Source organism: Cervus canadensis, chromosome 16 (genome assembly GCF_019320065.1).
Source record: "Cervus canadensis isolate Bull #8, Minnesota chromosome 16, ASM1932006v1, whole genome shotgun sequence".
NCBI lineage: Eukaryota > Metazoa > Chordata > Mammalia > Artiodactyla > Cervidae > Cervus > Cervus canadensis.
The window spans coordinates 31,675,055-31,819,233 of record NC_057401.1 but is presented as its reverse complement, the minus strand read 5'-3'; the positions used below and the strand labels follow the sequence as shown (position 1 = coordinate 31,819,233).

At 39.0% G+C, this 144,179-nt stretch overlaps 2 protein-coding genes across 4 annotated transcripts in view; both read right to left on the bottom strand.

Moving 5' to 3' along the window:
- MROH2B (maestro heat like repeat family member 2B) overlaps window positions 1-3,518 on the bottom strand; it is a 61,115-nt gene extending 57,597 nt beyond the window's left edge. The window contains exon 1 of the mRNA XM_043488843.1: window positions 3,363-3,518. The gene's annotated coding sequence lies outside the window, so the exon portion shown is untranslated. The remainder of the gene's footprint in view (window positions 1-3,362) is intronic.
- A 57,092-nt stretch (window positions 3,519-60,610) lies between these two features.
- C6 (complement C6) lies at window positions 60,611-143,733 on the bottom strand. 3 transcript variants are annotated; one of them, XM_043489169.1, is made up of 19 exons: window positions 143,655-143,733; window positions 134,662-134,719; window positions 128,338-128,500; window positions 126,248-126,404; window positions 124,812-124,956; window positions 117,638-117,779; window positions 113,077-113,215; window positions 107,353-107,553; window positions 98,616-98,856; window positions 93,762-93,884; window positions 88,431-88,597; window positions 86,795-87,020; window positions 85,487-85,658; window positions 84,830-84,941; window positions 80,759-80,891; window positions 79,667-79,855; window positions 73,965-74,055; window positions 67,382-67,623; window positions 60,611-61,160 (listed from the first exon to the last, which is right to left on the bottom strand). In XM_043489169.1, exons 3-19 carry the CDS (start codon window positions 128,478-128,480, stop codon window positions 60,985-60,987), a joined length of 2,799 nt encoding a protein of 932 aa, XP_043345104.1. In that variant the 5' UTR covers window positions 128,481-128,500; window positions 134,662-134,719; window positions 143,655-143,733; the 3' UTR covers window positions 60,611-60,984. The 3 variants fall into 3 exon arrangements, with proteins under 3 accessions (XP_043345104.1, XP_043345105.1, XP_043345106.1); XM_043489170.1 differs by lacking the exon at window positions 143,655-143,733 and having other exon boundaries at window positions 134,662-134,820; XM_043489171.1 differs by lacking the exons at window positions 126,248-126,404; window positions 128,338-128,500; window positions 134,662-134,719; window positions 143,655-143,733 and having other exon boundaries at window positions 117,691-117,779; window positions 124,812-124,948.
- Window positions 143,734-144,179: the final 446 nt, after the last annotated feature.

Genomic DNA, 144,179 nt, shown 5'->3' with positions numbered 1-144,179 from the left:
ATTAATTCTCTTACTTTAATACTGAGGTCACCCATGACGACTTTGACTGCTTTTTCAATTGAAGTGATATGATCCCTCAACTTGGGCTCTGAAAGACAGAGGGAGAAATTGAGAGGCCTGCTTCAGTAGGAGTACAGTATGTTCTGGAATTGTTGAAAACCAATTAGAGTTATGGCACATAATTGCAAAGTCTCTTGTCCTTAACATTTTATGTTATTCACTTCCCTTTTCACTACCTTCTCCTTTTTCAACTCTTTATAGATGTTGACTGCTTTTTTGGTTCTCTGTTACACTTTGTTTAATCTTGTTTAAATTGTTAGATTCTTAAGTGCAGTCAATACATCATACCTAATGGATCAGCCTTAAATTTTGGACACCACCTCAGGTTTCTTCTGCCAATTCTTCAGTAAATCATAGGGCAAACTGAATTTTTTTTAAAAAAACTATTATTTTGTTGTACAAAAATGAATGATCATATTTTATTGAATCTAAGGTATCAATTTTATGAGTTTATATTGCACCAAGAGTGAAAAACTATAGTGGCTAATGATAATTAAAAATGCTATCAATTATAAGATGCAATCTGAAATTGCAAAAATAAAGTTTTTGGAATTAATGAAATATGAAAATTCATTAAATTCTCTTTTCTAAAAGAACAAATTTTTAGAACATTGTGCATTCTTACATCCACCCTCAGTTTATTGGGCCACTTAACCAGTACCTCTTTTCAATTCCAGATTCAATTCTCAAATATTCTATTCCTTTACTGACTGCATCCATAAATATTATGAAAGAACAGAGGTAACTGGAAATGCCTATTTAAAAGTAGTAGATTGATTATAGACAACTAAGAAAACCTAGCTTTACTTGAATATGATGTTCTGTAAACTTCCCAAAGACACAGGATAGAATTAGACAATGCACAGGTTTCAATCTGCTTCTTAATACAAAAGAAACAACTCTGGGGTCATCCCTATTCTTACCCTCAGCACTGATAGCGGATCTTAACAAAGTCAAGACTCCCATTCGAATGGCTTCATTATTATTTCTCATTTGTTCATCAAAAAAATCCAGCAGGTCTGCAGGGCTTGAATGGGCTGCGGGTTCAAGAAATACTGGAGTCAAAAGAACTCATTTTCACCTTAGGTAAAATTCTTTGAATGGTAAGACGATCATTCTATGAGAATTGTCAAAGTCACCCTTTGGTTGGTAATAAGATTTTATTAGGCCCATACTTCTTTAGTATACAGAATTGAACAGTTTGGTTCCTAAGAGAGTTAGGCCCACTTCTGTTCATACCTGTGAATGTAACCTTATTTGTAAATTAGGTTCTTTGTAGATGAAATCAAATTAAGATGAAGTTGCATTAATTCAATATAGCTGGTGTCTTTATAAGAGATGGATTGAAGACACAGACAGAGACACAGAAGGAAGCCTTGTGAACACGGAGGCAGAGATCAAAGTGATGCTTCACTGGCTGTGCAGCTGGTGGGGGTAGGGAGGAAGCAGGGAAAACTGAAGAAAGGTCTGGGTAGAGTGGAGAGGTTTGGGCTGGAAATGATAAAGTGAAGTAGTTAATTAGGCTGGCATATAGAGAACTGGAAAGTATAGAAACAGAGGGACTGATTAGGAGAGAACTAGACCACACTAGAAAGGTATGCAGTGAGGTAGTGGAGATGACATATTTTGGAGAGGGTGCAGGTGTGGGAGGTATAGGATTGTTCTTGTCCCTTGCCCTGAGAAACTATTAGAACACAGTTTTGTATCCTGACCCTGGGACCTTGGTGTTTCCTCTGCAACTTGTGTCAGGTTGTAGATTCTAACATAGTGACAGGCAGGATTGTGATGTGAAAGCAAAAAGAAAAGAGAGAGTGAAGGCTGGAGAAAATGATAAGGGATAAATACCAAGAGTTGACAGGGAAGAAAAAAAGGGTAACATTAGTTTGATAGAGTTTCTGATAATCACAAATACCAAGAAAAAATGTATTCCCTAGCTTTAGGGTTACCAACTCCCACTGGTTTGCTTGGAAATAAACCCAAGTATATATGGTCAATTAATTTTCAACAAAAGACCTGGGAATACATACAATGCAGAAAGGGTAGTCTCTTCAGTGAATGGTGCTGGGAGGACTGAACAGTCATATACAAAAGAAAGAAATCTGATTGTTACCTCAAAAAATACAAATGCACACAAATTAAATCAAAATAAAACTTGAACATAAGACCTGAAACTGTAAAACTTCTAGAAGAAAATATAGAGACTAAGCTTCTTGACACTGGTCTCGGCAATGATTTTTTGCATTTGTCTCTAAAAGCAGAGGTAACATAAGCAAAAATAAACAAGTGGGATTCCATCAAATGAAAAAGCTTCTGCTCAGAAAAGGAAACCATCAACAAAATGAAAAGACAACCTATGAAATGGGGAAAAATATTTGCCAGCCACATATCCAGTAAGGAGTTAACAGCCAAAATATGTCTGGGACTTTTCTGGTTCTAAAACTGAAAGTTCGAATTTCCTGGAATTCCTTCAGTCCTGGGCAGATCAGGATAATCGATCACCCCACCTACTGCACTCCTCGGAACAGGTAGGGTATGAAAAAACACAGAATAGTGTGAGTCAAAGGAACGTTTTGTGTGCATGTGTGAAAGTGATGAATGTGGCATCTTGCTCACACTTCATCCTTGTTGTCATCACCACTCAGAGACATTTTAATTAAAAGCCCACTGGATGCTGAGTCCTACCTAGAATGAGGAAACAGTTTGAAGCTTCGATTTCGTTTTCTTTTTCTGGAGGCTCTGGAACTCTGCACACCTGAACGAGAAGAAAAAAAAATTAAGGGGGTAGACATGAAACCCAGAAAACTGGTGACAAGGAAACAGATTTGACAGCATGGTCTTCTTACCTGGCGGAGTAAACTGATGAAGATGGCCTTCTTCAAGGCCTTCGGAAGGCTGACATCGTAAAGGACTGCTGCGGTCAGTATCTGCTTTAGACTCTGGAATAAAAGCTCTCCAAGGTTAGTTGGAGCCTGCCTGCAGAGGGGCAGCACAGGATGTGGAAGGCAAATGATCCTGTGTCGTGAGGAGAACATACCCCTATCCTTCCAGTGGTTACCCGTTTTCTTTAGTGATTCTGGCTGCTTCACCTTGTTCAGTGCCCCAGCAGCTTGAACAGGAATTCCTTTCTGGGGTTTCTGTCGTCTTAGAGGCCTACTGCTTCTCTACCTCATATTTCCTGGGAGGTATGTAAATTCAGCTGCCCCAAGACATGTTTGAGTTCCTTAACCCCTCCTGAGAATGATCATCCTTCAGGATGATCTTTGGACAGCCGTGGGAATCAGTTTCTCTGATGTGGCTCTCACCTGAGTGACGTGAAAGTCAACCTCTTTGTCTTTGTACTGGTTAAGGAGCCACGGGACCTGGCCCAGGGCGAATTCACAGAGGTCTTCCCGATGGAGCAGAAGGCTCACTGTGGGGCCGTGAGCCTTAATGATGGCCAAAATCTGCAGAGGCAGCAGACAGATACTTAGAAAAAAGATAATACTTGACTATACTTTACATAAGGATAATGTACTTATGTATATTATAAGTACATTATAATATATTTGTGTATATTATGTATGTTATACATATTATGTATAAGTATAGTATATTTATGTAAATTATAATATGTAATAATATAAGATATATAATAACTATTATACTTTACATAAGTACATAATAAAATATTTCATCATGCTTTTTGTACATTTCTCAGTATACCAGGAAGAGCTTTAGATACCTCCAAAAACCTTTCCTCACTGCTTTCAACCAAACAAGGTTTTTTCAAAAAATATTTAGGCTAAGATCACTGTATTCATTGTATGACGAAGAATTATATTTACATTTGTATCTACATCCATATCCATATCTATGCTCATTTCAATGTTTGCCCCCTCTTCTATTTCTTTAATCTCTTTCTAATGGTTAGTTTATTTTACTATATCAACAAATTCATTAACAATTTTTTCTCTTTATTTTTTAAACCATGAAAGTATGATAATAGCACAGTTACAGGAGATTCAGAAAATACAGAACAATGTTACATGTAGCTCCACTATATATTATTTTTTTAAGTAAATAATTTAAGATTTTTAATTGGAGTTTCAATATTAAACTCTCAAAAATTAATAGAACATACAGAAAAGTAGAAGGATATAGTAGATCTGAAAAGCACCATGAGCCAATCAACATAATTAAGGTTTAAATAATTTTCACACAATAGTAGGATACAAATTCTGTTCAAGTTCCTACAGACTAAATTTTTTTTTTTAATTAAAATTTTTTTTTCATGAAAAGCATTTAATTTTCTTCAATATTCCTCTGAATATTATTATGAATAATATTATTAAACATCATGGTGCTTAAAATGTCAATAATCTAGAAAATTTACTTATAAGTTTACTTTACAACAAAGTGGATTTTTTCTTTTTCAATGAATTTTTATTGGGGTATAGTTGCTCTAAAATATTGTGTTAGTTTTTGCTGTATAGCAAGATGAATCAACCATATGTATATCTCCTTTCTTTTGGACTTCCTTCCTGTTCAAGTCACCACAGTGAATTAAGTAGAGCTCTGTGCTATACAACTAATGAGAATATATTAATAAATTAAAAATCTCCCTTACATTAAAAATTCTTTGACTCCATATCACTTCAACCCCACTGTTATCCTCACTCAATTCTCTCTTTTCTTGCTTGCAGATCAAAGTTTATTGAAGGAGTGGTCTGCCTTTGCTGTCTCCATTCCCTACCTTCCATTTATTTCTCAGTCCACAATACTCTGGCTTCCACATGACATGAAAAGTGAACCCGCACAAAATATAAATGCAATATATATTGATGATAAAAATTTAGAAATCACAAAAATTAGGATGAAACAGAGAACATAGTACCCACAGTACTCATGAATAGGCACTATTTGGTATGTTTTGAATAAGTTATTTCTTTACTTGACCTTTTCCTTTCTCTCTTTTTCTTTATGTATTTTAATTTCTTAAAAACTGACATCATTCTTTAAACTATAGTTCTATATTCTGCTTTCTCTACCTAATATTATATAATTTTTATCTGTTAGCTAATTTTTTCTGTAGAGTAAAACATCTCAAAAGTTAGGGGCAGTCACAGAAAGGAACAAAATTGTGCCATTTATAGTGATGTGGATGAACCTAGAGACTGTCATGCAGAGTGAAGTAAGTCAGAAAGAGGAAAATGATTTACATATTGTATGTTGTAATATACAATACAATCATATTGTATATTAACACATATACTTGGAATCTAGAAAAATGGTGCTGATGGACCTATTTGCAGGACAGGAATAGAGATGCAGACGTTAAGAACAGACTTGTGGGCGCAATGGGGGAAGGAGAGAATTGGATGGCTTGAGAGACTAGCATAGATATATAGACACAGCCTTGCATAAAGCAGATAGCTTTTGAGAAGCTGCTGCATAGCCCAGGGAGCTCAGTTCAGTGCCCTGGGATGCCCCAGAGGGGTGGGATGGGGTGGGAGAGAGGCTCCAGAGGGAGGGGATATATGCATACATATATCTGATTCACGTTGTTACACAGCAGAAACTAACACAACATTGTAAAGCAATTATACTCCAATTAAAAAATAAATTTTAAAAAGCTTAGTGGTTAAGAACAATAACCATTTATTTCACTTAAGACTGTGAGTCAGCTGGGAGGTGGTTCTACCACATTTCCATGCAGTGGACATGTTTCAAGATTTTCCGTATTTGAACACCATAACAATGGCCTCTGTAGATCTGTCTTTGCTTTTTGAAAATCACTCCTTAGTTTCTAAGATCTCATTCTTCTTAAGTCCTTCCAAGTCTTCTTATGTCTTAAAAGACATCCTGTGTAGAATTCAAGGCTCTTTATTCTGTTGGCCAAGATCACCATTTGGGTTTCTTTTATTTCTGCCTCTTTATATTCACTTTCCTTACCCTACTTCCCCTCCTCCCACTTAACTCACTCAAGTACCATGTTATCCCATCTCCAACCTATGCTTCAGTGAGTTTATCCCCTCTTTAGCGACTGCATCTCCCAGCAGTAAATGACTTCATAGGCTGCAAGCTCAGTTCCAGTGTCACGGCCTTTCTAGTGCTCATCGGGTGTTAAGTGCTTCTCACCCTGTGTTCTCCTATTACTTTCTGCACCTTCTTATTACTTGCCTAACTCTTGTAGTGAGCAAATTTGAATTGCATTTTGCTTCTCAAGTGGCTTCCAGAAAAGACATCTACAGGGTATTTTAAAAATCTCATGTTTGCTAATGATTTCACCATCCCAGCATGTTGAAAAAAATAATAGCTCAAAATATAAAAAAGAAACTGGAGAAGGTAGCTAAATGTTTAATCTTTTATAATATAGCAATAAAGAGATTGAAATAAAATATAATTTAGTTTACTCAAAAATTATAGCAATTAAACAAGATTAGGATGGGATTATATATATGAATGCCCTTTGTAATCTATTCTTTATAAGGCATTACACTATTATGAAATGGTCAAGCTCATTCTTTAGATGTCATTTTAACTCATTGTGATAGTCATAGACAGCAAATTTCTGTGGACTGGTGTTTTTCCTAATCAGTGACTCAGTCCAAATATGGGTTATGATATAGCTAACATTCCATGTATTTTGCTCATTTTAGTTATTTATTGTTCTCTCCACAACTTGGCATGTCAGTTCCGTGACAGTGGGGATTTGGGTCTGTTTAATCTCTGCTGTATCTCCAGTATGTGGAATGATAACTGATATGTCATGGGGACTCAATAAATATTAGTTGAAATAAATGAGTAAATAGTGATTTGAAACAGGAAAAACAAAAGACTTAATAATCCAGACAAAATACAACCCATCACTTTCCAAAAGAACTAAGATGAATTATCATGTTAAAAAGAGAAGAGGAAGTTCAATTGGGATGGGAGGAGAGCTAACTCAAGTCATACCGAGCCCCACTCACTTGCGCGGGCGAGGTCGTGGAGGCCCATTTGTCCATGATATGCCGGAACAGCATGAAGATCTTGTCAGAGAGGCGGTTGGCATCCAGTCTGGGGTAGGGGAAATCTCTCCAGTGGTTGACATACTTGTAAATGGCTCTGCTGAACTTCTCTAGGGCTGCATTTTAAAAACAACCACAGACTGAGAAAAAAATCAAGGTGGGATGGGCCATAATATAACTGAGAAAAGGGTACTGAAGATTAACAAATGTGTATTAATTTCTATAAAATCTATGACAGTACCAAGTGAATATATAAAAAAGTGCTCCAGCCACTTTAGTGAAATGTAAATTAAAACCATAATGAGACACTGCAACATACCATCCAAAATTGCTAACATTTCAGACAGTCAATGTCAAGTATTGACAAGACTAAGGTACAGCTGGTATTTTGACATTTTGCTAGTGAGAGTATGAACCGCTACAAACACTTTAGAGAATGGTTTGACATGATCAACCAAAGTTGAATATGCTTTATCTAGGGCTCAGAAATTCTGCTCTGAGGTATACAGCCCTTGGATATGTATATATATAGGCACTAAAAACCTTGTACAGGAATGTTTCTATTCACTTTTTGGTAACAGCTTCAAACAAAAAACAATCCAAATTAGTTGTCCACAGGTAGGATGGAAAAACTATCATATAGACATGTAACTGTAAACAGAGATGAAAATTGACTCCATGGTTACAAAACAACATGCATGAATCTCACAAATAGGCAAAGTTAACCTGTGGTGTTAGAATCCACAATTGTGGTTTCTCTTAAAAAGGATGGAGAGGGTGATGATTGGGAAAAAAGATGAAGGGGGCCTCTAGGGAGTTAATAATGTACAAAGTTTTAACCTGAGTGGTGGTCAAATGGATGACTGACTTTGTGACTATTCAGCACTCTGTATACTTATGGTAATTATGTTTTTCTCCATGTATATTTTACTTAAATAAAATTAAAAAATCTTGAGCCTGCAAAATATCATATATATTTGCATCAAGTCATTAAATAATTGTTTTTTCCTTCAGCTCCTCATGCTATCCCTTGTATTAGATAGTAAAAAATGATAGTTTACTCTCTCAAGGATATGTCATACAATACTATGGAAAAGATGCCAAGTATCTTAACTTTAGAACTGGTCATTTATTGGTTTATTCCTCCCCCTCCAGACTCTCTCATATAATCTCGTGTTACATTTCGTCAAATCTATTTTGTGAGTGTGTGTATACATACCTTGTTTGTTGATGTTCTGAAACAACAAATACAACATCTGTTTCTTTGCTGATTGATTGCACAGCTAGATGGATGGCTATTAAATTGTATACCTTTTCTTTATAGTATAGACATGTAACCTTAACTGGCAGTCAGGCAAGGTTGCTTTAGGACCAAAGAGCACTTAGATAACTTTATAATGCACAGATAAGAATTCCCTTATTCATTGCATTGTGATTTCTGATTTTATTTTCTTTTACCTTCTTGGTTATTAATACTGGAGGTAGAAATGCACTTAGAGGCACCAAATGTTGTTTTGTTGGAACACAATGTTAACTGTGATGGTAAGTAGGGAAAATAAAAAAATATTGAAAACTGCTAATCTAGTATAGTAGTTTGACTCCTTGAGTTAGAGTCATACTTCACATCTTGTCTCTGCCAAGTATTGGCTATGTGATTGCAGGCAAGCTGTTTAACCTTTCTACACCTCAATTTCTCATCTGTAAAATGAACTGAAATTGTTATCCACTCAATGCAGTAACTGTGAGGGTTAAATGAAATAATAATCTAAAAATACCCATGGCAGTACCCAGGTAGATGGTAAATTCTCAATATTTATCAGGTACAAATCTTACCTTCATTGAGGACAGACAAGAAGAAATGGGCAAAATAGAACAGAGAAGACTTGGATGATAAGTAAAGAAGACATTTCTGACAGCATGGGACTTAAAATACTATAAAATAATAGTCACAGAGATGTCAGTGGTGCAAGGAAGTCAGTCTCAGCAGTCACTTCATTTGTTGTTTTTAGAGGTGAAATTGAGGTTGAGAGAAGGACAGAATCATCTGATGGCTCAGTGACTGATCAGAGGAGAGAGTCCAGGTCTTCAGACTCATCCAAGAAGCCTCTTGTACAAAGAATGCTTTTTCCAGGAACTGAAGGGTATGTCATTCTCTGCAGACTGTTGGTTACTATAGATGTCTTTCAGTTTTGGGGTAGAAGGGACTTGTGACCATAGTTTGTTTGCCCATTTTCCTTGATTTTATGATTGCTTATGTTTTTATTAGATTGTTTACTTATCATTTTCACAATATAGCATTACAAAGAGATACCAAAATTTAGCCTATGGCTAAGAGCTAGTAAGATCTCATAAACACTAGAGAAAGTGTGGTCCAGTTGAAAAAGGAGACTAGTAGAAACTGACTAGTAGGACAGTGGAAAGAATATGGACTTGAGTGGTCATACAGATCTGAATGCCACCTCTCCGTCACACTGACTGTCATGACTTTAAGAGAAAATCACTGAACTCCTTTGACCCTCAGTTTCTCATCTGTAAAATGGGCTAATAGTACTTGGCAGAATTGCAGTGAGGATTGACAGGGGTAAGGCCTCCCAGCAGAAGGCCTTTCATGTGGAAGGCCCTCAGTAAATGGTAGATACTATTACTAGAAAGGACAAGAGTAAAAGGAAAAAGAAGACATTTGCTCCATTTATAGTTTGGTCTTAACAAAGGGGAACCCACAGGGATACCCACCAACGCAGAAAGCTCCTTTCATCCTCTCCTCCTCGGTCAGCCTGAGCATGGTTTGCATGGTGAGCAGGGTCATCATCATGAAGGGAATGCTCTGGGACACTGCAGGAAGGGTACAAGAGGACGTTCTGTCACGGCTTCCCAAACCATCATCAGTCAACAAGCATTTCAAGGCAGATGAGGTGTGATGGGAAGACTTTCTACCCCATGCCCACTCCCCAGTACCAGGCTGTGCAGCAAGTCTCCTATGTATGAATCTTCAAGTTGCAAACTTTCAAAGATGAGAATGTGCAATTGCATGTCCAGCCTAATACGTTAGTTCACGTGTCTGGTATACAATGTCATGAGCATGAATTCTCTACAAGTAGATATGTTCTTTACCGTCCAGGACTGTAGACAATACAGTAGTACAGTATTTTTATTCCAAGCCCATCATGTCTGGAAGCAAGCACAAAGGCTGTGGTGATGTAGCTTGTGATTACTGTACTTTTCAACATATTGTACAGTAAGATTAAAATATATTCTTCATATCTTGTGTTCATCTTTTATGCATTATTTGAGTGAAAATTATTATAAACCTATTCCAGTACGGTACTATACAGCCAACCATGTTAGGCTAACTTTGTTGGACTGAACAAACAAACTGGACTTACAAACCTGCTCTTGGAATGGAACTCAATCATATCTGGGGGACTTACTGTAGTCAGAGCGCCTTAAAATAAGGTGCTTTCTATCAGTTGTCTGTACCTGTTGGTTCATAGCAATTACTTACTTGGATGATTATTTCATTAATGTTCATCCCTCCCACCAGAACTTGCCCGTATCCCCAGGGCCTAGCACAGGTGATAGGTGCTCAATAAATATCTGTTAAATAAAGTAGTTTAGAAAAAAGCATCCTAGGAAACCCTTACTTCATGTCAGAGTTGAGTGGTTGGCAGAATATGGCTTGTGGAAAATGTGCTTCTGCAAACACAAAGCCAGATGAAAGGAAAAGTGAGGGTGGGAGAAAGAGTCCGGCCAAATTCAGAGCAGCGTGGACCCATGACTGGCGAGCAGGCCCATCTAAGCTCACAAACAGTAGCCCAGACGTCGCTGTCAGCATTTCTTTAGTGCAGAAGGAAGTATAAGAGACCCTCCCCCTCTGCTGTTTGCTCCCATTTGGGTTTAGACAATTAAAATGATGGTTTCCCAGGGAAAATGTGGAGGCTATTCCCTCCATACCATAGCTGGTTGCCAGTTCAGCCAGGGCAAGCACAACAAACTCATTTGGTAGCTCCAGAATCCTGAAGTTACTTTGTACTTCATACATCACAGAGTTGAAGTCATGTGCAGCAAGAGACACCAACACCTCCCCAGCTAGCATTCTGATTTCTCTGAGGATCTGAAGAAGAAAAGGGAAATAACAATAACAACCAGCAAGAACCAGCAGAGGGGAAATAGTTGACATAATATTTATAAGTTCTCTACCTTTTCAATCTAGGGAGAACAGGCTATTACAAACCCTGTGTGGAAGACTCTAGGGTAGATGTCAGCAGCTGGGAAGCAGAGGTAATTCAAAAGCACCTCAAAACCAGGTTTTCATAGAGTTCTTGTAAGCTCGAAGCCATGCATATTTTCTAGCTAATTAATCAGGTACCATGAACTTAAGATTTATGTTTAAGTGATATGAATTACTGAAGGGAATGGAGAAAGAAAAATGGGCTGGGAGTCCAAAGCTTTGAGTTTTAGTATTGTTCTGATCTAATTATCCTTAATGTTGGAGATATATGGAGGAGCCTTTGCTTTTGATAATGGTGAATGAAGTCAATTTGATCCACTTTCCTGCTGAGGAAAAGAAAAAGTGCTGGGCAAGATATTAACAAATATACTCATAGAAACATCAAAGACAATCACAATATAAGGTGGAATGAATTACTGAATTGAAATCTGGACAAGAATGGATATCCAGAGATATAAAACCTGCCTCTGGGGCTGCTTTGCAGTTTTTTGGGACAATAGTCAGAATCCAGGGCCAACCGATGGTGAGACCCTAGTCATCCTATCATTTACGTTTCAGGTTAAGACCCCAAAGGACTGCATTGACATGGAAGTTTAAATTGGCTCTCCATGGACTATAGTCCAACCCTGAGTCATGGAAGTTGCCCAGAAAAATCCCAAGCCCTGAAATTAGATTGCTTGTGCCTTGGCAGGTAAACAAGTAAAAATCCTTTCTGGAACAAAATAATGTAAGACTCAAACTATTTCTACAAATAATTTTTCAGATACAATGCCTAGTATATGTGGCAGTTAGGCATATGAAGAGATAGGAGTTCACATGGTAACCCAGAAATTTGGGTTTTAATTTATTCATTCTCTTGATAGATAGCTGTGTTACTTTGCAAACAATCTCTCTAAGCACCAACTTCCTCATCTAAAAGTGGATGGGATATTACTTCTAAAACTTTTCGAAGCTCTACCTCGGTTTCCTCATCTGTGATGGGGTAAATAATATCCAAGTTACCATGAAAAACAGATAGAAGTGATCTATGGTCTTTGTAGTGATGTAAAAAAAAGTTTATGGATGTCTACCTGGGTGCAGTTGCATCACATAAAGACCTGTTACTGGCCCTGACACTGATGCATCATTAAGGATCAAACTTACATTGTCATCTCTCATGTCCTTAGAAGCATAATAAATCAACCTTTGGACAATTGCATCATCCAAGATGTCAGTATTCTGAATAACGGAAGTGAGATGACCATAAATGTCTTCCTGTGAACATACAAAGTTATACACAGAAATTTGAGTTGCAAAACTAAAAGAGTTAGATAATGTCCAGACGAATAACGCCATTAAACTAAGCAATGTATCCCTATGAGATTTTATATGTCATAATTGAGGCTTCCTTAAAATAATATGGGCTTCCCAGATGGCATAGTGGTAAAGAATCTGCCTGCCAATGTGGGAGACCCAAGAGACGTGGGTTCGGTCTCTGGAGCCAGAAAATTCCCTGGAGTAGGAAATGGCAACCCATTCCAGTATTCTTGCCTGGAACATTCCAAGGACAGAGGAGCCTGGCAGACTACAGTCCATGGTGTAGCAAAGAAGTGGACATGACTGAGCACACATGCACTTAACATAGTATGCATCGTTAGGAATCAAAGGCTTACAGGTAAAGCAAAGTTCATTCTAAAACCTGTTTTAACATGACTATATTTCTAAGGCAATATCTAACTGAAGATAGAAATGGGCTACCCAACAGACTAAAGTCTCTTGAAATTCTCTATTGTAGGGCCCTCAGGGCAATGGAAATGCCCATCACCCTAATTGTTGCTTTTACTACTAAAGAGCACCTATAGCACTAAGGAATATGATGTGATTCCCAAAGAGGCTGCAAAGTTATGCAACTTGTTCCTAAAGGGGATTTGTAAGCCCTTACTTCATCTATGCCTTTGTGGAGAAGAAGTTGTGAACTCCTTTCCACAGAGCTGCAGCCTCTGGGAACTACATGGCTTGAGCAGACGTTGTGTGTGAGGGCTCTTCTCAATCTCTCAGATGGCCACAAGGCCGTTGGAAGATGAGAGACAGGTCTTCTGAAGTCTCCAGGAGCCTCAGGCATGTTACCTTGAAGTACTATGCCTGTGTTTAAGGTGTGAGATAACTCACTTTTCGGACAGGATTCTAATAGGGAGTCAGGGTTGAGAACCACTGGATTGAGAGATAAAGGTGTAGGTACTGCCCTTCACAGGGAGGTTACATTGAATAATGATTAGGAGCTTTATTTTGGAGTCAAATGGGCTTGTCTACTGTTCTCAAACATGTTACTTCTCTGGGCCTCACTTTTCTTAGCTGTCAAATGGAAATAAGAATACCTATATCACAAAGTTGTGAGGAGTGAGCATAATACAATGCATTATTGTTTGGAAAGAATCAAGTGACCTAGATAAGTGTTCTATGAAGGATAGCATTGTGATTTTATGAAAGGTTATTGAAGCCAGAAAAACCTTCAAATCTCAGAGAAATACACCTCTATTTGTGAAACAGCACTACCGATGAGTAGTTGTTGTTTGTTGTTCTGTCCGTAAGGGGTGTCCTACTCTATGTGACCCCATGGACGGCAGCACACCTGTCCTTCACTGTCTCCTGGAGTTTGCTCAAACTCATGTCCATTGAGTCCATGATGGACACACCACGTCATCCTCTGTCACCCCCTTCTCCTGCCTTCAATCTTCCCCAACATCAGGATCTTTTCCATTGAGTCAGTTCTTCCCAGCAGGTGGCCAAAGTGTTGGAGCCTCAGCTTCAGCCTCATTCCTTCCAGTGAATACTCAGGGTTGATTTCCTTTAGGATTGACTGGTTGGATCTTTGGGAATTTTCTCATAGGAGCCCTCAAATTCCTAGCAGGTCATTTGGTCCTGTCCAAAACATTCACAAAACATTTGGTCCACACCAAAACATTCATAAAACATTTGGTCCGCACCAAAAAATGTCTGCTAACTCTCAAAGTGCACAGGAGTAGGCTCTAACCCATGTGGTTGTGTCTGACATACCCCTCTTTCCACATTATCTGCATGAGGTTATGGAAGTGGGTGTTCTTTTGCCAGCTTCTACAACAGGATACTCTGAATCCTCAAATGCCAAGTGTCATGGTGGAAACATTAAAATGACTCCCATGAAAAGTGCATTTTCTGAAAAACTGAATACCACTCAAGAAGCCATAAAGAAAAGAGGAAGTTGAAGCAAAGAAGGATGCAGATGAAATGTTGCAATAACTGGACTAGAAAAAGTGAATGGGGAAGAGATTTTTCTCTGTTTTCCTTACCTTGCTAATATTATCTTCCTTGTTCAGCATGCCAAGAGTGAGGTTAATATCTCCCAAAATCCCTAAAATAGATGGGAAAAGAATTAAATATGGCAGAAACCAATACAACATTGTAAACATTAAAAAAAAAAAAACACATGCTGAAATGCCCTCCTGTTAATTACTTTGCAGTGTTCACTTCTCTCTCCTTCTCTTTCTCTTCTCTGTCTCTCTCCTCTCTCTTCTTCCCTTCTCTCTCTCCTTCTTTTCTCTCTCCCCCTCTCCCTTCCTCCTACTTTTCTCCTCTTCCCTCTTACTGCCAGCTCTTTGATGGCAGGAACAGTGTGATTTATATTTCATATACTTGACACACCTTACAATAGAAGATGCTTAGTATTTTTTCTTCAAAACCTAAATTAAACATGGAGGGGAAGACACAAGATGCTATGTCTCAATTAACCCTTCCAGTCATGTAGGTATCACTCTATATCCTCTATAGCAAGGCTCAGCTCTCAGATTCCATGAACTGAACCTCTTATGCCTGACTTGAGTAGGGGAAGGCAGGAGTGTAATAGAGCTGGCTATTTTCTCCCTCCTTCCTCCATGCTCCCCTCCATCTTATTTATTCACATCCTTTTTCTCTCTGACTTCCCTTCTGGGCCTGCCAGCTCCTCTAGTACCATGCTCGTGCAACCTTGTTCTTTTCATAAAATGATCCAAATATTTTTGACTTGCACATTTCAGGAATTATTTGAATAAAGCACATTGGAAAGCTGAAAAGACATATTTGAGTCAAGGGAACTGAGAAATTTCACACCACACGGCAAGTTGGTAGGAGGGATATTTTTGGATGTAATGATTTTCCACAAGCTTCCAAATCAAACAACATAACCCTTTCATACAGTCATTTTTGGCAAAGCAGAATATTTCCAAAGGACTCTGCCAGCATTGGAGATTAAACAAGAGACTGCCTTTGTGTTATAGCCACTGTCTCTTCAAATAGACTATATACATTTTTAAAGAGATAAGACACAATCATCTCTCAGGCTCCCAGTCCATCATTGGTCTTTTATAATTATAATTTATAATCTTGTGATATTTATTATTTTGGAATAAAGGGAAAGTAGAGAGAAACAATCTTACTTTAATATAACTTTTCATAAAACCTCTCAGGTGTAAGATCTCCCTCAATCATACTACTATTGCCCACTTCACATATGTATATGGTCACACAGACACAAAAGGTCTAACTCCTCAGGGTCCAGTGACGCTCACCTGCAGATTCCTCCAAGTCCTCAGCCATGTCTTGGCTGTTTCAGGGTCTCTAAGAGACAGCACCTAAGTATCAGAAACAGTAAGGCTAACAAATCCAAAAAACAGGTTTGCAATTTTCTCACATAAGGCTCACATAAGGGTCTCTAAATGAAAGTCCCTCCGCCACTCGATAGGCACAGTGCTCTGGAAACTTCCAGCGACGGGCTGCTGCTGAGGAAGATGGTGCTGTCTTCTACCACTGGGACATTTTCTTGCTTCTGAGCTCCTGCTGACCAAAAAAATGGCTTCATCTCACCAAATAGTGTCCTTTGGGTGGAGACCAGAGTATCTGAGAAGGAAGAAATTAGAGACTGAAACTCAAACCATTTTGGTAGACCAAAGGAATTCTTCTCCTTAAGTGTGGGTCCATTGATCACAGATTTGGAAATTGTTTTCAGTGGTCACTTTACTGGCCTGGTGTTGGTCAAAATTTTATGGTGACCTTGTTGATTGTTCTACCTGGTGAAAGTCAGTCACACAAACTAGGCATGGTCAGTGGACTGGAATGCCCACCACGGGCAGTTGAATGGAATGTCCAACTGACAGCAGGAGAGCCAGACCTTCCCAGCCTCCCTCCCCATCCCCTCTGTCACTGACTTGATCTGGACACTGCCCTCACTACAGGCTCAGGCTTTTCTCTCTGACTTCATCCTCTCTTCTTATTTTCAAGTCATTCTCTATCCAGACCTCTTGGCTATAATGCTTTCAACTTTTCTAGTACTTCAGTCTGTTCTCCCCGCACCGGCAAACTTAAATCTATTCACAATTTTCAGTGTATGTCCAGATTGTATGTTAAGGTGGTAGATGTCAGAGGAAGTGGGAGTGGGGTAACAGCAGTCTCTAGGTGTGGGTGTGAAAGGGGCTGAGGAGAAGGGCCCAGGACAAGTCTCAGCTACTGCTGCTTCTCCAGCTATCTTCCCTTCCTTAAGGATATTTCAGATTCCAAGGCTGGAGGCTTTCACCTAAACCTTTGGATTCACTGTTCTTCTTATAGGTATTTTCACTTTGGATCTATTACAGAGGGTCTTCAATAGGCTGGTGATTAGAAGTATTTTCAGCTTCCCAAATCAGCTTCACTGTTTCTCAAAGTGTGGTCCACAAGTGTGTTATATCAGGAATCACCTGTTGTCCTTATTTTAAAATGTCCATCCCCAGGGACACCTCATACCTGGTAAATTACAAAGGGGCTTGGAATTTGTATTTTTAATGAGTACCCTGACTGATTCTTAGGTCCACTGAAGTCTGAGAAGCACTTGCCAAGATCTTTGTGCAATCATCCATTAGTGGATAATTAAAAATTTAGCACTTACTTGGTAGGTCTTTATTGTGTTTTGGTGAGAATAGCAACTGCTCATCTTCAGAACAATGACTCACTCACCCACTGGAGGATAGGCTAAGAATCTGTGGGTCAGAGAGGTGATAAGGTGATGAGAGGAAACCTGAATCTCTTAATGTCTTAGAGCGAAACAAAAATGTTAGAAATGATGTGTTTTTAGAATCTTAAAGAACACTGTGAAATAGAATCAATACTAAGAAAGACAGTGATTCAGGTGATTGTTACAATCAATTTCTTATTCTTTTCATGAATGGTGGCAAATGATTTTTTTGAGTGTCCATATATAAAGATTTTCTTGATTTCATAGAGATTAGGGAAGTTAGAAGATGATTGATTTATACTGACTTTGTAATTTATTTATCAGGGCAATCAAAACAACTTTTTGTTAAATGTTCTTTCAGATAAAGCCATTTACCCATCGATCTCTCTTTTCATAAAGTAGTATTGCAGATATATTTTTTTAAAAAGTCATTTTCCCGTTATTTCCTACTTTTTGTGCTAGGCTAGCACAATATGGGTTTGATTTCTCTGAAGCCCTAGAAGCATGCTAAACCCTAATTCTCAAAGCTAATAGGATGGCATGTGCTAACTAATGATGTATTGTTTCTAGATGTTTGATTGCAGGTGAGTTGGTGTTCAACTTGCTAAAGAACTAGGGTGTCTCTCTGGGTATGGTGTAACCAGCCTCTTTCAGTGTGACTTGTCAAATGATACCACTCAACCCTATGAGTATTATGGGAGCACTAAGTTCCCAAATGAAGTGTTATTGGACAAGGATATTAATAAGGCAGTAAAGGAAAAATATAAAGCTATGCAAGAATAGATATGTGAAAATAACATAAAAATATTATAGAAATTAAAATTTTATGAAAATCAAATTTTAAATTTTTGTGGTTTTAATGGAATTATAGAGTACAATTCCTTAAACCTTAACACAAATCCTTTATTCTTTAAGTGAAATATTGAATCTTATAAAAGATTTCAAAAATGAAATTTAAGCTCTGAATTTTTGTTAGTTTCATGATATAAGCCTAATCCGTTGTACTCTAGTACCCAGAAGGGCAATAAATATGAGATGGTAATTTCACAGACGAACAGATTAAATATGTCTTTGTTGTAAGTAGTTTCCCATTTTCCTCTTTTTGTTTCCCCTTCCTTCTTTCTCTCTCCCTCCCCTTCTCTCCCCTCCCTCTTGCCCTCTTTTTGCTCCTTTTCTCCTCTCTGGTCTCTCTTCTGTCTCTTGTTTCTCTTGCTCGTTCTTTGCTTTTTCTTCTTGTAGTAAGTAATAACAACTAAAGAATGATGTCCAGTATAGTTCACTGTGGTTCAATTCAACACACATTTACTGGCTACTTGTTGGGCAAGAAGCTCCATGATGGAGGTGCTTGAATGTATCATGATGAGAGGCTACGTTGTAGCCTCAAGGAACTTGCAACCAGAGGGGCAAAGCCACCCCATTGACATAGCTGACTGACAAATGATCCAGTGTAGTGATAGTTACACTAAAGGCATAAAGATTGTGAATTCTGTCCACAGAGCACTGGGGTAGTGCTTGAGATAGTCTATGTGATAGTGGAGATGAGTCCTCTGGAAAACATACAGAGAAACACACTTCCTCTTTTTTCTAAGTAGAAGTCCGCAGACCTTCTAATTAACTATTTTGTCATCAACATGAACAGTAAACATAAGTAATAGCATTTCTTGATTTTTTATTTATTTAACAAGATTTAGACCACTACTGTTTTCAATGCAAATACAAAGTATTCAGCCATGATACTAAGAAAAAATATATATTAAAAATTCTTTCTTTCTTCAGAGCAGAATTTACATAAGAAACAAAAGTGAAATGAAGAAATAGTATGAGACTTGGAGTTTAGGAACTTGGAATATGTCTAAATTCTGCTACAAATTAGTTGTTTTACTCAGGGAAAACTTTACTGGGTTTTTCAGTAGCAAAGATGAAAGGATCTGGTTAGTCAACCTGAAAATCATTCCCTGCTTGAAGCAACTTTGTTTTCACTTTCTCAGTGATACCAAAACCATACACTGTGTTGTTTTGCATTTCGAAACACTAAATGCATAAGGGGATGACAGAGGATGAGATGGTTGGATGGCATCACCGACTCAATGGACATGAGTTTGAGCAAACTCCAGGAGATGGTGAAAGACAGGGAAGCCTGGTGTGCTGCAGTCCATGGGGTCGTAAAAAGTAGGACATGACTGAGCGGCTGAACAACAAATGTATAAATGAATTGTTTAGACTGCCCTTTTGTGGACAGGGAATTTCTGACACTCTCCCCCACTCTCCCCAGCACGGAACCTTCCTTCTTCCTTGCCTGGATGGCAGCAGTGATGTTGGGCAGTGGTCCCCAACCTTTTTGGCACCACAGACCAATTTCTTGAAAGACAATTTTTCCACAGACTGGGTCAGGGGGATGGTTTCAGGATGATTCAAACACATTACATTTATTGTGCACTTTATTTCTATTATTACTACATCAGCTCCACCTCAGATCATTAGGCATTAGATCCCGGAGGTTGGGGACCACTGATGTAGGGAGAGGAAGTCGGAGAAGCATCTAGGATTGAATACAAGGCAACCATCACTATGGACAGCAAGGGAAGGCATATGAACATGTTTTCACAAATGACTGAACTTCAATTAATGATTTTTGATTAATAACCCTCAGGAGACATTAGTTATGAACTGCTAATGTGAAACACGTATAAATAGCAGTTACTCTTCTGTATGTTATTAAGCATGCAGCATTTAAAAATTGAGACTATTGTTTTAAAGTTATCTCAGGAATTCAGAAGAAGCTTAAGAGTTTAGTCTTGACAAGGGAACTTGCTGATGGGTTCATAAAATGGCTTCACTCTCAAGTGACAGATAATTTAAACTCCTGCAGATGAGTAAGTAATTTTCTAGCAAATTCTTTCCCCTTGGGCTTCCCTGGTGGCTCAGCTGGTAAAGAATCAGCCTGCAATGCGGGAGGCCGGGGTTTGATCCCTGGGTTGGGAAAATCCCCTGGAGAAGGGAAAGGCTACCCACTCCAGAGTTCTGGCCTGGGAGAATTCGATGGACTGTATGGTCCATGGGGTTGCAGAGTCAGACACGACAGAGAAAATTTCACTTTCTCATAGTAGGCATTTCTATTATATCTTTGTTACTAACAGATGTCAGGAGAAGAATACAGTCGGCTTTTGTAATTCGGAGTAGTGTGAGACATGACAGAAGCCCTTTGTACCTCCAAACACCCTGCCTCTCTTGTGGCCTGGCATCACAAGAGTTTGCTTTCTGCTTTCCAAAGGCTGTTTGCCCTTAAGAGATTTTAGAAGGACTAAGTTTTAACTGTCAGTGACTTCTTGGACCCTCTGGTTGCATTTTTTTTTTTTTTTTGCTGTTTTGTTGTGTATTCTCTAAGTCGTGTACAACTCTTTGCAACCCCATGGACTGCAGCATACCAGGCTCCTCGGTCCTCCACTGTCTCTCAGAGTTTACTCAGATTCATGTTCGTTGAGTTGGTGATGCTACCTAACCACTTCACCCTTGGCTGCCCCCTTCTCCTTTTGCCTTCAATCTTTCCCAGCATTGGGGTCTTTTCTAATGAGTGGACTTTTCATGTCAGGTGGCCAAAATATTGGGGCTTCAGCCGCAGTATCAGACCTTCCAGTGAATATTCAGGGTTGATTTCCTTTAGGATTGATGGATTTGATCTCTTTGCAGTCCAAGGGACTCTCAAGAGTCTTCTACAGGTTGCATTAGTGGAAAATACAACATTATCTTTCTGGCTGAGGAATTCACCTTTAACAGCTGCTAGATAATTCAAAGTAAGATTTTTGCATTACCTCAGTGTTTCAGAATGGATTACTTGAGTCCTGTAACTGCCCAAGCATATAAATCTTAGAAGAAACAATCACCAGTATATTTTTAAGGGATAGAAAAATAGTTCTAAAAATATACTGTGATATTCTTTTCAGCTGTTTCATTCATTGTGCTCTTATATCACTAACATATATTTCTAATTAAGTTCAGTTCAGTCACTCAGTCATTTCTGACTCTTTGAGACCCCATGGACTGCAGCACACCAGGCTTCCCTGTCCACCACCGACTCCTGGAGCTTACTCCAACTCATGTCCATCAAGTTGGTGATGTCATCCAACCATCTCATTCTCTGTTGTCCCCTTCTCCTCCCACCTTCAATTTTGCCCAGCATCAAGGTCTTTTCTAATGAGTCAGTTCTTTGCATCAGGTGGCCAAAGTATTGGAGTTTCAGCTTCAGCACCAGTCCTTTCAATGAATATGCAGGACTGATTTTCTTTGGGATTGACTGGTTTGATCTCCTTGCTCTCCAAGGGCCTCTCAAGAGTCTTCTCCAACAGCAGAGTTGGAAAGCATCAATTCTTTGGTGTTTAGCCTTCTTTATAGTCCAACTTTCACACCCATACATGACTATTGGAAAAACCATAGCTTTGATTAGGTGGACCTTTGTCATCAAATTAAATTCTACTGTATTAATTTTTGTAATTGACTGTTTTTTACTTTAGAGAAAAATAAGTTTAAAGTATCATCAAAAAGAGACAATTCCATTGCCTATGGGTGATTATCTTGTATTTAGAAAATCCTTTACTTTGATTATGAAGAAACAAATGGATTTCTATTATTTTTTGTAATAAGTAATCTTATGGCAGAAAGTGAAGAGGAACTAAAGAACCTCTTGATGAAAGTGAAAGAGGAGAGTGAAAAAGCTGGCTTAAAACTCAACATTCAGAAGACTAAGATCATGGCATCTGGTCCCATCACTTCATGGCAAATAGATGGGGAAACAATGGAAACAGTGAGAGACTTCATTTTCTTGGGCTCCAAAATCATTACAGATGGTGACTGTGGCCATGAAATTAAAAGACACTTTCTCCTTGGAAGAAAAGCTGTGACCAACCTAGACAGCATATTCAAAAGCAGAGACATTACTTTGTCAACAAAGGTCCATCTAGTCAACTGAACTGAACTGAATTCTACTTTTTGTAAGATTAAAAATGAATGTTTCCAGTTCATGATTTTGATAGTTCCAATGCTTTCTAGATATGCCATAAAAATGTGGATATCATAGCAGAAAAACAAACAACCCAATCAAAAAGTGGTCAAAAGACCTAAACAGACATTTCTCCAAAGAAGACATACAGATGGCTAATAAACACATGAAAAGATAGTTAACTCCACTCATTATTAGAGAAATGCAAATCAAAACCACAATGAAGTATCATCTCCCACTGGCCAGAATGGCCATCGTCAACAAATCTACAAACAACAAATGATGGAGAGGGTGTAGAGAAAAGGGAACCCTCTTACACTGTTGGTGGGAATATAAATTGTACAGCCACTATGGAGAATGATGTGAAGACTCCTTAAAAAACTGGGAATAGAACTGCAATATGACCCAGCAATCCCACTGCTGGGCATACACCCTGAGGAAACCAGAATTGAAAGAGACACATGTACCCCAATGTTCATTGCAGCACTATTTACAATAACTAGGACACAGAAGCCACCTAGATGTTCATCAGCAGATGAATGGGTAAGAAAGTTGTGGTACATATACCCAATGGAATATCACTCAGCTACAAAAAGGAAGGCATTTGAGTCAGTTCTAATGAGGTGGGTGAAACTTACAGAGTGAAGTAAGTCAGAAAAAGAGAGACAATTTACTGTATATTAACGCATATGTATTGGAGAAGGAAATGGCAACCCATTCCAGTATTCTTGCCTAGAGAATCCCGTGGACAGAGGAGCCTGGTGGGCTGCTGTCAGCAGGGTAGCACAGAGTTGGACACGACCGAAGTGACTTAGCATGCACGCATGCATTGGAGAAGGAAATGGTAACCCACTCCAGTATTCTTGCCTGGAGAATCCCAGGGACAGAGGAGCCTGGCTGGTGGGTTGCTGTCTATGGGGTCGCACAGAGTTGGACATGACTGAAGTGACTTAGCAGCAGCAGCAGCAGCAATGCATATATATGCAATTTATAAGGAGGCTAATGACGATCCTACATGCAGGGCAGAAAAGGAGACTCGGATGTAAAGAACAGACTTTTGAACTCAGTGGGAGAAGGTGATGAGGGGATGATTTGAAAGAATAGCATTGAAACACGTACATTACCATATGCAGAATAGATGACCAGTGCAAGTTCAAAGAATGGAGGGACCCACACCTGTACTCTGAGACAACTCAGAGGGATAGGGTGGAGAGGGAGGTGGGAGGGGGGTTCAGGATTAGGGGGACACATGTATACCTGTGGCCAATTCATGTTGATATATGGCAAAAACCATCATAATATAGTAAAGTAATGATCCTTCAATTAAAATAAATAAATAAACAAATAAACCTCTTAGGCAAAAAAATGTGGATATCTTCATTTTAGAAGCTTTTATAATTCTACAAATGTTCAATGACTTTTGTAAAAACAACTTAATAAATAAAACTATTCAAAACATTTTAATCAACAGCTGTTAGGTAAAACTTCAACAAATAAAATTGCTGGTTACAGAATAGGAATTTTTGCCAGAAAGAAGGCACATCACAAGACTCTATTCTAGACCCAGGATTTAGAAACAAAACACAACTTTCATGGCTGGTCCTTGCTCTAATGTATGTCAGTATTCTTCTGCTTCTATAGGGCACAGAGATGAGCACACACATTCGAGAAGAGGAAACTGGAGCCCATGAGAGCATTTTGTGCTGGCTAAAGTAGAAAACAGACATATACATTAATAAACAATAGAGATGTTTAGCAATAAAGTTACTTGATCTACCCAAGGCTCACTTACATCTTCTGTAAAATGGTTAGATGAGAAGATTAAATTTTCCTTAAGTTATTGTTTCCTGTTATCTTGTGTTGTTCTGGTTCCTGTCAAATTTGTAATGTAACCAAAGAACAGACTAGTCAGACCACATCAATCCAGCAGCATTATGCTTATTGAGGTTTTAAGAGTATGGTTTCTGATTTCAAAGAAACACATGCTTTTCCAGGACATTTTATGAAATAATCATACTCATGAATGTAATCCTTACCCAATTGTAGTTACTTCTTAAGCATTTCTCATTTATATTATATTTTGTTAAATAATATTCCTTAAATTCTCATTGCTTCCTGATGGTATATTAATTATATAAAAGCAAATATACAAATCACTTTCCTTGCTGTTTACATCCTAAAGAATGTGATTTCTGTTTCTCTTTATTGATTATGGTTATTTCTGTTATTGGTCATATTTTCCTGCTTACTTGAATGTTTTTTTCCCATTAGATGGCAGACATTATTAATTTTTTCTTGTTGGGTACTGAATATTTTTGAGCTTTGTTCTGTGACACAGTCAAGTCACCTGGAAACAGTTTGATCCTTTTCAAGCTTACTTGTAAGTTTTATAAGGTGTGGAGACCAGGCAACCTTAATAAAGATCTAATTTGGTCTCACTACTGAAGTGATGCTGACTGAGTCTTATCTGGATCCCATGAGTTACGAAGTTTTCCACTTTGGCTGGATTCTTTTCAAGAGTTCAACCTATCTGTAACACTGCCTACTCAAAGACAGTATCAGATTCCATAGGCAAAGGGCTTAGTCCCAAGACTTCTACATGCCAGTCACCAGCCCAGGTTACCACCCATGCTGACCCACTCCAAGTGGTGTTAGTGGTAAAGAATCTGCCTACCAATGCAAGAGACACGGGTTTGATCCCTGGATCAGAAAGAACCTTTGGAGGAGGAAATAGCAACCCACTCTAGTAGTTTTGCCTGGAAAATTCCATGGACAGAGGAGCCTGGCTGGCTACAGTCCATGAGGTCACAAAGTGTTAGACACGACTGAGCGCACACACTCTGACCCACCAGCTATAGATTGGAGGCTCCCATGAACCCTTCCTCAGGTTCTACTGATTTACTACTGTGGCTCACAGAACTCAGTGAAATGTTTTACTTACTGGGTCACCAATTCATTAGAAAAAGTTACAACTCAGGAACAGCCAGATGGAAGAGGTGCATTGGAAGAGGTATGGGGGAAGTGCATGGAACTTCTGTGCTAATCTTCCCGTGTCCGTCAAACCAGAAACTCCCTGAAACCTCTCTTGTTGGGTTTTTATGGAGGCTTCATTGTATGTGCTTAATTGAGTAAGTTGTTGACCAATGGTGACTGAATTCCACCTCCAACTCCTCTCCCTTCTGCAGAGGTCATGGACTGAAAGTTTCAATCCTTTTGTTGGCTCCGTTGGCAACTTGCCCCATCCTTTGATGCTTTCCGAAAGCCACCTCACTGACATAACAAAAACTTCTTTATTACTCTCAGTACTTAGGAAATTCCAAAGGTTTTGGAAGCCATGAGCCAGAAAAACAGCTAGAAACCAAATATATATGATAAATATGTTTTCTTCATCTGAATGATAAAAAATATATATTTTTAATACATAAACAATATTGCTTATGGTTTTAAGGGCAACATGAAGCAAAATCTACTACTACCCACTGTTACATAACAACATGTGGGCTATGACAAAATAATTCTTTTTCCCAATTTAGAAAACTCTGGTGTAGCTGCAAAAAAAAAAAAAATTAAGGAAAAGAAGAGAAAATAATCTTAAAAACAGTAACACAGTACAGTTAAAGCTATAAAAATTTGCTTTATAAAAATAAAGTATACAACGTAAGAAGGAATACTTCTAAAAGCATGTATGTGTGTGTCTATGTGTTTGTGTCTGTATATGTAAGTATATACCTTATTTGCATTAAAAATTGGCAAAGTATCTCATTCATAAATTATAGTATTCAGACAGATTTGTAGTTTTGAAGTTGGCACTTAAATATTTCCCTTTCTTGTCAAGAAATATCACTTTTAAAATTTATTAAATGAATACCATATGCACATCTAAATTTAGACAATTTAGACAGTGATTGAACTAGAAATCCTCACAATGGCCATTTTGCCTCAATTTGTACTGACTGCTCTGTTGTTAGATATAGCTTTCTCCATTGCAGGATGATCATCTGGTTTCTTTTGAGTATTTTCTAGTGCCTGGGATTCTCTCTCCTTCCTTTGGTATATGGTAGAGTAACAAGTATTGATGAGAGGACTTTAAAATTGGAGAGGATGTTAGTTGGTCATACAGGCTCACATATGTCTGACTGCCGAACTCCTTCCCTTCTCCTCAGTTCCTAGCAGGTGGCGTCTTGACCTCTGCTGGAAACCTTCCAGGGACAGAGACTTTACTGCTTCCACACAGCCAGACTACATCGCTTTGACACAACTTAAAGTTATTGGAAAACCCAGTTGATGAGTTTCTTTGGTTTTGAAAGCTTATGTTTGCTTCAGATCTGTCCTTTGTAGTTGGAAAATTCTGTTCTCACTTCCATATGATAGCACTTCAAATATTTGGAAACGTTTCCAGAACCTTGCTATCCCTAGCAGATTTCCTGTTTTCCAGGAAAATGTCTCTAAATGATCTCTTTAATAGTTCTTACTCCCCACCTCCAATAACATGGTTTCCATGTCTCTTACCATCTTTCTCATTTCCTTCTGAATATTTTCTAGTGTTTAAAAGCCCATCTTCATTATTTATAATGGATCACAATATTTCATTCAGATGTGGACATTGAACTTTTCTTATTTCAGTGTTTTTTTGCTTTGATTTGTTGGTAGTTGTTGGGCTTCTATGCTGTAATTAACCCACAGACCTTTTTTACTTGCTGCCAGCATACCAGATCTTCTCAACTTATATTTAAACAAAGAAGTTTTAAAAGCCTATCACCAAATGTATTACTTTTCTAAATATAGTTTTACTTATTTTGATTTATCATAAAATTTGCTTTGATCATTTTTTCTCTTAACTTACTGAATATACCCCCTAGTTTTTAGAAAATTTTAAAATTAAATATATCTACCTTAAGTGAGGGCAGGGAATTTTATTTGCTTATTCATTGGTCTGTTTCTAGTTCCTAGAATAGTGCTAGGCATATAAGTGCTCAGAAAATATTTGTTGAATGAATACATTAAAAATAAACATTTCAAAAATATTTTAGAGCCTATAAATTGGATGATCTCACCCATAGGCATAATTAAAAACTGATAACACTGGCCAGCCAGTAGGGAGAGAATATTAAGGCACCAGAGACATGTTTATTGTGATGAAGGATAAATTATTCTTAGAGAAGTAAGAAAATATGCTTACACTTATTCAGGAAGATGAGCAGACTTCTAGATCCTGGGATTTCAGGTGGCAGACAAATAGAGAATAAATCATAGCTACAGATGACATGAGGAGAGAGATCCTTGTTAGTAGGCAGGAGAAGTGAGTGTGTGAGGGCCAAGGACTATCCTGGGGAGGAGCACAGCAGGAACCTGGAGGCCTCCACAACCCCAACCCAACAGGCGGAACGCAGCTGCTAGAGGAGCAAAGCAGAGCAGCGAGTGATGGAAAACACTCAGGATCATGTAGGCTTGGCTTCATGGGTAAGAAAGTGGGGCTAGCACTGAAATTTGAGGACTGCTACCCGGTCCCAAGATTTACTCCTAGTCCTTGAGGTTTGGGGATAATTGGCTTTAAAGAAGACCTTGAGGGATAGGAGAATCAGTGTTGTGGACTGATTATTTGTGGTTCCTCAAAATTCTTATGTTGAAGACGGACCTAGACATTATCATAGTAAGTGAAATTAGTCAGAGAAAGACAAATACCATGTGATATCACTTACATGTGGAATCTAAAACACGACACAGATGAACTAATTTATGAAACAAACAGACTCACAGAGAACAGACTTGTGGTTGCCAAGGGAAAGGAGGATGGATTGGGGGTTTGGGATTAAGATGCAAACTCTTAACTCTTATAAATAGGATGGATAAACAACAGGATCTTACTATGTAGCACAGGGAACTGCATTTAACATCCTCTGATGAACCATAATGGAAAAGAATATGAAAAAGAATATATATATACACACACACACACACACACACACACACACACATATATATATATATGAATCAATTTGCTCTATAGCAGAAATTAACACAACATTGTAAATCAACTATACTTTAATAAAATAAATTAAAAAATTTGTACATTGAAATTCTAACTTTCAATGTGATAATATTAAGTAGTGGAGCCTCTGGAAGGTAATTAAGTCATAAAGGTGGAGTCCTCGTGAATGACATTAGTGCCATTCTCTCATAAAAGAGACCCCAGGAGAGTTCCCTAGCCCTCTTTCTGCCATGTGAGGTCATAACAAGAAGGTGGTGTATATTCTTCTGTCAAGATTGGCTTGGGAAAGGAGATGGGTTCTGGGCTGCCTAAAGGGAGAATTTGGAGAGTCACTTTCCAGAAATGGGGCAGATGGAACAAGGAAAATCAAGCAGGAATTGAAATTTGAGGCTGGAGATTATTCTGGGTATATTGACAATGACGAACCAGCTGTTTGAGGATTTGTGCTCAATAATTCTTCAAATTTTTCTTCCTGTATGTCTCCATTATAAAGTTCTCTCTCTTGACTATATGGTTGTGAGAATTTTTGCTAATTGCCCAGCTGAAATAAAACTATGCTCTTTTAGGTACTCATAATGTTTTTGCTACTGTTTTATAGAGATTGTACATTTATTTATGACTTTGCATATCTATCAAAGTGACTCTCTCTGAGCCTAGTTCTCATTTTACTTTTTCTTTTTCCCTTATGCCCATTCTTCCTTCTGCACCCTTAAACATAAAAACATCAAAACATCATACAAGAAAGTTATTGAGCACATACTAGATTCTAAATATGATGTCTTGGTGCATTTAATTATTTTAATATCTAATCTTTCAACAAAAGTACAAGGTATTGCTATTATTATTTCACAAATGAGGAAACCAAAGTTGACAGAGGTTGTAATGCAAGGGACTTCGAAAGAAAGATAATTAATTTTCAAAGCCAAATCTTGTCCTTCTGATCTAGAATTGAGTCAAGTGGTTAAGTAGAGGAAGTTTCTCTATAGCACTTGCCTTCACATTTCCCTTTTGGGACTGATTCTAATGTCTGTCCTCCTTGTGTCTTACTCAAGCACATAAGTAGTTCAAACCTAACTTCAGCCCAAATTTACTCATGTTGTATCCCATTCTCTAAGATATTTCATCCACATAGCAATATCAGAATGAAATAATTTGGTAAACCCCTCTCTGCGTCTGTTCTCAAGTTTCAACTGGGTACATCTGGGTATTTTTAGGGGATTTCTGGAGACCCCTGAAAATGGCAACTGTTTGAATTTCAGGTATCATTATAAATTCGATTATTCTGAGATTTGAAGGAGGAGTGAAGTCATGAACAAGGCACAATTTTAATTGTCTTTAAAACATCCCACACTCAGTGTGTTCAGGGAATACCTTGATTCTCATGCCTTTGGCTTATATAGTGTATGTTTTCACCCTTAAAATGCTGTCACATACTTCATCTCATTGAAACTCCACAGGGTAAAGAAGGACAGCTATTTTAAATTATATTTTACTGTTGAGAACACCAAGGCTTCCACTGACATGGCAACTTGTTCACATCTCCTGACTTCATGAGTAATTCTTTCCTAATTTCTTTTGCTTTAATTGAAGTATAATTGCCTTACAACGTTGTATTAGCTTCTACTGTACAATGAAATGAATCAGCTATATGTGTACATATATCCCCTCCCTGTTGGACTACCCTCCCATGCCCCCCACGATCTCACCCATCTAGGTCATCACAGAGCACCATCTGAGTTCCCTGTGCTATAGAGCAGCTTCACACTAGCTATCTATTTTGCACATGGTGGTGTATAGATGTCAAGTCTAACCCCTCAATTCATTCCACCCTCCCCTTCCCCCACTACCTGTCTACTTGTCCATTCTCTACATCTGCACTTCTATTCTTGCCCTGCAAACAGGTTTTGTACCGAAGCCAGCAGGTGCTCAGTGTGAGCTGGAAAATCAACTTTCTGGGTGTTTAAAAATTTTGTTATTTTGCTGAACACTGAGGAGTAGAACAGGATCAGGGCACTTCTAGGGGCTTAAAGCAGAGCTGAGAGTTGAGTGAGCATCTGGGTGTCATGGAGGAGGCAGCAGGATAGAAAAAGGGCAACTAGCCGGGGATGCAGGGGACTGAGTGGGATTTTGTAGGAACAATAGTCATTATATATAAACAATAAAATATGACACAAACGTGTGCAGAATGGAAACCCTAAAAGTAGAAACCACAGTTCTGTAAAATATCTTGGATAATGTGTAATCCAGAAATGCTACTTTATTTTGGACATGATGCTCTTGACAGGAAAAATCTACTCCTTTTAATTTACACCCAGCATCTTGGCACGGCAATGGTTGTTTCCCAGCATCCTCCTCCTCAATTTCTGCTGAGTGCTGACTGGTGGGATGCTCTTAATGAGGTCTATTATCATTTTGGCAGCTCAACAAGATTTTCATGAGAGAAGCAGAGAATATGGCTTAGGACAAACATATCTCAAAGCTGTTTCCTATTATTCATACCGACTACTCAGTTTTCTTCGTAGAAAACTAGACTGGAGTAAAAATTAATTGCTCTATCAATAGAGCATGCGTAAAAAGCATAACTGTTGTGCCAAGAAGTTAATATGCTACATTTCTGGGTGGCATATTCTTCACAAATCCCTTAGATTTTCCCTCAAAACAAAAGATAAACAAGGAGAGCTAACATTGGTGTTTGAGTGTTAAGAAGAAGCTTTTTGTATTCTCTTAGGACTTATCTTCCATACAATGTCACAAACCTCCGTCTATAGGTTTTCAGGCACTCTGTCTATCAGATCTAATCCCTTGAATCTATTTGTCACTTCCGCTGTAAAATCATAAGGGATTTGATTTAGGTTGTACCTGAATGGTGTAATGGTTTTCCCTACTTTCTTCAATTTAAGTCATAATTTTGCAATAAGGAATTCATGATCTGAGCCACAGTCAGCTCCCGGTCTTGTTTTTGCTAACTGTATAGAGCTTCTACCTCTTTGGCTGCAAAGAATATAATCAATCTGATTTCAGTATTGATCATCTGGTGATGTCCTTGTGTAGAGTCTTCTCTTGTGCTGTTGGAAGAGGGTGTTTGCTATGACCAGTGCATTCTCTTGGCAAAACTATTAGCCTTTGCCCTGCTTCATTTTATACTCCGAGGCCAAATTTGCTTGTTACTCCAGGTATCTCTTGACTTCCTACTTTTGCATTCCAGTCCTTTATAATAAAAAGGACATCTTTTTTTGGGTGTTAGTTCTAGAAGGTCTTGTAGATCTTCATAGATGCATTCAACTTCAGCTTCTTCAGCATTACTGGTTGGGGCATAGACTTGGATTACTTTGATATTGAATGGTTTGCCTTGGAAGCGAACAGAGATCATTCTGTCATTTATGATACTGCATCCAAGTACTGCATTTCAGACTCTTTTGTTAACTATGATGGCTACTCCATTTCTTCTAAGGGATTCCTGCCCACAGTAGTAGATATAATAGTCATCTGAGTTAAATTCACCCATTCCAGTCCATTTTAGTTCACCAATTTCTAAAATGCCAATGTTCACTCTTATCATCTCCTGTTTGACCACTTTCAATTTGCCTTGATTTATGAACCTAACATTCCAGGTTCCTATGCAATATTGTTCTTTATAGCATTGGACTTTACCTCCATCACCAGTCACATTCACAACTGGATGTTGTTTTTGCTTTGGCTCCATCTCTTCATTCTTTCTGGAGTTTATTTCTTCACTCTTCTCCAGTAGCATATTTGGCACCTACTGGGAGTTCATCTTTCAGTATCCTATCTTTTTGCCTTTTCATGCTGTTCATGGGGTTCTCAAGGCAAGAATACTGAAGTGGTGTGCCGTTCCCTTCTCCAGTGGACCACGTTTTGTCAGAACTCTCCACCATGACCCATCCGTCTTGGGTGGCCCTACACAGCATGGCTCATAGTTTCATTGAGTTAGACAAGGCTGTGGTCCATATGATCAGTTTGATTAGTTTTTTTGTGATTGTGGTTTTCATTCTGTCTGTCCTCTGATGGATAAGGATAAGAGGTTTATGGAACCTTCCTGATGGGAGAAACTGACTGAAGGGGAAACTGGGTCTTTTTCTGATGAGCAGGGCCATGCTCAGTAAATCTTTAATCCAACTTTCTATTGATGGGATTGATGCTGTGTTCCCTCCCTGTTGTTTAACCTGAGGCCAAAATATGGTGGAGATAATGAAGATAATGGTGACCTCCTTCAAAAGATCCCATGCACACAGTGCTGCACTCAGTACCCCCCACCCTGCAGCAGCCACTGCAGACCCATGCTTCTGCCAGAGACTCCTGGGGACTCACGAGCAAGTCTGAGTCAGTCTCCTGTGGGGTCACTGCTCCTTTCTCCTGGGTCCTGGTGCAGACAAGATTTTTTTTGTGCCCTCCAACATCACTGCCTCCTGTACAATGTCCTTCTAGTCAAAGCTATGGTTTTTCCAGTGGTCATGTATGGATGTGAGAGTTGGAGGAAAACTGAGCGCCAAAGAATTAATGCTTTTGAACTGCAGTGTTGGAAAAGACTCTTGAGAGTCCCATGGACTGAAAGGAGATCCAACCAGTCCATCCTAAAGGAAATCAGTCCTAAATGTTCATTGGAAGAACTGCTGCTGAAGCTGAAACTCCAATACTTTGGCCACCTGATGCAAAGAACTGACTCTTTGGAAAAGACTGTGATCCTGGGAAAGATTGAAGGCAGGAGGAGAAGGGCATGACAGAGGATGAGCTGGTTGGAGGGCATCACTGACTCAATGGACATGAGTTTGAGTAAGCTCCGGGAGTTGGGGATGGACAGAGAAGCCTGGCATGCTGCAGTCCATGGGGTCACAAACAGTCAAACACGACTGAGTGACTGAACTAAACTGAGGCCTTATTTTCATATTCCCTTTGGCTACACACTGCCCTGAGCTCTGTATCAACTTTAGTTGCACTTACATCCATTTGTCATCATATTTCTTTTCTTTTTTTAGGATTGTTTTAAGTTAATTTTTATTGGAGTACAGTTGCTTTACAGTATTTTTTAGCTTCTATTATTACTATACAGCAAAATGAATCCTCCATAAATACACATGTATCCCCTCCCTTCTGGACTTCCTTCCATTCAGGTCTCCACAGTGCATTAAGTAAGGTTCCCTGGGCTATACAGCATGTTCATTAGTTAATTTATACATGGCATCAATAATATATATGCGTCAGTCCCAGTCTCCCAATGTCATCATGCTTGCGTGATTATGTGATTCATGCCTGTCTCATCTCCATGAAGACCAGGATCATGTGTGCTTTGGGATCCATTTGTATCCTCTGTGCTGAGCAAAGTGTCTTGCCATGGTTGTCCTTCAACAAATTTTGCTGTTGCTGTTCAGTTGCTGAGTCATGTCCAACTCTTTGTGACCCCATGGACTGCAGCACACCAGGCTCTCTGTCCTCCACTGTCTTACTGGAGTTTGCTCAAATTCATGTCCATTGAGTCAGTGATGCTATCTAACTATCTCATCCTCTACCTCCCCCTTCTCCTTTTATCTTCAGTCTTTCCCAGCATCAGGGTCTTTTCCAATGAGTCAGCTCTTCACATCAGGGGGCCAAAGTATTTGAACTTCAGCTTCAGCGTCCGTCCTTCCAATGCATATTCAGGGTTGATTTCCTTTAGGATTGACTGATTTGATCTCTTTGCTGCCCAAGGGACTCTCAAGAGTCTTTTCCAGCACCACATTTCAAAAGCATCAATTCTTCAGAACTCAGCCTTCTTTATGGTCCAACTCACATCTGTACGTGACGACTGGAAAACCATAGCTTCGATTATATGGAGCTTGGTCAGCAAAATGATATCTCTGCTTTTTAGTATGCTGTCTAGATTTTCCATAGCTTTCCTTCTGAGGAGCAAGCCTCTTTTAATTTCATGGCTGCAGTAACCTTCCACAGTGATTTTGGAGCCCAAGAAGAGAAAACCTGTCACTGTTTCCACTTTTTCCCCTTCTGTTTGCCATGGAGTGATGGGATCAGATGCCATGATTTGTTTTTTCATTGTTGAGTTTCAAGCCAGCTTTTCCACTCTCCTCTTTCGCCCTCATCAAGAGGCTCTTTAGTTTCGTTTCTGCCACTCTAATGGCAGAAAGTGAAGAGGAACCCTTCAATAAATAGCCACTTAATGAATAAATGCAGCTCATCTGCCTGCATATAATTAGTGAAACTCACCCACTCTCATTTCAAAATGAAGTTTACAAATATCAGTCCTGTGGTAAACAAGCAGAAGACTAGATTAAATCCTCTGGCCATTTTAGGCAGCCTAAAATTACGGTCTTGCTTTAAATTTATTTCTTTAAACATCTGTCTTCAATGTTTACTCATGGAACTAAGAGGAAAAAGCAGTCTTTGTTAAAGAAGTTAGATTGCTTGTTGTTAAAGAGACAGATTTACTTATACACTGACCAGAGAAAATCAATGTTTAAAAATTCGTCAGACTCAGCCTGGTGCTCTGAGATGACCTAGAGGGGTGGGGTGGGAGTAGGGTGTAGAAGGGAGGTTCAGAAAGGAGGGAATCTATGTATACTTATGGCTGATTCATTTTGTTGTAGGGAAGAGACCAACACAATTGTAAGGCAATTATCTTCCAATTTAAAAAAAAAAAACCAAAGTTGCCGAAATGTGGGCAAGCCTGGTCTGGACAGAATCTGGCCTGTGGTTGGGTGGGTTGGATGCACAGGCATCCAGTCACAGTGGGACTGTGATTTTCTTGCACCTGATATCTGCCCTCTCACGAGTGAGGCTGGTCTAGAGGTTAGGCAGGTTTCCTGGAGGGAGGGGCTGGTGCCTGCCCACTGGAAGATGGAATTGGGTGGTGAGCCTCTGGTGGGCAGGGCCATGGGTAGAGGTGTGTCTAGAAGCAGCTGTGGGCTCAGGAAGTCTGCAGTTTCTCTGCTGTTGGGTAGGGACACAGCCAACACAACCAATAAGTTGCTTGGACTGAGACGTCCCAGCACTGGCCCTACTGGCTGTTAGATGGGGCCAGGTCTTGTCACCAATGACCTGGACAGAGGTTCGCATGACGGCTCCCTGGCACACTAGTGTCTCCCAAATACATCTGCCACCAGTGCCCGTGTCCCCAGGGAGAGCTGCAGCTGCCCCCAACTCCCCTACCTCTCCAGGGACTCTCCAGACTAGCAAGAAGGCCTGCCCATGTTCCTATCAAGTTGCTGCTTTCACCCTGGGTCCCAGAGCCTGTGAGATTTTGTGTGTGCCCTTTAAGGGTGAAGCCTTTATTTCCCTCAGCCCTCTGAGACACCTGAAATTAAGCCCCACTGGCCTTCAAAGCTCAATGCTCTGAGGGCGCCTCCTCCTGACGCCAGAACCCCAGGCTGGCGATCTGCATGTGGGGCTCAGGCCTCTCCCTCTAGTGGGAGATCCTCTGCAGTATCATTATTCTCCAGTTTGTGGGTCTCCCACCTAGGGGTGCAGGGACTTAATTATATTGTGAGTCCACCCCTCCAACCTGTCTTGCTGTGGTTCCTTCTTTATGTCTTTAGTTGTAGAGCTTTTCTGGAAGGTTCTGGTCTTTTATTTTAATAGATGGTTGTTCTGCAGATCCCTGTGATTTTGGTGTGCTCATTAGAAGAGGTGAACTCAGGGTTCTTTCTACTCCCCATCTGGGCCAATCACCTCAAAAGAGGTAAATCAGTGCTGGGAGGGGTGTTTTCAAATTTCCCTCCACAGGTGCTATTTTAGTAGGGTTTGTGTGTGGAACGGTGCATGGAAATGTGTTTGTTTATTCTGGTGACAACTCAGCATCCTTTAGAGATTGACCTCTCCATAATCTGACTCGACAAGAAGTTTCTATTTTTAAAGAGTAGAGAGTTGACTTAAAGTGGGAGATTACTATTAAATAAAAAACTTAAAAAAAATCTATATGAACAATATTAGATTTGTGGCGATGGAGAAGAAGGAGTTAAAATGGAAAGACACTCACTATAAATGCCCTTCAAAAAACCACCAGTAATGAAGGTTGAAACCTGTGGGCTTGTGAACCAAACATAGCTACCAGATTGTTTTGTGCTTTAATTTAAAAAAAAAAAAAAATTATGGTCAAATATTTTAGTCCTATTTCAGGTATAATAATGTTGGGTGAAATAACAACCTGGAAATGTCAGGGCATACAACAAACATCCATATCCATCACTCGTGAGTCCACAGGTCGGCTGGGGTAGCTCTGCCTTAGATTGCAGGTGAGGGATCTCGTCCACATTGGGATCAGCCACTACAGTGGCACCGAGTTGGAGCAAGTCACATGGCCAAGCCCTTCCTCAGAGGGCCCAGGAATTTCACACATGTCAAGGCAGTGGGCGTGTAATTCAGAACAACAAGGAAATCTCTATCACAGCAACATTTAAAATCATGGACTTGCACATAAAGTTGCACAATCTTACATAAAAATCTATATTCTCAAATCTTAAAGATTAGTAGATTTGTCACATCTGAGCCTATATTCTTTTATAGGCAAAAATGTGGTGGCCCTGAGTAGAGCTTTTTCCCTTCAGAAGGGATGTGCTCTTTCAGTTAGCCAGGAACTCCACCACCCATGATTGCCATTTGTCAGTCTTCTTTACTCATCATTACCCTTCCGGTGTTTGGAGGCAATTCAAATTATGGCCCATAGTATTGCAGATGGGGCAAAATGCACAAAAACATACCTCAAAATCCAACTGGAAAGTATCATAAAACTACTTTAAAATAAATTGCCAGGGGAGAACTCTGGGACAGAGATTATTTTTGGCTGATGGCAAGTCATTAGGCTAGAAAACGAGAACAGTCTATGAACTCTTTATTAAAGAGCAAAAACTGTATCAGAGTCCCAAAGCATGGGTAAATTTCATTATATAACAAAAAAGTCTTGTTCTAATAAGTGGTCTGCAGACACTATAGGATGTGTAAAATAGAAGCATGCCCTGGGTGTTAGTTGAAGGGCAATACTAAGCAAAAAGCAGAGGTATAACTGATTTGTGTATCTTCACATAGTTATTTTTCTCTAACATAAAGGAAAATTCAGTAAGTTCTTTGGGGGCAAGAGAGACCCCATGAAACTATAGGAATAAACAATAAAAACTAGTTAACTTTCCCTATCTGTTATTTTAAAGTGTGAATTTTACAGGTTGCAATTTTTACATACTTCCTGCTTTCAGAGTCATAGCTGGCTGGTGGTCTCTTAGAAACATGCCTTTTCCCCCTGGAATGTTGATTACATTCTGGGAAGTCAAAAGCTGCTGATCTTGAGCCTACACAGTTGCTTAACTGTGTAGTGTGGCTAGCATTTTAATATTTAAAGAACTCTTAGGGAACATTTCTAGGATTAATTGTTTGACAGAAAGGTTTTCCTTCACTGTGCATACAAGCAATATTCAATCTTTTGTAGGTTTTGCAACCTGCAGGATTAAAAAGAAAAATACAATCCAATTTGTGTGTCATGTGGGGACAGGGTTTGGGGGGTAGATTATTCAGCTATTGCCACAAAACTGCTGTGTAACAAATCACCCCAAAATTCAATGCATTAAAGCAATATAATTTATTTTTACAGGTCTATAGGCTGGCTGTGGGTGGTTGAGTTAGGCAGGGGTGTGACTGGATGGTTCTGTTGATCTTGGCTACATTCACTCATGTGTCTGCAGTTTGCTGGGTTCAGCTGGTCCAGGCTGGGTATATTTGGTTCATATTTTTCTCATCCTCCCTCTGAATCAGTCTTTCTCATGGTGTTGGCAGAGGTAAAAGATGGCAAACCCAACCATGCAAATGCTTTAAAGTGCCTGCTTGCATTATGTTTATTAATATCCCATGGAACAAAGCAAGTCATATGCCTGAGACCTGACTTGAGATATGAAGTTTACTCTCCACCTATGGTTCAGTAGGTAAAGAATCTGTCTGCAATGCATGAGACACAGAAGACTCAGGTTTGATCCCTGGGTTCAGGTAGATCCCCTGGAGGAGGAAATGGCAATCCACTCCAGTATTCTTGCTGGGAGAATCCCCATAGACAGAGGAGCCTGGCAGGCTACAGTCCAAAGGATTGCAAAGAGTCAGACATGATTGAGCAACTAAGCAGGGACTCCACCTATAGCGAGTCTGTTAATTACTCTGTCATGTCCGATTCTTTGCGACCCCATGGAATATAGCCCGCCAGATTCCTCTGTCTGTGGGACTTCCCAGGCAAGAATACTAGAGTAGGTTTCCATGCCCTTCTCCAGGGGATATTCCTGACCCAAGGATTGAACCCAGGTTTCCTACACTGCAGGCAGATTTTTTACCATTTGAGCTACCAGGCCCTATAAGGTTACCTGGCAGGGACCGCCCTGATGGTCCAGTGGTTAAAAAAAAAAATCTGCCTGCCAACTCAGGGGATGAGAGTTAGATCCCTGGTCCGGGAATATCCCATGTGCAATGGAACAGCTAAGCCCATGCACTGTCACTTCTGAAGCCCGTGCGCTTAGAGCCTGTGCTCCACAAGAGAAGCCACTGCAATAAGCCCACACACCTCAACTGGAGAGTAGCCCCTCCTTGCTGCAATTAGAGAAAGCCCAGGCAAAGCAATGAAGACCCAGAGCAGACAAAAATAAATAAATAAATACTATATGCAGGAAGTAGTAAAAAGCTGAGAGCCACATGGCAAAGAGTGGTTGTACAGGAAGTGGTGAAAATTTGGGAGCATTAAGGCAGACTACCACTATGAGCAAGATCATACTCTTATTCAACACGTGCACTACAGTACAAAAAGCTGGAGAAAGCAATGCTTTTGGAATTTAAACAGTTTTGGATTCACATCTTGGCTCTGCTCTTTATTTGCTCAGTTTTGTTAACTCTAAAATGGAGCTGCTAACAATACTTACTTGTTATGGTGCAGAAATTACTTGGGATCTGGTAAACACTTATAAGGCTAGTTCCTCCCTCTTCAAACATGCTTTCTTTCAAATATCTCTTCATCTTGCTTTATGGAGACATGTTGTTGTTTTTTTTTTTTAAGACATAATCTCTATCTTTAATGAAACCCTCACCTGATATTCTTTGGTAGTATGAATCAATTACCTAGAAGGATGCTTTTAATCCTATAAGAAGGATACCAATGAACATTTTCCACCATCATCATATCTCCCCAGGAATAATTCCTTTGATTATTTTTCAAAGCATGCTCATTGAATCTCTCCTGGCAAGAGCATTCTTCTGTCAGAACATAAGTCTAAACTGGGTTTAAGACAGATTTGTGATTTCTAATGAAAGCCATATAACTCTAAAAATAAACATGAATTACAGACACCCCACAGCACTCTCTGAGCCTGCAGCAGATTGGAGTTTAAAATAACAGAGAGATTTTGCATGCTGGGAATACATGAGGTAGTATGTTTGAAAACCAAATTGACCTTACAGAACTGGATGGAAACAAATTTGTTGTCATGGAAGAATTGTCATGAGCTGTATCAAATTCCCTTCAAAGAAACAAACAAAAAATATATGTGGAAAGAAGGTTTTCAGTGCTAAGAATATAGACTTTGGCTGTGAAAGGATGCCAGTCTGTATAGTTGAGGCAGAAAGGAAGGATGAGCCCTTGTAAAAGTCCTGCTCAAAGTAAAAAAATCTCTGGGGACATATATCCTCTCCACCAGAATCATTAGATATGTTATCATATTTTCCTTTCCTGGAGCACTGCAATTTTTATTCCAGTGCTGAGTAGGAGTAATACAATCACTTTTATTATGTTAGAGATGAAAATTACCCATGACATTTTGTCTAAACTCATCAGCACTTGGAACTTATTTGTGCATATGGAAAAGAAACCATCTGACTTTAAGGATAGTACGGCCATTACGTGGTTAAAACCATTACATGGTTCTTATTGTTTCTTTTTTGTAATATAAAACTTAAGCACAAGGATGAGAGTAAAACTTCAGCAACACTCATTTATAAAGGGCTAGTATTGATCTATCTATCTATCTATCTATCTGTGTATTTACAAGACCTGTTTTGGTCTCAACTATATAGATTATTATACTTCCCTGGCAGCTCACTGGTGTAGAATCCACCTGCAATGCAGGAGACCCTGGTTTGATTCCTGGATCAGGAAGATCCCCTGGAGAAGGGATAGGCTACCCACTCCAGTATTCTTGGGTGTCCTTGGAGGCTCAGCTGGTAAAGTCTGCCTGCAGTGTGGGGGACTTGGGTTCAATCCCTGGGTTGGGAAGATCCCCTAGAGAAGGGAACGGCTACCCACTCCAGTATTTTGGCCTGGAGAGTTCCATGGACTGTACAGTCCATGGGGTCGCAAAGCATCGGAAATGACTGAGTGACTTTAACTTTCATATAGATTATTAACTGATGGGTTTGGGACACATTACCAATGGCAATATCTGTCATAGCACTTCTGCAGAATTATTTTCAGTATTAAAAAAACAACATATAATAAGAAAGTTCTTTTTAAATGTTAAAGTGCTGTATTTGTGCTGTACCTATGTCATGAAAACCTTCATTAAGGAGTCTTGCATTTTCAAGATTTTTTGTTTTTCAGATTCCTTTGTTTTACAGGTTTCTTTTCAAGTCAATCTCATATTGTATTTAAATAGCATCACCAAGGTTAGGCAGCTTATACCAAGGGCTTCAACAGTGTCCATTCTTGTGTGACCTAGTTGTAATCTCCTAAAATGATCACCACAGTAATATTTACAAAATAAAATTTTATTTTGCTCCTTTTGACTTCTTTCAAATTATATTTTAAATCATAACATTTTATTTAATCATATTATACTTATATAATCATAATTATACTTTTAATTATCACTTATTACCTTGTTAGTTGTATGTTTTTACTATTATTTAGTAAAATATTATTTTACTATTATTATTAATTAATAAATATTATATTACTATTATTATTTTACTATTATTTAGTCATTATGGGTTTAGAGATTACAATCTGCATCCTTAAGTTATTAAACACATTTACCACTTTCTAGACAATGCAAGGACCTTAGAACATTTAAATCTTATTTATCCTTTCTCCAATTACTTGGGCTTCCCTGTAGTTCAGCTGGTCAAGAATCCATCTGCAATGCAGGAGACCCTGGTTTGATTCCTGGCTCGGGAAGATCCTCTGGAGAAGGAATATGTTACCCACTCCAGTATTCTTGGGCTTCCCTGGTGGCTCAGTTGTTAAAAAATCCTCCTGCAATGTGGGAGACCTAGGTTCGATCCCTGGGTTGGGAAGATCCCCTGGAGGAGGGTATGGAAACCCACTCTAGTATTCTTGCCTGGAGAATCCCCATGGACAGAGAAGCCTGGTAGACTACAGCCCTTGGGGTCCCAAAAAGTTGGACACGACTGAGTGACTAAGCCCTCACACATCACTTTCTAGACAATGCAAGGATTTTAGAACATTTAAACCTTATTTATTCTTTTCTCCAATTATGTAATGTTGTTTTCATTTATTTTCTCTTCATTTTTGTTCAGTCCTCACACATCCTGATTATGTTCACTCTCTATTCACTTACCCACGTATTATTCTTTTCCCCTCAATCATTTTCCTTCTATCTAAAGAAGAGTTTTGTCATTTTTTTGTAGGTCTGCCAGTGATAAATTCTGTGTTTCTTAGAAAATATATTTACATCATTTTCATTTTCAAAAGGTATTTTTATTGTATATTAATAGATGTTTTCTTTCCATCCCTTTACAATTCTATTATCTTTGGCTTCCATTATTTCTGTTTAGAAGTAAGCTGAAAGGTTAATTTCTATTCTTTTGAAGTTTTTTTTTTTTCATTTTATAATAACATTAAAGATTCTTTTCTGTCTTTAGTTTTCAGCAGTTTAACCATGATGAACCTACATGTGGTCTAATACAGCATTATTCTTAGTGTGCCGCTCTTCATAGGCTCAATCAAATGCCTGGCATATTTAGTAGCTCCCGTCTTTTTGTGTGATCCTTGAGCTCAACTGCAGTAACACCACAGATTGCTCTATAGTTCTGCTCAATTTCTCAACCCTCAGCTGCCATTTTCAGAGTTGGCAATTATCTCAATGAAAGAGCCAGTTTCTATGCCTCTCCCCTCTGCCTAGATCTTGCTACCACAGATCCTCATTTTCGTGGTAGCTCTCTGATGCTTTCACATAAATTTTGTTAACAAGTTATCTAGATTTCCCAGGGTCCTCATTGCCATTGTTAGAAGCAGAACCCCTATATGTGAGACACTCAGTGAAGTGCTATGGAAATGTCCCTCTTAATGTAATCAAACTCATAGGTGTAGGCTTGATATGATTTGTTCTGTTGTGCACCAAGAGTTTTCTTTCTGATAATTTCTGACTTCCTTTAATTTGGGAAAATCATTAGTCTTTTAATTTAAAAATCTCTGGTCTTAAATTGTGGAACAATGGTCAGGCAGATGTTGGAGCTTCTTATCTATTCTCTCTTATCTTCTATATTTTTATTTTTGCTTATGTTCTACATTTTCTTCCAGGTAAATTCTTTTTTAATTTTAAAATTATTTATTTTTTAACTGCAGGATAATTGCTTTACAGAACTGTGTTGCTTTCTGCCAAGCATCAATGTGAATCAGCCATAGGTATGCATATGTCCCCTCCTCCTTGAACCTCCCTCCTGTCTCCCTGCCCATCCCACCACCCTAGTCTGTTACAGAGCCCGGGTTTGAGTTCCCTGAGTCATACAGAAAATTCCCATTGACTGTCTATTTTATGTATGGTAATGTAAGTTTCCATGTCACTCTCTCCGTACATCCCACCCTGGGTCCATAAGTCTGTTCTCTATTATGTCTGTGTCTCCATTGCTGCACTGGTTCCAGGTAAATTCTTAACCACTATCCTCCAATTTGGACTTTCCAGGTGGTGAAGTGGTGAAGAATCCACCTGCCAATGCAGGAGGTGCGAGAGATGTGGCTTTGATCCCTGGGTCAGGAAGATCCCTTGGAGTAGGAAATGGCAACCCACTCCAGTATTCTTGCCTGGAAAATTCCATAGACAGAGGAGCCTGGAGGGCTGTAGTCCATGGGGTCTCAAGGAGTCAGACATGATTGAGCACAAAAGAATAATCCTCCAATTAACCAGTTATCTCATCAGTTAGATCCTTATTTTGTCTCTTCATATTACAGTGATTGTACTTTTCATTTTTGTGATTTGTTTTCTTCTTGCTCTCGTTACTCTTGAGTCCTGTCTTCCTGGTTTTTGTTTCAAAATGATTGATTTTGCGTTATAGAGATGAGAGCAAGATTCAGGGGAGAAAGAAGAAGCTCACAGACAAATGTTCAGCATTTGGCACCATTTGTTTTCTTATGAGGTGTCTGCTGATTCCAAAGTTAAGAGGTTGAGAAGTTAAGCATTGATTTTGATGAATGGGAGTCAGGTAAAAATTTGCAATTTTCTCCTTTATTTTACTCATTGATTTGTTATAGTAAATGAATCAGTCCACTTGAGAATAGTGGCAGAAGTACTCAATTCATTTTAACTGCTATCGTTTTGTTGTTGGCTTTATTATTAATATTATTCTCCCCATCACTCCACTCCTCTTTATGGAGATTTTAAAGTCCTTAGAAGACTGTTTTAATATATGCCATTATTTTAGAATAATTTCTTCTGTTTTTTTGAGCTTAATGATGTTTATTATTCTTAGGTGCTTTCAAAATTTTTATTTGCAAGTTTATTTTGTGTAGGATGTATGTGTGTGTGCCCTTGTATGCATTTTCTTTTTCCCTTGCCACATGCATATTTCTGTGTTAGTATTTTTAAGTTGGCTTTGTCCAATATGTTGGTTTCTCATTGCAGAACCAGACTTCATTTTGGTATTTTAACAAGGGTCTATGATGCTGGGAGAATATCAAAGACACATTTTGTAAGCCAACAGATAGCTTGACCCAAGTTTGTGGTCTCAAATGCTGCTACTACTTTGTCCATATAGAATGGGCTTAAAAGACTTTGTTCAGACAAGAAGCCCCATCTCTGAATTTATGTCACAAAACTGACCCTGGTTGTCTAAAATATGTGACATTATGTGAGCTTCCTTATTGGCTCAGTGGTAAAGAATTCGCCTGTCAATGTAGGAGATATGGGTTTGATCTCTGGATTGCGAAGATCCCTTGGAGAAGGAAATGGCAACCCGCTGCCATATTCTTGCCTGGAAAATCCCATGGACAGAGGAGCCTGGCCTGCCACAGTCCATGGGGGTCACAAAAGAGTCATACGTGGCTTAGCAACTAAATAAACAAACAAACAAAAACCAATGTGCCATTATAGTTTCTAACGAGCTACCTAGAAATTGATGTAGATGTTTGGTCTCCTAACACCCTGAAATTCAATAGGTCTGGGGTCTTAATCCAATGTAATTCTCTTTCTGGTTCATGACTATCTGGTTAATACTGTTTTAAGCACAAATACATATGTATGTTTTAAAACATATGCATATATTTTATCATTGTTATATGTTTATTATATTAAAGTTGTTTATTTGATGAATAATCTTACAATTATTCATCAATTTGACTAGAATAAAGTAAATTTGACTAGAATAAAGTATTGTTATTATCAATGGCAGAAATAGAAATAATGCTAGCAATCATTGCAGTGTAGGCTCACATTAAGATTGTCATCACTTAAAAGCCTACTTTTCAAAAACTACAAACTGTTCGAAAGACAGCATTTGATTTTCTACATGCACAACACTACTTTTGATGTGCATTCATACATTTTTGGAAGCCAATGAAGGGAAATAGCTATGTTTATATAGTTATATTAAAGCTATATAAAATATAAACTACTTTGTTTATAGCAAAATGGCAAAAGAAATAGATCAAATAGCCCAATTTTATTATGGAGTGGAAGGAAATAAATTAATCAAGTCACAACAGGTATCTTGAGAGATCCTCTCTCCCCTAAAAGATAACAGGTTATGGAAAAACAGATGCAAAGTGAAATAAAAATTCTAAAATATTAACTTGATAATGACAATCCTGTGGATCTTACTTCTTCAAGCTATTTCATTGGTATTGGATTATTTTGCTTTGTGTATTAGATAATGAATTGAATTTTTGTCCTTTCAATGAATACATTTTCTTTTTTTTTCCATTGAATACATTTTCAAAAAATAAGCATGTAAAAGACATTCAGGCATTTTGTCAAAAAGCACACTACACTGATATTCTGCCAAATGTGGTTCTATATTAATGACTTTAGAAATTATAAAACTGGCAAGAAATATTTCAGCTGAATGCCTTCCCAGTTGAAACATAAAAATTAAACATTTTCTTAAAACTTTAAGAAATTTCATGAAATAGACATAAACTAGGGTTCCTATGTCACAATTTTTCCCCACTTTTTTCTTATTGAATTCCCATATGTTAGTATGTCACTGGCAGCTTCTATTTTGTAAACATGCTTTTCTCCCTCTTTCTGTTTTCTGTTCCTAGGTGATGAGGTTGAAGTTTCCTGGCATCATATCTCAAGGGAACAATAAGTGCATCAGGCAAGATAATCCAGTTAATTTATTTGAATTTTTGTTGTAAAAGATTAGAAGAATCATAATTGCTGGATCACAATACATTATCATGATTGGCTTATTCTTTCAGTTATTTGTTTACAGAATAAACTTTAGACTTCTATTTCACATATAAACATCATGCATCTAGGAGCTTGTTGCCATTTCCAATAAGTAGCTAAACGAGAGTAAAGTCCTTGAACTGAGCTCTTCTATCTTTTTGCTCATGTTCAAAAGCAAAGGTGTTTCCAAACACATTTGCGTCTAATTAGCAGGAGTTGGTAAACTGCATTTAAATATGTTTTAATTGGCAGGAGAGTAATTAAAATATTTTAAAAATTGTATTTGAATGGCTGTAGATGGTGCATATGCTGCTGGTTCATCAAAAGATCCCCCACCCCATATTCTCTATTAGCAAAAAGCCTGATCTTTACCCATCTTACGTCCTGCCTCTGAAAGCATTGGCATTTGTCACCTATGTTTAAAGCCTCAAAATTGATATTTGACTACCTGGAAACTGGACTTCTAAACACAAAATGTTTTTTCTCAGTCTATGTAAAACAGACAGACATCATACTACTGAAAATAATTCCTAGAGAAAAGTTAGCTTAGTGTGGTAGAAAGTACTGGAGTAAGAATCAGGATACTTGGATTCTAGTTGTTCTTTTGCTACTGAGTTAGTAATCTTAGGAAGGCCTCCCAACTTCCCTCAGCTCCCTAACTTATTCTACTATCATTCTACCCCATCTTGCTCAAGTCAGAAACCTGAGAGTCTTTACTATCTTTTTTTCTCTGACCAATTACATTCAAACCACCAGCAAGTCCTGTAGCATCTACCTCCAAAATATATCTTGAATCTATTCCCTTCTCTTCATATCTTATACAACAATTCCAGTCCAAGCTACCATCATCTCTCAGCTGGGTTAGAGTTATGGCTTAGATGATTTCCTTGATTCTTCTTTTTTAAATGCAAATTGAGTTATTTTACTCTCTTACTTAAAACTATAACTCAGAATAGAATTACGACTTTCCACCATAGCCTAAAAGGGCCTGCATGAGCAGCCCCTGCTTATATCTTCAATCTTATATTTTATTCTCTTGTATGGTCCAGCTACATTGGCCTTATTTGTCTATTTTAAAAATATTTTCTTGAATATAATAATCATACTTATTTAAGTGCCCCATGTCCTAACTTCAATATCTGGGTCACATTAGAGTCTATATTTATTGTCTATTTTTCCTGTTGGTTATTGATTGTATAACCCTTATATGATCTTGTCTAGTAATTTTTGTTAAGTATCAGACAGTATATATATTTTAAAATACTTAGAGGTTCCAGTTGATGTTATCACTCATCAGAGAACTTTCTCTCTTTTCTTTGTTAAAGAGATAGAGGGCAGAACTGATGGCTTTAATTCACTCATTGCTAAGCTTGATTGAGGTTGGACTGTGGTTTACCCCCAGGTCACCCTCGTTCTTAGGACTTGGTCCTTTGGGACTTTTTCAATGAGTCTTGTGGACTTGTATCTCCTTAGTGGAGAGACATGGTATGAAACTTCCACTTTGATTTTGACAGCTTTTTATTTAACAGCTTTTTTAAGCTATAAAATTCACCCATGTTAAATGTACAGTGGAATTTAGTATATTTACAGAGTTGTGCAGCCATCACCTCAATCCAATTTTAGGCCATTTTGAGAGGCTTGCATGGTCTTCCCAGGTGGCTCAGTGGCAAAGAATCCATCTGCCAAGGCAGGAGATGCGGGTTTGATCCCTGGGTCAGGAAGATCCCCTGGAGGAGGAAATGGCAAACCACCCCAGTATTCTTGCCTGGAAAATCCCATGGGAAGAGAAGCCTGGTGGGCTACAGTCCATGGGGTTGCAAAAGAGTCAGACAGCACTGAGCGCACACACATGAGAGCTTTTTGACTTAGCTCTTTAGCCTGCCACCCTATGAAGTGTCAGCCGGCAGATGCCTTGAGGGAGAGACTTACTCTGTGCTGAAGCCCATAAACCTCCATTTTTGTCACTCCTAGTCTACAAGACTGCCAAAAGTTCTGCTGGCTTTCCCTTACCTCGTCTGTGACTCTTTTCCAGGAACCAGCCTGGATTTTCAGCCTCTAGAAGTGCTGATATTCCCACATAGGTGCATGTGCTGTGCTAGGCTTAATCTCTCAGTTGTCTCACTCTTTGTGACTCCAGGGACTGTAGCCCGCCAGGCTCCTCTGTCCATGGGGATTCTCCAGGCACGAATACTGGAGTGGGTTGCCATGCCCTCCTCCAGGGGATCTTCCCAACCCAGGGATTGAACCCAGGTCTCCCTCACTGTAGGTGGATTCTTTACTGTCTGAGCCACCATGGAAGCCCAAGAACACTGGAGTGGGTGGCCTATCCCTTCTCCGGGGGATCTTCCCAATCCAGGGATCTAACTCCAGGTCTCCTGCATTGTAAGCAGCTTCTTCACCAGCTGAGCTACCAGGGAAACTCCATATACGTACCTGCTCCCCTATAAAATGTGTTAAGAAGTTGCCAGGGTCATCTCATCACTTCCTCAAGGGTTCCTGATTCCTCCTTGGTCTTTTCTTCCCAGATCTTGTGCTCCCAAGCACTGGGAGACTGCAAGAAATCCCTCTGCGTTTCCAAGACTCAGCTTAATGTTTTAGCCTCCTGTTCTACATCTCTGGAATGTCAGTATTTTGAGGGAGAAAGTGGCCAAGTGCCTCAAGCCATTTACTTCTCCATTTATCGCTCCAATCTGCACAACCAAATGATCCCGCTGGTTTCTCTGCACCCCAGCGTTGGCCCCCTGCCTGTCTTTGGCCCGATCCTTGGTCTCTAGTAGATGCTAAGGATCAGCATGTGTCCCCAGGGGCAGAGGCAAATCACCAGCTCACCTCTTGAAAGCTCCTTCTCTGAAATGTTATTCCCTTTAGTCCTTGTTGCTTCTATAGCCTTTTACACCTTAATAGATACACTTAAAAAATATGTCTGGCTTTTCTTTTTGTTTTAACAGCATATTGGCCTCCAACCTGCTTGAAAGCAGAAGTTAAATTAGCCTCCCTTCTCGGAAAGCTCCCCGACCCTTTCTCAGTTCAGGGTCTTCACTTGGGCTGTTCTCCACATCTGCTCTGCTCTCCCTCAGACTTCACATGCTGTGACTTCTTCCACCTCTTTGGTTCTCATTGCGGTTTGTAATACTGTAACTTACTTACTAGTAATTAATAATTTATTGTTTGTTTCTTCCATAATAATTTATGTTCCATGAGAATAAGAAGAATGCTTGTCCCTAATAATGCTTTTAGTAAACTCTCAATTGAATGAATAAATACTAAAATGAATTAGTGGATGAATAATTCAAAAAAGAAAATTGGGCTTAATTCTCTTAGGGAAATTATTTACTTACATGTTTTTTTGTGTTGCTGGTAGATGACTTATACTTTTATATTTCTAATCCCCTTCTAATCCATTTTCTTTATTTCCCTTATGCTTTTACTTCTATTCAAGTAAGTGTATCACTTGCTGTATCAATAGCTCTCTGCTATTTATTTTGAAGTTTACTAAGAAGACTTTTAGCTTAGCTCCTTTCCTCATGTATGTCACCATCAATTTTATTAGACTACTAATAAAATTTATAATATCTCTTTATACATGACACTGAAGCATATAGTAAATATTCAGTATATTTTTATTGTTGTTGTTGTTACTTAAACAAGTATCCTAGGTAAAGTATGCTTGAAGTGTCTCCTGAGAACTGAGTCTTGCTGGTTTTCATGGGACAAGGGGCCTGTGACAGAATGCATGTAAACCTTAGTACTAATTACACTGCTTACTTTATCCTATCTTTTTTTTTTTTTTTTTGGTAGCAAGACTTTATGGATAAAGGAAGCAGTTTGATGATTTGCATTTTGATGCTAGCCCATTGTCTTTCTGGAGACCATAACAGATAATTCACAGGTAAGCATTTTGAGTAGCACAACTTGAGTCAATTTTGGTACAGGTGACCTTGGCACCAACTTTTGAGTTGGAGGATAAATTGCCTACTCTTTGACATGGCACATTCTTCTTTCATCCCAGCCTATCATTTTACTCTCTACCATTTTTCTCTCCTTATTTTTCCTCCATTCCTTGCTATTTTAGAGCCATAAACATTCTAGAGGTGATAGGTAGAAATGAAATATTTCCCTTGACCACTGGGTATGAATTTTCGAGATTCCTAAGATTAAAGCTAGACTCAGCCAGCAGGGCCAGCCAAGGTGGAGGACCTGACTGAGCACAATGCTTGAAGGAACCAACTTTCAGAAAATGCTGGCCATGTGATCTTATTGCTACATGATCTTACTGGCAAAAGGCTAGGAAAGCTGTGGAAGCCTTGAAGTGGGTGTGAGAGAGTGGGTGAGGGATAGGGTTTGGATTAGCGCCAGTGTCCAATGACTCAGAGCAGGTAGGGAGTATGATTCCTGTTATATAATAAATTGTCTGCCTCAGCCTAGATCTGAAACAGTTTTCCTGACTGGGTTTCTAATTGAGTGTGTGCTTTTATCTGTTCTGGAGATTCTAATGTAGTAACTCTGGGTGGGACTTGGGAATCAATCTTTTTAAAAAGCTCTCTAAATGGTTTTGATGATTGTTAGGTTTGGGAACCACTGTTAGTAGATTTCTTATTGCTGTAACTGTGTCTCCACTTTCTGAGGGAATTATTATTACTCTGATTCAAGACCTCACATTCTCGTAACTCAATGGAAATTTTGAAGCTTTGCTCAGACATTGTACCATTGTATTAGGTATGGTAATACCTCCCTCCGTCTCTCTTTCTTCCAGAGGGCTAGTGTACAAGCTGCTTTATTCTGCATGACCTTGCCTTCTGATCACAGTTAATTGGTCTACACATAACCATCTTACAGAAGCAAGATTAAGGAGAGTCTTCCTGGGGGTTTTAACTTGAGACTCAGAGAACCAAGATTTATTCAGTCATTATCTCCTTAAAATCTGGCTGTCATGTTTTCTATTATGTGATAGAGCTCATCTGTGGAGATAGAGAATAAGGCAGAATGCATACAGAAACTTAAGTATGAGATAAGGACAGTCCTGATTATATTCAAATGTGAGTATTTTGGAAGGTTCCAACATCTCTGGTCCCATGTTATGGGGTCAGAAACAAAGAAGACATGATATCCTTACTATTTCTAGGAATGATATTGGTCTTCTACTTTGTGAAATGATTTCTCTTTAATTAAAAAAAAAGCTTCCAAGTTTATGGAGAACTCTGAATCTCTTATGGCTAATGATGTTTGGAGTACACCAGATAAGGCAGACAGAGTCATGTCTCCCCAAAGATGTCTATGTCCTGATCTCCAGAACCTGTGACTGTGTGACCTTACATGCACAAAGGGACTTTGCTGATGTTATTAAATTAAGGATGATGAAATAGAGAGATGACCCTGGACTATCTGGGTGGGATCAGTGTAATCACAAAGGTTCTGATAAGAGAAAGTGGGAAGAGAAAAGAGAGAAGGAGGAAGACGTGATGACAGAAGCAGAGGTAGGAGTGATGAAATTTCTAGGTTCAAATATGGTGGAAGAGAACCATGTGCCAAGGAAAGCAGACAATCTCTAGGGGCTAGAAATGACAAGGAAAGGGATTTGTGCCTAGAGTCACAAGAAAGAATCAGGACTGTGATGACTAACGTTCTGTGTGGAATGATCAGTGACCATCAGCCCTTAAGTGTAGTCAAAGAGTCCTAAATGATTCTTGTTAATAATTTAATAGAATCCAGCTTTTTTTCTTATTGTTGTTTGTTTTTCTGATATGCTCTCATCCTGGTTTCAATGAATTTGACTGTTTGAGGTGATTCATATAAGCAGAATCATACAATATTTACTTCACTTAGCATAATGTCTTCAAAGTTAAGCCAGCATATGTCAGAATTTCCTTCTTTTTAAAAGATGAATAATACTCTCTTGTATGTATATATATGCTTTGTTCATTCATTCATCCATTGATGGACAATTGTAGAGCCCACATCTTAATGGGAGAGAGTAAAAAATTTGCAGCCATCTCTATTATTATCTCTACAATAACCACAGTGTAGTTATAAAGATCAACACATTTAACATTGTTACAGTACCATTGGTCCTTGAGTCCTTGAGTTAGACTGGCCAGGTTTGAAGTCTGTCTCTGCTTTCTACAAGGTATAGACTTTTGGCAAGTAATTCTGGCCTCTGATCTTTAGTCTCCTCATCTCTAAATGAGGCCAATAATACCTATGTCTTAGGTGGCTGTGAAGCCTAATAAACTATCATGATTCTGGCGCCCAGTAGTGGCTTAGTAAGCTTTGGGTTTCCCTTTGACCTCATAGAATTAAACATACTGCTGAGTGCTCAGGAGGCCTACAATTAATTATTGGCTGGTTGGAAAGCTTTAGAGGCAACTTCAGTTTTCTCAAAAATGATGAAATTCGTTATATGCTTAAATTGTTGCCTTATGAGTTTCCATTTCTGAGGATTCATCTTCCTTTGCCACATGCAAGTTTAGTATCATCAACCAAGAGATATAATTCTCCATTAAAAAAAAATTTATCGTCATTTAAAAGAAAAAATATATTACCAATCTACTAACATCATGAAGGTACAAACATCAAGAACTTGACTAATTTCTGAATCAGGATACCTTTGGCACATAGCAGAGCAACAACCAAAAATAGGCTATGCTATAGAGAAACTGTTATAACAGGAAGACCAGAAACATGGATACTCCAGAATTGGGTAAATCAGTGGATCAATGATTTCACAAGGGTCCACAAAGGGTTCTTTCTCTGTCTCTAGTGGAGTCTCTTCCATATGTTGGCTTGGACCACAAATGTAAACCTCCGCATGGTGGCAGGATGGCTGCAGCAGTTTCAAGCATCACATTCAGACATGGCAACATTCAGAAGAGACCATCCTTCCTGTGAACTCTTTTGGAGGGAGAAACACCTTCTAAGAAGCCCTCCAGAAGATGCTCCTCATCTCCCATTCATCAGATTTGCATCACCTGTACATGTCCAAACCACCTGGGAGGGAAATGCAACCCTGTAGATGGACTTAAACCAGTTGTAGTTTACTTCTTGGGTCTAGTGTTGGGACTGGTACCAATGTCTTCTGAAATACTGGCCATTGGCCGGAAGTTGAATAAATTGGTGGGGGAGGAGCTGTAAATACTACCTGCTACAGTATACTAGCTAGATTGTGTTATAACCAAGCATTAGAAATTAGAATAAAAAAATCCATTTGGTACATTTGCATCATTAGCAAATGCCTGATGTTCTTTAGAAAGCAGTTTTGATAAGCATTGGCATGAAACATAATAAGAATGATTTGGTAATCAAGAAATATGAAGTAGATTTAATTAACTTTGAAATGCTTTTTAAAATAAGAAATGTTTCTAAGATTCTAAAAAATTTCCCAAATATAATAAAGAGATTGTTAAAAGTGTGTTCACCATTTTTGCATTTGCATTTACATTTCTTTATAGTCCTAGCCAGTAAACTCTTTGTGGAAGGATTTATTTTCTTTTAACTTTAATTTTCCACTAATCCATTCCCCTATAAAATGAGGGATGCAGTTATGAATGTATTTAAGAACTAAGCATAATCACTCCTTCTTCACTAATTTTAATTTGTTCCATATTTTTTTTTCCAATTATACTAGTGATTATAGGCTCTGTTCAGACCAAAAGCAATTTCTATTTACTCAGTAATGCCCATAGGAAACTGGGTGTTCTAGATGCAATCTGGGCAAGTGAAAGAGATCAGCTCCCTATGTCATCATGTCATCTGTTACAGTTAGGATAGGACAGGTAGGCTAAGTAACAATGTAACAAGTATACCACTCCCACATTTCGGAAAGGTTTATATTTCGCTCAAGCCATATACCCACAGAAGTTTGATGGCATATAGAGGACTCTGCTCATGTTAGTAAATCAGGCTGATAGAGGAGCTACCATTTCAAATGTGCCACAAAGGAGTGTTGGGAGGTCTTCATGCCAGCAATTCCTAGTTTTGTCCAGAAGCTACACACATACTTCAGGTCACATTTTATTTGTCAAAATCAATTACATGGCACCCCAACCGGTGGGGGCTAAGAAGTATGTTCCTACCAGGTCCCTGGGAGATGGAGAGCCAGCAACAATGGTGAGCAGTGTTTTTGACAATGGCAAAGATGTATCAGTGTGAACCATTGCCTTTCAGTAGAAGGGGAGACATGCCCTAAAGGAACAGTTAGTCTTCAGTTGTTATAACCGTCAAGCGAGTATACTCCTCGGTTTTGTCTCTTCACAACAAAGATCTGGAGTGAGGGACATTAAAGCCCTCGGCATGTCACAGCTCTCGGGTCTTGGACAGACCGTGTTATAGCTCTTAGGTCTCGAATGGACCGTGTTACAGCTCTTAGATAAATCAGTGTTACAGCTCTGTGTTACAGCTCTATTTTATTTAGATAATAACAGGTAAATCCATTTTCAAGGCGTGAGGGCATGCCGACCCAAAGACACGAAGAGAAGAGTGCCCCAGCGCGTCTGGGAGAGCGAGAGCCCTTTGGCTTCTCTTTTTATACGCTTTCCCCCTCCCCGGCCTGCCCTATGTAAATTGGGTTAGCCAAAAGTGTTGTTTGTTCTACCTGAGGTCCTCACTCCGGTCCTCGGACCTTCCTTTCTTCTATTTTGGCGGGCTTTTCCCTTCCTTATCTTTTAGCCACCGCCATTCTGGACTCCTTTTCCCTATTCTAACTACCTAACATAACCAAAATGGAAATGCTTCAGTTAGGGTGTGCTCTATACCCTAGTGTTACTACAAATACAGATTCATAAAGGACAACAGAATCTCACCTCATGAACTGGAACTGTGGTATGGCTTTCCCCTCACATTAAGGGTCATATTTTAGGTAAAAATGTAGCCTTTTTCAAAATCTACTTTGTCACTGCATACTGGTAGGGTGGTATCAAGCAAATAATCTTGGAGGGTATTTCCAGCTGCCCAGTCTAATTTCCTCTTCACTTTCTAATCATGGGTCTTCTGTCCACATTGCTTTTGATATCACAGATTGTTAGGTTTTTAACTTCAAACATTGAGCCATCTCCATTTATATGGTATGAAGGATAATTCATTCTGAAAAGAACTTAAAAAACCTTTACTGCTGATGTTGCTCACTGTGGTCATGCCTTCATGAGCACAGTGAACAAGCACATTTCATCAGTTTAGTCTGAATGCTTAGTTGGAGCACTCTACCCATTTCTCTCCCCTGAACAATTTAAGTAAGCCCATGGGCTCTTTAATGAATCACAATTCAGTGGAAAGAATGGCAATAGATGAAGAAGAGTCTCATACAACAGGAAATAAAGGGAGAAGTCCAGCCACTCTTATCCACTGGTGTTAAATAATAATAATAATAATAGTATTTGAGTAGTTGAATGCACATTTCATTCTAGGCTCTTTAGTAGTTGTGTGTATTATATGTTCTAGCCTATTCTCAGAACAAATAGCGAGTGGCTGGTATTTTCCTGTTTTTACAATGAGGAAACAGTCTTTGTTCAAGTTCAAACAGCTGTTCAGTGTCTCCAACTGTAATAAAACTTTTGAATTTAGATTTTATTTTATTTTATTTTATTGACCGTTCAGTTTTTTTTAATTTCCTGAAGATCTTATCCTTACTTATAATTTTAAAATACCTTTCTATATTATATAATGCTGATTTAAATACACCTTTAAAATCTCCACAGAGTACTATAAGTACCTCCAAAATCTTTGCACAATTATAGGTCTAACCTTTGTGACTTGGCAGGTGTTCAGACAATGCTTATGAATGAATGAATGCATCCGAGTGAGGCTCACATGTCCAGTCTAGCTGAAGACTACCATGTGTGCAAATCTAGACCAGACGAGCTGTCTGACCTCCAAGGCCAATTTGCTATCAGTTTTCTGTACAAGCAGAATCAGTTATCTGTTTTTTCTAGTTAAGTTGAAAAGAATATTTTAAGAACAATTTTCATGACTGATTATATATAAAAATTCATGCTGAGTAATGTATTTAGTGAATAATAGCAGCAAATGTGTGAGCATAAGAACAGATCAATATGAAAATATTAAGTATAAATTATTTGTACTATATTTTCTAAACATTTTCAATAAGCTTGTGCTACTTTCATGATTGGAATAAAGAGAAAAAAGATTAAAAAATGCATGCTGATTCTAGAAAATATGGAAATGCATAAAGATATAAACAAGAAAATAAAAATAACTCCAAATTCCAGAGATTTGTTCTCTCAATCATTCTTTCTAAGGGCATGTGAACACACAGAATTTACACAACTCTGAGCATACATAGTATTGCAGCCTGATTTTTCACTTTATTATGTCCTTTAAAATCTTTTTAAAAGATGCTTGTCAGTGGTCTCATACTGTTCTATCGTATGGAAGGTGCATGCTTTATTATTGGACATTTAGGCTCTGTCAATTTTTTGCAATTATAAATAATGTTGTGATGAACATCTTTCTATATAAATCTCTGTGAGCATGATTTTCAGTGCACCTTCCTTCCCTTGCAGTCCCTTGATTGTGACACACACCTCTACTAACATATTCGACATGTGAGGCTGAAGCTGTAGCTAGAACTTGTCAAGAAGACAAATAGTGTATCAGTGGCCTGTCTCACGCTCATAAAATAAAATGGTTACAGCCATAATTCTGCAGACCATTTATCTGGCTAACAGCTAGATGCTTCATTGATTCCATACACAATGTATCCCTAAAGAATGAAGGTGACCTTGGAGACAGCCATCCATCCAGAATCCAATTAATCCAGCCTCAGGATATTTGGTGCCCAGCATGGACCAGCATGATCTGTTAGATCCTTGTTACTTAGAATCAGAATGTAGGAAGGGATATGGGTTCTGTTTAGCTTGTGGGTGCCCTTCAGGAGAAAAAACAGAATGGCTTAAATTTTAACTGTAAGGAATGTTGGTTGTGGGAGTTTAGGCCTTTGTAGAAAGAGTAACAATGTAGTCTAAAATTTAGTGAGCTTTACTAAAGACTGCCAAAAAGAGGAAATATTTAGTTAAGCTTGAATGTTACCACACCAGAGGACTGGAAAAAATCATAGTCTTAGAACTCTGCTTCTAGGATGTTTGAGATTTATAGCATGTCTATTTATAAAGTTCTTTAAACTGGGTTCCCATTTATTCTGTGGAATCAACAAAAAATTAAAATCCATATAAAAAATGGACTTGAGTTGGTTTCCAGTTGCTTAAGCTACCAGCATGAATGCTTAGCATTCATTTCTAGCCTAAGAGGATAAAGCTTTTACCTTTGATCTAGAATTTATTTAATCTTCTAGGACAGCACTGGAGATTCTAGGTCCAAACTCCAGGTATTATGTCTCAGTTTTGCTCTCTGCTTCATGGTGACAATTTTATCACTAGCTCTTAACACTTATTGTACTAAATTGCTATATTAATATTAATATCAGGGTGTGAAAAATTCAACTGGTAAGTGGCATGCAAATTAGCCTAATGCAAACTTTAATGGATTCATGCACTCAAAAAATCCTTTCAAACAAAGGTAACTAAAGTGATAAAAAGACCAACTAATCACCATTAAAAGTGAAGATTATTACAAGTATAAGAACAAAATGCTTTCAAGCAAGCAAGCTTGACTGATTTTAATCAAACAATATGAATGTAATAGCTGGTATAAACCTTTGATTATATTATGGGGTATAAACAAAAACATTTTTTTTCCCCAGTCAGGGTGCTGTGGATTGAATTGTGTCTGCAATAAAAGACAAGTTGAAGTCCAAACACCTGGTACTTGCAAGCATAACCCTATTTAGAAATAGGGTCTTCACAGATGTAACACAGTTAAGGTGAGGTCATTAGAGGGGGCCTGATCCAACAAGATTGCTGTCCTCATAAGGTAATGCACATTTAGGCAGACAGATATCCACAGAAGGGGGGCAATGAAGAGGGCCATGAGATGATGGAAGCAAAGACTAGAGTGATGCATCTACAAACCAAGGAATGGGCAAACGCCAAAAGCCAGAGGAAGCAAGGAAGAATTCTCTCCCATGAGCTTCAGAAGGAACATGGTCCAGTGGACAGACTGATTTTGGATTTCTAGCCCCCTCAATCTGTGAGACAATGTATTTCTGTTGTTCTAAGCCACCCAGTTTGCAGTACTTCGCTATGGTAGCTCCAGCAGGCTAGTAATAGTCATAGTTTCCCTCTATGCTCTGCCAAATCCCATTCTTCTCTTGCCTCAATTAAGTCTGAGACAGATCACATAGATTTCTGGTCAGTTACTATTTTTAAAAGTCAGTCCAGTTTACGTTTCTAATCTCAGATCCAATTTATATCTCATCTCCTTCCCTGCCTCCAGTATCAGCCAGGCCTGTTGGTCAGAGGACTTGGAGTAGGGAAGGCATGAGGATGGTTCTTGCAAATTTCCCACCCCTCTTAGAAGTCACGGACAGAGGCATGTCTCTTTCTAGGACACCCTTTTCCCCTGCATCTGTTGGATCTGGTTCTCTGCTGTTGGAAGGAAGTGGACTTGGAGAGATGGCAGAAGCTGCTTGATACAACAGTCAGTGATGGGGCATGCCCTCTGGACTTGTTCTTACTAAATCTGACTCTACAATATTAGTGGCCCCTGTTGTTTTCTTGGGGTGGTGTTTTGCTTTACTCTTACCCATGCTGTCTCCCAGAACTTTCTGTGAGAGAGGCAGCTATGCTTCCTGTTGGTGTTCCCAATAGGTTCATGTCCAAGACACAGGGTGGCCTCAGAGTTCCTGCCTTTCTTCTTCTCTGTGCTCCTTCTTATGGAGCCATGTGACCCACCAAAGTCCTCCACTCCTTCTCTATGCCTTGGGATTGAGGTGGTGAAAGGGCTGCACCCATCTTTTTTCCCAGTCTTGCCACACCACGCCCTTGTCACTATGGAAACAATTCAGACCATTTTGTCAACACCCTGCCTCCCACATGCCCTGGGCAGCAAAGGGTCTTGGGCTCATTTAAGAGAGAATTCCTCTGGTGTGGATCCATGCCTCCCAGAAACTCCTCCAGCAACCTGCTCATCAGCGGGAGTTCTGAGATTCCATAGCCCCCACGCAGTGAGGGTGGCACCATAAATCCTGGATATGGGTGCCCTGACAGGTGATTCTCTCAAGGCTTTGGTTGCCTGGCTTCTGGGGATACTTAGAGCATCTCCCTCCGCCTCACCAAGGGGAAGAAAAGGACTTTGGGGAGGTAATAGGATCTTCACTATGAGCACTGCCTCCCTGCGCCCGCAGAGCCCCATGACCCCCCTGTCACCCCCAGTCCTGCCGTATAGCCTGGAAAGGTGTGGTGCTGGTGTGAGAGCTGGTAGAGCAGAGACAAGTCAGTCCTGAGTAAAGTTTCCGGACTCAGTTATTGGCGTCTCTCCTTTGAATGTGGGGCTATTTAACGCCTAAACTTTGCCTTCATTCTGGCATCTTGGGAGTGCTGAGGGCACAAAGGTTACAAGAGTAGCCTGTGCCACTTTGGTAGTGAGAAGGAAGTGGGGCTGCATGATGGGAAAAGATGGGTCACTGACTTCTGGACAAAGATCAATTCCCACTCAATTGCCATTATACCAGGAAAATGGGTTTTCTGTTTCTAGGCTTTTCCCTGCCTCATACTTACCCTTTGATATTGCAAGATGTTTTAGAGGGTTTTTTTTTTTTTTTTTTGGTCTGTGCTGCTCAGCATGTGAAATCTTAGTTCCCTGTCCAAGGATTGAACCTGCACCCCCTGCAGTGGGGATGCAGAGTCCTAATCACTGGACCCCCAGGGAACTCTGTAAGATGATTTAGATTTTGGCTGAGATCTTAATGAGATGGAGGAGGAGTGACGTTTAATGTGTAAGCCTAATAAGGGTGCTGCTGGATGGCTGTGACTCATAGCCCCATCCATTAGGTGAGCATCCCAGTGAGATTTAGAGGAAGGGAACCTGCTTCTACTCACCTGCTTGGAGACTGACTGGCTAAAGTTGGGATCAATTACTTTAGTAATTGGATTAGCTGCTTGATGGCTCCACTTCTAGACTGAAAGTTCTCAAAATGTGATCATCATCAGTAGTACCACCTGGAAAGTTGGTAGGAATACAGATTCTTAGGCCCCACCCCAGACCTATTGAACCAGGAACTGGGGAGTGGGTTGCAGGCATCTGTATTAAGAAGTGCTCTAAGTGACTCAATGCACCCTCATGCTGGAGAACCACTGCTCCAAAGCTGTTTCTCTTCTCCAATTCAAAAAGACACCCTAAAGCCTCTCTAAGAAATGGGTGTCTACTTGATAGGGCCTAATATGATAGATATGATTTACCTTAAGAATTATTCTTTTGAAATTTTCTGATGATTTTTCCATCCATCACACATTTTTAGCTTAAAAGCTTCCTGATGCACTTTAGCTGAAGCAAAAAGAGTCTCCTAAGAAGGAGGTAACTTCAGGAATTTAACTACTTTAAGCAAGGCAATTTCCACTTGAATTCAGTTGTCCTTACTATGATGCTTATTAACTGTGGAATATTTCCTCACAAAAGATGAGGTTTAAGGATGGGACTCACTTTTCCCTGCATTGTCTTCTCCATGAGAATTATCACCATCAAACATACTATACATTTTGTATGCTTCTATTATGTTCTGTATGTCTTCCTCCATAAGACTGTGAGCTTCTTGAAGACCAGGGCTTTTGTCTGTTTTATTCAGTGCTGGTTGCCCAGCGCCCTAAATAGTGCTAAGTTTATTACAGGCATTCCCAATTATTTATTGAATGAATGCATGAAAGTTGCGTTTCAAGAATGTGTTGTACAAGTTGTTTAGATTTCCATGTTTATTGATTCATTGAAGAAAATCATGGTTTTTATTCTGATTTATACTTGTCAGTATGCTTAATACCACAGGCATCATAAGGTCCTCAGAAGTCCAATCATTTTAGTGTGACATGAACTGAAGAATTTACTAGATTGATGTGGAAGTTATTACCTAGAGATATGCTACAGAGCTGCGTGGATGGGAACTGGACGAGGGAGAAGACACGAGAGGCAGGGAGAATTATTGGGTGAAACTAACACTCAAGGATTTTTGTTGGTAACTCCTGAATGTGCCAGTCTGCTGTTTATTCGACAGTGTCCTTTTGTAGGGGTTGTCTGGGGGCAGTAACTCTGTTTATGGGTAATTGTGTTAGGTCTAACACTTCCCAGAATGCAGTATTTCCATTTCCCTTTTGGCACATTTTACAGCTCCTACTTCACATATGTTCATTGTTTTCCCGCTCGCTGACGATCCTATTTTGACGCAGAAGAGCTGGTCTCCGCCCTTGGTGCACTGGGAGGGTAACAGGCAGACGCACTTGGAGGTGGTGGCTGCAAGGAGAGAAGACAGTGTGACTCTATTCAGTGCTTTCGGGTTTGATTTCACCTGACTCCTCCCCAGCGCAGCGAGCACTTTGGTGGCAATGAGTGAGAATGCTGGCACAAAGGCACTGACTTAAAAGACCCAACTGTGGCTGAATGGAGTCATCTGGATGTAAGAGAGGAGAGGCTGCTGGTAAGTCAGTAAGATGTAGGAGCTGGGCTACCTCTGACACCTCCCTCTCCCTCACTAGCCACATCCAATCAGCTGCTACCTCCTGTCAATCCATTTCCACAGTCTTAGATCTGCCCTTTATGTTCTTTTCTCATACCACCTGGGATACCACCTGGGAACACTTATATCACTTATTGAGCATGCATGATGAAACCACACAATATGCCAAGTGCTTTGCATGCTTTATTTCATTTAACCCTCACAATAAACATATGAACTACAAGGTATCATACTAACGCTACAGATGAAGTCAGATCAGAGAGGTTAAGTGATTTGCCCATGGTCCCACAATTTAGTAAGTGGTAGAGGCAGGTTTTAAACATAAATGACTTATAGGGCTGCCTTCTTGTAATTCTGTACCACATTTTTTATTTCTTCCTAGAATATTCCTATGTTATGACTGGGAATCTGGATTTTAATAAGCAGTGAAATTGGGTGATACTTTTCTCAGGCTTGGCTTCAAAACCACCCCATCATGTCATAATTCATATAAATCTTGTATTCATGAAAGAGTTTTAAAATGACCATTTGGGGTAAAGTTACCAAAGCCAAGTATTTTAAATCAATTTACAGTTAAGGGATATAGGCTCATTTAATCAAAGTTCAAGGTCTTCCAACATTTGGCCTCAATATCCCTTTGCAGCATTATCTTCTCTGTTTTCTTCAACTCAGATAGAGTGACTCTCTCTCTGTTTCCCAATAAGGACCCCAAGGGTGGTCCAGTTTTTGTCCATTGCCCATCCTATTCCCTTCCTTTGCCAGACTGGTATGCTCTTTCCAATATTCCTGCATATGTTCAATGTCTATAAGCCTTACCTCCTCCATGAAGCATTGTATAGCCATATATCCCCCACCAAGGTTTTCTATAACTAAATTTTAATGGTGTAAATTTCTCAGTACTACATCTGACATTTTTATACTTTTTTGTTAATTAGCTTCCCTGGTGACTTGGATGGTAAAGAATCTGCCTGCAATGCAGGAGATCAGGGTTCAAATCCCTGGACTGGGAAGATTCCCCTGGAGAAAGCTAGCTTTTCATATGTCTTTCTCCCAAGACTGTTACAACTGCTTTGTGAGAGAGAAGTAACGACGACTCATCCATCTGTTTGTCCCAACTAGCTCTTAACAAAGTGCTCAATTAATTCTGCTTCATCAGTTGGGTTCAATTCCGAATTTGGGGTGCAGGTATAAGTATTCAAAAAGAAAAGTATTTGATGGAGTTGGGATAATTTACGTTTCCAAAATATCTGAGTCAGCCTGAGAAACAGTCTGCAGCTTCTTTTGGGCAAATATCAACTTTTTCTCATGTATCTCAACTGATGGGAGAAAACAGCAAAAAGGAAATGGGGAGATTTCATAAACACATACACTTCCATGGTAGGAAGCATTTCTTGAAAAGGCATGAATTTCCCTTTTACCTTCTTTGTCAACCAGCTAGAAAAGATTTTAGTTGGGGACAGTCTTGTTTGTTGTTGGAAACTCTAGGATTTGGTAAAGAACAGGAGACAGCTCTACCTCGAGAGAGAATGTCGGGTCCTCAGGCTTGTGGAAAGGCCATGGTCACCACTCCTGCGGTGTGGTTATAACCTAAGTGCTCTTAGCAAGATGATTTTCAGATTACCAGCATGAAAAGGCCCTTCCTGCCACCTCCAACAGTCGGTTCTCATGCTTCCATCCTTAGGAAACCCTTCCAGGCAAGAAGATGTGTATCTCTCTTATAGCTCTTATCACATATTGTCTTGCATTAAAGTTATTCATGTAATTATTGTGAAACTTTGGGGCTTCCCTGGTGGCTTAGAGGTAAGGAATTCACATGCTAAGTGAGTTTGATCCCTGGGTTGGGAAGAGCCCCTGGGGAAGGAAATGGCAACCCACTCCAGTATTCTTGCCTGGGAAATCCCATGGACAGAGGAGCCTGGTGGGCTACAGTCCATGGGGTCACAAAGGGTTGGACACGACTTGGTGACTAAGCAACAACACTGTGGAATATTACTCCAACTGTGAACAATTTGAGGATATAAAGATCCTTTATCATCATACCCCTCACCTTACTTTGAACAGTGACTTTAGCATACTGGCTACTAAATGGATGTTTATCGAATACATTTTCCCCTCTTGTTGGTGGATATTTTCGAAATTTAGACAAAACATTTAATAGCCACAAAATTAGGCTCCTTGGGAAAGCTCTTGTGTTCCAACTTTTGAAAAGTGAATTTCATGTTGCTTTGAAGTTCCACTTTAAACTTTTTCTCATTTCATTTTAGATAGAGAAGGAAAAGGGTAGCAAAGTTCACAATGTAATCAAGAACACAATTTAATCAAGATGACATTGAATTCAACTCAAAATTAATAATATCCCAGCCTGCCATGAGTAGATTGCGTATGAAATACGTTTTTAGTTTCCTCTTTTCATAAATGCTGTGGTTCGTACTTTTGTTCTGGAGTGCCACATGAACAGATGTCTCTGTGACACTTGCTTTTGCTCACCAGCTAAAGAAGGCTGGCACAGGCAGATCATATCTTTAGGGGGAAAAATGCTTTCAGTTTTTGGACTGTGTGTAGGATCAAAGGATGTTTTAAATGACAACTCTCTTATTAAGTAATGTTCATGCTTTATTTTTACTATCCCAAGATATGCTGCTAACTTGACCAATATTTGTTATGTATTCAAACTTTATACATTCTGTGAAATGAAAATATCTCCTGCCATATCAATAAACAAGAAATGTCACAGCCATTGGGCTTTCCTGGTGGCTCAGCTGGTAAAGAATCCGCTTGCAATGCAGGAGACCTGAGTTTGATCCCTGGGTTGGGAAGTTCCCCTGAAGGAGGGCAAGGCAACCCACTTCAGTATTCTTGCCTGGAGAATCCCCATGGACAGAGGAGCCTGGTGGGCTAATGTCCATGGGGTCGCAAAGAGTCGGACACAACTGAGTGACTTAAACACAGGTACAGCCATCAGTGATTTCTGGCTTCCAAATGTGAAGGAGGGCTCCCCAAACTGAGATCTAGCAGATGCTGCCACCACCTGTGGTGACTGCTGAGGAGCTGGGGAAATGCAAGAAGCAGCCATCTGCCACTCCTTAAGGTGAACAAGGAAACAGGATTGGCTCCAGATAGCTGAGTTGCATATGAAAGGAATGAGTTCTGTGAGCTGAGAGGCTTGTATCTTCCCATACAAAGAATGCTAAATTCCTTAACTTGATATCTGATCTTTGATGTTCAGACAGCCTGCTCCCTTTGTTGCAAACTTGTATATAGCCTGACTCCTCCTCCTGCATTCTTGGAGCAGTTTTCTCAAAGCTACTAAGATCCTGTCTCCTGGGCTCAGGCCCATAGTCCTAGATGTTCCCACCAAATAAAGTAACTCTCTACTTTCAGGTTGTGACTATATTTTTAGTTGACTGTTCTTTTTTAAAGACAAGCTTAGGATCCTGGTGACTATGGGATTTAGATATCCATAGGGTCACAAAGAGTTGGACCTAACCTAGGGGCCAAGCACGTATACACTAAGCAAAGGGATAATAGTAAAGATAGATTTTGACTAAATCCTAAGTCATGTATTGCTACTCAGCCAAATTTGGAAAGAATAACTTGTGGGAAAAGAAAAAGAAAAAAAAAAAAACTGTTTGAAACAGAGGAGTTCCATGAAGACCTTTCTCCATGATAAACAAGGAGAATAGATGTTAACACTAAACGCGTCCCCGAATACCTGTGCTACCTACTGTGGTGCAGACAGGTATCATTTGTCCTCCCTGCTGTCCAAGTCCCTTTTATTTTTTGTATGTATTTTTGACAATAATGTTCTTACATTGTAATTTTTAGAGAAAAAGTTTATCTTTTAAATCCAAAATTTAAATAAATACATGGTTGCATAGTACTTTCAGCTCTTGCCTGCCACAAATTATTGTCTCTGAGAGAGATGTCAGTTAGGTAATGGTGTTGGTCAGGCAACAAAAGAATGAATAGTAATGTTTACCTCCATGATGACTGAGCAATGATTAGAGTCAAGCAGTGTAAGTGTTTAGACCTGGTTTTCCATCTCCTATGTGAAATTGCCTTATTCGGGGCACAAGGTGAGAAGCAGATAGTGACCTGCTGAGTAGCCGCTATCAGATGGCCTGTTGGCTGTGCCAGTCATGGTGACCCTCTTTCCTGGGTCCCATCCTGCCACCTGTCAAGGGAGCTGGACCTTGATAATCAGCTTTAAGTGGATCAGAAAAAGCCTGGATGTGGATTATAAGGCCTCTCCCTTTTTCCAGGACTGACTCAAAGAACTGGGTTGAAAAGTGAAAGAGAAGTCAAGGGTAATAATAAGGTTTTTATCTTTGTTTTTGCAAAACTAAAGTGGCTTCAGCAAAAGGTAGATGTTAACAATTCAGTAAGTTCCCGTTGCTTACTTTATGCCTTGATTTCAGATGATTTTTTGAAGATGGGCCAGAGGGAAATCTAGCTGCCTGTTTGAGTTCTGTTAAGTCCTAATCTTCAACGCATATTTATGTATTATATGAAACTCAGTTGAACTATTTCAGGTTCCAATTTCATCTTAGTGAAAACGCACTGCTGTGAAGTTTCTGCTTTTAAGCAATTCACAAATGAAATGCCAATAGGCAATATACTTACAGAAAATAGAAATGTAATGCTACTTTTTAAGTATCAAATAGGCAGAGATATAAACAGGTAATAGCTCCAAGGTTTGGTGAGGGTGTGGAAGGCAGTCTTTATCACACACTGTAAATATGAATATAATATGATAAAGACATTTCTAGAAAGCAAGTTGATACATTGCATCAACAAAGACTTTCTATTTTAAAATAATATTTATCTAGAAACATTCCATTTAAGTATAGCCTAAGGATAGAATCTTAGAGTATAGATTTACCTGTGATAGATTTGTCTATCACAGCACTGTTTCTAACAGCAAAATCTTGGGAAAAATATAAATATCAAATTGAAGATTGATTAAGTAAAATAACAAAATGCCCATATAGGCTTTTGCAGACATTGAAAATTATGTGGCAGAATAATATATAATGATATGGAAATAGTTTCATGATACAACAAAGTGAAAAAAATACCAATATATAAAATAAGATATAGTATATGATCCTATTGTTTTCAAACATGTAACATAATCAATGCCATCCCTGAGGTGTGTGAGGCTCCAGGGAATTTTTTAATGGGGTGTTTCTTTTACTTAAATGATTAAAGTTATTCTAAATTCGCATCATCTCCATACTAGCTTTCTGATCACAAGCAATTTTGAGAAAGACTACCCTGCTGGCCAGTGGCTCACCAGCCTGCCCTCTGGGAATGAGGGTCTAGCTCTGAACCAGGGAGGACTCAGTAGGTAGAGTCCCAGAGCTTCTTGGGACATCACGCCTAATGAGGAGGGAAGCAGCAGAGGGTAGAAGAATGTCCCACACGGGAGGAACAGGGCTTGGGCTCACGAGAGACCTCATATGGGTTCAAGGCATCCTGCCTGTGGAGCCTGGAGCATGGGCTGATCCCAGGCACTACAAGGGGACTTCAAAATACTTGAGGCAGATAATTCTGGTAATTGGTATTGATGAGGAACCCAGTCCAGGCTCAGGGCACTCTACCTATGCTGGCCCCAGCTGGTTCTATCTGCCAGAGGACATTTAGACAATTTGATAAAGGCCCTCCAAAGGGTGGGGAAGAGGGGTACTGAAGCATGAGATCAGGATGAATGTTCTTACTTGAGGACAAAGGGTGGGTCTGATTATGTATATACAGAGAAAGACTGGAACGATTTATACCAAAGTTGTTAAAGTAGTTATTTCTAATTGTGGGTAGGTCAGGTTCTACTTTTCCCTTCTATTTAAATCATTTCCTAACATTTTTTACAATGAAAAAGAATTAGTTTTGATTAAGGAAAGGTTATTTATAAGAAACAATATAAATACAAATAAGATGTACTAGCTGAGATGAAGGTTAAGTGATAATTTTTCTAGTATGAGTTACCACTGGAGCTTACCTGAACATTTTTCCCAGTTGTAGCAGGTGTCATAGTCACAGGATTCATTCTTTGTGCTACTGGATGAAAGTTTTATCCTTTCCAGACCCCATTTTAACTGTGGACCCTCTTGGCATGAACCAATATGTAGAAAATGGAGTTGCTGATTATTTAAACATTTCTCAGCCAAAAGCTCACAAGCAGATGAAGTAAAGTGATGGCTGGATATTGCATCAAGCACACAGATTTCTTCTGAATAATGGCTGCATGGGAGAGAAAAGCAAGCATTTATACTTGAAGACTAGAAAATATGGTGTATAACCAACTCGTATGTTAACTTACCACCTAGTTCTGTACCCCCTACTCTCTTCCCCCCAGTTTCTCTTCTTTCAGTCCCTCATTTAATCTTGCATTCTCTGGGATTCATCTTTCTAAAAAAAAATTCATTTTAAGCTTGTTACTACTCACAATTGTCTTCAAATTAAAGTCTGAATTCACTAATTCTGATAATCAAAATCTTCCACATTTTGAATTCATCCAATCAATTTTCCTTTCTAGAATCAGTTTCCCATCCTCCTTTATCCCTTTTTATCACCTGACAATTGTATTGAGCATTTTCCAGACTGACAAGATTATTCTTCCTTTGCTACCATCCCATGCCCTGCTCAATCCATGTTGCACCGTCTCCCCTCTCCGACTGTCTATGTCCAGATCAATTCTTGGCTACATTTTGAAGCTAATCCTGATCAGCTTAGCCTATTTTAGTCTGCACTTCCCCTGAACTCATTTGCAACACCAAAGTCTTATATATAATTATATAGCATTGCAAGTGTGTTTGTATTGTGACTAAGAGCATGCGTTTTTAAGTCAATCTTTGAATAACTCACTAAATCTAAGTAAAGTGGTGGTTTCTGCTAACAAGAAGTTAGCCATAGTCCTTCTCTTGCTGAGAGGATAAGAACTTGATTACTCCAAACCTGAGTTTCTTCTCTGATGTCAACCTTGGAGTTAAAAATCAGTGCACCAGTGTGTAAATTTCTTTCCAGGAACTGAAGCCCAGAGAGAAAACAAAAAGCTACTTTCTAAGTTCAGAGAGATTAAGCTGTGGGGCCAGTCACTCTCATAAACACCTTCGATGCCATATCGAAGAGGACTGAGGAGAACAGGAAGAGGCTGGAGAGAGAGGGCTGAGCTGAAATTCAGACAGTTCTGGAGGATAGTCTATACTCTCATAGTCTGGTATTACAAAGACAAAGAAAGACGTTCCTTCTGGGTTACACGGACAAGGTAAATGTTGTGAGTTCTCCCTAGAAGGCCATTGTCTGGGTGAGGAGACCCCAGCAGCAGATAGCTCATACAAGGTGAACCACTTGTGGTCGATTCTTAGGAAGGTAGACAGAGCCATCTTTGGGCTGAATTACAACAGTGGAATGTTACAGAAAAAGTCCCTGTAGTGTTCTCATAAATAAACAAACAAAGTGTCCATACAGGTGTTTGTTTACTTGGAACTCAGAAGAATGTGAGAGGCAATTATTGTTAAAACTGAAAAAAAAAAAAAAAAATTGGTGCAAAGAAATAGAAGAAAAGTTCAAAAGTAGCAATTATTAACTGCTGCTGCTGCTGTCTAGTCACCAAGTTGTGTCTGACCCTTTGTGACTCCATGAACTGTAGCCCAGCAGGCTCCTTGTCCATGGGATTTTCCAGGCAAGAATACTGGAGAGGGTTGCTATTTCCCTCTTCAGGGGATCTTCTTGACCCAGAGATCGAACCTGTGCCTCCTGCATTGGCAGGTGAATTCTTTACCACTGAGCCACCTGGGAAGCCCCAATTATGTACATGTGGTTTTAAAGATGAAAATTGCCCTAGAACAGCCTGCATTGTTTAAAATATATAAACAGTGAAATATCGTACTAGACACAGTCTGTTGACTTTCTACTTCACCATTTATTGATCCATTTCCTCAGTAACTTAACTCTAATTTTATTCAAAATCACAGAAAACTAGCCAATCTAATTAAATGAACCACAGACTTGTCTAACTCAATGAAACTATGAGACATGCTGTGTAGAGTCATCCAAGACCGACAGGTCATGGTGGAGAGTTCTGACAAAATGTGATCCACTGGAGAAAGAAATGGCAAACCACTTCAGTATTCTTGCCTTGAGAACTCCATGAATAGTATGAAAAGGCAAAAAGATAGGAAACAGAAAGATGAACTCCCCAGGTGGATAGATGCCCAATATGCCACCAGAGATCAGTGGAGAAATAACTCCAGAAAGAATGAAGGGACAGAGCCAAAGCAAAAACAACACCCAGTTGTGGATGTGACTGGTGATAGAAGCAAGATCTGATACTGTAAAGAGCAATATTGCATAGGAACCTGGAATGTTAGGTCCATGGGTCAATCTCAAAAACGACAGAATGATCTCTGTTCGTTTCCAAGGCAAACCATTCAATATCATGGTAATCCAAACCTATGCCCCAACTAGTAATGCTGAAGAAGCTGAAGTTGAATGGTTCTATGAAGATCTACAAGGCAAACTGGAAGTAGTCAAACAGGAGATGGCAAGAGTGAATGTCAACATTCTAGGAATCAGCAAACTAAAATGGACTGGAATGGGTGAGTTTAACTCAGATGACCATTATATCTACTACTGTGGGCAGGAATCCATTAGAAGAAATGGAGTAGCCATCATAGTCAACAAAAGAGTCTGAAATTCAGTACTTGGGTCAATCTCAAAAACGACAGAATGATCTCTGTTCGTTTCCAAGGCAAACCATTCAATATCATGGTAATCCAAACCTATGCCCCAACTAGTAATGCTGAAGAAGCTGAAGTTGAATGGTTCTATGAAGATCTACAAGACCTTTAAGAACTAACACCCCATAAAAGATGTCCTTTTCATTATAGGGACTGGAATGCAAAAGTAGGAAGTTCAAGAAACACCTGGAGTAACAGGCAAATTTGGCCTTGGAGTATGGAATGAAGCAGGGCAAAGGCTAATAGAGTTTTGCCAAGAGAACGCATTGGTCATAGCAAACACCCTCTTCCAACAACACAAGAGAAGACTCTACACATGGACATCACCAGATGGTCAACACCGAAATCAGATTGATTATATTCTTTGCAGCCAAAGATGGAGAAGCTCTATACAGTCAGCAAAAACAAGACAGGGAGCAGCGGACTGTGGCTCAGATCATGAACTTTTTATTGCCAAATTCAGACTTAAATTGAAGAAAGTGGGGAAAACCACTAGATCATACAGATATGACCTAAATCAAATCCCTCATGATTATACAGTGGACTTGAGAAATAGATTTAAGGAACTAGATCTGACAGACAGAGTGCCTGATGAACTATGGACAGAGGTTTGTGACATTGTACAGGAGACAGGGATCAGGACCACCCCCAAGAAAAAGAAATGCAAAAAAGCAAAATGGCTGTCTGAAGAGGCCTTACAAATAGCTGTGAAGAGAAGAGAAGCAAAAAGCAGAGGAGAGAAGGAAAGATATACCCATTTGAATACAGAGTTTCAAAGAATAGCAAGGAGAGATAAGAAAGCCTTCCTCAGTGATCACTGCAAAAATTTAGAGGAAAACAATAGAATGGGAAAGACTAGAGATCTCTTCAAGATGATTAGAGATACCAAAGGAACATTTCATGCAAAGATGGGCACAATAAACAACAGAAATAGCATGGACCTAACAGAAGCAGGGGACTTCCTTGGTGCCTCAGATGGCAAAAGCGTCTACCTATAGTGCGGGAGACCTGGGTTCGATCCCTGGGTCAGAAAGATGCCCTGGAGAAGGAAATGGCAACCCACTGCAGTATTCTTGCCTGGAAAATCCCATGGATGGAGGAGCCTGGCGGGCTAGAATCCATGGGGTCGCAAATAGTCGGACACAACTGAGTGACTTCACTTTCTTTCTTTCTAACAGAAGCAGAAGATATTAACAAGAGGTGGCAAGAATATACAGAAGGAATGTGCAAAAAAGATCTTCATGACTTAGATAAACACGATGGTGTGATCACTCACCTAGAGGCAGACATCCTGGAATGTGAAGTCAAGTGGGCCTTAGGAAGCATCACTAGGAACAAAGCTAGTGGAGGTGAGGAATTCCAGTTGAGCTATTTCAAATCCTAAAAGAGGATGCTGTGAAAGTGCTGCACTCAATATGCCAGCAAATTTGGAAAACTCAGCAGTGGCCACAGGACTGGAAAAGGTCAGTTTTCATCCCAATCCCAAAGAAAGGCAATGCCAAAGAATGCTCAAACTACCACACAATTGCACTCATCTCACACTCTAGTAAAGTAATGCTCAAAATTCTCCAGGCTAGGCTTCAGCAATACGTGAACTTCCAGATATTCAAGCTGGTTTTAGAAAAGGCAGAGGAACCAGAGATCAAATCGCCAACATCTGCTGGATCATCAAAAAAGCAAGAGAGTTCCAGAAAAACATCTATTTCTGCTTCATTAACTATGCCAAAGCCTTTGACTGTGTGGATCACAATAAACTGTGGAAAATTATGAAAGAGATGGGAATACCAGACCACATGACCTGCCTCTTGAGAAACCTGTATGCAGGTCAGGAAGGAACAGTTAGAACTGGACACAGAACAACAGGCTGGTTCCAAATCAGAAAAGGAGTATGTCAAGGCTGTATATTGTCACCCTGCTTAATTAACTTATATGCAGAGGACATCATGAGAAATCTGGGCTGGATGAAGCACAAGCTGGAATCAAGATTGCTGGGAGAAATATCAATAACCTCAGATATGCAGATGATACCACTCTTATGGTTGAAAGTGAAGAACTAAAGAGCCTCTTGATGAAAGTGAAAGAGGAGAGTGGAAAAGTTGGCCTAAAGCTCAACATTCAGAAAACAAAGATCATGGCATCCAGTCCCATCACTTCATGGCAAATAGACAGAGAAACAGTGGAAACAGTAGCTGATTTTATTTTTTTGGGCTCCAAAATCACTGCAGATGGTGATTGCAGCCATGAAATTAAAAGACGCTTGCTCCTTGGAAGGAAAGTTGTGACCAACCTAGACAGCATATTAAAAAGCAGAGACATTACTTTGCCAACAAAGGTCTGTCTAGTCAAGGCTATTATTTTTCCAGTAGTCATGTATGGATGTGAAAGTTAGACTCTAAGGAAAGCTGAGCACCGAAGAATTGATGCTTTTGAACTGTGGTGTTAGAGAAGACTCTTGAGAGTCCCTTGGACTGCAAGGAGTTCCAACCAGTCCATCCTAAAGGAGATCAGTCCTGAGTGTTCATTGGAGGGACTGATGTTGAAGCTGAAACTCCAATACTTGGCCACATGAATCAAAGAGCTGACTCATTTGAAAAGACCCTGATTCTGGGAAAGATTGAGGGCAGGAAGAGAAGGGGATGACAGAGGATGAGATGGTTTGCTGGCATCACCAACTCGATGGACATGAGTTTGGGTACACTCCTGGAGTTGGTGATGGACACCATCACCAACGCCTGGCATGCTGTGGTCCATGGGTTCACAAAGAGTGGGACACGACTTAATGACTGAACTGAACTGAACTGAATCTTATTCAAAATATGCTTTTGCTTCTAGCCATTTTGCTTCTAGGCATTTCATAGTCTGCCTTGCAGAGCCACATGGCCATGTGAACAAGAGAAGAGTAATGAAATGGAAGCCATGATGAATCCCCCAGGAACTCTCATTAAAAAGCAAGCATGCGTCCGTTTCTGGTCTTCCTTCTTTTGTACTCCAGCAGAGAAATCTTGGACCATGATATAACTTTAAGAATGTCAGAACAGACAACTTTATTTTAATAAGGAGAAATAAAGTATCAGCTATACCTCAATAAAAAATAAAGTATGAATATTAGATTTAAAAAAAGCATAGCAGAACAGACGGCAGGAAGGAACTCCAGTCCTATCTGAAAGAAGAGAATCACCAGACCATCCCTAGACTGCCTTCCTCCTGCATTTATTTTGTAAGATAGAGAAACAAAATTTTACCTTAAGTGAATCTTACTTTGGACTTTACTCCAATGAAAGTAGTCCTGAAATTTATAAGCACTCTCAACACTCCTGGGTTTGTTTATGTAGAAAAAGGCAGTTATAACAACAGAGAGTCATGATAGTCATATAAGGATATATCATTTTTCTTTATGCTGTCTGCCACCATGTGAAAGAATAAACTAACAACGAGATGTGTGTGTGTGTGTGTGTTCATGTGTGTGTGAAGTCCATGCTCACACTTATTTCTCTACTCCAACCTCTTGGAGTCACAACTTTGCCCCTATACTTAGGGGGAAGAAGAAGGCTTTGAGATAATTGAGTCTGATGCTTTAAACAGGATAGAAATGTCTTCATCACCAGAATGAGACTGTTTCAGTACAAAAGCTATGTAAACTTAGGGAACAAGGCTGAGAGATAATTAAGAATGCTTGCTACTCAGTGGGGAAGGAAGAATTCAACAGAGCACAGGGGGTATCGGTTATATTAAAAATTAATATGCTTTGTATTCATGCTTTAAGAAGCCCGGCTCCTTCATGAGGTTGGTTACACTAGACTGGTTTTCTCAGTTCATAAGCACAGTCCAGAGAGTATCTCTTACCCACAATCTTCTTCTGGAGACATGCAAACGCATTCAGATCCCAACTGTTTTTGTCCTGGTTGACAGTGACCCCTTAAGGCTGTCAGGACATCTGAAACAAAAGAAAATGAAGAAAAAAACAACACATAGCATGGATTTCAAGCAGTAAGTGTGTATTTAGGAGAAAAGGCTATGGTGAAAGGTTCTCATTTATCTCCTAGAGTTAGAGCACCCATTTTAGCTTTTGCGAATCTGTTGTGATGAAATAGTCCATCTGAAAAGTCCTTTCTAGCCCTTGTGAGCTGTCACGTTTCCAACCTAAAACTGCTATTAAGTTCAAGAAAATGAAATGGGTGAAATTTTTGTTCATTTGTTTTTCAAATATTTATTGAACGACTATGATTTACCAGCACTGTGATAGATTCTGGGGATAGTGAGTTGAGCAAAATTTGACCCAGATCCCATGCTCACAGAAATTCTAGTCTTGTGGGCAGACAGACATTAATCAAACAAACACACTCTACACATAGATTTTCTGCTGTTATTAGTGCTATTAAAGAGAAAGCATATAATCAAGAAAATTGATGTAGCTAGGAAGGTTATGAACGGTAAAATGGGAAGAGAAAAGGGAGTATGATGGAAGCAAAGGGAATAAACATGAAAGTGCTCAAAAGAGAGATAACATGTGACTTTCTTGGAATTGAAAGAAAGCCAGGGAAACAAGGGCAAGCAACAAGAAATGGCCAGAGAGATGGCTGTGTGGTGGACTGTGTAGGGTCATAAAGGGCTTTTGAAGGATTTTTGTCTTATTTTATAAGCAGTGGTAAATCTTTGATAGGTTTTAGCAGGGGGTGGTGTGACAGAATCAGGTCTGGATTTGGAAAAGAATTTAATCCTGGCTTCTCTGTAGAGAATGCATTTGGAGAGGCATGGTGGTCAAGAGAGTAGACAATTTATGAGGTTATTCTTGGGAAGACCCTCTAGAGAAGGGAAAAGGCTATCCACTCCAGTATTCTGGCCTGGAGAATTCCACGGACTGTACAGTCCATGGGGTTGAAAAGAGTCTGACATGACTGAACAACTTTCGCTTTCACTGTAGTAGTTTGGGTGAAAGAGAATGGTCATTTGGATCAAAGTGCCAGAGGTGGAAATGGAGAGACGTGGGTGAACCTGAGACATTTCAAGCGTGTAAAATGCATGAGAGTACATATTGTGGGTAGGTTATGAGAACTGTCAAGTATAATTCTTAGATTTCTGATTTGCATAAGAGATTAGATGTTGGTGCCTAAACTGAAACAGTAAATATTAGAAAAAGTTAGTGGTAGGGAGGCAAGGGTGATGACTCGGGAATTCCTCTCTGCAAATGCTGAATCTGTGATCTCTTTAGGATAGCCAAACAAAACAGATGTATAGGAATTTGGATACTCAGGCCTAAAGCTCAGTGGAGAAGTCTGTGGGAAAGATTTAAATTTGTTATTAGCCTATGGAGGGGTCACTGATGCGCTGGGTATGGGTGAGATTCCCCAGCAGGAGAGTGTAGCATGAGGTTAGGGCACAGATCTGAGTCTTGAGGAACTCCAGCATTTAAAGTCCATGCACAGGCAGGAGCATGCTAAAGATGCAGGGCAGCAGCCAGAGGGGTAGAAGCTAAACCAGAGGGCGTTGTGTGTTGGAAGCAGGGAAAGAACGCATCTGCAGAAGAAAGTCAGCTCTGTCGAATGTTGCTGAGAGACCAAAGCAGATGAGGACTGAAATACTGTCCATTAGGTTTAGCAATATGGATGTCAGTGTCAACAATTGTGCCAATGGATTTTAGGGGATAATGAAAAGCCAGATTTTTCTTATAAGAATAATCAGTGGAGAAATGGACAGCTCCCAAATGTAGCAATTTATCCCTATCCCCCAATAGTCTAGGTACTAGGATGTTATGGTGGGAAAAAAAGAAGTAGAAAAATGAAAACAGCAGTTATCCTCTTTTTCCATGAATCTAAGAATAGTGGAAAAAGAGACATTAATCAAATAATCATAGTGATGAGTTTATAATTAAAAGCTGAGATAGGTATTTGGAAGAAATATGATTTCAGGAGACCATATCCGCAAAAAACAAAACCTGAGAAAGGCAAGGAAGATTTATAAGGAAATGATGCTTGTGCTAAGATGAGCAATTGAATACTGAATATGAGGAAGGGAGATTAAAGTAGACTGAAGAACATGGGTATATTATGTGCTGAATGCTGTGCTCAATTGCTCAGTCATGTCCAGCTCTTTGTGACCGCATGGACTGTAGCCTACCAGTCTCCTCTGTCCATGGGGATTCTCCAGGATACTGGAATGGGTTACCATGCTCGCCTCCAGGGGAACTTCCCAACCCAGGGATCGAACCCAGGTCTTCCACATTCCATGCGGATTATATACCCGCGTTGCAGTAGGTATATTATATACAAGGGGAAATCCTGGTTATCTTTGCTTATATTGAGCTCACCCAAAGAAGCTTTAGACTGGTTGAATTAAACTTGGAGCTGACATCACGAGCCTCCTGGATGAAACACACGTCCCTAGGCTGGAGCTGACTAATCAGGCATCCATATGGCCACAGTGGCCTCTATAAGCAAGTAACTGACAAAGGAGGGAAGTAGAAAGGTGTATCAGGCAGGAGGTTTGGTAGGGAGGCAGGTTTATGTTAGAGGCCAAAATAAAGATTTTTTAAATGGGTACATTTTCTTCTTTGCTGCTCTGCATTTCCATTCCCTACTATTCTCCTCTGTTAGGACCCTCATTCTATCTGGTGAATTTGGCTCAGAGTTTTCATGAACATGGAGGCCTATAACTGCTGCTAAGTTCTCAGATACTAAGATTTCCATTGACATGGACTTGTTTTCTTTGGTGTCTTGTGTGGCTATGCTTCTTTGGCTTTTGTAAATAAATCCACACTTACTCAGGTCAAGGAGGAACTCTAAGCTATACATTTCCAAAGAGCATCAGTTTTCAAGCACGCAGAGCTTTGCTCCCTGCCTACCAGTTTGACGTCATCAGTGACCACATACAAGGATTCTTTGCTCCCTCACTAAGGGTCAGGTGGAAGCCAGAACCGGCCCTCAGCTGCTCACACTTTCAGCCCTGCACAATTTGTGAGCAACACGGAAATGAGAACATTGTAATCTTTAAAGAGTGATGAGGGCAAGGGGATCTTTGGAGGTGTTAATTCCTTAGAGGAAGGGATAAAAATGACAGGGGAGTTGTTCAGCATCTCATTTCTTCAGGAAGCAAAATTCTCTTTCACATTAAAAGAATTAAAAGTCTTTCTGGCCAACCAATGACCTGGACATCTCTATATCACACATCTCCTGCCACATTGAGAGGAAAGACGTTCAGTTTTATTGATGACTTTCTTTTTCTGTGACTCCTTTCATTGATCTTCCTGCCAACGTTGTCGGAGAGAAAGTAGATGAGATGGAGTATTTCTTTCTTTTATCTCGATGTAGAGCATTTTGTTATCTCTCAGTTTGAATTATAATGGCAATTTCTTTTAAAAACGTGGAGGGGTGTGTCTTTGTGTATACATATGCTGTTATTTGTATAAAGAGAAGGATCTACCTAAGATGCCCAGAGAATCTTAATTTTGTAAACTGTGTGGTCCCCAAACACATTCATCTCTCTGACGTGTATGATCAAGAATCAAGTGAAGCTAAGCCATAATACCAACCTGAAGTTCTCACAGATTTCCATATGATCTCTTTATCAATAGTTTTAAGGTTATATAACAGTTGAAAAGTGAAAGTCACTCAGTCGTGTTCAACTCTTTGTGACTCCATGGACTGTTGCCCACCAGGCTCCTCTGTCCATGGGAGTCTCTAGGCAAGAATACTGGAGTGGGTTGCCATTTCCTTCTCCAGGGGATCTTCCCAACCCAGGTACTGAACCCAGATCTCTTGCATTGTAGGCAGATTCTTTACCGTCTGAGCCATCAGGGAAACCCATGTGACAGATTAAGTTTCCCATTTTCCTTCAGACATTATAAAAGCACAGAACAGGATAAAGAAGGCAAGGTAGCAGAGAGCTTGAAGAATTAGCAGGGCCGCTTGTTCGACCCAAACTGTCTGGTTTTGGCTCTAATTTAGCCTCTCTTTGCCTTTAGTTTTTTCATAGGCAAAATAGACCCAATCATATCTGAGCTCAGATAAACCCTCCAGGATTCTCTGATTAGAAGTGAAACATAACTTGAACATGCATGCTGAGAAATTTGGAAGATATGAAATAGTTGAAGCTCCCTTCCAAGTAACCAACACGCCAGACTAATGGGAGTTCTCAGCTCCTCCTGCTAGCTGCCTGTCAGACCCTGAACGTCCAGCTTTATATGTTCCTCTCTTTCACAGCTTCACTCTTCTGCACCCACCAGTCCAGTTATAGACTTACCAAGAGTCAGTTATATTTGTTTCCAAGACTATTTATGTCATTTCCTATTGTAATTGTGCAAGTTAATTAAATATATCAACTTACATAATATATCAAACTTACATATAAGTTGATAAACATGTCAACTAATAAAATAAAAAAGGAAAAATTATTTTTATAAAAACTAAGTTAAAACATTGAATAATTTTAAATGGTTTGCAAAAATGTTTTTCTGAATTAATTGTGGATGAAACTACTGTAAAAGAACAAGGAAAAATATATATAAGAAATTTAAAGCATTTTCTAGTCAAATTTGCTGCAAAAGTTGCCTTTAAGCCTTCACCTCTCTTCAAAACAGTAATTCTCAACTTTGGCTGTATCCAGGTTAACTCAGAAAGATTTTATATAAACACAAATACTGGCCCTCCTAGCTCAACGACATCAGAATCAGGGAAAGGCACTTAAGTAGAGGTGTTTCTTAAAGAAGTGCCTTACTTGGAGTTTAAAACTTATTATTTTAGAGAAATTAATATGGGATAGCAAATTCTATCTATCCCATAGATAGCAATCTATCTATGGGATAGATAGCAAAATTGCTATCTATGGGATAGCAAATGATGAATTTGGGATTTGTTTTATTCAAGAAAGAAATCTTGGAACTCAAATCAGGAGACCCTTTAGGAAATAAGAGGTTGGGCCTATGTTAGAAAATTGGTGAATATTTGTGTATTTCTATGTTCTAAATTAAAAATAATAGGCTCCCAGTGGCTCAGCAGTAAAGAATCCACCTGTAATGCAGGGACTGCAGGAGATGTGGGTATGATCCCTGGGTCAAGAAGAACCCCTGGAGGATGAAATGGCAACCCACTCCAGTCTTCTTGCATGGAGAACCCATGGACAGAGGAGACTGGCGGGCTACAGTTCAGTTTTGCTACAGCAAAAAGTCAGACAGGACTGAAGCGACTCACCAAACAAGCAAATAAGTTAAAATAAAATGTTTAATTAATTAAAAAGCAGTGTGTATTATTTTTTTGTCACTCTCCACTTGAGCTAAAATTTCAATAAACCCTCAATTCTGATCTTGTTATATGAGAGCACTTGTGCTGTATCAAAATATCAAAGTATTAGACTGGAAAATAAAATTGACTGCACTCTCCAAGATTTGAAAGTATCCACTTGACCAATAGCTACTTATGTGTTGCCTGAGCTCGACACTGACTCATGGTGAAATACAACTCAGCCCATCATAAGCAATAGCATCTCTGTGGATGCTACACCGATAAATCTCAAAGGACACCACCTTAGCAGACCCCAGGATCCTGAGCTGTTACCTTTTTCACAGCTGAGTGAGTCCGAAATGGGTGGTGTCCAGGAATCCCCACTGCATGTGTACCTCGATGGCCCATTGACAACCAAACCTCTGGGACAGGTTAGCTGAATGGAGTCACCAATTTTATATAATGTCTGAAATGGTGACAATGTCAGGCCTTCCGGCACTGTTGGCTTGAGGCACTCTGTCCCTGCAGAGAGAGAAACATTTCAGATGCATTTGGTGGAGCAGAACACTCAAGGGATACAGACAGATTTTGTGCATTCCAAGAAATGATTTTAATGTGATTGACCACATTGATTCAGTGTTAATGCTGCCTTTTGAGCAGAAAAACGGGGGGTTGAGGATCCCAGGCTTCCACTGAGAAACTGCCTTTAGTTCCATTAACAGAAGACCTTGCTAAGGAAATGATTTCAGATACTCGTACCTTTCACTACATCATCGGGACATTTTCAGGAAATAATCTTTTTCACTCTTCTCCCCAGTGAGTTTTCCCGAAAGCAGGTGTCTGCACTGTGGGTAACACAGAGGCAGGATATTCTAATTGACACTGCTCTCAGCTTTGTGTCATGGTATTCCATAATAACTCTTTGGAGTCCCCATCGGAGCCTTGTTTGAATCACATTTTGACTCTGATGAAGCACGGGTATGTGTGGAGTCTACAAACCTTTGCTCTCTTTTCCAGCAAAGGATGCCAATGAGTTCCAAGGAGAAAACTGCATTTCACATGACATGCCATCTCTGACACGTAAAGAGTTAAGCATCATTTCCCTGGGACCCATTAGCTTGTATCTCTTTGTACACTGGGCCAGGCTGATGTCTGTGGTTGGATGCAGTTAGCAGAAGTCCCCAGTTTCTTTTTAAGCACAAGCCTCACAATCCAGCTAACACACAGGGGCGAGAACTAAAATATGAAGACAGTTTGAAATCTAATTTTAGCAAACGAATCCTATTTTCAGTTTCACTAAATCTTTTCACCAGAGTTACTGAAAAATGGTAAAATGTACTAATCTAAGGGTGTGACTTTGTTTTATTTCTTTTGGGCATGTTCATTCTTTATCAGAGTCCCATAGGGGGTCTGCCCAGTTCTCACGTTGGCATTCCACGTCTCCTTGCCTCCAGGTCCTGTCTGGTAAGCATCTGAAGTACTGGTATCCAACAGCTTTGAATCCAGTAAAGCATAATATTTCAACTTCTTCTCCAACTGAGTACTGTTTCTTTTCATTCTAGAATTAAAACCGAAATCAGCACATTACTAATGTTATGAATAATATCTTCAAACACCTCAGGGCCCTCCTAGATATTTTCTGTTCCTTCATTCCTGTATCAACTCAGAGTCTGCTGAATTTATACTTCTAAATATCTCTCAAAGTTCGCCCCTTTCCTTTGCCATCCTCACTGCCTTTGCTCATGGTACATATTATCTCTTACCACAACCATCTACCTGTCTAACAACTAACTAGTCCCTCCTCTAATCCTTCTTCCATATTGCCACTTTAAATTGATTAGAATATATATATATTTACTTAATAACTTACTCTGTCTGTATATGTGATGGCTTACTATTGCAAGAATAAGAAAACTATATACATATCCTGTAGTGGCTATAAATTGAATAAGTAATGTATTCTACATATGCAGCAAATATATGCAATTGCTATGATAACAAATTGACTACAAATCATTTGAAAATGTTCCTAATAACCTATTGGGCATTACATATTTTCCCAGTAAATGTGTAATTAAAGTGCAACTATTGGCATGTCGGAGTTCACTAAAAGGTTTTAAGATAAAGTGGATTTTATATTCTTAACTTGGAATATGAAATTTAACCCACTTCCCCATCCTCACCTCTTGCCATTTCTTCCCATAGAATCTGTGCTCTAGGAAAACAAAGGCCTCTAGGCATCTACCAATCTTTTCACATAATATCCTCTTTCATGCCTCCATACCTTTATTAGCCATTTCCTCTATCCTCAACATCTTCTCTCTTCCATTGTCCTGAGACCCAACTCAAGTAGAATTTCCTGTGTGGGAAATCTCTTTCATTTACCACTTTCATCATGTATATCATCCTTTCAGTTTTGGAGAGAAACTTGCACAAAGTTCTATTTTATGTTTATCCCATTTATCAGCCCCCCCACCACCCAATGCTTAAACTTGTACAAGCTCTACTTTATGTTTACCACATTTATCAGCCCCACATCTATGCCTGAACGGTATTTCTTCTACCAGATCTCTGCCTCACAAATCTTTATGTGTGTGTTAGTCACTCTGTCAAGACTGACTACCTCTTGGACTGTAGCCTGCCAAGCTCCTCTGTCTATGGGATTCTCCAGGCAAGAATATTGGAGTGGGTTGCCATTCCCTTCTCCAGGATGTCTTCCTGACCCAGGGATCGAACTCCTGTCTCTTGCACTGAAAGCAGATTCTTTACCATCTGAGCCTTACACAGGGCTTGATAACCATGCTGAATAAAGTGAAAAACACTCTCCTTCTTAGGAAGACAGTATTGCAACAGTCTCTTCTTACTGAATGGGAGGCAAGTACAAAGAACTGACTAGGAAGTTATTCTCTGAGAATTGAAGATGGGAATTTTGAGGGAGGTGAAAGTTCAATTATCAACCTTTGTTACTATGTGGCCATGTGATTCAACTTGTCTCCCAGAAGATGATTAATTTTCTGAATATACAAAAGAGTATCCCATCATTGGTTATTATGGATATGGCTGTGTTTCCAAGGGGAATGGCAAGATGAATATTATTAATGATCTGGATGTTTTATTCAAAGGCTGCACATTTTCCTTCACGATCATTCTGAAATGTTATTGTCACAAGCTTCTGCTTCATTTCTCTTATGAAGCTAGAACATGTATGCTGCAGCCATCAAGCTTTGGTCAACACATCTGCTAGACTAGTTTAGCAAGGGCCTCTATCCAAAGCCACTGTCACTTTCCTCTGGGGTAAGTGCCTTTGGTCACTAAACAGATATCTTCACATGCAGTGGCATGATTGCTCTAGCCTGGAATGAGGCATATCTGCCTTTGACTCCATAAAAGGGGCATTTTGCTACTAGGAATTCTAGAAGGTGCTCATTAGGAAAGTCAAAATTGTCTTACTTTTGAGCAAAAACTATTGTCAGGTAGGAATTAGGTCTTTAATAAAGAGTAAATTGAAACAAGGAGTGAACTTATTCATAGAAATGGAAACATATATTCTAATTTTGTGAACGGTCATTAGAATAATGAATCACTGTTTAAACCTTTTGTGTGTTTTTAAAATTAGAATGTCAATCATTTTAACACTTTATGTAAGCAACTGACGCAAACAGATTAAAAATTATTTAGAAATCTGAACCTGACAAAGTGTAATTTTGAGGATAACGTTGAAAAGGGCAGGGATTGGCAAACTATTTCTATAAAGGGCCTTGAGAGTCAATTACAGGCCAGGTAGTGTCTGTCACCTTGTGCCACTATTGCACAAAAAAAGTCATAGTCATTATGTAAGCAAAGGAATGTAGTTGTGTTTCAAAAAACTTCATTGGAAAAAGGAAGAAAAGGGCCTCTCTGGTGGCTGAGTGGTAGAGAATCCACCTGCCAATGCAAGGGACGTGGTTGGACCCCTGGTCTGGGGAGATCCCACATGCCCTGGAGCAGCTAAGCCTGAGCACCACAACTATTGAGCCTGAGCTCTAAAGCCTGGAAGCCACAACTACTGAAACCTGCACACTCTAGAGCTTGTGTCTCAACAAGAGACACCATGGCAATGAGAAGCCTGTTCACCACAATGAAGAGTAGGCCCTGCTTGCTGCAACTAGAGAAAAAATGGAGCAACAACAAAGACTCGGCACAGCCAAACATGAATAAATAAATACTAAAAAAGAAAAGAAAAAGAAAAAGAGAGGGCAGACCAGATTTGGCCTGTGTGCATAGTTTGCTGATCCCTGTCCTAAAGGATTTGTTCCCAAAGTGCGGCTCCCCAATTAGCAGCACCAGTATTACACGAGATCTTGCTTGTTATGGAAGTTTCTGGGCCTTGCTCAAGACTTTGGAGTTTGAGAATCTCTGGTTCTCCAGTAGGGACTAATGAACATTCAGTTCAGTTCAGTCGCTCAGTCATGTCCGACTGTGTTGTGACCCCGTGGACTGCAGTCTGCCAGGCTTCCCTGTCCATCACCAACTCCTGGAGCTTGCTCAAACTCATGTCCATCGAATTGGTGATGCCATCCCCTTCTCCTCCTGCCTTCAATCTTTTCCAGCATCAGGGTCTTTTCTAATGATTCAGCTCGTTACATCAGGTGGCCAAAAACATTACTCCCCTCCAAAATATTTCTCCCCCTTCATACCTCTAGGCCTAGCACCTTATACATGAACAGAAGATGAATGAACAGGGAAGATATATTAGTGCAGACACTGTTCTGTGGATATTTATTTGCTGGCTTCAGAGAATCGAAGGTTATTGTTCTTTAATCATAAATATGATACAGGTGGAAACAGATTAAAGGCTTTGTTGGGTTTAAGAAAGGTAAAATTTCTTTTAAAAATGTAGAATTGATTAAGGCACATGCCTCCTGTGATCAATTTTAAGTATTATGTATCTCCTGAAAATTTATATCTAAAGTCACAGAACTGTCTAACAAAAAAGTTGCTCTTAATCATAGAAACATACAGTGGTTTAAAGAAAAAAGATAAAAGGTAATAAAACTTTGATTGCTTAAGAGTTCTATAGGTATTTAGCTTAATAAATCATTATGGGCTCAACACCACCTATGTTATAGTCAAACTACTTTGTTTCCCTGATAATATGCCTTAGATAGGGGGTTAGTTTGTTCAGATGCAGAAATAAACAGTCAGATCTTAGTTGTAGACTCTTAGAGAAGTCATCCAAACCATTTTCCACTCACATAAATGTGTCATCAGCACATGAGTTAGTGCCAAGGAGCACAAAAGACCCTGCCATCCTTTGGTCTAACAACTAAATATGAGGACGTCTTCAGGGAATTCAAGAGGGGAAGTGGTGGAAGCTTTCTAAATATTACCTTTTTTACCTTTTAAGTCAACAGGTTATTAAACTAAGGAAAAAATAACTCCACATAAAAGAAAATGCATGCTTCCTAAGTTCTGCTTTTTGGATTCTAAATCTAAAGTGAAGGTCAGGATGCTTACCCGGATAAATCCATTTTCTGGAGGGACTGGTTGAGGACACCCTGAATCTGATTCTAATTCAGGGAGATCAGTTTCTTTCATGTCTTCATCATCACTGATGCATGGTTGTCCACTAAAAGGGAAAAAAAAAAGACATATATAATAAAATAAATATGTACGCATACTTAAATATCTATGTATGTATATATATGGATACATATATCCATATATACACACACACACACTTTAGAGCATGTTAAGTTGCTTTAATTGTGTCTGACTCTTTTCAACCCCATGGACTGTAGCCCACCAGGTTCCTCTGTCCATGGGATTTCCCAGGCAAGAATACTGGGGTGGGTTGCCATGACCTCCTCCAGGGGATCTTCCTGAACCAGAGATAGAACCTGTGTCTCTTATGTCTCCTGCATTGGCAGGTGGGTTCTTTACCACTAGCGCCACCTGGGAAGCCCATATATATATGTATATAAAACAGATAAAAAAGAGAAAATATTAGAGAGGAAAAGGGGTAGTAGCAGATCAAACACCTCATTGATACGTTGGAATAGGTAAAATTCTAAGTATTTCGTTACTTAGCAATAAGAAAATAAATATAGTAAGTCTCTAGTAGCGGGGGAGGGGGATGCCCACTCTCTCCGGTAGCCGTCTTTCCATCCTTACTCGTTCTGCATTATGGAGAAGGTGCAGTGCTCCTCTTGCCGCCTCTCCCCCTCACAGCGTTTTCCTCCTTGCTGAGGGGCAGGGTTGTTGCATTCTCGGGTTCTTGATCTCCTGTAAGTAGCATCACACGAGCTCCAGGAGGACCAGCAGCCCCAGTTCCCGTCCACAGCATCTGGAAGACAGGGACATCCACCCACCGATCTCAGCAGCCAAGAGAACTGGGGCTTTGAAACCAGGCCAACTTGGTTGCCTCGAATTTTAGCTGTGGGATCCTTTGCAGCATATCATAGGGTTGTTGTCAGGATTAGAAGAAATTCTCTGTGTAAAGGGGCTGATACATCATCTGTTTTTACTTTCCTGTTCCCACAGGAAGAATAAAATGGCAACAGCTCTGAATAATTTTCAACTATCAGCAATGTGTCACACAGTACATATATGCATACATCTATGTATACATATTAACGTCTTCTGAAAAGGATATATATCTATCTAATATATATATTAAAATACATTTCTAAAGGTAATAGACTGTATTCTTACTCCCATGACACATCCTCTTTCTAAAGAGGATTAGAGGTAGCCATGAATATATCTTAGTCCAGTATGAAAATTTTGGTTGTGGCTTAATTTATCCCTTATTACAAGCCATCCTTATTCTACATTATAACACATAAGAAACTCATAATATCAGTATCATATAGTTTACGTTATAGTATGTTTTTTATTTTATTTATCTTATGTTATAGGCATTGTGCTGTATATTTCATATACATATGTTGTTGTTTAGTCACTTCAGATGTGTCTGATTCTGTGTGACCTGATGGACTGTAGCCTGCCAAGCTCCTCTGTCCATGGGATTCTGCAGGCAAGAATACTGGAGTGGGTTGCCATTTCCTTCTCCAGGGGATTTTCCTGACTCAAGGATCAAACCTACTTCTCTTATGTCTCCTGCATTGGCAGGTGGGTCTTTACCACTAGCACCACCTGGGAAGCCCATAGACATATACACACATATATAACTTTCGAGTGTATAGTGGCCTTATCCCCATTGCATGGAAAACAGATTGAGGCACAGAGAGGTTAGGTGACTTTTCCAAGGTCACACAACTGATAGGTTACAGCTGAGAGTCACGTCAGACTGTTTGACTTTTGAGTCTAATTTTCTCCAGGCCTAACTTCCTTGTGAATTTGCATAATGTGGAAATTGCAAGGACAATTTTTGTTTTGTTTTGCTGTTTTCATCAACCAACCTAGAATACCTCTGGGAAGGGAGAGCTTCCTGCCTCCTAGTAAATTACTGACACTTACTAGATTTGTAATCCGGGGAGCGTCTCTCACAGTTCTCGCCATAGGTGCCGCTCTGGCAAACACACAGACATTCAGTCCCTGAGAGCACGGGGCGGCCATTGTTAGGGCATCGGGCACACTGGCAAGGGTCAAACTTGGCTGCATATTCTTGAAAAGCTCTCCTCAGGTTGTTCCGTCTTGTCACTGCACAGGGGATGTTTCTGACCAGGTCTGTGATGGGAGCAAGCTAAGAGCAGATGAGAGGAGGAAGCTCCAGTCAGAGTCACCTCATTGGCATATGTTGACATTACCACCCAGTTCTAGTGAAATCAGAGGCAAGACCTGGACAATTGTATGCTTCAAAACGATTATTGTAGAATACGGCATATCTGTCTATTGAACCACTAGAGAAAAGCCCTCTCCATGAGGGAAGGGGAGGACAGGGAGCTTCTTCCCTTCTATCCTGGGTAGACCAGCTGTCTTCAAGATTAGCTGGCTTCCATTGTCCTTAAAGTATAGCAGGTGTAATGGACATGGAGTTTACTCTCCCTGCGCTTCTACCATGGAGGAAGCCTCAGATGAGGTGTCATTATGAGAATTTACATCCTCTTACTTATTAAGCATCAATGTCTGGAGATAAGTGACTAGGGTCAGGCAGCTCAGGAATGTTTTGCTGAAATGTCAACAAGTTTGACTCAAGGAGAAAGATCTGGGAAGAGTGAAGAGAGGCTTTCTGTGTTATTTGTTTTTCCAGGGACAACATTATTGGCTTTTGGTGAACCAGGTGAAAAAATGTGGAGAGAAAAAACAGAGAAATGAACTTGCTGGTAGAATCAATAGAATTACAATAACAAATATGGAGGCTAACACAAAAATCAAGGGTCATCAACATTTTAAAACCCCAGAGGAATGACTCTCTATGCAGTGTATGACTCACAAGTGCCCAGATGGATGGCTGGACCTCATTTTCCTACCATAACCTGTAGAATTCCAAATATCTTCACACTGCATGTAAATCATCCTGCTTTCATGATGATTGAATTCCTTTATTTTCATTTGAATGAAATGAGCCGAATAGCTCCTTCAGGGGCTTTTTAAAATGTGCTTATGTTCCAGGCAAAACTGGTTTAAGTGGCATGTGACTGATTTGTGGACAAAGTATTTCAGACATAATAAAAAACACCCTTTAATGTAATTACAACAAATATAAGACTGGTAAATTTAATCAATGGTGATAGAAACAGAAATTCAAATGGATCTAAAATCTCATATATCCCACAGAGCTATAAATGAAGATTTAGGAGTGCTCAACTAAAGAATTGCAAGAAAAATATAGAAATCGAATGTATTATATACATGGGAAGATAAAGAGCACTACTCTAGGCAAGTTTAGGCAGTTTTATGCACCAAATTCCCTCTTCTGGTATTTTATGTATGCTAGGAATTCTAAATGCCTTACTACAGAATGCTTGTTCGAACAGCAAAAACAAGAGATGTGTAATTCAATGTTTTTAAAAAGGGTATATTGTGCACGCACACCAAAGAAACACATTTCTTTTCTCATCTGAGAAGAAAATGGAAAAGGAATTCTGTGATGCATAGTTTGGGCTGCCAGACAACAGCTTTAGCTCTTACCCATAATGCTTTTCAATCTTACCGCAAAGTCGATCACAGAAGGATTTTCCTTCACTGATTCTAACCAGTCAGAAAATGTCCTCTCTTCCGGACCAGAGCTCCCTTTCTCCCAAGCCAAAGCCGCCGCATACTCACTCCTTCCGCCTTGAACCAGCGATATGGATTTCTCTGATCCCTGCATAAAGGAACCTGCAAGGTATTTCAAGAAAATGACTTGTTTAATTTTACTGCAAATTCAAACTTGAAAGTAAAGCCTATTTGCACAGGAGAAAGAAGCAGATGGCAGAACCTTGTAGCTCCATTAAGTCAGCTAAGTGAAAGCTCTGGAGCACACCTCCTGTCCCTAGAGGGAGTTTAATAATAGAAATGATAACCATAGTGCTAACAGCTACCATTTATTAAGCAACTCATGTATGCCGGGCACTCTACTCTCATTATTCATGTAATTTTCGTAACAATCCTGAGAAGTAGGTGTTATAATAAACATGGACTTCGAAGCCAGAAGTAATTTGGCCTGGAACATGTGGTTACTAAGGAGGGAGAGTGGGTGGGATACAGATGTAACCCAAGGCCTAAGGACTCTACCTATTGCTCTTTGATGCCAAACCTCCCACTTTTGACTTATATAAGCATATGTCTTGGGCCCCAGAATAACATAAACCACATGGTTTCTGGCACCCATTCAGCGGACCACCATGCCATAAGTGACTACAATTACAGAAAAAAGGTGATAGAATGCTTTTAAGCTCAAAGATAGGAGTAAAAATACAACTAACCAAAGGGAAAAATTAAATGTAAGAGTTGGCACAATGTTGCTTTAGAGGTAATACATTTACTGTATATAGCAAAGATCTTTTACATACATTTTCAGAACAATTCCTATTAACTAATAGTGTCTTTAATATGAGTGTGTGTGTGTGTTCAGTCGTGTCCGACTCTTTGCGACCCCATGGACTCTAGCCTGCCAGGCTCCTCTGTCCATGGAATTTTCCAGTCAAGAATACTAGAGGGAGTTGCCATGTCCTTCTCCAGGGGATCTTCCTGACCCAGGGATCAAACCTGGGTCTTCTGAGGCTCCTGCATTGGCATGTGGATTTTTTACCACTACACCGCCTGGGAAGCCCAGTGGGGTGATAAGAAATTGTAATGAGAAAATCAAATGGAAAAGAGGTTAGTGAAATGGGTAATAGTTAATGGCATTGATTTGGTGTCTGTTCTGGAGTATCAGTAAGGTTCAGCCATACCCCTGTTTAGAAATTCTGCAGTGAGAGAGACTAGGATGATTAAAACAATGGATGAAATACTCTCTCTATGAAAAAACTATGGTCCTTTTCAAAGTGAGCTGCTTAAGAGGGATACAGGAAGAAAATTTTAGAGGGTTTTTTTGCATTTTTTATATGAAATATGAGAGAAATCATTATTTTCCAATATAGCATATACCTATTGACAGTGATTCTGACTTGCTAGATTGATATCATATATGTCGTAAGTGGAATGACACTATGGTAAGAGTTATATATGATAAGCTTGGGATCTTGAAGAAAGAACTAGAGTTAAGTCTATTTATTATTCTATTAACTACTATGAACAGAACACTTACAAGTGAGTAAATGGCTTAAAAAGATTCCAGAAAGAAAATTCAGACTGAAGATGATACCTATAGTGCAAACATAAGCAAAACAACTAGTAGAAGGAAGAACAGATACTTCTGTTTCTTATGCAAGCTTCTCATTGTCACAACATGAGTTTGACACCAAAGCTGCCTCAAAACATATCAAAAGTTTCAAGGAGTTTTATGAAGTGTTATCACTATGATATGCGATCAAAACCAGGGGTTTCCTAGTGATTCAGAGGTAAAGAGTACACTGCAATGTAGGATAGTCAGGTTCGATTCCTGGGTTGGAAAGATCCCCTGGAGAAGGAAATGGCAACCTACTCAAGTATTCTTGCCTGGAGAACCCCATAGACAGAGGAACCTGGCAGGCTATAGTCCACGGGGTCACAGAAGAGTTAGACTTGCCTGAGAGACTCAACAACAACTCTGATGAGCCAGATAATGAAAAATTCTGTTTTATATAGACTATCTTTTGAAACTAGCTCAGGGTTAGAAATAGACATATCTATATTCTTAAGTGTGCTTTTAGAAAACAATATAAATACATCTTAGTTTTTAGGCAAATTGTCATTGTGATTGATAAATGTTAGTTGACAATGTGCTATAAACCAGGCACTAAAAACTTGGGTTGGAGAGTTGACACAATTCAGGACTATTAGTGACGTGTAAGCTGGTAGGATGGATGGTTGGGTTGATTAATCGGTTTGGATACTACTGCAATAGTCTCTGGTTTTGCAGTGTCTTCATGTTATTCCTAGAAGCTGAAAACTGTGAGTTCATTTTGGACATTTTTCTCATCTCTATGTTGGATAGATTTTACAGTTGAGTAGTTTTTATTCATTGAGTACTCAAGAATGAACATTTCCAGAATGCTCTCATGTTTTGAGATGTCTTTCTGTTATGTTTACATATGAACACATTTTCTTTTCTGTTTTAGAAGTTTGTGAACATTCCTCTATTGTCTTAGCATTGCATTTTGTCAGTAAGTCTGATGCCAGCCAGATTTTGTTGTTATTCTATAGGGAAATTGTTTTTTCAGCTAAGGTACTTGAATTCATTTTAAAAATCTTTGAATTTAGTTAATTAGCTAGAATTTGCCTTGAAATTGTATATTTGAACCATATTTCTGATACAAATAATCAAGACAAATTTCATCCTTTCTTTCAGGGACCCATTCATATATTTACTTACTTATTAAAATAGTTTTTCGTTTCTTGGGCTCTCTATTTCAGGAACACTAATTCCTATATATTAAATTATATTTGTCATTCTAGTTCCATTAGATATTCTTTAATAATGGTTAATATCTGAATTTTTCTGCATTTATTATGAACTACTTTAGATCTTTCTTTTATTAATTTTACTTTCAGACAATTATACCTTGAACTTTCAGTGTCTATTTATAACTATAATGGTGATTCTTTTCAATATTTGTGTCCTTGTACCTTAGTTTTGAAATCTTCCTTTTCAGTTAATTCTTATATTTAATCTTTCCAAACTCTGAGGTCTTGATTTATTGAATTCTCATTCTTATTAAGTTATTCTATGGCAAGACAAACTGGTATAGAATCTGTATATTCTCTGGTTTACATTACTAGGTTGATTGCATACTGCCCTTTTTTTGGCTGTAATACAAATGTGTAGTTATCAAATCAGCTCTCATTTTGCTTATACTGAGCATGGGCTTCCACATGTAAACCATCAATAGCCTCTGATATTTAAAACTATCTACTTATTGTTATAGTAAATATGATATTATTATCTATTCCTTGGCTGTCCCCCAGTGACAATATAAGCTTCATATTTTGGGAGTTTCTGTGATTCCCTTTGTTCTGAGCAGAAGTAGTAATCAGTCAGGAGAAATAAGGGAATAAGAAAATTTTACACAGAGAAGGAGTTATTTATAATGACAAGGCACAGTAGAGAGCATGACTTATTTAGGAAAGAGAGGCAGAAACTTAGCTAGGCAGAAAGTGAGGCAGGAACTTATCTTCAAGGCTGTGTGAAGCCATGACATGTTTAAGGCCTGAGTGTTTCATGATAAGATTTGCCTTGGAGAATATTCCTCTCACAGAAAATGTGTAGAATAAGGCAAGACCAGAGGCAAAGGGACCAGTGGGCAGGCCTCTGTGGTAATCCAAGTTGGAAATGATGAATGAAAGGCATGTGCAAGGAAATGAGGAACTGGGGAGAACCGGGAGAAATATTAAGGAGTAGGAATGATTGCTTCTTGCATGTAGAGGCAAGAAAGCGGGAGGGAGAAATCAAAGACAGTGTTCAGGTTTCTCACTTGGTTGTCTGAGCATTTTTAGAGCTTCTGTGCATGCGTCTGACTCTTTGCAACCTCATGGACTGTAGCCTGCTAGGCTCCTCTGTCCGTGGGCTTTCCCAGGCAAGAATTCTGGAGTGGGTTGCCATTTCCTCCTCCATAGGAGGTTCCTGACCCAGGGATCAAACCTGTGTCTCTTGCATTGGCAGGCAGATTCTTTACCATTGAGCCATCTGGGAACCCCCCCTCTTAGAACTTATCAGTCTGTGTTTTTTTTTAAATTTAAGTATAGTTGATATACAATTTTGTGTTAGTTTCTAGTGTACAACAAAATCATTGTTTTATATATATATGTAAATATTGGAGTAGGAAATGGCAACCCACTCCAGTATTTTTGCCTAGAAAATTCCATGGACAAAGGAGCCTGGTAGGCTGCAGTCCATGGGGTTGCAAGGAATCAGACACAACTGAGCACACATATGTGAATATATATATATTTTTTTTTTCATAGTCTTTTCCATTATGGTTTATTATAAGATATTGAATGTAGTTTCTTATGCTATACAGTAGGACCTTGTTGTTTAGCTATTTTATATATAGTAGTTTGGGTCTCTCCTGGTGGCTCAGCTGGTAAAGAGTCCACCTGAAATGCAGGAGACCCAGGTTTAATCCCTGAGTTGGGAAGATCTCTTGGAGGAAAAAATGGCAAGCCACTTCAGTATTCTTGCCTGGAGAATCCCAAGGGCAGAGGGGCCTGTTGGACAGAGGAGCTACTGTCAGTTGAGTCACAAAGAGTCAGACACAATTGAGTCACTAGGCACCCCTGCACACATAGACTAGTTTGTATCTTCTAATCCAAACCCCTAATTTATCCCTACCTCCACTTCCCATTTGATAATCATAAGTTTGTGTTCTATGTCCATGAGTATGTTTTGTAACTAAGTCCATTTGTATCTTATTTTAGATTCCACATATGAGTGATATCATATGTTATTTGTCTTTGCCTGACTTCACTTAGAATGATAATCTCCAGGTCCATTCATGTTGATGCAAGTGGCATGATTTCATTCTTTTTGATGGTCGAGTAGTATTTCATTGTATATGTGTACTACATCTTCTGTATTTTTAATGGTTGTCTATAGGTATTCTTACTTTGTAAACTCCTTGAATGGAAGACCTAGTTCATATCCATCCTTACTTAGCAATGTCTAGTACTGGGTTTGGCCCATAGGAAGAATCAATAAATGTGCATTCAGACAACCCAAATAGGAGATAAAGAAAATCCTAACCAAGTCCCGTTTTGAGTAGTACCAATATTTGATTTGCTCCCTCCATACCACACATAGGACTCTGAGGCAGATAAATGAAACTAATGAAATAGAAAAATAGTGCAGTCACAAGTGCAATACGGTACTTAAATTATTGCCAGTCAGAACCCACTAGGTAAGCTGCTAAGAAAGTACTGTTACCTTCGTATTTCTCTGACAGTTTGTTAGTGGTGCACCGGTGTTCCACTTTTGTTTTTTTAAAAAAAAGGAAGCGTTTCTTTGTTTCAATCCGGATACAATTCTTGGCTTCTTCCTTTGTTAAACCTGGGAAATAAAGTATAAGAAAAAAACCCTGAGAATGCACCCTGGAGAATTCAGAGAAGAGCACGAGACTCTGAGCACTCGGGAAGCTTCAGGTACTCTGTACCAGCACCCAGCTCCTCTGCTGCCCGTGAGCTCGAATGAGTAATGGCTTTTACTCCAAAGGCGGTTCCTCACAGGCCATGGGACACCCTGAAGAGGAGAGGTATTTGTGAGTCCCTGCCATCTTCCCTGTGGGGACCATGCTGGCCTCTTTCTGCTGTCTGCACACAATCAGCCTCTAAGCTTGCCCATGCTGTTGGCCACCGCCCCTGCACAGCAAATCAAGAGATGGACACCGGCTGTTTGGTGCCCCATCGTCGGGGGGCACCGTTCTTTGGGGGCGGCAGCTGATTCTGTGAGGACTGAGTCCGTTTCACTTCTTCCTGGGTTCACCACCTCAAACGTAAGTCTCGTTGGTCACCTCTCCTCCCCTGAACACTCATTCCCATACTCATCTAAGCTTCCTCTCCCTGACTTGGCCATTCACTCTACCCCTACCTCCAAAACCCTTTCGTTTTGCCTCAGAAACTCTGACTTCCTGACTCACGAACTCTTCAGTGTCCTCTGGGACTGCTCACTCTTTCTCCTTATCTTAATTCAAGCCCGTACTTGATACGTTTTTCCCTGTTGTCTTCAAGGGAGGTTGATGCTGCCTGGTTCCCAGTCTCTTTAGGAGTGGGAGCTGGGCTTGATACCTTCCTAGTTTCCCAGGACTGCTTGTGAAGGATGACACACCACAGTTGTGTAAGTCTTGTAAAAATCCTCATGCTCTAAGACTCAGAGTATCCAGTTCTAATACCTTTGGTCCTCACTGTTTCCAAACATCCAACATCCAACATTTCTTCCAAACATCCAAACATCGTTTGTTGAAGATTTTGGTATCTGAATCAATCTTTCCCGCCCTAATGCTGGTCCACTATTCTTAAGGACTTCAAAATCATTGGGGGATGTCAGGGATTGAGTGGAATAGAGGTAGGGAAACAGGTCTGGCTGTTTGGAGGCTGACTTGGTACTGCCTCTCTGGGGTAATTTGAGGAGTGTTTCCTTTTTTTTTTTTTATACAGCTTTCCAATCACCTGACCTGATACGCGAAACACCAAAATTAGAATCCAATTTTTTTGCTGTTTAGTTTAAAATTGCCTTGCAAAATACAAGCACATAAGAGATAGAGCTGTTATGTGAACTGTTAAGCACCTTAAAGCAAAGTAGTTTATCAAATACTGATTCTTAGGGTTGCAGGTTACAAGAGGCAGGGAAGAGTGGTCTCAGAGCCAGAGGCACCGTGTGAGTGTGTGGTGCTAGAATATAAATCTGAGTGTGCAGCTCACCAAGGAATGAAGCTGAGTAGGTGAGGATGAGGCTTCCTACTTTGTAGTTTTTTCAATAGTTTGACAAATTCAAAGAGATGAATCAAAGATTGGCAGTAAAAAAAAAGTCTTGGTTTGAAGCCCTTGTGTGTACCTGGCATTTTAATCTCTAACAAAAAAGATGGCTGTTTTGATTAGGCTGAATAAATATGACTCATTTTTCTTCCAGTGGTGGTGTTCTTATAAATGGGTCAGTCAAATGTTTGGGCCATGTGAGGAATTTAATGGTCCCCTAACCCTTATTCTTTCATTAGATTTCTATGATTTATTTTAAACAATTTTTTGAAGTGGGCCATTTTTAAAGTCTTTATTGAATTTGTTACAGTATTGCTTCTGGATTTTTTGTTTTGCTTTGGTTTTCTGGCCCTGAGGCATGTAGGATCTTAGCTCCCTGACCAGAGATCAAACTTATATCCTCTGCAATGGAAGGCAGAGTCTTAACCACTGGACTGCCGGGCAAGTCCCTAGCTTCTATGATTTATAAGTGAAAATTAAATTGCATGTGACCAATTCATTAACTATAGCATAATTAATGAACTATAAACCTCATTAATTTCAGTTTCTGAGGGTTACAGGAGAATCCTACAAGATTTGAATGATGAATCTCTCTTATGAGCGTGGTATTGGTCACACGGTGTTGAAAATGTCAAGGCTTTATCAGTGAATTTCTGTACTGGCCTTTTCTTCCCCACAAGATGCCCTGTAGCTTATGTCTGACCCTATCCACACTGACAAAGGAGTTGCTTGATGCTGAAGCACTTGCAGTCTCAAACCTGAGTTTGATGTGGCATAGGAATGAGTATCCCAGAAATGTCCTTAGCTACTCTGACTGGGCAAAGATCAACAGTGTCAATCAAAAATGTCATACTGATAAACAGTGGGGTGAAGAGTTTTTCTTCTTCAATCAGAGCAGAACATGACTTCCCAGCAAAAGAAATTTAAAATTACCATGTTGTATAACATGATATTTTAATTTTTTACTGTTTTCTCTGTGTCCCTGAAGTTCTTTTTACCTTGCACACTGGAGCAAGGTCAACTTTTTATTCAAGGTTTTAAATTGACTATGGAACACTGCAGAATGGAGGAATACATCAAGAGATGCAAATAAAGAGCAATTTAATTTTGTTTTATTCTTCTTGCACTAGAGAATGTACTCTGAGGTATTCGAGTCATTTTTTTTTTTAATTAATGACAAGGGATATAACTTTTATTGAAAAAAGCAAATAAAACTAGGCCTAAACTCTAGCTCTACATTGTGGTGAAGTAAGGGGAAAAGAACTAAAAAGGGGAAAAGGGAGGAGACCAAAATATGGATTAATCTAAAAAATGGGCAGAAACAGACAAGCACACCCACTGGAGAATTCCATTTTAATAAGGGTTTTTTCTAAGTGTGTTTCATCTTAAACCACAGATAAAATTGAGTGCCAATATTATTACTGTGACTCAGAGAAGTATATATATATATATATATATATATATATGTATAAACACACACACATATATATGCACATATTTCATGACTATAAGATTATATATTACATATAAAATATGAGAATATGTCTTATATACATATATATAAATATTATGTATATATGTGTAGTGTTTGTATGTGTACATAGGTGTGTATGGTTATATGTTTCCAGTTTTATATGACACCTCAGACTCCCTTTCTTTCTCTTATTATGTATATCTGTGTGTCTAAAGTCTCTACCTTTATTTAAAGAGAAAGAGCTAGAAAGTGAGAATATTTCTTCATTTTGGTTATGGGACTTCAACTATTAAAATCCTGGATGGTTGATTAAAGATTCACATAGTTCTTTAACTGACCTGAACTCTAAGCCTTTAGCAGCTTTGCTGTAAATGCATGATGAGTATAGCTTATCGAATGAGAAATTATTCTCTGGGCTACAGCAGCAGTGACCAGAATAATTTCATCCCTAGGGTGAGACAAAACCAAGTCAAGGGCCAGAGACTTCCCACAATCATTTTTGCTCAGCTTTAATGTCGATGCTGTTCTCAATGGCAAAGACATCAAATTCAGTGAGCAAACGTGACTCCAGTGGAAAGGATAACTGTAATGAAATGTAAGAGGCAGTGTGGAAAGCCCATCCCTGTGTAAATCTCTGGGATTTCAGTAACTCTGTCAGGCAAAAATTTTGAAGACCTTCTTACCGAAAATCTTTTTCAAAGACATATATCCCATCTCCTCTCTTAAAAAGCAGATCATTTAAAGTTAGGAAGGACTCAGGGAGTCCACATTAAATATAACTATTTGCCATAATGAGATATAAGAATAGAGGAATTGAAATTCTACGGACCCCAGGATTGGCTTGGTGGGTGTCTTTTAAAATAAATTCCTGATTTCTTTTGTATAAGAATCAAATGATCAAGAATTCTGACTTATTTAGGAGAATTAGACACTTGGGTTCTGGTTATTACATAATTTCCTGATCATGTTTTCAAGACAGAAGCATCACAAAGATGCTGTGTCATTTCACACTGAAGCCTGAAAACAAATTTATACAAAGGTACTTAAGCTCTAATAGAAATGAATATTGGTAATCCGAGATAATAGTTAAGAAATCAAAAGTTATTTTTTAAACCAAGATTTGTATTATTATTTTATATGTAAGCAGAAAATATCACAGATTATATCTCCAGATAGAAAATTGCAACTTTTCCTCAAAGAAAAGTGCCCCCCATCTGGTTTCAAGTTTCACCACCAGTAGGGGCATGTCTGGCTCATACTAACTTAGTCCCTTGTCAAGTTCTTAATTGCTTTTCATCTTTTGCCCCTGGCTTTTAGTTAAAATCATTAAAAGAAAAAGACTAGGTTCAGTCTTTAGGACTTTCACTGCCTAGGGGCCCAGGTTCAATCTCTGTTTGGGGAACAGAGAAAAAAAAAGTGTCAGTGGATTTGTTGTAATTACAATTTTATAAAATTATTATCTCCTATAAAAATTCTATAAGTAAATTATTTTTTAGAGTTTAGTTACAAGACAAATTTTGTTTTCCTTTAGGTGATAGCATCTTTCTCTCTTTAGTTTACCACTACTAGGCAGTTTATGATGTTCTTAAATGTCAGGAAATTCTGGGACAAATCTGATGCCTGAAGAGGTTAAGCCTATTTATTTCTCCTTCTTCTTTTGGCCTGAATTTTCTATTTTTATTTTCTTGAGTGTGCACATTTTGGTTGTTCTTCATATCATTTTGGAAATAAAGCAAGGTTGAAATAAAGTCAATAAAGAACTAAAAGGATAGAGTAAGAGAAAAATGCATTACACAGTATCTTATCAGTTAAAAATAAGTGTTGAGGAAATCAAACCTGAGTTCTTTAGCTCCTCCTTGCTAAACTGATAAAGGAGGTCGTACACGCCTCCCAGGGAGCCAGAGGTGAAATAGTGAGTCCCAAAGTCATCAAAGATCCGGCTGTATAAAGCAGAGTTGTATTCTAGAGGCAGATGGTTAAGTGCTTTCAAGAAGACATCAGAAAGCTGCAGATCTTTAGTTTTCATTGTGAAGTTTAAGACTTTTATGACTTTATGGATCCTAATAAAACTGGAAGCCTAAATGGAAGAGAAGAAAGAAGTGAAAAAAAAAGATGATTAAAGGTAATGAAAACTTGAGGAATCAAACATTAAATGTTTATAACCAGCTTCATTGTACCCATAGCATTATAATTGTTAACTGTCCATTGAATTTTCCCACATACAAAATGATAATTTTCATCTTATTTTTCCAGTACCTTTTCCTTCAGTTCAGTTTCCTTAGATATTCAAAATGCTAAACAGATAAGATGACCTCAATCATGTAAATTGTGTGACGGAGGGATATGCTGTCTACCAAAAAGAAATCAAGGATCAAAAAGTAAATCTTTTTTTCTTGATGATCAATCTTGGGTGCACCCCTACTGCATTTTTATTGAGAAAGTCTTGCTAATGCAAATAATTGAAAGAAATTGTATACATTTTCTGCTGGAAGTTACACAATGAGATGCAAGTCATAGCTTTGTCCACCAACTGGGGAAAGCGTGTCAGTTCTCTGGGCCTCAGTCGTCTGGGAAAAGTTACGTGTGCACAGCCTTCATCAGTGACATTTCACACTGCTTTCAACTCCAAGATGCTAAGACTCAAAATTACGTAGGTGGTAAAATTAAACAAAATTGTTTGTATTCTGTCCTCCATCCACAAACAAAACTATTTGTTTGGAGGATCATCCCTTATTGTGTCAGGTTGATTTAGGATTATGTGGCTGGTATTATGCCCCAAATTTCATTCCATTAAATTGTCCTTTTCCATAGATACTGAATTTTCTAAGTATATCCACTTATACTGTTGTTTTAAAAAAGCTTAGATATTGTAACTGATTTCTTAGTTTTAGCAAATTGTAATGTTTAAATAATAAAAAGAGAGGGGCATATTTTAGCCAAAATCTGTATTAGTTAAATTGCTAAACCTGTTATTATTGTGGCTGCAAATTATTAAACAGCTATCTTCTCATGTGCTATAATTATGGCACAAAATGACTATTAACACAGAAGGGAAAAAAACCCCACAAAGACTGAGGAAGAGGCAACATTCATTCCCCTCCCTCTCTGTTTTCCTTTTGCTCTTCCTCCCTCCTCTCCTCCCTTCCTCCTGCTCCCTTCTTTCCCTCAATACATGTTTCTCTCAGCTATCACAGAGGCAGTGGACACAAATGTGAACAAGGCAGAAAAAATTCATGCCTTTGTGGAGCTTACATTTTAAGTGTCCATTAACTGTAAGTTTAATACTTGAATTTTGTCATGGAGGTGTGGCTTTGGAAAGGTAGAGGGACATTGTGCTTTTAGAGGCACTCTTACTCCCTGAATATCTGAAATGCCTGTTGGATATGCACATTGAAATAAGCTGTTCAAAATTTTCAGGTTGCTTTAAAAATGAAATTGTGGGAAATACAAGCTAAATTTTGGTAACTCGACTTGGTGCAAACATCTCCCTGGTGCCCCCTGTCAGTTTCTGATGGCTAGAACTGGCTATTTTGGACTAAAAAATTACATGACAGAAGTTATTAACTATGTATGGTCTATTTCAACATTTTGTGAGATCTTGCATTATCTTAACCATCTTTTTGTTGGTTCAGCTTTGTAAAGCAATTCAAAACGCACTGAATCCTACTGAGGTAACTGATATTTTGACTTTGAAACAGACTATCTGACCAACCAATGTTTAGTCAGATCTATGCCTGACAAAATAAAGCATTGAGTGCCACTGAAGGGCTTGAAATGATTTTCAAGCTTGTGGGACCTTGTTTTCAGTATTTGAAGATTAAGAGAGGTTGCAGAAGCATTTTCTATTTAACCTGAGATATCCTGATTCTGTTCAGATCTAATCAAAGATGTTGGGCTGAACCATACAAAGCTGCCAATCTTGTAAGTCAAAAATGGTTGAATATCAGAAATTTCACATGTGTGAACCTGATACTGTGAATAGCCTGAAATGTTTCCACTTTGAGGCAGATATTAGAGGATCAAATAAAAGCTGTTTACCTACAGATAAGAGTTTTGTAAGTATTCTCTAGGATGTTTGAGATGTTTAGAAACCAGTTCTGAGAAGCAAATCTTAATATTGAGACTGGTGTATATGTGTGTCTGTGTAAGCACACATGCACACACACATACACACACACGTGTGGCTCAGACAATAAAAGAAACCTGCCTGCAATGCAGGAACCCCGAGTTTGATCCCTGGGTTGGGAAGATTCCTTGGGGAAAGGAATGGATATCCACTCCAGTATTCTTGCCTGGTGAATTCCATGGGCAGAGGAGCCCGGTGGGCTACAGTCCATGGGATCACAAAGACTCAGACATGACTGATTGACTACAACACATACACGCACTCACACACACATATATATTTCAACACCTCCATTTCTCTCCTCATCTTTGATTATATTTTTATGATATTAGAGCAAGCTGGAGGACTTAAAAAAAAAAAAAAGCCAGAATCCCATGCCCAATCCCAGATAGTATGAATCAGTAAATTCAAAGAAGGACCTGGGGAGATGTATTTTTACTTCCTGGTAATTCTGACACTAACTTGTCTTAAGAATAGAGTTTGGCACATGAAAAGATGCTCAACATCACTCATTATCAGAGAAATGCAAATCAAAACCACAGTGAGGTACCATTACACGCCAGTCAGAATGGCTGCTATCCAAAAGTCTACAAGCAATAAATGCTGGAGAGGGTGTGGAGAAAAGGGAACCCTCTTACACTGTTGGTGGGAAGGCAAACTAGTACAGCCACTATGGAGAACAGTGTGGAGATTCCTTAAAAAACTGGAAATAGAACTGCCATATGACCCAGCAATCCCACTTCTGGGCATACACACCGAGGAAACCAGATCTTAAAGAGATACCTGCACCCCAATGTTCATTGCAGCACTGTTTATAATAGCCAGGACATGGAAGCAACCTAGATGCCCATCAGCAGACGAATGGATAAGAAAACTGTGGTACATATACACAATGGAATATTACTCAGTCATTAAAAATTATTCATTTGAATCAGTTCTAACAAGGTGGATGAAACTGGAGCCCATTATACAGAGTGAAGTTAACCAGAAAGATAAACACCAATACAGTATACTAACGCATATATATGGAATTTAGAAAGATGGTAATGATAACCCTATATGCAAGACAGAAAAAGAGACACAGATGTATAGAACAGACTTTTGGACTCTGTGGGAGAAGGTGAGGGTGGGATATCTGAGAGAACAGCATCAAAACATGTATATTATCAAGTGTGAAACAGATCACCAGTCCAGGTTGGATGCATGAGACAAGTGCTCGGGCCTGGTGCACTGGGATGACCCAGAGGTATGGGATGGGGAGGGAGGTGGGAGCGGGGTTCAGGATGGGGAACACATGTAAATCCATGGCTGATTCATGTCAATGTATGGCAAAAACTACTACAATATTGTAAAGTAATTAGCCTCCAAATAATAAAAATAGCTGACTGACTGTAGCTCAGATCATGAAGTCCTTATTGCCAAATTCAGACTTAAACTGAAGAGAGTAGGGATAACCACTGGACCATTCAGGTATGACCTAAATCAAATCCCTTATGACTATACAGTGGAGGTGAGAAATAGATTTAAGGGACTAGATCTGATAGAGAGCCTGATAAACTATAGACGGAGATTCATGGCATTGTACAGGAGACAGGGATCAAGACCATCCCCATGGAAAAGAAATGCAAAAAGGCAAAATGGTTGTCTGAGGAGGCCTTACAAACAGCTGTGAAAAGAAGAGAAGCAAAAAGCAAAGGAGAAAAGAAAAGATATTCCCATTTGAATGCAGACTTCCAAAGAATAGCCAGGAGAGACAAGAAAGCCTTCTGTAGCAATCAATGCAAAGAAATAGAGGAAAACAACAGAATGGGAAAGACTAGAGATCTCTTCAAGAAAATTAGAGATTACAAGAGAACATTTCATGCAAAAATGGGCTCAATAAAGGACAGAAATGGTATGGACCTGACAGAAGCAGAAGATATTAAGAAGAGGTGGCAAGAATACACAGAAGAACTGTACAAAAAAGATCTTCATGACCCAGATAATCACGATGGTGTGATCACTCACCTAGAGCCAGACATCCTGGAATGTGAAGTCAAGTGGGCCTTAGAAAGCATCACTACGAACAAAGCTAGTGGAGGTGATGGAATTCCAGCTGAGCTATTTCAAATCCTAAAAGATGATGCTGTGAAAGTGCTGCACTCAATATGCCAGCAAATTTGGAAAACTCAGCAGTGGCCACAGGACTGGAAAAGGTCCGTTTTCATTTTCAGTCCCTAAGAAAGGCAATCCCAAAGAATGCTCAAACTACCACACAATTGCACTCATCTCACACGCTAGTAAAGTAATGCTCAAAATTCTCCAAGCCAGGCTTCAGCAATACGTGAACCGAGAACTTCCAGATGTTCAAGCTGGTTTTGGAAAAGGCAGAGGAACCAGAGATCAAATTGCCAATATCTGCTGAATCATCAAAAAAGCAAGAGCGTTCCAGAAAAACATCTATTTCTGCTTTATTGACTATACCAAAGCCTTTGACTGTGTGGATCACAATAAACTGTGGAAAATTCTGAAAGAGATGGGAATACCAGACCACCTGACCTGCCTCTTGAGAAACCTGTATGCAGGTCAGGAAGCAACAGAACTAAACGTGGAACAACAGACTGGTTCCAAATAGGAAAAGGAGTACGTCAAGGCTGTATATTGTCACCCTGCTTATTTAACTTATCTGCAGAGTACATTATGAGAAACGCTGGGCTGGGGGAAGCACAAGCTGGAATTAAGATTGCCGGGAGAAATATCAATAACCTCAGATATGCAGATGACACCACCCTTATGGCAGAAAGTGAAGAGAAACTAAAAAAGCCTCTTGATGAAAGTGAAAGAGGAGAGTGAAAAAGTTGGCTTAAAGCTTAACATTCAGAAAACTAAGGTCATGGCATCTGGTCCCATCACCTCATGGGAAATAGATGGGGAAACAGTGGAAACAGTGACAGACTTTATTTTTTTGGGCTCCAAAATCACTGCAGATGGTGATTGCAGCCATGAAATTAAAAGATGCTTAGTCCTTGGAAGGAAAGTGATGACCAACCTAGATAGCATGTTAAAAAGTGGAGACATTACTTTGCCAACAAAGGTCCGTCTGGTCAAGGCTATGGTTTTTCCAGTGGTCATTTATGAATGTGAGAGTTGAACTGTGAAGAAAGCTGAGCACCAAAAAATTGATGCTTTTGAACTGTGGTGTTGGAGAAGACTCTTGAGAGTCCCTTGGACTGCAAGGAGACCCAACCAGTCTATCCTAAAGGAGATCAGTTCTGGGTGTTCATTGGAAGGACTGGTGCTGAAGCTGAAACTTCAATACTTTGGCCACATCATGCGAAGAGTTGACTCATTGGAAAAGACCCTGATGCTGGGAGGGATTGGGGGCAGGAGGAGAAGGGGATGACAGAGGATGAGATGGCTGGATGGCATCACCGACTCGATGGGCGTGAGTTTGAGTGGAGTCCAGGAGTTGGTGATGGACAGGGAGGCCTGGCGTGCTGCGATTCATGGGGTCGCAAAGAGTCGGACACAACTGAGCCACTGAACTGAACTGAACTGAATACAAATAATTGGGGAAAAAAAAAGAAAAAAAAATAAAGAATAGAGTTTGGTTAAGCATGAGGGGCATGATATGTCCCATAATCCATTCAGAAGTGAACTAACAGGGGCTTCCCTGGTGGCTCAGTGGTAAAGAATCTGCCTGCCAATGCAGGAGAAATGGGTTTGCTCCTTGATCTGGGAAGATCCCACATGCCGTGGAGCAACTAAGATCATGTGCCCAAGACCATGCTCCTCAACAAGAGAAGCCACCGTAATGAGAAGCCTGCACACTGCGAATAGAGAGTGGCCCCCACTTGCTCCTACTAGAGGAAAGCCTGTGTGGCAAAGAAGACCCAGCACAGCCAAAAATAAATAAATAAAAATTTTATAGTGGGCTAACCATCTGTGTTATAAAAGGAATCTGTTCTTTTTTTACATGCTTATATCACTAGAGCTATACTCTTTTCAGAGTTTGATGAAAATAAGCAAGAAGCTTGAAATATAGTGTGGTAGATGTGAATAGTGGGCAAAAATTAGAAAATTGATTTCAATTCCAAACTCTGGCATTTACTCATTTTACAATCACGAGAGTTACTTAGCTTCTTGTACTTGAGTATAGTACCTGACGCAGGGTAGGTCTGTGATGGGTGTCTGTTGAATTAAAAATAAATATATGGACTTCAATCTACTTATCTACAAGATGATGTTAAAAATATCTACCATTACCTGTTAAATAGTAAAGAAGGCTGACTGCCAAAGAATTGATACTTTTGAACTGTGGTGTTGGAAAAGACTCTTGAGAGTCCCTTGGACTACAAGGAGATCAAACCACTCAATCCTAAAAGAAATCAACCCTGAATATTCACTGGAAGGACCAAAGCTGAAGCTCCAATACTTTGGCCACCTAATGCGAAGAGCCGACTCATTGGAAAAGACCCTGATGCTGGGAAAGATTGAAGGCAGGAGGAGAAGGGGACCACAGAGGATGAGATGATCAGATGGCATCACCAACTCAGTGGACATGACTTTCAGCAAGCTCCAGTAGATGGTGATGGACAGGGAAGCCTGGCATGCTGCAGTCCATGGGGTCGCAAAGAGCTGGGCTTGAAGGAGTGAACAAAAACAACATTACCTCTTAGGGTTCTTTTGAAGACAAATGAAATGCTTGGAAAAATTATCTGTAAAGTACTATAAGTACTCATATTTACATAAGTGTATGAATGAATTAATAAAAAATACGAGGGGCACTATGGTAGAAACAGAAAGAGCAATAAAATGGTGCCCTCCAGTGCTGGTCCCATTGGTTCTGACACTGGTACTTTGGTCTACTCTTTTCACATCTCCCATCAAGTTCTAGGATTCAGGACTCAATCTCCTCATATGTCTCTTTGGAAAGAAGAAATCCTACTTAGAGTGGTGGTTGTAATGAGAAATAGATACTATTTTAAAAAACACTTGTAAATGTCTAAAAATGCCTAATAGATATCTATCCCCTAAATCATGTAAGAGTTGGAATACATATCTAGAAGATTTTACAAGCAAACAAAGGAAAAAGGAAGATATGAGGAAAGATTAACCAATGAAGATGCAGTTTTATGTATTGAAAAGTTCCATTAGTTCCTGGCAAGATTAGTAGATAAAGTCCAATGCTTAGAGTATTATAAATTGCAAATTTCCAGAGAGAGAACAAAAGAAAGAAAATAAGCTTGCATGTAATTTTTCCTATGTAACAATAGAAATTAGAAGATAGTAGAATAACTTCCACCAGCTATCAAGAAAAGAAGACTGTGTTCCAATATTCCTTTATCCAGTCAAGATATTTTGCATCTTTATTGTTCAATGAAAAGGTAGACATCTGTAAATATATAAGGATTTAGGGAATATACCTCGAATGTATCCTACCTAAAGAAAACACTGAAAATATGGCAATTGAATGAGAACAGGATCTCAAGAAAGGGAAGATGAAAGAAGTGGTGATGAGCATGTATATGGGATATAGACCTATATAATATATATACACATACACACATACATAGAAACACACAAATACAAAATACATATTATGAATTGGAATTTATCAGTATTATGTGAGGAACTGTTAATAGGAAAGATGGGATCCAGAATAAATTACTAATGAACATATATAATATAAAAAAGAATACAAAATAATCCCTAGGAATAGCTTGGAATACAAAGATTTTCAACTATCTCAATAAAACTGGAGGCTTTGGAGGCTTATGGTGGTAGTGGTGGAGAAAGAAAGAAGCAAATATGTTTTCTAGATTGTGGGAATGGAATGTGGGGAGTAGAAAAATGAATAATCCTTTGATGGAGGCTATATATTACTTCATGGAATAAAAGAAAAACATTGGTTTAATTATGTGTATTAACTAGAGAAAGGTAAGTATCAGCAGAATTTAAAAGTTTAGTAGAACTTCCAAAATGACCAAAAAAAGTAAGCAGAAATGTGACAAAGAAAAGTAAAGAAACAAGAAACTAGCAACAAAGTTAAATGAGTGAGATATATTAAAGAGGGTAGGAGCATGATTAAGTATTTCAGGAAAGATACTAAACAGAAGTTGGCTGAATTTCTCCAGCAAAGACCCTACACTGTCAGATTATGTTAAAAGAAAAAAGCAACATTCTGTTACATGTGGTTTATAAGAAACGCACTTAAAATAATAAGACAGAAATTAAAATAACAAGAACACAACCACAAACACAGCTAAATGCTTGCAAAAAAGGCATTATTATACTTATTGTCTCTATAACTTTTGAAGTGGGCTATAACAACAAAAATGTAAGTCTACTTAAATCTATGTTAAAAATCCTACCATTTGATATTAAAATGATCTTCTCCTTGCACATTGCTGGAATTGGTGTTATTTTTCAGGAAAAATTAAAAAGATCAAGAACCACTTTTATTACCTTTTTCTGGGAGGCTTGAATGGCTTGTTTGAAGGCGGAAGTATGGGAGCTGCTTTGCCTTCTCTTTGAGGAATAGAAAATCGGTACATGAAAAGAGCTCGTTGCTAGGCCGGAACCCAAGGTTTGTTGATCTTTATTATCTTCAAGAGCAATTAAATCGTCATAGAAATCTGTTTCCAAATCATCTTCTTTAGTTTGCACCTGGAGGAAAATCCACAAGAAATAAAATGTAATTTAGGAAATTAGAGCTATTTGTGAACACCTAATGCAATGATCATAAGTTTGAGTAAACTCTGGGAGTTGGTGATGGACAGGGAGGCCTGGCGTGCTGCGATTCATGGGGTCGCAGAGTCGGACACAACTGAGCGACTGAACTGAATGCAATGATCATTCATTCATTGACGCATTCAGTAAACAGTTATTGTGCACCCGTTTTCCTAGAGAACAAGGAATAGTATTGTCCGTGTCTTCAGGAAGTTAATAGTTTAGTGAGGGAGAGAGACAATCAGACACTCAATGAGCATAGCATTGTGTAGCCAAGGGGATTGCCACAAATAACTATAAAATTCAGAGAGGCAATACTAGGGAAGTTACCATCAAGGACATGACTCCAAAACTGAGATTTAGTGAGGTGACAAGAACACAGACCTGTGTTTAGTCTGCCTGTGAATTTGATGCTCTTTGCAAGCTAATGGAAGGTATCTTTCAGAAAATTGGGACCTAGAAAAGTGTAGGGCAGATCTTGTCCTAATCTGCTCTGGCTCCATCCTGAACCCCTCAGCCTTATTCATATACTGGGCCTTAGCACTTCACTGGCCAAGTCTGCAAGACAGAGAACAAATCATCAATAATCCATTGGGTCTGTCTGGTAGGTGGTGATCAGTTTTTATCTGACCAGGTCTGGGAAGAAGAGAAATAGCAGCCAGAGAAACTTGAATTTTGAATTATGAGTACTTGATGAATTTTCCAAGCACAAGGTAAACCTTTGTTATGGTTATGCTAGTCAAAAGAGAACAATGGACAAATTTTTAAAAGTTGCAAAGTTAGTTGATTGAAGAGTACCTCTTTATGTTAAAAATGCTTGTTTTGTTGGTAATGAAAAAAAACTCTTGTTTTAAATTATTCAGTATTAAAACACACTGTGAGGCAAACCACATGTCATAGTTAAATAGCTTGCACAATTAGTCAAAGGAAGAAATAACACAGCTGCAAGAGAGTCTTGCTCAACAGTAAAATACACTCCAAAATTCAGTATTCCTTTGAGACATTGCAGTGCATGCTAGAAAAGATATGTTGAGTTAAAAAAATATATATATATATTTGCATGTAAAGTAAGGACATTGGGTATCCTGGGAAGAAGCTCAGAGAAAAATCTGACCATGTATGTTCACTTGGTGAAAAGGCAAGTGTATTGCTGAGCAATGGTGAAAAGTTGAACTGGGAAACTGGGGCCAGGCCTCATATGTTCTGATAAAGCATTTGATTTGATTTCTAAAGGCAAGATTTTGCATCTAATAAGTTCTTTAACAATATTAATTGAAGGATTGAAAAATTGGGGATGCCACAGATTGTTTTGCAAAGATCATGTTAACTATAGCTAAATTAGAGGCAAGGAGAGCAGTTTAAAAAACTGTTGCACTTCTGTGTCTCTTTTTCTGCTTTGCATATAGGGTTGTCGTTACCATCTTTCTAAATTCCATATATATGTGTTAGTATGCTGTAATGTTCTTTATCTTTCTGGCTTCTTCACTCTGTATAATGTATAAAGAAACACAGAAGTACAGAACAGACTTTTGAACTCTGTGGGAGAAGGTGAGGGTGGGATGTTTCGAAAGAACAGCATGTATATTATCTGTGGTGAAACAGATCACCAGCCCAGGTGGGATGCATGAGACAAGTGCTCTGGCCTGGTGCACTGGGAAGACCCAGAGGAATCGGGTGGAGAGGGAGGTGGGAGGGGGGATCGGGATGGGGAATACATGTAAATCTATGGCTGATTCATATCAATGTATGACAAAACCCACTGAAAAAATAAATAAATTAATTAAAAAAAAAAAAAAAACTGTTGCAAAAAAGTCAGTTGAGACAGAAGAATGGCCAGGTGGAGGGCAACATTGGTTGGGTAGAGAGAAAGTGGTGGATTTGAAAGATACTTAGGAGGTAAATCAACAGAAGTTGTTGACCAAGTAGAGGTGTATGTGTGTGTGTGCGTGTGCGTGTGTGTGTTGGGGGGCAGGGTGCAGAGAGAGAGAGAGAATTAATGAATGGGAATGCTGTTCCATGAACAGGAATATGGAAAGCCAAGACAATTTCAAAAGGAGGAAGATGAGTTCTTTTCATGATGTGTAAATAACAGCTGGTGAGCTCTGATTAGCTTCATCTTCCTAGCTTTTCCCAGAAAGAGATGGTAAGCAAACTCTGGGAAAAAGGTTTTAATCCCCATTTTACATCTTATTTCTAGCCCATCCTGACTATCTGTGGATCTTGTGGGCTGATGACCTCCTACAGCTTGACACGTGTTGACATTTTCACTGTTGTGTCTGGAGAAAGGAGCAGGGTTTGTAGGGAGGGGTAGAAAACAGTTGAGAGAGGCTAGGGAACAGACAGGATGGGTGACACTTGGTTGCTTGTGATGTGAGGGTTAGAGACAGAACCTAAAGTTCTGAATTTCACAGGGGATTTAGAGAGGCTTTGGGGCACTGCAGACCTTTGAAGGCTTTCAGGCTTTAGCGTGCAGCAAGAGATGTTTTCTAGGTAGGTCAGTATATTGGTAAGAATCAAAAAGACTAGTGATAACCACGCTCTGTACTTCGCTGGTGATAGCAAGTACTTAGCGTCTAGCCAGTAGCAAGCAGCAACTCCTGAGAAAAGAGATGAGGTGTCCTGAGATAGTGATACAACTCTGGGGACTGGTGCAGGGGTCGTACTGGGACAGAGCTCTGCATTTAGCACTTGGGATATCCCTGAGGGGCAGGATTCTTCCTACCATCTTCCATTCTGACTTCCTGTCCAGCTGCCTTCCATTCAGCAGCCTTCTCTAATCTTTGTGTACCAGCCAGCTCGTGATTTCCTTTGTCTCAATATGCTCTGATACTGCAGAAGAATGGAAGTCAGATGCCTGGTGAATTTCTCTTCCTCTGCTGTTTTTAGTGAGGAATAGCTTAGATTTGCACAAATGTCTGTTAATGGCATGAACAAAGTAATACAGGCATCAGTGGAAAGTAAGTTACTCTAAGGAAAGTAGTGACCTCGGCTCTGGTCATTTCCAAATCTTTGAAGAAATATCACCATGACCTTCCTCAGCAGTTGAATATTATCTAAAACTCAGTGACATATAGATAGAGATCAACTCGGGCAGCTTCTTAAGGTTGAACAAGTTTCAGAACTACATGGATAACGAAAAGAATCTACTTCCTTCTGAATGAGGGATTTCAGGCTGTATTTCCTGATGAAACTTGGCATGCAGGCTTGGGTTACTAAGTTACATGGGTAGATCCAGTATTCTGCTGGTAAATGTTTAACAGCCAATTGTCTGAGAGGGCAAAAAACCAACCAACCAAACAACCCGGTGATTTAACACTACAGCATTTGCCTTTCTCATGCTGTATGTATTCCTACTATGCTGATTCCTACCTATGTGATACTCCTGAGTTCAAACTTGGAAAGAGATGCACAGTAGCAAATTATTATTTTTTGGGGGGGGTGGGGAAACTAATGGTTTATAAAAATTAGCAAGGACTGCCAATTGGCTTTGATGGTTAAGTGTGTCCTGCAAATTATTACATAGTACTTCTATGATTTACAATAGATGCAAGTAACTTCAAGAGCATAGATTTGTGGTCAAATGTGCCATAATAATTGAGAAGTGATATATTTTGAGTAATAATCATCTGTGTTTTTAATATCTTTATTTAAATTTAAATTTGATATCTTTAATCTTAATTTAAGATCATATATTTAATATCTAATAATGGTCATGTTTAATAATCGGCTTACAAAAGTCCTGAAAATTTAACAGTTGGCTGGAAAAGCTGGAAAAGCTGGCTCTAGCACATCATTGGTGAACTTCACAGGTGATACCTTTTAAATCAGACCTTTTAAACTCAGACCTGGCAATAGTTGCAGAGTCATTAATATCTTTCTTGATACTTTACTATCAAGGTCTCATCTGGCACAAATTCTAATTCCACTGTGCCATTTATTTGCTGCATTACTCTGAAAAAGTTTCTAACTTCAATGATCTTAAATCTCCTATTATTAGTAAAAGGAACATAAAATAAATTTCTCTTTCTGGGGAGGTTGTTATGGCACTTGAGTAAAACTCATAGTATTATTTAAGAGTAAAGTGTTAACTCTGCCCATATTTGCTATCATATGTTGAGCCAAGATTTTTTACTTGTAAAACTCTATAAAAGAGATGCTTGCTGAGAGTATAGGCAGTATTTTTGGGGGAAGTTATTTATTTTGAAAGTAAGCTAATGGATTGGTTGTTTATGAGCTAGAAACCTTCCTTCCACATAACAATAATGTATATAAACGTTTGGGTTTTAGCTCTCTCTACAAAGCCTACATCTTAAGAATACAATACACCTTCCATCATTTACAGAATTCTTGATGCTATCTTTTCTTTGGAAATATGTCTCTTCTCAGTTCTTTTTCAGTGTTCCAGCAAGAACTTCTCTGCCTCCCTTGGTGGTTAGCATCTTCTGGATCTGTGGTGAGAGAGTGAGTATTTTCTTTACCTGGTCAGGGTCAGTTGTTACTCTTGTCACATTTACTTCCAGGCAGAGGTGGGACATCTCAAGGTAAGTCTCCCCAAAGGAGTTTGAACTTGGCAATTGGATTCCAAGGATATTTCTCTACGACCCATTAATATGTATTAGATGGTTTTTAAGTTGAGTTTGTCAAACTGGAAAATAACTGTATTTATATGAATATAATCTTTTTTTTAAAGGATCAAATAACTTGCTGAATGCATATTATCTGAAAAGTGGTCTCAGAAATCATTAGATTTTCTGAAATTCTCTCTAGCATGTCAAATTTGTATGCATGGATATAACCATTAAAGTCATGTCTTTCCTGTTTGCCTTATCATAAATGAGAAGAAACAAATTATTTAGTTTGGCAAGTATGGAGTACTTATCATGTGTAAGGCACTGGGCTAGATTCTAAGACTATATAGTACACTACTCCTTATCACTCAGAAAAATGAAAAGAAAACCAAACCAACTAGTAAAATGGGATGGAAGGTAAGCAGAATTACCCCCATTATGCTTAAATTCATCTGGATTTTTTAGATGTGTTTTATGTCTAAATTTTGTGGTTATCTGAGAGAACTATGGTAGAGGATTCTGAATATAACAAGTCATTTATCTGAGTGGGGACCTATTATAGCTATTTGTTCATGGGAGAAAGCATGGACTCTGGAATTTGGAAAAGTTGTGCTTAACTCTTGAACCCAACTACTTAATAGATGTTTAACTTTGGGCAAATTAGTTTCCCTGTTTTCCATCTGTGAACTGATGATGAAAACACTGACATTCCTGAGCTGTGGAAGGAATAAATGTCAGCACATGATAGTGATGATGATGCCAGCACATGATAGTGATGAAGAATGCTCATTACCTTTTTATTCTGTCCCTTCCTTCATGACTATTTTTTCATTGAAATTTAGCTTATAATCACCATTGGCATTTGGAATGCCCCCAAGATAGGCTGTCATACCTCGAAGTTGACATTTTCTAGATTGGCCGCAACACGGTACGGATTACTTGCTCTACTGCTTTTGACAGTTCTACACACTCCTCCAGTGAAAGAGTTATCAAGGACTTCTCCTCTGGGCTCTCCTGCCAGGAAATGAAACCTAGAAACAGAGTAATTTTTAAGAATTCAATAGATGTAAAGCAGTCTTTAAAATTTACTGTATTTATATGAAAGAAATTCTTCTCTTAGGCATTTTTTGACTCTTGACAAATGGCTTGAAGGAAAGCCCATATTTTCCAGTTTATGGTGAGGTATCCAAAAAGGTCTGGAAGTCAAAACTCAACCCCTTTGGCTCTGTTAGTTTCTCTCTATTCCACTTATTTAATTGTTCCAAGCTTTCACTATGAAATAAAATTTAGGTTTATAATTATTTCATGACTTACAAAACCAATACAAACTTTGAAAGCAGATTATGAAATAAATTACTACATAATTTGTGCCATTCTGGGTCCACTCTTTACTATCATACAGGAAAAGAATTCTTATAAAGAGCTAATAGTGAAATAGTAATAGTAATATTTTAATAGAATTATAATCATATTATTATTGTTTTTACTAATAACTATAATATTTAAAATCTGTTTAACAAATGCTTACCCTCTAGGACTGTTTGATCTATATTTGATATTAATATTATATTTATTTAATATTTATGACAACCATGTGATATAGATACAATTATTATATCCATTTTACAAATGAGGAAATTGAAGCACAGAGAAATTAATTAGTTTAGTACAAATCAAGTATTTCAGAAACTGTTTTGTGGTAGATAAGAACTTCTCCAGACTGCTAATTGTTTTCCAAGTTGTTATAGATATTAATATCTGTTAAAATAATTCTGTTAAAAAAAGTTTCTTGTCAAAAATTTAGTATTGCTGAATCACATATGATGCGATAATGGGTGCATGCTCAGTTGCTTCAGTCCTGTCTGACTCTTTGTGACCCTATAGACTGTAGCCCACCAGGCTCCTCTTCGCATGGAATTCTCCAGGCAAGAATACTGGAGTGGGTTACCATGTGCTCCTCCAAGGCATCTTCTCAACCCAGGGATTGAACCCACATCTCCTGCGTTCCCTGCCTTGCAGGTGGATTCTTTACCACTGAGCCACCAGGGAAACCAATGATGAGACAATAGAAAATACATATAATGGCATCTGCTGCCCATTTCTTGGCACAGAGCTCCCAAAACCCGTGTAATTTATGTAGTAAGGGCCCTAAGAGCATCTTTTGTTCTAATATTTGGTCTTTGACCCAGTTTTTGACACAAGGTGTCTAACCCCTTGGAATTTCTTGAGTGATAGAAGTGTCTTTTGTTCCAATGAGGTGATTCTTTGTGGGCTTCTGAATGGGTGCTGGTCACAAGAAAGATCATGCCATGATTCAAAGCTTAGAGTTTTTGCTCTACCTTCCATTCTCCAGAGAGGAGAAAGGGGCTGACAATAGAGGTAATGATTGATTACAAGCCTATGTAATGAAGCCTCCATTAACATCCCAAAAGTATGGGGTTCTGAGAGCTTCCAGGTTGGTGAGCACACGGAGGTGCAGGCTCATGCCCCTTCCACATCCTTGCCGTACCTATCTTTCCCTTCCCAAATGGATGTTCATCTGTATCCTTTATCATATGCTTTCATAGAAAACTGGTAAATTTAAGTAAATGGCTTTACTGACTTCTTCTATGAGTAGCTCTTGCAAATTAATCAAACCCAAGGAGGAGTTTTCGGGAATCTTCGATGTGACAGAAGCACAGGTGTGAACCTGAACTTGCAGTTGGTGTCTGGCATTCTGGGGGAGTGGAGGCAGTCTTACAGGACCGAGGATCCCCTTAACCTAGGGGATCAAATACTATCTCCAGGTAGGTAAGGTCAAAATTCAGTTAAATTGTAGGGCAGTCAGCTGGTGTCACAGACAATTGCTTGGTAGGGGAACCCCCTGCCTATGTCTGGCATCAAAAGTGTTGTGCTGTGGCAGTGGTGTGAGAATAAAATATGTATACAATAGGAAGACCCACATGTCAATCAGATCTCAGTAAAACTGATAAAAAAGAATGATTCTTACCTTTCCTGTAAGATATATCTCATAGTCAAATTCTCATCCATGGTTGAGTTTGTATCAGTGGGCATTTGAGAGAGGAAGTAAGAGGAGCCGGTCTGGGAAAAACTTTCCAAAGTACTTAAGTTAGCATGACTAACACAAGTGTTTAGGGCTCATTTTCTGAGTTAAGAGGGGTCAATGAGGAAAACACAACTGATGATCTTATACTGCCTTATACAGTGTACTTATAAGTTCATCACAAACAAGAAAGGGCTTGAGAAAAATGGCTCCCAGGTCATGAGGAATCTCTCTGATGGCAGTCACTGCTGGCACAGAGGCCGAAGATAGGACTTTTGTGGAGATGGCTCTGTCAGGGCACCCCAAGGAGACTTTTAGAAGTGAAGTCAGCTATGTAGCAGTTTTCAGCTCTATTTTCTTTACTCGCCTCTGTGGTATTTAAGTTGATTTTAAATATTTTGGTGTCTCAAACACACTGTGGCTTTTAATATTTTAGGTTTCTAAAGTGTTTTATCTAATTTGCCTTTAATGTTATATTTTATAACTTTTTGAATTTCATTAGAGTTTCTGTATATAAATATGCACGTGTGTTTGTGTATTTATTTCTACAAATGTGTGTGTGTCCGTGTGTATGCATTTGTACTTTGAGTCTGAGAGAAAACAAACAGCACACTATTATTGCCTGATTTCTTGCTTCAGATTTTCAGACCTGATGAGTGATGTTGACAAAGGAGCAATGTTGGAATGTCTTCGTAAATTCTTTATTGGAAAGATGCCATTTAAAAGTGAAGGACAGTCACTCAGGAAGCTTCTTTTTTTGGGTAGAAATGTGTTGGAGAGAAGCAGAGATTTTAAGGCCAGAAAATTAGAGATTCCAGTAAGCAGCTCTCAGAACTCTCAATCCCTGGGGAGGCGAGGAGAGGACTGGCTGTCCCTGAGCCAGTGGGTTTTGCTCATTTCTGAGAATCCCTGGGACAACAGCTCTGGTTGGCAGAGTCCCACATGGTCCTTCTGCCAAAGTACACATAGCATGTGGTCTTTCCCATCTGTAACTCGAGAGTCTAGATCAACTGAACAAGAGGTGAGTTTGTAATGTTACCCAGAATCAATCAGAACATTGGAAAATGGGATTATCAGTGGGAGTTTTTGGCTGAGTTTTTCTTCCAAAGAAAAGAAAAAAGGAAACCATTTCTGCACCTTGATAAGAAGATGCCGTGAAATACTCTTGTTGAAATAACTCTAATTAGGAGTTCTCAGGACAACCTCAAATCAGCTTGTAGCCATCCAACTTAGAGATGGGGAAAGGACAGCTGAAAGATGTTCACTTACTTGGTCATGATATTGTGAATTAATGCAGAAGTAGGTGGTGGCTCAGACGGTAAAGAATCTGCCTGCGATCCAGGAGACGCAGATTCAATCCCTGGGTCAGGAAGATCCCCTGGAGAAGGGAACGGCTACCCACTCCAGTATTCTTGCCTGGAGAATCCCATGGACAGAGGAGACTGGCGGGCTAAAGTCCATGGAGTTGTAAAGAGTCAGGACATAACTGAATGACTAACTCTTTCAGATCTAGAACAGGGCTCCTCTTACTTTCAGATTAGTGGCTGTTCCACTTTACTGCTGTACTAGAGTTTGGTTCTATAGCTGCTAGTTTTCATTCTAATCAAATGAGGTTATATTTGCAACTGCTGCTGTTTGTCTTTGGTGCCTCAAGGTTGGTTTTTATGCAAGCCGGGCAGTACAAGTAAAGACTTTAAAAATCTCACTACAAAGCAATAAAAACCTGTATAATACTATTTGCTTTCTGGCCAAAAACTGAAGGGAGAATTATTTATCATAAGAACAGGAGAGTAGAAGAAATTACCTCTACTGGTTTTTCTTATGCTTTCAACTAAGGCTTAGCTCTTGTTTTCTTTTCTTTTTCTGCTTATTTGTTTGTTTTTTTAAAAAATAGGATTGTAATAAGGAAATATTGTGAATAAATTTTAGAAGATCAAAACAGTGGTGATTTTTAAAATACCAGTCATTGCATGATGCTTAAAAATCATTTGAAAAATGGAATATTTCCTGCCATATCAGTAAACAAAGGGTGTCACAGTCATCAGCAATTGCAGCTACCACCAATGGTGAACTGGTGAGCCCTGAGGGAACTCAGGAAGGAAAGAATACCTGCCATAAGACTTTAAACAAACTATGTTTATGAAGTACTCATAGCATTGTCTACTATGCACTAAATGTGAAAATGCTAAATTGAAATTATCATTTTAATTTATTAAAATGCTAAAAATTAAAAATAATTATTTTTATCATTAAGCCTGGCAGCCAAGTATCAGGGACAGATAGGACTAGCGGGAGGAGTAAGAGGTTAATGAGGAATGTGGGCAATGGTGGGTGTCACTGCTTCATTGCTGCTTCCAACTCTGGTTTTGAGATGGTTTTACTTCCCAAATGATAAAAAGATGTTACATACCCCATGCCCATCAACTGTACACTAGGGATGGGGTTATGGTTCCGTAAACATACTGTTTTTTTTCTCCCACAATTCCTTTCATCTGAATTGTCTCCGCAATCATTTTCTCCATTGCATTCCAACTTCCTGGCAATGCAGCGACCTGGTCAAAAAATAGTAACGTGGACAACAAATGGTCATTTTAGAGAGTATTTATTGATTTGAAACATGATTACTCTAAATTTCAAGGGAAGGTAGAGGGCCAGTTTTCATTATTTTTGATAAGAAATAAGGAAATGGAATAACAAACTGATATTTTCTCTTATTTTTTAGGATTACAAGAGTCCAGATAGAATTATTTAGTCACTCTTGAGCTGATTGTCTTAAATCAAAGAAATAACTCTAGAATTCCATTCCCACTACAGTGAACTTGCTGCAGAAATCATGTTCTGTAGGAGAAAATTAAAAATAGGCTCAGAATTTTGTTTTAATTCAGGATAACAGACTCAAGGTCACTGCTTTTATTTTTAAAAAGCTATATAATTTCACACACACATGTCTACTGGTACACATAACAACATGACTTAATGTCTAAAATTTTATATTGAGAGAAAGAAGCTGGACACAGATGAGTCATGCCATCTGGGTCTTTTATCTCATGTTCAAGAACAAGAAGGATTAACTAGAAACAGGAAACAAGAAACTTTTGGGGTTTATGGAGATTTTCTGTACCTTGATTGGGGGTTGTCTACATAGGTGTATGTATTTGTCAAAATCAAATTGCACACTTACTATCAGTAAATTTTACTATACATAATTATTTTGAAAAATGAAAAAAAAAAAAAAAGTGAAAGTGTAAGTCACTAAGTTGTATCTGACTCTTTGCAACTCCATGGACTGGAGCCCTCTAGGCTCCTCTGGAGTTTTCTAGGCAAGAATACTGGAGTGGGTTCCATTCCCTTTTCCAGTGGTTATTCCTGACCCAGGGATAGAACCTGTGTCTCCTGCATTGCAGGCAGATTCTTTACTGTCTGAGTCACTACGGAAGCCCCCACTTTACTATACATAATTGCGTATTTTATTATAGATATTCACTATATATGATTACTGTTATAATTACCATTAATAAGAGTTTAACTACATACAATTTACTATATCTTTTTTTGGGACACATTAAATGCCTAGATACCACAGTGTTAGATAGTAATTTGTGTGAGTGAATTTAGAAAATAGTACCGACTCAGATAATTCCCTTTCTTTTAAAACTTGCTGAATTTCATAATGATCCTAGGGAACAGTGTGTGCCTGTATGTTACTGAAATTGAAACACTCTGTCTACAATGACAGATAGCCTGTCTCCTGCTCCTCAGTCTCTTGCATATAATCAGGAATGCTGGCATCTGTACCATTATGTACAAGTCTCATCAACAGTGATTGAATATTTTACTCAGGACTATCTTGTCTGGAAAATTCCATGGACAGAGGAGCCTGGTGGGCTATAGAGTCCATGGGGTTGCAATGAGTCAGACATGACTGAGCGACCGAGAACCCTCACGCATACACACACACACATCTTGTTACCTATCTTAAATTGTGATCAACATTTCAATACAGCTATGCATGACTATTTTGATCAACTGAAATGCTTGCGGAAATTGGGTATTTTGTTGAATTGATATATATATATATATATTTTTTTTACTAATAAAGAGTTCCCCAGAAAGCACTTAGTTTCAACTTTTGAAGGGGAGGGGGATAATAATCTTAAAGGATCATAGAAAAAACAAGAGAATTCCAGAAAAAAACATCTACTTCTGCTTTACTGACTATGCCAAAGCCTTTGACTGTGTAGATCACACAAACTGTGGAAAATTCTTCAAGAGATGAGAATACTAGACCACCTTACCTGCCTCCTGAGAAATCTGTATGCAGGTCAAGAAGCAACAGTTAGAAGTGGACATGGAACAACAGATTGGTTCCAAATTGGGAAAGGAGTACGTCCAGGCTGTATATTGTCACCCTGCTTATTTAACTTATATGTAGAGGACATCATGCAAAATACCGGACTGGATGAAGCACAAGCTGGGATAAAGATTGCCAGGAGGAATACCCATAACCTCAGATACACAGATGATACCACCCTTATGGCAGAAAGTGAAGAGGAACTAAAGAGCTTCTTGATGAAAGTGAAAAAGGAGAGTGAAAAAGCTGGCTTAAAGCTCAACTTTCAAAAAACTAAGATCATGGCATCCAGTGCCATCACTTCATGGCAAATAGATGGGGGAACAATGGAAACAGTGACAGACTTTATTTTTCTTGGACTCCAAAATCACTGCAGATGGTGACTGCAGCCATGAAATTAGCAGACATTGTTCCTTGGAAGAAAAGCTATGACCAACCTAGACAGCATATTCAAAAGCAGAGACATTACTTTGCTGACAAAGGTCCATCTAGTCAAAGCTATGGTTTTTCCAGTGGTCATGTATGGATGTGAGAGTTGGACTATAAAGAAAACTGAGCACCAGAGAATTGATGCTTTTGAACTGTGGTGTTGGAGAAGACTTGGGAGTCCCTTGGACTGCAAGGAGATCAATCCATCCTAAAGAAAATCAGCCTTAAATATTCATTGGAAGGACTGATGCTGAAGCTGAAACTCCACATTGGAAAAGACCCTGATGCTGGAAAAGAATGAAGGTGGAAAGAGAAGGGAGTACAGAGGATGAGATGGTTGGATGGCATCACTGACTCAATGGACATGAGTTTGAGCAAGCTCTGGGAGTTGGTGATGGACAGGGAAGCCTCACATGCTGCAATCCATGGGATCATGAAGAGTTGGACACGACTGAGCAACAGAAGTGAACTGAAGAATCTTCAGTAAGAAGGTGGAATGTAATGAAAGTAATTAAATCATCCTTTGATTATTCAAAATTTTATATCAAGACACTTATTATAGGTATGAGCATCATAATCACACAAGGGTGAAAATATAGAGGGAATTGAATTCCTGTCAGTCCTAAGATATAACCTGAAAGATACCCCGTTTTTAAAAATAACACATCTCTGGTTTTTCTTGTTTGCTTTTCTTAGAGCAGTGCAGAATGGGTAATTTAGTTTGAAAGAAGGATGCTTTACCTATAGGAGAAAAAAAAGGACACATCTTACAGTTTTCAAAAGTTTTGGACCTAGTACTCACAAATTTGAGCAAGAGCTGATTTTTTATATTTTACACTAAAACTCCCATTTTATCAGATGGAGGTAGGGATACACATGTAAGGTACAATTCTCATTAACCTAGGTTTGTGAACAGGGTAGCAGATATATAAGAAAGTTTACTCATTTGATACTTCTGTAATGGAGCAGGACCCTGTGGGGCTTTCCCAGGACTGGCCTTCTCCCATATCCTCTGCTTTAGCTCCTCTCTGAAGTACCTACTGAATATATATATATATACATATATATGTATATATATATACTGTATATATACATATATATATGCATTTGATGCACATGCCCTGAGTTGTTTCACAGGTGTGAAAACCCCCCACCAAATGGAAGATGTTAACCTCTTGATGACCATGAGCACATAGCCCCAGGCCTCCTGGAGTCTAAGGACTGATAAAGTTAACCTCTGTGACAAAACCCTGTTATCTCATCACCAACCAGTCAGAGAACTGTGCATGAGCTGATCACATATCCTGTGACCCCATTCCCTCACCTGGCTTTTAAAAATGCTTTACTGAAATGTTTCGGGGAGCTCGGGGTTTTTTAAGGGCTTGAACCACCCCTCTCCTTGTACGACTCTGCAGTTAACCTTTCTCTGTTCCAACCTCTGACATTTTGGTTTGTTTGACCTCGCTGTGAACTTGTGCTAACAATTTTAGGGATATTGTAGAGTCTCATTCAACAAGGGTGGGCTTCCCTGGTGGTTTAGTGATAAAGAATTCACCTGCCAATTCAGGAGACTCAGGTTTGATCCATGGGTCGGGAAGATCCCCTGGAGAAGGAAATGGCAACTCACTCCTGCATTCTTGCTGGGAAAATCCTACAGACAGAAGAGCCTAGAAGGCTCTTCTTGGTTCATGGGTTGCAAACAGCTGGACACGACTTAGTGACTAAACAGCAACAACATTAGCAAGGGTAGGGATGAAAGCAAGAGGACTTCTCTTGAGTGATGTTTAGGAATGGGTGGCAGTGTGGAATAGGACTGATGGGAAACAGTTGAGAATGGTTCCAGGTCAGGGAAACACAATGGAATAAGAAGGGGAAAGATTTGTAAGCCACAAATATATCCTATACCAAAGAAGGAATGGCAGAGGTGAAGGGACATTTCAATAGTACAGGATTTGTAGAAGTCAGCATGCTTTAGCCAACACATGCATGTATATATTTACACCTGGAATTATGTAGTCATTTAGAATTATATATGATTTTCCTATTTACTTGAACTGTGTTACTACATGGTATATTATTTTTATGACCAGTTGCAAATTCTCATCTCTGTGTTAAAGTTAGGACTTTGAGAGGAGTTGGCATAGTGCATGGGGATTTGCCTCATAGGTACTTCTCAAAGATCCATGTATACATTAAAGAGATAATTTGAGAGAATAGCATTGAAACTTGTATATTACTATATGTGAAATAGATGACCAGTGCAAGTTCGATGCATGAAGCAGGGCACTCAAAGCCAGTGCTCTGAGACAACCCAGAGGGGTGGGGTGGGGAGGGAGGTGGGAGGAGGGTTCAGAATGGGGGGACACAATGCACCCATGGGAAAAAATTTAAAAAACTAAACAAAACAAAAAAATACAATTAGCCTTGGGTGATTCTGAAGAGCAATCATGAGAGTATAAAGGAAAGATAGAGATTTTTTTCTGTTATTAACTGATCTAAATATCATCCTGATATTTGTCAGGATGACTTACATCATCCTGATATGTCAGACAAATAATGGTCCATCCAACCTTTTATTCCTTTGAGAGTGGCATTAGTGGATGTTTTTAGGAGAGTACAGTGGTGTATCATCTCCAGTGGAATATTCAACAACCAAGAGGCCACGGCATTACCCAGTAGGAATGGATGCCAACCATATTTGTACCAGAGATTAACTAGTTAATGGTTGGATCCTAGGAAGATCTAGGAATTTCTGATGAAAGGATCTGGACAGTATGGCAGAGGTCACTAAGAGGGCTCAGGGTAGCAGCTGCTTATCAACCATTGCAGATGCATTTCAATAGTTCAGTGTATATCACTAGCTATGGACATATTACTGATGAAGTAGAGATTGCTGTGCCTCTATCAGTAACTTTCCTGAAATCACTCATTTTGAACTGGTAGCTCATGGACATACCTAAAGACTTCTCAGACTTGTGGATATTTTTGACATAAACAAACTTTTTCATAATAAATTTCATAGATTTATCATCTATTGAATAAAAGAGTTCTCCCTGGTAATCTATTCTAGAAACTACCCTTCAAGCTTCAAATTGATGTGCCTCAGTTCTAAACTTTTATCTTACTATTCTGGATGTAGTGCTTAGGTCTGTATTCCCCTTAGCCATTGCCATCAAGGTTTTTCTCATATTCCTTGTTTTGTCAATATGTGACATGACCTTATTTATATACAGAAATTCAGAAATTTATTCTCTCATAATTCTGGAGTGCAGAAGTGCAAACAAGATGTTTGCAGGGCCATGCTCCCTCTAAAACTCTGGGAAGATCCTTCTTGCCTCTTCTTAGCCTCCAGTTGGCTGTTGGTTGCTCAGTTGCTCAGTCATATTTGACTCTTTGAGGTCCCACGGACTGTAGCCTGCCAGTTTTCTCTGTTCATAGAATTTTCCCAGCAAGAATACTGGAGTGAGTCGCTGTTTCCTCCTCCAGGGGATCATCCCCACTCAGGAATCAAACCCACATCTCTTGTATCTCTGGCATTGGCAGGTGGTTTCTTTACCACTAAGGTCACCTGGGAAGCCCTTTATTTACATAGGCATAATGTATATCTCCCTACCCATGTCTCACCCTCACATCCTGTTTAGGGGATGAGGTACAGAGGGAAAACCCTGGAACCCGCCTTCCTGCCTGACTTTCAGAAAAGATTGGTAAAGCTGAAAGCAGGAAGCAAAGAGTAAGAGAAGAGAAACATTATGCCCAAGTCTGGGGTCAATTTTCTATGGGAATTTGAAATCTGCCATCTAGTTCTAAGTACTTTTCAATGTATTTTAGAGTACACAAATAATTTGGATTTTATTAATCAGAACTCTAATTTTATTTTAACTATAATTGACTATTTATACAAAAAATCAGTCAACTATGGCCCATGGACAAAAACTGACCTGCTACTTACTCTTGTAAATAAAATTCTATTGAAACATAGTCATGCTCATTTGTTGATATACTGTCTATGGCAGCTTTGATGCTGTGATTCCAGAGCTGAATAGTTGCTACATAGAATGTACGGCCTGCAAAGCCTACAATATTCACCACCTGGACTTCTCCTGAAAAAGTTTGCAGAAATCTGACCTAGATGGTTCAACATGCTGAGCTTTAGAAAGCTATTAATTAGCAAGAGAATATATAGATTAAGTAGTATATTCAAGGTTTGATTATAATCTAACAATACTTAAATATCAAAATGTATGAATCGGTATGAGAATTGGACTTGAAGGGAATGTTGCCATTGTTTAAATCATTTGCAGTCTCCTCTTCTGTGATTATCTTTGGAGTCATTCAATCGACCATACCAGAAAATGTGTTACATCATCTCTAACCATCCCCTTTACATAATATCTTAGCATTAACATCCTTATCTTAATAAACCATATTAAAATTTTAAAATACATCATTCTTTTTCAGTTGCTTATTCTGAGTCTACAATTGTGCTTATTAATAGCCGATTTTTAAAAGTATCTGCTTCCTCCTTTGTTTCCTCCTCCTCATTCTCTTCCTCCTGTTGTATAACAGTGTAGGAACCTGGGAACCTGTACTTGATGAGCAAAGGAATCAGGTAAGTGGTCAAGATGATTATAGCCTGAAAGCTGTAATTTTACACATGAATAGTGTGTAATTGATAGCATAACATCCCTGTCTCCCTAAGCTTAAAATAAGGTGGGACTTTTCTATCCTGACTTTCACTGGGAGTCAATTGGAATAACTTTAGTCATTTTTGGTGAAGACTGAACATTTTTCAAAAGTACATTACCACTGTCACAGTGGAATTTATTCTTGCAGTCAATCTCTTCAATTTTGCAGAGCTTGGATGGAATGCATGGCTGAAAGGTCATGAGAGGCTCAGTGCATGGTTGTCCTCCAAACTGACTGGGGCGCAAGATGGACCTTACCTTAAACTAAAAGGAAAAGACAGAAAGATGAATAACTCTGAGGCTGGGTCAAAACCAGAAAGTATTTAAGAAAACTGGGCTTCTCAGTCACAGTAGTGATTTTTCCGATAGTGGCATTTCCTAAATTACTGATTTTTTTTTTTTCCAATTCTGTTATTGTGTTTTCTTAGGGAAGTCAATACTTTCGGGGTCTCATTTTTCCAACCTGTAAAATGAGGAAGTGGGACAACAAATTTCTGAAGATTTCTAACTTTGAAATCATAGGATTCTAAATTGAATCAAAATCAAATGCACAAATATTTACTGAGCATGTCCTGAGTGCAATAAATCTTCCAGGTCATAACAGTAGCCTTTTTATTTCTCACAGATAGTGTGAAGTGATAAATGTGAAAGGATTGGGGGGATGGGCTTTTGTATGAGGAAGTCACTGTGGAAACCAAGGCTGGTACATTTTCCATGCTTTGAAAGGTTTTAAATGATCAGTAGTAAATCAAAGAGTCAGGGAAGGATAGAAACAGAATAGGACTCAAAAGTACTGACTTTAAAGTCAGAAAAATCCAAGTTCAATACGTAGTTTTCTATTCTTTCATGGTGCGTGCTTGGGTAAATTACTTAACCTCTAATGAGCTATAACTTCCTCATCTATAAAATGGGTAGAAAAACAATGTGATGTGAAGTTTGAATAAGATGATGTGTGCAAAGGAACCTAAACTGTCTCTCTGAGATAGTGGGTGCTTTCCTTGTACTGGGTGAATTCCTTTTACTTCCCTAATGTCTGAATGCTTAGCACCTACCCTGATGGGGATTCATGTGGGCCAGGGCCCTACCTGGATTGAACTTAAGGTAGGTAAATATTGCAACTGGGAACAATAAACAAATGGAGGGACTTTCCCCTAGTAAGGACAGTTAAAGAAAGGGCAAGAAGCCATTTTAATTAATGCTGTCTGATTTTAAACCTTGGACTGAATTGCCCATTTTTTGGCACCTGTTTTTGCTTTGTGAGCTCTCATAGGGCAGAGGCAGTGGAAATCAGAGCTGGGTGAGTGCAGTACCAATCCTTGGGGTTGTGGGGGGCGGGGGGGAGGTTGCAGGAAGAACTTTTTTTAGTATTCACATGCCAATAAAACATGTCAAGTGAATCCTGCCTTCCCCTAAAACATTTCCCTCAGTGGAAGCTGGGACAATTTATTTTCAGAAATTAAAGTAATTCATCATTTCCGTGATTGTTGAGTTTGTCAGGAAATTCAAGAATTTAACTGTGATTCTCATTTCCTGAATATACCCACATGTCACTTACCCGTTTTTGAACACAAGGGTCGCAGTCTGACCATGGTCCATAATCTCCCAGGAGGCAATTGATAGGGCAAGTTTGCCAGTTACACTCTCTGGACTCCTGCTTGGTACAAAGCTGGTCACAAAAGTTTTCAAAATAGTACTGATCTCTAACAATCCGTCTATAATAAGGAGGAGAAAGCAGCTTAGAATCAGTGTTTTTACTGTGGCTCCAGCCCCATAAGAAAAATTATTCAATTACAGTGAATAAAAGGAAAGAGGTTTTCATGGAAAATCAAGCAGTCCAGCATATGTACAGTTTTTACCACTTAATGGAACTCAAGACTGGGTCCATAATTTGTGGGGCACAGTACAAAATGAAAGTGGGGGGGGACATATGTTCAAAGTTTTCAAATTCTTTGAAAGCAAAGAATTGTTGCTTTCAAACTGTGGTCTAGAGAACTCTTAAGAGTCCTTTGGACTGCAAAGAGATCAAACCAGTCGATCCTAAAGGATATCAATCCTGAATATTCATTAGAAGGGCTGAGGCTGAAAGTGAAGTTCCAATACTTTGGCCACCTAATGTGAAGAGCCAACTCGTTGGAAAAGACCCTGATGCTGAGAAAGATTGAAGGTAGGAGGAGAAGGGGATGACAGAGGATGAGATGTTTGGATGGCATCACCGACTCAATGGACATGAGTTTGAGCAAACTCTGGGAGATAGTGAAGCACAGGGAAACCTGGTGGGCTACTGTTTATAGGGTCGCAAAGAGTCAGACATGATTGAGCGACTGAACAGCAACACATATTCAAAAATTCTTAAGAATTTCCAAAGAGAGGAGGCAGAGCATGAAGCCAAACCACAGCCCTTCTCAGAGAGGGATCCTGTGTGACTGCACAGGTTACACATCTATGAAGCCGGCCCTGATGAAATTCCTGGGAGGGACTGGAAGAAAAGGAGAGAAGAAAGTTTCTGCAAGTTGCTTAAAAGATGACAGTGCAGCGTGGTAAGTACAATGACTGAGATAGAGCCAGAGCTCCGTGTGGCTAACGATGAAAGGAGAAAGTGACATGAGAGATACATTTTGAAAAATCCATGTGAGTTTTCCAGGCAACAAAGGGAAGAGCATTCAGAGGGAACAGCTTGTGCACAGATTAGCAGTGAAGGAGTATGACATGTCCGTGGAGAAGCCTGTGGGATGGACCTGAGAAGAGCATAACTGAGAAGGATGGGCTTTTATTATGGTACTTTATTTGGTAGGCAGTAATGAGCTCTAAGGGACTCTTGAGTAGGGAAGTATTATGAACAAATCTGTTCTTATATCCAGAGTGGATGGTTTATTGAGGCCATCAGGTGGTGATTTTAATGAGACTCATACTACATATGTAAAAATACTTTTCTAAAATAGATCTCTAAAAAGTGCCATAACAGTTAAAACACATTAAATATATGCCTTTTTTCCTCCAAGTCACGTGAGCGTCTTCATGGAACAGAAGTATCTAACAGATTTAAAGAAACTGTGGGGGAGGAATAATCTGAATTAATGAAAAGAGCGAATTATTAAATGTTATCAAGTAAAACACAGTTTTCTTGCCTTCTTGTCCATGCCAACAATCGAGCTAATAGCTAGCGGTGCTGCTCAATTGAGGTCCTGTTAGACTCAGTTTAATGAGTAGAAAATTCTCTATAATTAACTCACTAACTGTAGGCAAGCAGAGTTATGTGCTGATTGAAAAAAAAAAAAAAGCCCAAGTAGTGATTCTAAGTAAATCAAATAGTCAACTGAAAATATTGCACAGATTCTTAATTGAATTTCTTTTAAATGCTTCAATTTTATGGAGGGAACAAAAGCTTCCACTTTAAACTTATGTGGAAAAGACATCAAATTCCACCCAAATTCATGAGTTCTTTTTAAAATTAAAAAAATTTTGCAGATTGTACTCTGCAAAAATTATACTTGCAGATATATTTTCTTTCTCATTGCTTAGTGTGGCACTTTTTGATTTTGCTAATTCTGTCCTTGAAGTTTCCCAGGGCACAAAGATAAGCTACAAAGCCCACACCCACCTCTCTCTGGTCTGGGTTCCAGAATTGCAGGTTTAGCCCACACCCACCTCTCTCTGGTCTGGGTTCCAGAATTGCAGGTTTTTGAGCAGCTGGACCACTGAGTCCATGGGTAATGATCACAGAAACAGGCTTGGCTCTTGTCAGTCAGAGCACTCAGCAGGATAAAATACAAGATGGAGTGTCTGGCCATGCCTGGAGGGCCTCCAGATCCTGAAAAGAAATGATTTAATACATATCAAACATTCATGGGGTAAAACTTAACAAATCATTCTCAGTTACAGCCTCAAATATGATCTTTGAAAACATCTTTTCTTCCTTAAGTCAACACCTATAAATTCACAGGCTTATGAGTATAAACCCCATTTCTAAAGATTTTTAAGGTGGACATTCCCATAGTTCAAAATCCCAGTACTAGTTAAGTTTCTCTGAACTGTGAGTCATAGGCTACAAGACAAAGTGTGTAGTAAATATTTGTATCTCATCCCATTCCAAAATGGAATTTTTTATATGATCTTACACTTTTTGAGATAACTGCTTATTTTGTGCAGACAGTGCCCTCAAGTATTACTTAGTACTTCCTTACAGTTTTTCATACTTTTCTGGGACTGGGGAAGGACTTTGGAACCTTTCTTTCTGAAGCTCTGTTTAGTTTCATGGCATCGTGGTATTAACAGCTTGCTAAATAGTTCACTGTCCCATTATCTCTACTTTTAGAGTCAGAGAAGTTAGAGCTGGAAAGCGTCTTTGAAACGTTTAGGTTAAACTCCCTCATTTTAGGGATGATGAGACTGAGGCTTTAGCAGGTATAAGGTTGAAGCTACACGACAAGTAAGCCCAAGATTCCTCATTCTTAGATGAGATGTACCCCTTCATTCGATTTGTAATAATACTAATATACATGCTTGGAACTTCACCACCCAGACCACAAGAGGATTTGCTCAGATGTGGCTAAATGCCAGAGAAAACTTGGACCAGTGGTTCCCCATGTGCTGTGGAGCCTTGAGGATCTGTGAGTTACTGGATGGAGTTAGTAAAACCATATTTGCCCCACTAATACTGCCATTTTGATTTTCATATCTCTAACAAAACATGCACTCAATATGTCAGCAAATTTGGAAAACTCATCTGTGGCCACAGGACTGGAAAAGGTCAATGGTCATTCCAATCCCAAAGAAGAGCAATGTCAAAGAATGTTCAAACTACAACACAATTGCCCTCATGTCACATGCTAGCAAGGCAATGTTCAAAATTCTCCAAGTTAGGTGTCAACAGTTATTGGTATCGGTTCAGTTGCTCAGTCGTGTCTGACTCTTTGCGACCCCATGAACTGCAGCACGCCAGGCCTCCTTGTCCATCACCAACTCCCGGAGTTTACCCAAACTCATGTCCATTGAGTCGGTGATGCCATCCAACTGTCTCATCCTCTGTTGTCCCCTTCTCCTCCTGCCTTCAATCTTCCCCAGCATCAGGGTCTTTTCCAATGAGTCAGTTCTTTACATCAGGTGGCCAAAGCATTGGAGTTTCAGCTTCAGCATCTGTCCTTCCAATGAACATTCAGGACTGATTTCCTTTAGAATGGAATGGTTGGATCTCCTTGCATTCTAACAGACTCTCAAGAGTCTTCTCCAACACCACAGTTCATAAGCATCAATTCTTTGGAGCTCAGCTTTCTTTATAGTCCAATTCCCACATCCATACATGACTACTGGAAAAACCATAACTTTGACTAGATGGACATTTGTCAGCAAAGTAATGTCTCTGCTTTTTAATATGCTATCTAGGTTGGTCATAGCTTTTCTTCCAAGGAGCAAATGTCTTTTAATTTCATGGTTGCAGTCACCATCTGCAGTGATTTTTGGAGCCCCCCAAAATAAGGTCTGTCACTGTTTTCACTGTTTCCCCATCTATTTGCCATGAAGTGATGGGACAAGATGCCATGATCTTAGTTTTCTGAATGTTGAGCTTTAAGCCAGCTTTTTCATTCTCCTCTTTCACTTTCATCAAGAGGCTCTTTAGTTCTTCACTTTCTGCCATAAGGGTGGTGTCATCTGCATATCTGAGGTTATTGATATTTCTCTTGGAAATCTTGATTCCAGCTTGTGCTTCATCCAGCCTGGCATTTTGCATGATGTACTCTGCATATAGGTTAAATGAGCAGGGTGACAATATACAGCCTTGATGTACTCCTTTTCCTATTTGGAACCAGTCTGTTGTTCCATGTCCAGTTTTAACTGTTGCTTCTTGACCTGCATACAGATTTCTCAAGAGGCAGGTCAGGTGGTCCGGTATTCCCGTCTCTTCAACTGTACGTGAACCAAGTACTTCCAGATGTACAAGCTGGATTTAGAAAAGGCAGAGGAACCAGAGATCAAATTGCCAACATCCACTGTATCATAGAAAAAGCAAGAGAATTCAGGAAAAACATATACTTCTGCTTCATTGACTATGCTAAAGCCATGGACTGTGTGGATCACAACAAATTGTGTGGAAAATTCTTAAAGATATGGGAATACCAGACCACCCTACCTGCATCCTGAGAAACCTATCTGTAGATCAAGAAGCAACAGTTAGAACTGGACATGGAACTACAGACTGGTTCCAAATAGGAAAAGAGTACGTCAAGTCTGTATATTGTCACCCTGCTTATTTAACTTATATGCAGAGTACATCATGCAAAATGCCAGGCTGGATGAAGCTCAAGTTGGAAGCTGGTATCAAGATTGCCAGGAGAAATATCAGTAACCTCAGATATACAGATGACACCACTCTAATGACAGAAAATGAAGAGGAACTAGAGAGCCTCTTGATGAAGGTGAAAGAGGAGAGTAAAAAAGGCGGCTTAAAGCTCAACATTCAGAAAACTAAGATCATGGCATCTGGTCCCATTACCTCATGGCAAATAGATGGGGAATAAAACTGGAAATAGTGACAGGCTTTATTTTCTTGGACTCCAAAGTCACTGTGGATGGTGACTGAAGCCATGAAATTAAATGACGCTTACTCCTTGGAAGAAAAGCTGTGACTAACCTAGACAGTGTGTTAAAAAGCAGAGACATTACTTTGCCAAGAAATGTCTGTCTAGTCAAAGCTATGGTTTTTCCAGTAGACAGGTACCAATGTGAGAGTTGTACCATAAAGAAGGCTGAGTGCTGAAGAATTGATGTTCTTGAACTGTGGTGCAGAAGAAGACTCTTGAGAGTCTCTTGGACTGCAAAGAGATCCAATCAGTCAATCCTAAAGGAAATCAGTCCTGATATTCATTGGAAGGACTGACGAATATTCAGCTGAAGCTGAAGCTCCAATACTTTGGCCACTTGATGAGAAGAGCCGACTCATTGGAAAAGACCCTGATGCTGGGAAAGATTGAGGGTGGGAGGAGAAGTGGGTAACAGAGGATGAGATGATTGGATGACATCATTGACTCAATGGACAGGAGTTTGAGCAAACCGGGAGATACTGAAAGACAGGGAAGCCTGGCGTGCTGTGTAGTCCATGGGGTTACCAAAAGCCAGACATGACTGAGGATAGAACAACAACAACAATTTTCGGTATACAGCTAAGTGATTTATATATATATATATATATATATATGCTGGTGCTGGTTTAGACAGTAAGTTGTGTCTGAGTCTTACAACCCCATGGACTATATATAGCCTGCCGGGCTCCTCTGTCCATGGGATTCTCCAGGCAAGAATACTGGAGTGGGTTGCCATTTCCTACTCCAGAGGATCTTTCCAACTCAGGAATAGAACCTGGGTCTCCTGCATTGCAGGCAGATCCTTTACTGACTTAGCTATGAGGGAAGCCCAAATACACACACACACACACACATATATATATATATATAAATAACTGGATGTATAGTTCCCTGTGTTATGCACTAGGATCTTGTTGTTTATTTCCTTTATATATAGTAGTTTGTATCTGCTAACTCCAAACTCCTAATTTATCTGTCTCCTACCTCTTTTCCCTTTGGATAACCATAAATTTGCTTTCTATGTTTATGAGTCTGTCTTGTAAATAAGTTCACTTGTATCATATTTTATATTGCACATATCATATGGCATTTGTCTTTCTAACTTAATGTCACTTAGGATGTCAGTAAAGTAAACATTTTCAAATTGTCCTACAAGCTCAGAGAAAAATGCCAGAATAAAAGCAACAAAATCCACTGACATGTGGCTGAATATGTCCTTTAATTTAAAATGGAATTGACACATATTTGAGTGTTCATTGAGTGGGATATAAAGAAATAGAATTCATTATCACTCTCTGGAGAAGGTAGATAGAAACTGAGGGTGCTTTTCATGATTTTTATCCAAACTTTTTTAAAAAATTATTTTTAATTGGAGGAGATTTGTCAGTACTTTAAAGTATTGACCTGGTTTCTGCCATACATCAACACGAATCAGCCATAGGATACATGTAAGTTGCTACAGCCATAGGCTGTTTCAATCATAAAAACAAGAGACTCCTTTAAAGACCACTGCACTTGCCTGCCAATTTTAGTTCTCTCAGTCACGTCCGACTCTTTGTGACCCCATGGACTGTAGTCCTTCAGGCTCCTCTGTCCATGGGGATTCTCCAGGCAAGAATACTGGAGTGGGTTATCATGCCTTCCTCCAGGGGATCTTCCCAACCCAGGGATGGAATTCAGGTCTCCCACATTGCAGGCGGATTCTTTACCATCTGAGCCACTAGGGAAGCCCAATTTTAGTTCACTGGTATGTAACTCACCTTTTCTGGTTTTCTTCAGCAATACAGAACCATAGACTTTTGGGATAAGAGTGTCCAGAAATTACGCTGGGTTCAAACCAAATACATAGTATGAGTTCTATACAGTACACATCAGAGCCAAGCTGAGATTGAATGATTTTCTACTGGCTTTAGGGCCCTTGGCAGCTAAGACTTCTAAACAATATGAAGTTTTCTTATTAATCACTAGACAGACCACCATCCCATCCCCCACCCCCAAACTGGGACCTTCTCGAGCAGGAACCGTTTCAGCAAGGAAGGAGACCTAAAGAGGGGTTTTTCTCGTTGTTTATTTATTTGATCTTTTTCTTATTAAATTTTGAATAGATAGATATGTTCCAGAATAATTCAGTTGTAAAGAAAATAAATTCTTATTTTGTAGGATCAGCATGTAAATGATCGGGCAAAACTGAATTACAAGAGATTACTAATTCTCAGCAGACACTCTGTTTTAACTTCCAAAAGCTTGAAAAGTATAGGTGAATTTTATTCCACTTATCATAAAAAACTTTAGTAACAGAATCCATGTAAAATATTCTATTCTTCTCTGTGGCTATATGATTCTGAGACAACTTGGAAAATGCTATAAATGAAGATGGTAACGCCAAAGATTCTTATTTTAGGAGATGCTAATAAAGTAGCTAATCAGTAGCTTCTCCTTTTATAACATTTTATTGTTATAAGGAAAAATTGTCTTATGTTAAAACAATAATTTTCATTCAAATAAAGATAATTATTTCTTTTATTTTTTATTATCATAGCCGAGCATCTAATATCAAATCATTCCTTATTTATCAATTTTTAACATCTTTACACATTTTGGAGATATCTAAAATTTCATGCAGGCATTATGCCCATTACCACACAATTTTCATATAAACATGGAACAAAAATAATTTTCAGTGAATAGAGAAACATAGTTAAGAAAAAATTTCCACTGCAGTAGCATAGTAGAAGAGCAACAGTTCTGCAGTATTCTCATTGTCAACCCTCTTGAACTTTAAAAATGAGTGGTTCCATTGAACCATTGAAGATGGCTATGTGAGCATTTGGAGAATTCTATCATAGAGTGAAATTCATTTTATTCTGATCTATCACCTTCCCAAGTCCTTGACTCACATGAATGATTTGTTCCTAAGGCAGTTCAGCACATCTTACCTGACAGGTTCAGAGGGTGTTCTGGTCTGACCCTAAGTTCAAGTTCTTCCTTTCCATCTTCTTGTAAATGTCTTGAGTCTCTTATTTTTTATTTTTTCCTTCTGCACATGCCCTAGAAGCTCAAGAAATTGTATTTACTGCTGCTAATGCTCTCTGGGGAGCCCAGGCACATGACTAGTCTTTGGCTAAAAGGTATGTTTGCTTTACTTTCAAATGTAGTTTATCTCGTAGAAAAACTTGATTCACCAAGGCAGGTCTCTGGAAGGACACTTCTTTAAAGAAATATGAACCTTTTGGTTCTTTTGAGTTTAAGCAAAGTAGTTATATCTTATTTTTAAAGGAAGATAAAGGACTGTAATCTGTTATGTATTTTCATGCATGAAAGGGCAAGTTTGTTGGAAGCATGATCTACGATTTTGAAATCTTAAAATTACAAATGAAATCATTATGTCACTTACCTTAAACAAAGATTATGGTATCCAGTTTGTGGTATCCAGAGAACTAATCTGCAGATGGCTAAGGAAACAATAGGTACTCACAGTGAAAAGGGTTTATAGGATAATCCAAACAAGTCTTTTTTCCCCTTTGCTAGCTGACACAAGGTCATGTCCCAGAGATCTAACAACACCTAGAGCACTGTCAGAACAAACATTCCGTGGGAACTCTGGACTTTGGAAATGATTACTTCAATCAGCAGTAATCCTGCAACTTTTTTTTTCCCTTGTTACGTTTTTTAAAATTTATTTTTATCTGGAGGAAAATTGTTTTACAACATAGTGTTGACTTCGGTCATACAACAACATGAATCAGTCATAAGTATACATATGTCCCCTACCTCTCCAACCTCCTTCTCACCCTCTAACTCATCCCACCCTTCTAGGTCATCACAGAGTACTGGGCTGAGCTCCCTGTATTATATAGCAATTTGCCTCCAACTATCTCTAGCTATCTATTTACATATGGTAATGTGTGGAATATCACTCAGCCATAAAAAGGAATGAATTTGAGTTACTTCTGTTGAGGTGAATTAACCTAGAGCTTGTTATACAGAGTGAAGTAAGTCAGAAAGAGAAAAACAAATATCATATATTAACACATATATATGGAATCTAGAAAAATAGTACTGATGAACCTATTTGCAGGGCAGCAATAGAGATACAGACATAGAGAACAAACTTGTGGACACAGTGGAGGAAAGAGAGGGTGGGATGAATTGAGAGGGTAGCATTGAAACAACTCTGCAACAACCCTGTATCTCTTGAGAGTGAGATATTACACAGGGTCCTGCTTTTTCAATGATTTTCCCATTCAAGGACTATTGTAATGGGTATTGCTCCTGAAGATAAAAGAAATCTCTGACTCCATTTAAAAAAACTGTCAGAATAAATTGCTTAAAATTGCCTTCTCCTTTAGCAATGCATCCATTTAATTAAAAAATATATAGATTTTTTCTGATTATGTAATACTTATTGAGAAAGATTTAGAAAATGTGAAAAGCATGAAGAGGAAAAGCAAAATCATTTTTCATAAACAGATAAAACTATTCATGGTTGGAGTACATACTCCACATATAATGTACTTCAGTCATATAATATTCAGTCAACACATATATGTGTCTCTCCACATACACATATGCAAAAAAAAGCATATATATATATATAAGACATACATATATAATTTTGTGACAGTACATATTTTTTAAAAGATTTGAATGACACAGAATTTATCATATTCCATGATTTACAGAACCATATCATCATTGGTCTGTGCAAGATCTTTTATTTAATTTCACTATCTTCCCCTGTGATTTTGTTTCATTTCTTTTCCCAGATTAGTTATTTATTAGTATATTTGATGTTTGTCCTTACATATGGTTATTTAGATATATGTGTTTATACCCTAAAAACACAAAGTCTCATTTTCCATGAGTATTTTTGTAATTTACACAAATGGCATTTTGCTAAAAGTTTTATTTGATTTCTTACTTTCTTCATTCAACATTATGCTTCTGAGCCTTATGCAGTGTATGTCTACTGGAACACAGACATTCACTGTATGGACTACATTTTATTTACCCACTCTTAGCACTGTTGTTGCCTTCATCTCCCTGCAATTATAAACACAATGTACTCATTCCTTGTGAATCTTTGAGAAAAATTCCAAGAAACTTCCAGGTTGCTCTTCAGAAAACCTGTTTAAAGTGTTTAAACTCTTACTAGCAGCCTATGAAGACTTCTTACTGGCATTTTTTGTTTGTTAAGTGTTGTTTAAGTAGCATGTCAGTGATCAGTAGTGAACTTCAGTATTCCATTCTCACCTGACATCCTGGCTTTCTATTTGTTCAGGTGTGCCCCATACATTCTAGATATTAGTGTCTTATAAGATACGGATTTTACAGATCTCTCAGTCTGTCACTCATCTATTAGTTTTATCTATGGTATTTTTGATAAATGAGAGACTTATAATTTTAATGTCATCTAATTTGTCTGTTTTCCTCTGATAATTTTTGCTTTGGATAGTTTTTCTTTTGTTTAAGAAATTATTTTAAGAAATCTGAAGTCATAGATATAGTCCTAAATTTTCTTCAGAATCCAATAGTTTTATATTTTAGATATCCTCCTTAGTTCTCTACAGTCACACTATGTTTTTATAAATGGTATGAGGTAAAATAAAGTAAATGAAACAAAAACAAAAAACCTTGTAGCTAATATCATAGCTAGTGCAAAAATATTGAACTTTTTCTTCCTAAGGCCAGAAAAGAGACAAGATGCCTGTTATCACCATTTTTATTTTGTACTGCACCAGAGATCTCATCTAGTGCAATCAGGAAAGGAAAAAAAAAAGTATCACATTGAAAAGAAAGTAAAGTAAATTGAATTACAGACAGAATGATAGTGTACATAGAAAATCCAAAAGGAGTTACAGATATAGATTAGAATTAATAAATGAATTTAGTAAGGTTATTGGATACAAGTTTATTATCAAAAAAGTATTTCTATATCCCAGCAAAATCAAGCAAATTAATTAATCTGGAAAGATTTAAAATAACAGTGGTCAAGTGGGTTTTTTACATCTAATGACAATTATGATTCTATGAAAGGTTCACAATATATTAATAGCTTGATATTTGCTAATATGAGTATTTGCTAAGGTGAAGTGAAACAAAATAGTGTAATAGGAAAAGACAAAACTAGTGGAAAGGAAAAACGTGGAGATATAACTTCCTCTTGATTCTGGCAATCACCAGCTAGGTGATTTTTAACAAATCACTTTACTTCATTGACGCTGTTTCTTCATTTGTAAAATAAATGTTTTTCTAATTTTTTAAAAACAGTATAAAATGTCTTCAAAAATACCAATTATATCTTCAATATGGAAAGCAGCTAAAACAAATATTCTTCAGAAAAATTCAGTTTTCACCAAGTGGTGGGAGTGATTACCTCAGTAGTATAAAGTTTCATAGGGGTATAGCAGAGAGCCAGTATTCCAAGATATCATGCTTTAACATGCATTGTAGTAACTTACCCAAGACCAAAGAAAGTCAGACCCAGAATACAAGTCTGTCTTCTTTCTCCTATACTATATCGAGACTTTAAAGAATGAAAATTTAAGCTAAGAAGGAAGGAAAAATGGTGTACTGCATGCCAGTGTTGAGGACACTTGGCGCTGGTGTAGCAATTTCAGCCATGAGGATCTGAGACAATAAAGAAGAGAGAAAATATTTTATGCCTGGGTAAGAAAATATATCCTTTGTGTGTGAGTACTTCTTTTTCTAGTTGGTTCTTTGAGGGCCTAAAATTAAATGCGTTTTTCCCTAAGATATTGTGTTTGGACTTAAGGGAAAATGCTAAAAGTCAGACCCTGGAGAGGTAAGAGTCCAGACCCAATAGAGTGAGGCTAAATAGAGTTATCAATTAACCCAATCAAAAAATGGGCCAAAGAACTAAACAGACATTTCTCCAAAGAAGACATACAGATGGCTAACAAACACACGAAAAGATGCTCAACATCTCTCATTATTAGAGAAATGCAAATCAAAACCACAATGAGGTACCATTACACGCCAGTCAGGATGGCTGCTATCCAAAAGTCTACAAGCAATAAATGCTGGAGAGGGTGTGGAGAAAAGGGAACCCTCTTACACTGTTGGTGGGAATGCAAACTAGTACAGCCGCTATGGAGAACAGTGTGGAGATTTCTTAAAAAACTGGAAATAGAACTGCCATATGACCCAGCAATCCCACTCTTGGGCATACACACTGAGGAAACCAGATCTGAAAGAGACACGTGCACCCCAATGTTCATCGCAGCACTGTTTATAATAGCCAGGACATGGAAGCAACCTAGATGCCCATCAGCAGATGAATGGATAAGGAAGCTGTGGTACATATACACCATGGAATATTACTCAGCCGTTAAAAAGAATTCATTTGAATCAGTCCTAATGAGATGGATGAAACTGGAGCCCATTATACAGAGTGAAGTAAGCCAGAAAGATAAAGATCATTACAGCATACTAACACATATATATGGAATTTAGAAAGATGGTAATGATAACCCTATATGCAAAACAGAAAAAGAGACACAGATGTACAGAACAGACTTTTGGACTCTGTGGGAGAAGGCGAGGGTGGGATGTTTCGAGAGAACAGCATGTATATTATCTATGGTGAAACAAACCACCGGCCCAGGTGGGATGCATGAGACAGGTGCTCGGGCCTGGTGCACTGGGAGGACCCAGGGGAATCGGGTGGGGGGGGAGGTGGGAGGGGGGATCGGGATGCGGAATACATGTAACTCCATGGCTGATTCATGTCAATGTATGACAAAACCCACTGCAATGTTGCGAAGTAATTAGCCTCCAACTAATAAAAATAATTGAAAAAATAAAAAAGAAAAAAAAAAGAAAAGAAAAAAAAAGAGTTATCAATTAATATGTGCTATAAGAAAGAGAAGTAAAAATATTGTGTGTCACGGTACAGGAAAAACACAGGTTGAAAGAACTGAAGGCTGTATAGAGGAATTCTTGAGACAAGGTGCAAATGTCTATGAGGCAAGAGTGAGCTGGCATCAAAGGAGAATTTAGCATCTTTTCAGTGATGTATTTGGATTCTCCATCTTGTGTTCTCATGGATGGTTAAATGACATATCCCACTCAGGGTCCTTTTCTAGAGCAGGGATTGGAAAACTAAAGCCAGTGAGACAATTCTAGCCTGATGCCTATTTTGAAAGTAAGGCTTTATTGGAATAAAGTCACACGATTAGTCATGGTCTGTGCTGCTTTTGTACTACAACAGGAGGGTTGAGTAGTCCCAACAGAGACTATGTAGCATGCAAAGCCAAAAAGATTTACTATCTGGCCCTCTACAGAAAAAGTTTTCTGAATCCTACAGCACCAAAGGGAAAGATTTGTAGTCTGATCAATACAACCACTATGTCCAGTTGGCTTTGAGAAGCAGTAGTAGTGTTACTTGAGTCTAATAATGGGTGTTGTTTCAGAGCTAGGAACTGAATGCTTGTGTCCAATTATGTTCAGGTCTACCTCTGGGTGAGAACACGAGTGCTCCCTAAGTGATGTTCGGATGCATGCTGCGGAGAAACAAAGCATACTGTGAAGTTCACCAGAGCTCTTTAAGCAACAGCAGACTTTATAAAGCGTTGGCTGGTGACATGAAATACCTTTCGGCACAAAATCCTCCATATTTTCACAATGTAGAAATTTACTAATGAGCTTAAATTTGACTGACCAGTATAAAAGGCTTTAATTCTAGAGAAACAGAAGGGTGTAGGAGGAACTTAGAGCCAGGACATGGAAACTTAAGAGGGAGCAATTATCGTTTTTCCAGAAGGAGAATGTGTATTGTTAAAAATCTTTATTCCTCTCCTAATGATGATAGATTCACAACCAAATAGTATTTTCTGCCAAGAAAATAACCCCACACATAAGATAATGAACAGTGGGAGCTGCTGACTCTCTGAAGGCTTTTTCATATGTTAAATATTCACACGCCAACTTATCATTATAGCAAAAATACTGTAATTTCTCATTAGCGCCAAGACTAATGACCCCATCTATTTCACAAGCCCTTTAGAGTGTACTTTGTCTGTCAATGTGTGAGTTGATAAAGTGAAATGCAAATTAAATTATTTCACATGGAGAATCATAGATAAAAAGTCGCAAGTGGAGAAAATAGAAGTTTACTTTGGACCTCAGGCTACTATGATCTTTTTCTTTTTCCCTTTGCTACTAAACTTATTAGAATAGTCTAAATTTTTCACTACTTTTAATTTCTTACCATCTACTCCTTATTAACTTCACTGTTTGCAATTGTCATAAATACAACCATCCTACAAGAACAATGACTATCAGTAAATTCCTGATTGCCAAACTGAATCACCACTTCTCAATTCTCTGTTGGCTCCTGGATGCGGTCAGTCAGTTCAGTCACTTAGTCGTGTCCAATTCTTGTGAACCCATGGACTGCAGCACGCCAGGCCTCCCTGTCCGTCACCAACTCCCAGAACCTACCCAAACTCATGTCCACTGAGTCAGTGATGCCATCCAACCATCTCATCCTCTGTCGTCCCCTTTTCCTGCTGCCTTCAATCTTTCCCAGCATCAGGGTCTTTTCAAATGAGTCAGCTCTTCGCATCAAGTGGCCAAAGTATTGGAGATTCAGCTTCAACATCAGTCCTTCCAATGAGATCCAGGACTGATCTCCATTAGGATGGACTGGTTGGATCTCCTTGCAGTCCAAGGTACCCTCAAGGGTCTTCTCCAACACCAAAGTTCAAAAGCACCAATTCTTCAGTGCTCAGCTTTCTTTATAGTCCAACTCTCACATCCATATATGACCACTGGAAAAACTATAGCCTTGACTAGACGGACCTTTGTTGGCAAAGTAATGTCTCTGCGTTTTAGTATGCTGTCTAGGTTGGTCATAACTTTCCTTCCAACGAGTAAACGTCTTTTAATTTCATGGCTGCAGTCACCATCTGCAGTGATTTTGGAGCCCCCAAAAATAAAGTCTGCCACTGTGTCCACTGTTTCCCCCATCTATTTGCCATGAAGTGATGGGACCAGATGCCATGATCTTAGTTTTCTGAATGTTGAGCTTTAAGCCAACTTTTTCACTCTCCTCTTTCACTTTCATCAAGAGGCTCTTTAGCTCTTTTTCACTTTCTGCCGTAAGGGTGGTGTCATCTGCATATCTGAGGTTATTGATATTTCTCCTGGCAATCTTGATTCCAGCTTGTGCTTCCTCAAGCCCAGCATTTCTCATGATGTCCTCTGCATATAAATTTAATAAGCAGGGTGACAATATACAGCCTGGACATACTCCTTTTCCTATTTGGAACCAGTCTGTTGTTCCATGTCCAGTTCTAACTGTTGCTTCCTGACCTGAATATAGTTTTCTCAAGAGGCAGGTCCGGTGGTCTCGTATTCCCATCTCTTTCAGAATTTTCCACAGTTCTTTGTGATCCATACAGTCAAAGGCTTTGGCATAGTCAATAAAACAAAAATAGATGTTTTTCTGGGACTCCTGCTTTTTCGATGATGCAGCAGATGTTGGCAATTTGATCTCTGGTTCCTCTGCCTTTTCCAAAACCAGCTTGAACATCTGGAAGTTCACGGTTCATGTATTGCTGAAGCCTGGCTTGGAGAATTTTGAGCATTACTTTACTAGCGTGTGAGATGAGTGCAATTGTGTGGTAGTTTGAGCATTCTTTGGGATTGCCTTTCTTAGGGACTGAAATGAAAACGGACCTTTTCCAGTCCTGTGGCCACTGCTGAGTTTTCCAAATTTGCTGGCATATTGAGTGTAGCACTTTCACAGCATCATCTCTTAGGATTTGAAATAGCTCAACTGGAATTCCATCACCTTCACTAGCTTTGTTCGTAGTGATGCTTCCTAAGGCCCACTTGACTTCACATTCCAGGGTGTCTGGCTCTAGGTGAGTGATCACACCATTGTGAGTATCTGGGTTGTGAAGCTAGGTTCTAAATCCTGTAACTCTCTCTTGTCTGTGCACTTTGCATCTTTTCCACCTCTTCACCTAGTCTACAGTTACAGCTCTCCCTCCAGCCATGATGAACTCACACCATGAAGATCTTATCAGTGTCTTTATTTGTCTCTAGCCTTAGGAGTCTTCCTGTAATTCCTTCTGAACTACTTTGCTAGAGTAGTTCAGAAACTCAGCTCAGTTCTATAGCTCACCTCCCAGTGGCATAAAACTATGCAAAATCTCAGTGTTGCTCTTTTTCAAAAGGCTGTTGGACTAGGGAATAGAATCCCAACACCTAATTTTTTTAAGCCCAGAGCAATCTGACCCTACATTAGCTCTTTAGACGTATTTCTTTTGTTCGTTTGTATATACCATCATCCAGCTAGACTGGAAAATCTGCTGTTCCTCAAAATGAGATATAATTTCTCCTGCCATTGTATTTCTTTCTTGAAACTCTCCCCCCTCAATTCCAAATTCTGAATTATTAGTGTATTGTGCATCTGTTCTTCTAAGGCCAATCTAAATTTATTTCTTTCTTAAACTTTGTAGAAATTAACAAATCAGCTAAATATTTGCTAAAAATGGCTTACTTTTTCCCCTAGGGTTGTATGGAAAGAGAAAGCTAGAAATTGGATAGCTTCCTTCAGGTAGTGCCATCTAGGATCAACCTGTAAGATAGAAGGGAAGAGGCCAAGAAAAAAAGGCCATTCAAAGTTTAAGCGTGACTGTTAAAAGAGGTGAGTGGGCTGTTTGAACACTGTTTATCTTCAGGGTTGTGAGTAGCTAATGAGTCACGCAATAAAAGCTACAGAGATGTGAGGTCCTGGAGATAGTTCTGATGACATGCCTTGAGGGAATATTTTTATTCTGATACTGAGGCTGTGGAAAATTACTGAAAATTTAATAACGATCACTGATGTGATCCTCTGGGCATAGGGCAATAGATGAAGCATGGAACAAAGAATAAGTCCAAGCAAGAGATCAAGACCAAGTAAGGTTTTGGCTAGGTTTGAGGCTTCAAGGCAAAGGAAGAAATGTTTTGTTGGGGCAAATAAACATCTCCAGTTTTTAACAACAGGCTAAGAGTAAAAGTCAATGAGAAATAGAGCACATCCTCTCTTCACAATTTGCATCACACAAATAAATACCCATTTTCTTCTAGATCTTTAAGGGAGGAGTTATTTTAGTTAAGTATTTGGAAGTCTAACAGGGCATGAACAGGATATATATAGAACCTTTACCAGAGCAGTGCAACACAGCAAACGTAGAGAGGAAAAGGAAGAAATGGAATGAATTGAAGCGTTTAGAGAGGTGTTATGTAGCTGTCTGAGTCCACCAATTACCAGCGTTGTGGTGCAACTAGCTTTGTGGTTCTTATGATTGCAAAATACCCTTTAACAGTAACCATCAGGAAACTTTGAAAAAATACAAATTTATTACTTACAGAAACTGGAATTTTTACAGCATACCTGGAACCACACAGTGAAGTCTTGGGTAGAGAGAGAGTGCAAGAGTGAGTGAACAAGCACCAGGGATTCTTCTTTTATTGGGGTCAAGGATGGAGGTCTAAGGTTCCCCAGGCTCACACTTTATTGGTGAATTTAAAACCTAAGAGCGGGAATTTAAAACTTGAGAAGAGAAAAATTGTGGCCCAAAACAAAGGAGCCTCAGTGGAGAAGGTGGCCTGACTCTTTATCTAGTCATGTGACTGCATTGTGTTTATTCAAGATAGCTGTGTTTGAAGTGGACGACTCTTTGCAGTTAATGCCTTGGCAATCAAAGCTTAAGTCAGGCACCTGGATTACAAAAAAAAGAGAAAAAGAACACCCTCCCCTCCCCCAAAACTGTCAAGGGTTGCACTACAGGAAGTCACTTTTAAAAATAACTAAACTCTGGTGGATATTTGTATTTTTTAATAAATGATGACAAAGGACAGTCTTACAGTGACAAAAAATTCAACTTCTGTTGA

Excerpts from the sequence above, each read along its gene's own strand:
- C6 (XM_043489169.1), bottom strand. The coding sequence starts at position 128,480 with ATGGCCAGACACTCCATCTTGTATTTTATCCTGCTGAGTGCTCTGACT. Across the intron at positions 80,892-84,829 it reads CAGAAAATGGATTTATCCGG|AATGAAAAGAAACAGTACTC; the intron begins GTAAGCATCCTG and ends TTTTAATTCTAG. Across the intron at positions 74,056-79,666 it reads CTCACTCAGCTGTGAAAAAG|ATGTCCTGACAGCCTTAAGG; the intron begins GTAACAGCTCAG and ends CTTTTGTTTCAG.